Source organism: Mercenaria mercenaria, chromosome 1 (assembly GCF_021730395.1).
Source record: "Mercenaria mercenaria strain notata chromosome 1, MADL_Memer_1, whole genome shotgun sequence".
NCBI lineage: Eukaryota > Metazoa > Mollusca > Bivalvia > Venerida > Veneridae > Mercenaria > Mercenaria mercenaria.
In genome coordinates, this window is record NC_069361.1 from 85,887,896 (window position 1) to 86,032,074 (window position 144,179).

Below are 144,179 nucleotides of genomic sequence, written 5' to 3' on the forward strand. Positions count from 1 at the left end.
TGCTTTCATTTATATTTGGGGCAAAGTCCAGACGTTCACGTTTGTCTTTAGGGGCAAATGTCCGGATCCCGTTTTCATATCATTGGATCCTCAAACGCTAGAAGCTTTTGTAATATTTTAACTTGTGGTATTTTGAATATTAGAATTATTGTTTTTGTTTTTGTTTTCTATTCTTTTTTAAAAAAAGATTTTGTTTTATTACTACTGTCTCTGCTTTGTTAAATCATACATAATCTTCATTTTTCATTTTAAGCATATTAAGGAGGTAGTATACCTTAACATTTGTATGGGTGCATGCCCAATCGGAAGCTAACGTGACGATTTACGGCAACGTTTACCACAAACTAAATGTGTTTGTATATTTATTTTTCTGAAAAACATCCAATAACCTGTCTCTGATATGATGCTTAATGTAGGGACAATACAAGTTTTTTTTGTGTATTAACAAGTTTTACAAGTTTTATTATACAAGTTTTATTATACAATTTTTTTTTGTGTATTAACGTCTGCAGAAGCCCGCGGGATTGTTTGTGACCGAGACCGAAGGTCGAGGTCACAAACATATCCCAAGGGCTTCTGCAGATGTTTGTACACAAAACAAACGTGTATTGTCGCTATTCTTGCATAAAAAAAAACATTATACGACGACTTTTTGTATTGTTTTCATATGTGATGACTTGACGATTCCGGTACATTTTTATTTACCATTCTGTTGTTCTTGGAAACGGTAAACATGTTTTAAATATCCATATCCAGGGCCTAGAAATAAACAACACTATCAAAAGCACATCCTGAAGGTTTTTAAACGACTTTTTTTATCTCTCGTTATTACAAACATAAAATTACCAATAATTGTTCATATCACTTCACAGTTTGGTGGACTCGAGCACAATTTCAAGAATAATAACTTTACATTCGAGTTATATTGAGTACGGACACAGTTGCAGTATGGATGAGTACGAACGTATATAGTGTCAAGCTTCCAAGCTGTTTATATAAATTCTTCGAGAAATTAGATAAAAACATACCGACTGATACTTACCAAAATCATAAATATGATTCCTAAAAACAAGAATCGCACAGGTTACACGCGATTCTTTAACATTCACGGTTGTCTACAAAATCTGAATCGACGCCGAGTTCTAAAAGGGGAGTAAACAAGGAGAGAAACGAGTACGGATATTGTTGGAGGCAGCGCATTTGGCGTTAGTTACTGATACAGCAAAACATTCTATGGTTTAGATTGCATCTTTTATGCTTCAAGAAGAGGTTTTTATGAAAGAAACAAGACGCAGATACCAGATATCAATCTGCGCAGATATACATATACGTCCCTGGGAAAGCATTTCAAAAATAAAAATCGGGATGTTAAAAGCATGTGAATTGCCTTGTTTGCACACGATTTTTCTCCCGTTAATACATGGGCGGATCCAGTGAAAAAAGTAGTTTTTATGCATGAATTGTTTGAAAATACTGAAATAATGAATAAATTACCACAGAAACACTGCAAAACATCGTTTCTTTAAAATGACCTCATTGGCCTCATGACGTTACGTGTCAGTTACCGCGCAAAATCAATAGCTTTTATCTTGAAATTACGTTATTCTGAGCAACAGTTTTTTAATCATTCTTAAACAGCAATTATTTGCCGAAATATTTTTCATGAGTATTTCGATCTTAGTAATGATCAATATTTTGCGGCTTTTATGTAGTTATATTGAAATGTGACAAATATAAGAAAACGGATGATGGTAACTGATGTTATTGGGAATATAGTTGGTGAAAGGTTGCTTATTATGGCCATTTCCAATAAAAAAAATCGGGCAGTTTGATTTGTAATACTACTTATATACTAATACTCTGCTTTAAAATTGCGCAAATTTCAGTAGAAAATAGTGATAACTTGAATTAAAATAACGTTATCATGGAATCGAACCCCTTGACCTATATATCTAAAGGTAAAACATTAAAGGCCTTGACCCTGGTCTATCTAAGGGTACCATGTAATATGTTTGGTATTTTAGTAACAATATTACCCTAACATTCCATGTTGGTCCTTTACTGAATGGCACTGAAGCCGTCGAAAAACCCGACGTTATCATACATGATTGTTTAAAAATGAGAAAATGCGTTATCATGGAAAGACGAGCCCCACTTATATTAGAAAGCTAACGCGCATAGTAGTAAAATTATCAACTACGCGCACAGTGAAACGGAAATACGCAGAAATGTGTTAATTATCTGTATTTTCCATCTTCTTTCAATATAAAATACTTTTGAAGGGTCATGTACTTCAAACCTGGATATAAAAAATTGTACTCGCAGGGACAGAGATAAACGAACTTGAGATTTTAACAGCTAAAACATTAAATTACACGAAATTCAGTTAATTCGTACCGTTCAGCTCATTTAAATTTACCCTGGTTAAAAGGGATACTACGTCCTTAAATGCCACAGTTGCCTATATGTATATAGGGCAAAAATTTCCTACGAGCAGAATTTCTTTAAACTTTGTGTACTGACTGGGAAACAAATTTAAAACAGAAATATGTATCAAAAATCATAGGTACCCAAGCTTAATCTTGAATTATCTGCCCTTGAAAGTAGATTCTTTCAGTACTTTCAAGGGCAGATAATTTATGACCAAGGCTGGGTTCCTATGGTTTGTTTTATTTCATATTTCTGTTTTCTATTTAATTCTCTGTCAGTAAAAAGAGTTCAAAGAAGTAATTCCTTCTGTAAGAAAATCTTTGCCACATGTCAATATAGAGACTGTTGCAAATGTCCTTAACTATGAACATGACAAAATGATACCGCAAAGTCTTAGTCTTTCCTATTAACTGAATTTCTTTAAACTTTGTATACTGACTGCAAATGAAGTCTGAAACAGAAATAAAAATTAAAATACACAGTTCTCTGGCCTTGATCTTGAATTATCTGCCCTTGAAAATTGTATTTTTTAATATTTTCTGATTTTCAAGGGCAGATAACTCAAGATTAAGCTTGGGTACCTATGATTTTTAATACATATTTCCGTTTTAAACTTGATTCTCAGTCAGTACACAAAGTTTAAAGAAATTCTGCCTGTAGGAACATTTTTGCCTATATACATATAGGCAACTGTCCCATTTCCCCTTAAAGTGTGTTATGTACTTTAATATGTGGTTACAAATCTACATTTAATGATGCATTAATAATGCATAATATATGTAAATTAAGTAGCTGGTATTTCATTATAAATAATATTTTCTGTCACATGTCAAGATAATGTGGCCCAGTTTGTAAAATAAAATGTCACAATTATTAATACATGACACCATTAACATTGGCAAAAAATTAACTGTCAATAGAAGTGACAAACACTATTGTTAATTTGTACATTCATATCTAATTGATTAAATGCAGATTTGCTAAAATCTACGCTCGTTACAGACCAGCATACAGCACGGACATCACGTGTTCACCTAAGCTTACATTATTTATTCAATGAAATAGAAAATGCAGATCTTCGACAGTAGGTATATAAGTTCAAATAATTGAATGTAGTGAATTATATGTAAAACTTTTATACATAATACCTTTATCAATATGTTTAAAGCGTTTTTACATTATGACTATTATCACAGTCATTTGTCATAGTACATACCTTAATTACGCCCTGTTATTAATTTCATACTCTTCTTATTTATCAAATGTTTTAAACTGTTTTATAATCGTCATATTACCATGTATTATTCAATGTTCTGTAATGATTATATCGTATGTTTTGCCCAATAAAATATACTAAACCTGAAATCTATCACACTATAATCATAAAACAAGGTCTAAAACATTCTTTAGTTTACACAAATTCAATAAAGGCATAGTACAAACTATTTTTGTAAGTTCTAAGGTTCCAGGCATGTCTTGTTTAAAAATGGTACACTGATGAAATTTTACCTAAATCACTGACTAACAAGGCAGGCGTTTAATTGACCTATGTATTAGCACAAGCTGTGTAATCACTAACGGGTAGCGAAATATGTTACTTTGGTAGCAGATGGCGGTTTTTTCTAGTACTTCGGACTTCCGAGCGATGTGGCCAAGTCAGACGGCTTCCGATATCTTACGAGATGCAGACCTGAAAATAAAAAGATACCGGTTTACATCATACTTGAAGAAGAAATAAAATACATAGTAAACTTCATACAAAGCCTAGATTTTTAAATCCACAAGCCACCTGAAAGATAATTTCAGCCCGCGAAAATACATGACATTTCAGCCCAAATTAGCCATATCTCCAACTGGCCTTAAAATGTTAGGAGAAATGATAGAGCCAAATGGCCACTTGCATTCTGTACTCAGTTTCAAGTATTACTTGCAGAGCTGGACAAAAATACCTGTCAACCGATTACTTTTTTCACTATTTTCAACTGTGTGAGGTCTATATGACATTTGACAGTTCACGAGACGCTCAATGCTGATAGTGGTACATATGCATTTCAAGCAGTTATATGAAAATGATGCCATCAAGCTTACATTCGCATCTGCCAGAATTTCTGCAACATACCATTCTTAAACTTGTTAATCACAAACTCACATCAACAAATATTTCAAACATCAAAACAGCCTTCACTTCAAGGTTTTATCTCTAATGACAGATTTTGACCCTGGCCAATTCGAATCTGTGGCTGGAAACTACCAACTGCTACCTTAAGGACCAAGACATGCATCTCCATGGACTGTCTGGCACCTGATTCTTAGAAAATGATCTATGACAAATAAAATCTTACCAATATTTAAACAATGCTTTGTTCTTCTTGCAAATTGCACATGTCCAAACAATGTCTACAATATTGTGGATTTGGCCCCATTTTACACACATATTTCTTACTGCATCTATCTTTCTGACATTAAAAAAAGACTTACCAACTATTACATGATGGCCATAAATGTACTGTATTAGCATTGTGCACAGCCCTGCATACTTGAGGAACAGAATTAAAAGCAGCACAGCTTACTTACCCAAGACTAACTGTACTTCAAGTCCGCAAGCTCAGGAAAAGCCGCCCCTGTTTACAAGTACTGTTTCATATTACCTTACATACAGTAAGTATAAAATAGCTTTAAATAAATAATTTACAATGCACTTTTGTTGTTGTTGTTGTTGTTGTTGTTGTTGTTGTTGCCAAACTTACCTATTTTAACGAATTCGAGCAATCTCCCACTACATCTCCGAGAAACCATATCTTCTCTTAATTAAAAACAAATATCTGCAAATGTTACCTCACTCCAGGACCTTAAATGCACCCAAGATGTATCCACTCTCTACACTTTTCTTCTGTCGTCATGTCCTGACACCGATAAAGCCACAATAGAAATTTGTAAGAACTAAAATCATACCTGCCACTCGAGAAATATCTTCGAAAGAAATATCACCACAAAATCCAGTTCCGAGCCTTGTGAAACAGCCATGTATTTACAAAATGCCAAAAAGTTGCACCTATATTTCCTTTAAATAGTCCTTCTTCCTTTAAATTTGATATAAACTACAAAAGAAATGTGTTTCCCGCCAGAAATTTTAAGAAAACCCTACACTACAAACAAAAATAAGATTTACTTACCCGGTAAAATCAGAGTTACCTCCCCTTAACTTCTACCATATCAAACAACATCTGTCTATGTTATGAATCCATTCAGCTCGGATTTTTAAATAACACATACTGGAGAGCTTGAACAACACAAAAGAAAGCATGAAATAGTACTTACAAAAATTGACAAATGTCTTTAAGGTAGCAGATGGCGGTTTTTTCTAGTACTTCGGACTTCCGAGCGATGTGGCCAAGTCAGACGGCTTCCGATATCTTACGAGATGCAGACCTGAAAATAAAAAGATACCGGTTTACATCATACTTGAAGAAGAAATAAAATACATAGTAAACTTCATACAAAGCCTAGATTTTTAAATCCACAAGCCACCTGAAAGATAATTTCAGCCCGCGAAAATACATGACATTTCAGCCCAAATTAGCCATATCTCCAACTGGCCTTAAAATGTTAGGAGAAATGATAGAGCCAAATGGCCACTTGCATTCTGTACTCAGTTTCAAGTATTACTTGCAGAGCTGGACAAAAATACCTGTCAACCGATTACTTTTTTCACTATTTTCAACTGTGTGAGGTCTATATGACATTTGACAGTTCACGAGACGCTCAATGCTGATAGTGGTACATATGCATTTCAAGCAGTTATATGAAAATGATGCCATCAAGCTTACATTCGCATCTGCCAGAATTTCTGCAACATACCATTCTTAAACTTGTTAATCACAAACTCACATCAACAAATATTTCAAACATCAAAACAGCCTTCACTTCAAGGTTTTATCTCTAATGACAGATTTTGACCCTGGCCAATTCGAATCTGTGGCTGGAAACTACCAACTGCTACCTTTGTTCCCAACAAGGGAAAATCACTGTTAATTACTTACTTTTAGGCAGTGAAGATTTACATACCTTGACTGTATAGGTAAAAATCACACGATACTCTCTCTCAGAACAAGTTCGGATTTCAAAAAAGGGAAATCTATCGTCGACTGTATCTTCATTTTGCAGTATGTTATAACAAAGGTTCTGAATTCTGGTAACAAATTATATTTCATCTTTAAAGACAACAGTAATTCGATAAAATAGAAAGGTCCTTTCTGTGGCAGAAATTAATTGCAGAACAGGTTATTTCTAAACTCGCAATGGCAATAAAAGCTATGTACAATTCCGTCAAATCGTGTGTCAGGTACAAAATACATATTCTGCATATTTCAATACACATATAGGCTTGAAACAGGGTGATCCAAGTTCGCCGCTTCCCTTTATGCTATTTGTTAACGATATCATACAGAACATTCATTCGGATCTTGATGGGATATTTACCATTAATGAGCTCAAATTATTTTTCATATTGTATGCGGATGACCGAATGTAATTTGCTACATCCCCTGAAACATTACAGTCAATGTTAAATAATATTGTTCATTATTGTAATATATATGCCCTAAGGATTAACACGCCGAAACAAAGGCAATGATTTTTGAACGTGGGAGACATACGTATCATAATTTATATATATATATATATATATATATATATATATATAACTCACAAATTGAAACCGTTGACTCCTTTAAATATCTTTGGATCATGCTTTTCAAGAACGGACGTTTGTTAGCAGAAATGCTTATCACAGCATGCTTCATTTTCCTTATTCAATCTTTAAAAAAAGTTGTTCCCTATTTTTACATGAGAGTGAAGGCATGGAGAAACATCGGCAAATGAATAAACCGCTTACCGATATACTAAAAGACTACAAAATAATTTAATAAACAAGTTATATCCAATTTCATATATGTTTTTATTCTTTTACCTCTAAAGACAATAATGGACTCTATTACAATTCTTTGCAAGATGCAAGAAAACTTACTGGTGTTGTGTTGTTATAGTCTTACTGCAAAAACTATGTCCACATCATTTGCACAGTGCTTGTGTACTGTATCTTTTTATCAGGATCACAGATATCTGATTTGCTGTCGATTTAGCTTTCCGCATTCCTGTCAAAGGTTGTCTATGCTAAAATATAGCTCGTGCATATATTCTTTGTATGTCAAAATCTGTTTTAAGTCGAAGCGGATTGAAAAGTGTAAGTTTTCGAATGTTGAGTTATAAAAAGGGGTAATCATTGCTTAAACACATTCAATACTTTATCACAAAGTAATAAAAAATCTATAAACACTGGTCAGACTTGAAAGATGTTTCATTTATATGTCCCATAACTCCCTTATTTCTTAATATGGACCAAGTTGTCACTTCTAATAAAGAAATGATTTTCCCAAATACAGCGCTCTTGTTACACGTTTGTGTAGACATTTAATTGAAGACTGGGAATTTCAAACCAAACTTTTTCGAAATAATAACTGTACTTAAAAGCAACAAATGTTGTATCAAACGAATAAAAATTGAAAAAAAAGACGTAGTATCAAAATATTGACAAACAGTGTGCACTGTTGCATACAATAAACATATATTAGCAACAATTTGATCAATAGCATCTAGAAATCTTTATTTTTGATAAATTATTAACTATATATGTAAGGCATCGTGCGATTTTATTTGGAAGAAGTTCTCGATTCGCTCAAAACCTCGAGCACGCTTGGTAAACAACAGAGCTACGTCTTTCAGAGGTATACGGTAAATTGCTTTGTCGCAGATTCCGAGCTAGTGCATGTCGCGATAAAAGAACGTCAACAAAGTTGAGTGTCATCATATTTTTTGCATTTTTTCAATCATTGTATCGAATATCAAAAATCGAGGAATGGTAGACGGTGAAGATATGATTTAACTTTACAGAGAACTTAAAAGTTTGCTTATTTATTCTTGATTTGTGGTTTACCAGCAAGCAGATTTAGCAGTGAATTTGGCCGCATTTTCATTGTCAAATACTTTTCATTTTAACTGATATTAAGAAGCAAACCGAGTAGGCGTGAGATAGCTGTAATCTCTAATCTAACTGTTTTATTTTAAGAACACATAAAGTACTAAAGTACAAGTAGCATTTATTAATTTTATACCACTGCATCTTAGTATGCAAATAATGCTGGAAACGTAAATTATATGCACTTATGTAATCAAATGTAATATTGACTATGCATTGATTAAAACCATCAATCTTTGCAGTGCAAGTCGGAATATAAAACTCTTCAACACTTTTAATTGATGTTTTAATTGTGTCGACACTTGACAACTGAAAATGTTTTTTCCATCAATCCTGGCAATGAACGTACGCTCCAATAGGGGTGCTTTAATTTGCATCAGAAGTCATAAGGAAATAATAAAGATCCACTCAAAACCCATATTCCAGGAACGCAGCCGCCCATACAGCACTATGGGTCATCTTTTAATTACATGTAGTTAAATATTATAGACTATAAGTATCTTACTTTTTCTATTCAAACAACATTGTAGTGTTTGTTTAGAATTTATCTTCAGGACGCATTGAAGAGGAATGAAACATTTTGTATTTCAGTAAAGATTTCAATCTGTTAGTATACGTGTTTTTTTTTTTGAGGTTACGTGTTAAGATTAAAATTTTTGAAAGAAATCCAAATACACGAATATATTATAAAACCTCGTAATTTTACCTAAAAATGTTAATTGTCACATTTACGTTATTGTTCCATACATTTCAAATGTTCTTCTGTAGCAATGAGCAGTAAGATTGTAATATATTGTATGACAGAGCGGCGAAGAACTGTTTACTATTGCAAGGCAAGATGTGTCTAATGAGGAAGTATGAAATCAGTTATAGAATCTAGAAGTTTTAGTTTCATTTTTTGTTTTGTTTTAGGAACTGAAAACCGTAACACATGGAGTTTGTTTGTAATCAAATAACAAACACAGTAACAACGTATTTTGAGCAAGTAAAACACATAGCTCGGCAACTGAACAACCAAGTAATATTTATCAAAAAGCCAATAGTCAGAAAACATGTGGATTCATATCTGTACGTCTTGCATAAAAATTAAATAAATTTTGGAGAAGACCTTATAATGATACTACAAGTTGTTTAAAGGTATTTTCAATCTTAACTCTCCCAGCCCCTACATGGAGCCAAGTGCCCCCTTATGAATAAACTCTGGACATAATCTTAAAATGATGCCACAGACTAGGTTTGATGAAGATCCATCAAACGGTTCATGAGAAGAAGTTGTTTAAAGGTTTTTGGATTTTTAACTCTGTGACCGCTGGCGGTCCCGAAAGGTGACCAAAATACCATTTGAACAAACTTGCTAAATGTCCATGCCAGGAGTGTTCTGAAATTCTGATCAGTACTTTCAGAGGAGATGTTCAAGTAAAAAATCTTGACACAGGCCGGAGGACGAAGGACGCAATACGATGGACACTGGACCATCCATCTATACTAATAGATCACGTTGAAAAGTTCAAGTGTGCTAATAAAAGAGAAAGGATCAAGATAATAGATCACCGATTGGTTCTGTAATTTGGAAACCTCGGATCTGATAATGTCTCATTGTTAGCATTAGTATGTAGATTCTAGTTCTTTAGCACCAACAGAAATGTTCGGCCTACTTTTGACACTTACATAATTACTTCGTGTCCTATTATAACAATTTATTTTATTTTATGCTTTTCAGTGAAATACTAAAATTTGTCAGTGAAATAAAATTGATATTTTTACTGCTTCAAACAGTGAAAATATCAATGTTTTTTTTTTCACTGGTACGGAATTACACTAGAATGCGAATGAATATGAATTATATATAATTGTAAATTCCTTGCAAAATATACTTCAGTTAGAGGATCATAAATATATACGTTCTATCGTAATAAAATCTGAATGAATTCTGAAAACGTTATAGAACTATTTGACAGTTTTTCTACATAGATATCATGACGTCATAAAATTAGGACGTCATGATGCGATCGATGTGACGCTGCGCTGGTACAATGGATACAGTTTGTTTAAAACCATTGAAAATACATAAAATAAAAATAAAATTTGCTTGTTTCAATGTAAGATCGAAATATATTTCAGTCGTGAAAATATTAAATTATAACTAGTGTTCACTCGGTGAAATATATTTCGATCTTACACTGAAACAAACAAATATCCTCTATTTTCTTGTCAATACTTTACGGTTGTTCTCCGTCATAAGTGTTTAGCTAATTATGCAAACATCCATGTGACCAAGGATTGACCGTTTATGGAAAATCGACGCTTGTAAAATTTTTCAAACCCGATAGCACTGACTATATATTACTGGACTTCATGATTTGTTCTGGTCGCAACACAGCTCATGCAGACAACATATCTTCTAGATTATCCTTTGGAAGTGAACGCAACAAAGCAAAATAGTAGACTTGGTTCGACTCTGAGACTTCGTGTTGAATCATAGCAAGTAGGTGCTATAATTCAGTATTTACATTTTCTAGATCTTGGAGTCCGTGCATGTATATATTATAGTATTCCGCTTACAATGATGCTGTTCCTTTCAGTAGTTATAGAGGAAAGATCAGTAATGTTGTCACAATGAGAATATTATAAAAGGATTCAGATTAGATTAACATGTCCCTTGCTATGTAATTTATATAAATAACAAAGAAGACTTATCGTCTTGTTGCTATTTCTGGTCCTTCGGGGTCATGGAAGTTATTACAGTTATTTAGTGTTCTACGATATAAAGAGCTGACCAAGTGGTAGTACGCTGGAATACGTAGTCAGATATTTCTTGTATGATCCCCGTTCATCTAATTTATTACTAACAGTCTTTCGTACGAGTGTTTAGTCATAATCACACACATGCAAAAAAAAAAAAACATAATTTCAATACATTTTTATAGAAATATATCTAGAAATACATTAATTTGAGTTCTTCAACTTCTGCACTTTTAAGCAAAATAGTTTAGTTATTTATTAATCAGGTCTGATATAAGTGACAGTTTACAATTAAAATGTAAACATGCACACACATGCCATATTGAATTAGAGAAAGAGATGTCAAGACTTAGATATGAGTTGTCAAAACTATGGGCCCGTCTTATCAAGATACTTACGAGAATATTTCTCGTATCTTTCTCGTAAGTCTCTCGCAACGTTCTCATAAGTCTGACAGGTGTCTTATGAAAATTATCATAGTTACGATATCGTAAGTTTCTACATAAAATCCTCGTAAAGTTACGAGAGGGTCAAGGGTCTCGTAAATATTTACGATATCGTAAATAAAATGGCGGCATTCGTGTGAGCAACCACGACGAAACTTTCTGTCAATAATACCCACACAACCTATTTTCAACCGCCTAGGACTTTGTATGATAAAAATCTTTACAAGCCAAATTTTTCAGTTGTGATTGTTTCACTGTTTACAGCAGAGACAGAACATGTTAGGAACCTATTCGCCTTCAGTTTTGGTACTTAGAAAATTATATAAATTCCATTTATGTAGCAGTACTATGTTTTCATGTGGTTTTTCTTATTACTAAAAAACCTGCATCTTTCCTTGTCTACTACCTATTCTTGCTTAAGCCAATATCAGTATTTATATATCTTTTGCACTAAATGTTTATTGCTTAACACATGCTTTCTGCCAGTATTGTGAAGCATATTATTATCAAATTATTTTGACAATGCAATCATGATGCCTGTCCTTGCAACATTTTTTTTTCATTTTCTAAGCAATTTGAAATATCTGGAGTGTCAAAAGGTTAGCAGTTATATAATACATTGTCATATGTAACAGCTATCAATGTAGCAGATGTGACACACTGGTTCTCTTGAGTGATTGAGCACATGATATAGTTCTTTAGATAATGCACTAACTTCTGGCTGCCATTTACTTTACCCTACCCCCTGTAATTTAGGTGCCAATTTAGGCAAGTGTACCTACAATATATTGATCTGCCATGTTGGTTTTAGTGTTTGTTGCCAGACTTGAATTTTGGGTGTATTATGTTTGCCATGTTGTAATGAAACTACAGTAAAAGTTTAGTGCTGTTTCATTTTGCTGGAAGGAAAATACCACCTGTGGTCGAAGTTAGGTTGTAAATTTTCAGCATTACTTCCTACTGATGGCTTTCAAAATCATCCTGCCAGGGATTCGATCAGTTAGAAACTTGAAACTTAAATGGTATGCTTTTATAGCACTTATGCTGATAGAAAGTGTTAGACAATAAACCAAAGATTTGGACTTGCATTTGTACAAAACTGCACAGAAAACTTGTTAAGCGGTTGAAAACTGGTTGTGCCGGGTTACCGTATTTACTTCTTAGTATCAGTGTTTTTTATCATCTATATAATAAAAGAAACGGAATGTGCATGAGACTTGATTTTAATATAAAAATAAATTAAATAGGCATCAATGATCTATATTCGATACGGACAAACGACTGCAATCGAAGGGTATGTTTGACAGTATTGCAACTGTAACAGTCTCAGGAAAAATGGGCAGCCTCGACCGGGTTTCAAACCTCGGACCGTCTGCTTACCATGCCAAAGCTCTACCAATTGAGCAACCGAGGCCACCCGATACGAGAACCGCTACACACCTTCCCTCTTATTGTGAGACATTAGCACTCCTGGCCAATGCCTGCCGCAGACTGTTAACCAAATTCATATTCACACCCCAGCCAAACTGCTTTGCCCTGCATGGGATCCAAGGGTGAGCATCCTGGACGAGCCCCCAAATGTAACAGTCTCAGGAAAAATGTGCAGCCTCGACGGGGATTCAAACCTCGGGCCTTCGGCTTACCGTGCCAACGCTCTACCAGTTGAGCTACCGAGGCCACCCGATACGAGAACCGCTACACAACTAATATGACCTGTCTGTATTGAACATATGTTTACTGGATTATAAAGTCAAGGAATTCTCTTGCCCTCCAATAAATTAACTGAACGCCGCCTAGCCTGTATGATAGTCATCAGGTAACCCAATGCCTAGTCGAGAGTCCTCTAGGGGTTTTGTATCTGGCTTGAAATCTTGATTTGACATATTTGTGATATTACATATCGAGGGCTTGGCGCAAAACTATTGTATCTTGTTCTTTATTTATATACACTTACAATAGTTTTGCACCAAGCCCTCGATATGTCATGCAATGTAAGTTACAGATGAAACATTCTTATCACACAAGCTTGGTATCACAGTTTGTTATAATGTCTTTAAAACTATTTATGTTGCAGAATGCCGGAAAAAATTACAGACAACAATACTGCTCAGTGCATTAACCAGACCTGAAAAAAAACACTGCTCAAGGCAAACTTTTGGGATAGAGTGCTGCATACATGGGCTTATGCACAAACTGAGATTTTGCAAGTCAACTGTCAAAGTCAAAAAGAGAGGTAATAAAAGGAATGGAATCCATAATACCTTTTAAAACTGTTAAGCAGATATTTAAACCTATGACAAATATATGAGTTATTATTGAGATAACAATTATAAAAAATAGGAAATAGCAAGAAATTAATATTTTTTATGTTCATGATAAAAAAAATTGGCTGCCAAATTATAACCAAAGTCATTATAACCCTTCAAAGGTAGTTTGTCGCATTAAACCAGCTCTTTCTGTTTTCTTAATATTGTATTATAAATAAAGTTCTAAACAGTGACATTTTTTTGTAACAGATATTGGACAATGTTGAACAGAGTTGAAGTCCTGGAATCTCGGTCAACTGCAGATAGCAGCATGGCGTAAGGCAGACGTCTTGTTTCCCAGTCCAGTTTTAGTCAGGTATTCTTGGTGGTATGTGATAAAAAGGCCATTGAGTTTTTTTTCTTCCTCTTGAATTCATACAGTCATATAGAACCATGAAAATGTCATTTAAGTTTATAAAATGTTCAAAATGAACTAATTATAAAATTCCTTCATTCTAAAGATATAATTACGTCTTTGTCTGAATTATAGTAGCAAATATATATATTCCTTCTTATCTTAGAGTGATAGTAATACATGTATTGCACATTATAAATAATTTAATAATTCTTCATATTAAAGCAGATTTTATTGTTTGTTTCTGAAAAAACAGTTTACAGACTATATTACTAATATTACATTTTGTCATAACTAGCTTTAATAAAACAGGATAAGTTTGAACATTAGCTTTACTTTTTCAGGTATGAAACTGCAGTCAACACAGGTTTTTAGAGGTCTGCAAGTACAGAGTTTTAAATTGTGAAACAAAGTAAGTTATTTTTGTCTTTTCTAAGACCTGTAGATATTTAAGACTTATACATGCTATACATATTCACTTTTACTTCTTCATCATATAATATGTCATACCAGATAGCACACAGTACTGTTTGTCCATATAGAGTACACCTTTTATTTGCTTGAAAATATTTTGACTTTTCACAACTGATGTGGTATCAGTTGCCCTTTGTTGCTGTGCATTTGAAACCCACACTAGGTGTATAGCATTCTTTCATGCAGGAAAGTTATCCAGCTAATTTACATAGTGTTGGTTGTTAAAACAAGTGCCTGCTCTATCTTGCCTGAAATAATACCTGGGGTCTTCTGTCACCATTAAAAGCTTGAAAGTCATACTAAAAATTGTTTTGTCCCTTTTAAGTTCCTTACATTTTGATGTTAACAAGAAAGCAGTAACAATACACACCACAATGAACTGAAAAAATGCGTATATAGCTTGATGAACTGAATTAGATTTTAGCTGGAATTTCTACAATTTAAAAATTAATCAGTCATGTTTAATACTGTGCCAGGAGTTTTACATATCAGCAGGTTTCTCAGTGCTTTCAAAGGTCAGTCACACATGCCTTCTTCATCATTAGTTGATCTCACAGACAGGTCACATAGAGCTCTCTAGCTTTTATTTTGTCAGAATTGTGCCTCTTTTTTAAACTAGAGATTTTGGTAACAGTTTTGCCTGTGTCTCAAAAACTACTAGGCCTTCATAAATTACTTTGCTGTCATCAGATTATTCAGATAACCTCACAGGGCAAGTTGTGTAACTCTAGCTTCAGTCTTGTCGAAATTGTACCTCTTAGAAAATTTTATTAAAGATTAATGCATGTAAGCTGGTTTCTTATAAACAACTTCCCATATGATGATAACATTTTCAGCTTTAGAATAGTTAAATACACATAAAGTTTGTTTAAAACATGGATGTATATGTGACAGCCCTGATTTTAAGGGTTTGGATAGTAATATTTTAAAATCAAGAGTTATCTCCCTTTGTTAGTTTTATTGTGTTTTGTTTCATGTGCATTGACCCTAGGTCAAAATTTTCCCTCTGAAATGCTTTAATTTTATTGGATTAGTCTTTCATAAGATACCTGGTCATTGTCTGTATAGTCATGTAACTGAATACTAGGAATATAAACTAGCTATTTTTATTTAGGGACCCAGACTGTCAAAAAAATGTTTAACATTAGGTATATTGGCATTTTCTCCAAAAATTTAGGGGCCCAGCCTAAAATCTAGGGACCATGGGCTACTGGGCCCCTGCTAATTTATATCCTTGAATACATGATTGTATTGAGCTTTTTATTTTAAAACAGTTGAATTAATATTGGATTGAATACAGTTTTTTATTTCACCCACTACTGTTTGTAATTATCAATTCAATGGTCTCATAAAGTGCTTAGTAATGATTTTATCTTTTATGCTATTGGCTCATTCCACTGTTTAGACAGTTAATATTTTGTTTCATAAATGGCAGTCTTTCTTATATCACTGTCTCATTCTCTATTTGCACTGTAAACCATTTAATCATTTACAGATCTCTAACCAGATCACAGTGTGTGTGTGTGTGTGTTATGCTGTGCTGAGATATTGCTGTGACATATGGTGGATTAAGGTCCACAACCTGGTATGCATAATTTGTATTTGTAACCTTTAATTAATTGCATAGCAATGTACATTTGAGTTTACACACTTCCTGAAGTATATGTATTTTAGCTGTAATATGCCACTACACACACATGTATATGTTTGAGCCTGAGATGTCATTATTTGATTAAGAGATATGCTTAATATGAACTGTACGGTATTTTGTGTAACAACTTTGTGTCTTACATGATTGTAAGTACTTATAGTAAGTATTGTTCATATGTATTTTCAGGATGCGTTATACTAAATACTATGGAGATACTAATATTAAAATAGTAAAACTACAATTGGTAAATTGCTTGTTGACCTTAAAGGTCAGTGGCCACCCTTTTACAACGCATATTTTCATTATTATTTATAAAGAGTGATATGAATTAAATTGATTCTCAACAATACCGTTAGTAAAATATTATGTAGTACTGTGTATAACTCATACAAAAACCAATAAATCACGCCGAAGTACGAGTTAACTCCTTTTCATTGTGATTGACCTCTGAACCGGAAGTGACGTACATTTATCCCCAGCTGATTTATTTACTTCCTTATCAACGTAGAATATAGGCCAATATCACTTTATTTATCAAATTATCTGACAATGGACGAAGATTCGCATGAATTTGGGTTGGAAGATGTTTTCGGTGTACATCCGTATATGTACGAACCAGAACCTGCTACTGAGAACGATGAAATCGTTTCAAGCGAGGAAGATTCTGAGCCTGAGGAAGATTTCGACCTCGAAGCCGGGGAAAACGAACGACTGGAAAATCTCGATTGGTAATAACCTGAATACGGAACAGAACAGAGAGTAGATAATCTATGTTTCAGTTTCAGTTACATTTAAAAAATATTCAGCTTGTTAAGCGGCAGGTGTCACACACCAATTGTATGCTATTCTACAAGACATGTCTATGGACCCTATATTTCGGGCTGGACACCAAAATTTGTTTGAGAAAATGCCCATATACCTATTGTTAAACATTTGTTTGTGACAGTCTTTGTCACTAAATAAAAACAGCTAGTTTACATTACTGGAGTTGATAGTCTGTTGATAGTACAATATGCAAGCATTTGTCAAACTGGACTCTGCAGTCAGCCACACAAATCTGAGATCAGGAACGCTGATCAAGCCACATGGCTAGAAATGGATTACACAGATATCTCAAACAATCAAGGTCTCTTTCATCTGTGTATTGTGTTTCAGTTGAATCAGGGTAGTCCAGAAAAATAAAACCGCAATTATTCTCGTCAGCTGTGTGTACCCAAATGTTACTCTATACTGACCGTGTGTTATATAAATAATAGACCGTGTGTTATATAAATAATAAAGATCTTCAAGTGGTTTATCTTATCGTCTAATTTACCATGGTTCAGAATTCATATGCTTGCATAAAATAGAACTACTAGGGTTTTAGCCTGATTGAGTGGTTAAATACTGCAGCATTTCATGAATGATGAACCGTGGTAAATTAGATGATAAAGCACTCCGACGTCTTTATTCTTTTCATTCTGACATGTTCATTTGAATTTTCAGGTGTGAATGTAGAAACTGCAGTGCAATGCAGACTGGTATAGAGTGTAAATGTTGCCACGAGTTTCCAGACCTAGCCGAGAAACTCGATGGTTTCACATGTATAACCCAACACCCTGGTTTTGTTGGAAACTGCTTGAACAGAGATGTTGTGGAAGTGTCCTTCTTTGAATTTCTACAACGGAATGGGCCTATTGGAGATGAGGAACCTGTTCATGAGTAAGTTTTTCTCCTAAAGTGAGACCATTAAATACACCAAAGAAGTATAAAATATTATTTTTATAGCTCTTTGAATAAACTAAGAAGAGTCATATAAAATAAAGGTAGTGCAATGTATGTTGTCTTGAACAGTATGGTTTATACAATGTAACTGGAAGTACTGCAGTCATTTTACTCCAATTACTACTGCATGGAAGTTCTTGCTTTTGGAATGTTGAATGGTCATTTGGATTGACATAACAGGTTACATACAAGAACTATTTTCTAGAATAGTATTACTTGATATGATCTTGATAAACATGTATTTTAACCCGCATCATGCTGGACACAATTGAAGCTGTGCAGTCTGATCATGATCTGCACTGATTGTTATCTAGTCAGTATCAGTTTTGTATGCATCGCTTTTAATAGTTCTGGTACTGTCCAAATTGAAAGATGGACATGTAAATACCTAGGTTTATAAATATAAATAAGTAAACAAGATCAATCATGAATGAAAATAATATATTTACCATATAAATCACAGTGTGGCAACAACTTATTAACATTACAGTTTAGCAACAATTTATTTACATAACAACAGTTTGGCAACAATTCATTTACATAACAACAATTTATTTACATAAAAACAGTTTGGCAACAATGTATTTACATAACAGTTTGGCAACTATGTTTTTACATAACAACAATTTTTTTACATAACAACAGTTTGGCAAAAATGTATTTACTAACATTTAAAACAATTTGTTATTACATGACAGGTCTGCAGTCATCCATTAATGTAACTTCTTGCAACATTTTTTAACAACAGGAAAGTACAAAAAAAAGTCAAATCAAGTTTAATGTTACAAGTACATTTCATGTAAAAACCAAACCGAAAAAAAAGTTCCTCCCTTGTGGTAGAAAAAGCAGATACGTGAAATCTGAATGCTTCTCGAGGGCACCAGACTATTACTGAAAGAAAACATTATTCTATATATTTAGTAAAACAAACCTTGAAATAAAAGAAAAAACATCTGTCTCATTGAAAGTTACCAGTAACATTTGAAAATGTCTAATCATTTTTCTGTTCATTTCAGAACATACAGATATGTGGCCTATCGCAGACTGGCACGTTGGATTTGGCATCGTCTCACAAAACATTACAGACGTGTGTTACCTTCCTGTGCAGTTACTGCTATCAGAGCTAACTTCCCTTCTGAGGAATACACTGGGTACAGATATGCTCGGAACTTATAATTATTTCATTGTCCTGAAAATCTGGACCTGTGAGCGAGAATCGCATCTGACTTCAAAACATGGCTTGCTCCTGACGAAAGTGGTGGTGGTGAGATATACAGTTTATGAGCAGCATCCTGTGCTTTCCTGTGAGAGTTGTACGTCTTGCGCAGTCGAATGAGCTCTGTATTCAGATCATCAATATAGTCTGAAATAACCACAAAAATAGACTTTTCAATGTTACATATAAGAAAATGTTTTTGTTTTGAAGTGTTTAATATGTGAACATGAAATTAAATGTAATACAGTTATTATTCGCTTTTCAGTTTAATTATTTAATAAATCAAGTAAAAAATGTCCTCTTAAATAAACAATTACATTATTTCGTCTCTAAATATCAAATTGTTAGAAACATATCCCTTTCATTGCATCCATTCCACACAAAACTTTGTGATCTATAATTGTCAAATAACTTATAATATAAATTGCTGGGCCATGAATGTGTATTATAACTGGTCTTGCATCGTTTGAACAGCACTACATGTACTTTTAACACTGTGCACAAACTGTTATATACTGAACAGCAAAAGAAACTATCTAGTTTTATATTAAGGTATTATTATTAAAACTAGAAATGTGTCCATGGGACACAGATGCCCCCACTACATGACAGTAGTCAGGGGCCAGAACTCCTACAATACTGAATGAATCAGGATGCGAAACCCCAGGTGCACAACTACACATGCTGACCAACATTCCTGTAAACTTTGGTGATTCTAGGTCAAATACTTTTGGGACTATGCGCGACACAACATTAAAATGACCAATTTTTTACTAAGTCAGGGGCCATAACTCCTACATGACTGGTTGAATCCGGACGCGAAACCCCGGGTGCACAACTACACATGCTGACCAACATGCCTGTAAAGTTTTGTGACTCTAGGTCATATACTTTTGGAGCTAGACACGACACAACATTAAAATGACCAATTTTTACAAAGTCAGGGGCCATAACTTCTACACGACTGATCGAATCCGGACGCGAAACCCCAGGTGCACATGCTGACCAACATTCCTGTAAAGTTTTGTGACTCTACGTCAAATACTTTCAGAGCTACGCGCGACACAACATTTTCGGATGGACGGACAACAGCAAATCTATATGCCCCCCCCCACCCCCCAAAGTGGGGGCATAAAAAACTTATAAATCACTTGTGTTTTTCATATCACATTTCACTTGAAGAACTTCCCCTGTAAAATTTTTTAAATTTTAATCAACCGTGACATCAGTAGTCCCACAATAGCCATTTTGCACGAAATTCATGTTCGCCTGTAATTAACAATTTTCTTTGTGAAATTAAAGTGTCATTGGAAATATTGATAACTGACTTAACTTGATAAACAGCAAAAATTGTCAATGGAAATACTGATAACTGACTAACTCGAAAAACAGCATAAAGTTTACAAAATATTGGTTACACCATTAGACTGAATCAAATTTAGCCCGAGTGCCAAACTGGAATGTTATAATGCAACTGACACGCAGAAGATATAGCCTTTCAAGCTGCTATTGTGAGACTACTGACTTAAGGTTGGTTGATAAAAAAAAAAGAATTATCACGTGAAGATCTTCAAGTGTTATTTTGGTATGAAGAAACTATTCAAATATGAAAAATTAGTTTTTATTTCAAAATATACCAGTTATACATCTGTATAGTTTCTTTTTCTGTTCAGTATAGTTGCAGCCATAAAGGGAGGTAATAAAAAACCTAAAATATTCAATAAAAATTCAAGTATTTTCAGCATCCTTTGACAACTGTTGGAAGTAAAAAATATTGACCCTGGGGCAATAGGTCCTTCAGCAACAATTCTGACTATCAAACCTATGGTTTAGACTATTTAACTCCAAAATTATATTACTGCCACTAGTTCTTGGCATTTTCACTTAACAGACAGTCTGAACTGTTAAGTATTAAAAATAAACTGTTAAAAAGTCTGGTAAGTGAGAAAAGTTTAGTTAGCAAAATGAGTCACTCCTTACCATAACTGCATTCCTCCATAACTGGCTTCACAATATGCTTTCCACCTTTGTACTTTGGGTACGACAAGCTGTAACGAAGTTGCCCATCCCTTGTGATGGCCTGTGCACTGCCGGCATTTGAACAGGTGTGCAAGGCTGCTAGATTTGTTCTGAAAGAAGAAATGTTAATATATTCAGGATCCCTAGTAAATGTCTCCCACCACACAGATGTGTCAGTCTGCAACAAGTCAAACATTTCTTATCCACTCTTCATCTAACATGAATAAAATGTGTTTGCAAATAAGTCTTGACCAAGTTCGATAACTATCAAAGTCAGTCGAGGCATTTTAGAATTATGGCAGTTGAAACATTATTTTTATGTTTCAAAAGCATTGTAAGTCTGATGTCATGCTGCATGGTTGACTCATACACTTCTATTCAGAAGACAAGGCAATTGTAGGAGACAGACCCTTTCCTAAAAAGCAGCTCTAGTTGGTTTTACATAAAGGACGTAACACTTGCAATTACGACTGACTCATTCTGGTGTGTTCTATTAGCAGTCATACTCATTGTGAAAAAAATTCCTGCTTTCATCAAGAAAGGTGCCAAAGGTGTGCCGCAAAATGACCAAAACTTAAATCAGAGGCATATGTTTCCACTATCAAAGCCATTAAGTTTCTTCCAAGTCATCTGATTTGATAATAAAACTGGAATACACACTGCACATAATACAAATTAAAACACTATGGTTAAATTTTCTACTTTATTTATGACCAGAAAAGTAACATTGTAACTTTTTTTTATATTGTTCATTCAACTAACCTTTGTTTCATCACTGCATATGAGAAGCTGACAAACTTCGGTGCAAACTGGCATACGATTTTGTGATGAGCTTCTAGGCCTTAGGTTTGGTCTACAGGTGACAACTTTCTGATGTCTGTTACCAACCGCTTGCTTCCAAGTAACAACTGCAATTCCTTGTGAGCTTTGGAACCTGTAACATTTATTTATCATTTCTTAGGCAACAGCCACAACTAGTATTCACATAACACAGAAGACCATGAATATAGCTCAGCAAGAATTCTTGTAAAAAATATACTTCAAAGTTGTAATCATTTTTGCAGGAACATAAAATTATGCACCTTTTAATATAAATGATGTTGTGTATATTTACTGAATAAAAAAAGTATTAACAGTATTACTTTCTTCTTCTTTGAAATACTCATTTAAGCCCAGCAAAATTTGGAGTTGAAAATGGACTGGTGATAGTGCAAGACTATGGACTTGCATGTTTAATAAAGAATTGTATAATACAAAGTCTTAATATTTATTATTTCTTACAGGGACCTGTACTTTTGCTAAGGCAATTGACACTTTCATGTTGCATGGACCTTTTTATTAAACAACTGACACTGAAAGGGCGGGAAATAAAGAGAAAATTCAAAATAGTGTGATATTTTCTTTTACTTCTGTATACTTGAGTACTTGGTTTTTACTTTCACAAAGATTGCATTTGATGTTCCTCTTGCTAAAGACATAGGTCTTAACTAAAGCAAACAAAAAGATATGTACAAATAATTATTTTTAACAAACCTTCTTTAATCCAATCTCTTTCAATTGGCCCGTGGGTACAGCTTGGGTACTTTTCACCATGGCCTTCGTGTTTATTTGTTATGTGGTTCAAAACCGACAACCATTTCTGTTCAACTAGATCTCCATCTCCCTCACTAGTTGCTGCACAGAAGTAGAGATGATTTGAAATGGACTGGGTCCATTTGGCTACCTTTTCACACCCTCTTTTCTTCCACAGAGTAGTAAGTTTAGTCTTCACACCTAAAACAGAAAATTTACAACATGGTTAATAATGAAAGTAGTTCAAGCTAAAATGATCTTTTCAGTACCAGAATGGAATTTCTTTTTGCTGAAATCGGAAGAGTCAGTTTTTTACATAAAAAAATTCTTGTTAAACTCATTCTCTTACCAGACAAATTGTGTAAATAGCCGTTATATTTTCTGAGCTTTTTACTTGCTACAACAGCTTGATAATATTGCTACAATAGTCTGGAAAATTTTAACCTAGCACATGTTTTCAGGAAGGAAGTATTACTTCTGGTCTAACAAACATGCAATTCATACTTCTACTTGGCAGAGGTGGGTTGAAAATAGAATGCCTCCATTTAGTCTGTATATTTATGCAGCTTATATTCAAAAGATATTTGGATTTTTGCTGTAATGAAACAAAAAGCTTACTTTTGGCAACATGCAAGCTGTCAAACCAGTGATTTATATGTCCTTTATTTTCACGGAGATATTTTCGGACCTGTACATGGCGATCTATGGTTATGTCGCTCAGAGTCACACCCATATCTTCCACAACTTTCATGGTTCTCTTCAACCCCTCTAATTCCATAGCATTCGAGTTCTTCACTTCATTGCTCTGAAATTATTTTGAGATCACAATACTATGGAGTAGTATCACAAATATAATCTTTCCTTTTTTAACATGCAGCTGTAAACCAAAAATAACTGGGCAGTACTTTTTAAAAAAAAAAACATTCTGTGAAAAGTATGTTATACAGCATTTAACTTGATAAGTTCAACTGTGGAGGAAAAACAGAAGCTGTTCTCAGCTACTTTATTCCACATAACAAGTACTCAGCTACTGTATTCCACATAACAGAATTGTACAGAGATTGAGGCAAAATTATACTGTAGTTGGGTTCAAATCGAATACCTCTGTGCACATACTATCACTTATACACGGCCTTGTATATATAAGTAAGTACACATGCTTTAATTACATCTGCAATTACTACAGAATGGACACAACTGATTCTGCCTTTGCGACCAGTGTAGATCATCATCAGCATGACATCTATGCAGTCTGGTCAAGATCTTCACTGTTTGCCATATGGTCAGTATCATTTTGGTCAGTACCCCTTTTTACAGTCAAAGGCACTGTCAAAACTGAAATCTGGACAAGTTCATTATAGAAATCTATCAGGGTAAGGGTTGACAGCCTCCATTTGTATCTTTAAACAAGACAAAACTTCCAACAAATGGTATTTTCCTTAACAAAGACTAACTTGTACTAATTCTGTAGCTAACACCATGCCTGTCTCTAAATCCATCAACGTGTAGTTTCCATATTTGGCAGTATGTCCAGGAGAGCAGCACCTAGCATCGCCACCTACACGAACACTTCTCCCTCTACATGCCAGGAGGGTCTTGTTCTGTTTCTGTTGCCATGTATTCGCTATTGCCGGAATAACGAACGATTTCTGGTATCTATTAAATGCCCTTTCCTTGATCATTAAAATGTTTGTAGATTTGAAAAAGTTGAAAAGTTTTGACGGTGATAGTCCTGAAAACACCAAGGCACCTGCTGATAACACGTTCCCAACTGGAGCACCACTAACCACCGGTTGGCTACGCTAGATCCTTGAATGTCCAGTTTCACAAACACTTTCAAAAATTACCATGCTGCCCACCACTTTCTGTTTAATGTTGCTACACACCGCGGAACATATGTGGCACAACCTTAACAGAGACAGAAGACAACTCTGAAAAACAATGAATTTTTCTTCTTTCATTAGGTCTGGTGCATGGTCTTCTATACAGTCGTGCCTGAAAAAATATGAAAAAAATATATTACAAAACTGCTTTATATTAAACTAGACCAGTTTATACAATACTGGTATTATTAAGTTATTTGTATGTTTATGAGCTTGAAACTGGGCAATACATATTCATCAGGTAGCTGATTTTGACTTTCTGCCATATATATATAGTATAGTACAGCTGGTGTCGTATGAATCTCAACTTCAGACAATAAGCTATAAATAAGCTTTGTTCTCAGACTGGCGATAAACTAAACATAATAGACCCTTAATAGCGTACCTCCTTTTGGGTTGTATTCGTTTGCTACCATAGACCTACTTTCACTTATTTCAATTAAACTGTTTTTCAACACTTAGGCCTTAAGAATGTTTTACCAATAGTTTGCCTTCAGAATGCAGTATCAATGTTGCAACCATCATTAAATATAAATCATGGGAAATTTTTATAGGCATAATATCGGTAAATCTGCAATGATTCAAGTGTCCCATAGGTAATGTGATGTCATAAAACGGTGGAAATCTTAACTGCTTGCATTTCTGTTACATATCAATATATCTTACATATACACATATTTACAAATTTACTCAGTTAATTGGAGCAAGACATTTTTATTCAACAATGAAACAAACCCTGTCTCTCATACACTGGCATGTTATTTATGATAATGTTCACAAGCAACAAAATTACCAAACAGTTGCGTTTTCATCATCATCTTTATCCTCGTCTAGATCTGCCAAGTCATCAGCAGATGGCTCCCAGTCTGGGTCTTCTTCCACATTGTCGACATACTCCTCGTCAGACTGTTCAGCTGGGTCATCATAGCAGGCATTTTCTGGGAATTGGAAACTCTTCACAACTGAAGGTGTACACTGGTCTGGGCCACACATCATGTCCTTTGTTTCAGTCACTGCAAGTGTCCCACACTCTCTGACTTTAACCTTTATCTGGAAACCTTTATGTTCCGTATGCCGACTTGCTATCAACTGGAAATGAAAATGATTCCTCTGTTACTGAGCATCACAAACAAAAATTCCTCTTTTATTCTTATTAATAATTTAATTATTAATTAGAAATGGCCCCTCTTCCTCGATCATTTTGGTCAGACACATAGACGGACACACAAACAAGACCAAACCATAACTATAGCCCCCACCACTCGTGGGGTGGGGGGAGGGGTGCACAATAAAATTCTGTTGAACTCAATACAGACTACAGCTACGAACAGGAACGTTGCAAACTAATAGCTTGTAATCTTTTTTCGTCTATTACCGGTTTCATTTTTTATTATGAACACTAGTGCAAATATAGAAATATTGACTAAATTAAGCTGATGTGACATGATCACTTCATCAACACACTGAAAATATATAGAAATCAAGAATTAAGTAATTAAAGCTATTATTGCTGTCCGGTTAGGGTCCATGCTATTCGCTAACAATTTGTCTAATTGCAATAGGCTTTGAAATCGAATGGCATGGATCCTGACCAGACTGCACGAATGTGCAAGCCGGTCTGTATCTATGCTGGTCGCAAAGCAACTATGTTGGTTTTCTCATGGCGCTGCATAATTATTGACATTGTTGCGGCAGTCCAAGTTCGATTCCCGATACAGTCATCTTTTTCTCTTGATTTTGCATTTTTTTAGAAGTAGTTTAGAAACAAAAACTTTTTGTAACATTCATTATATGACCAAACTTCATAATTTTTTGTCCGGCCAACACCTTGGCACAAAGCTGCGAGTTAGCTTGATGACAAATTTCTAGCTCTGCATGACTAATATACAGATGAACGCCGGAATAAACTTTTAATCAGACAATATCATAATGTCTCTTCGTGCTCAAACGATTTGTGGACTGACAATTTTAGGATCAAAGAACAAGAACCACAAGCTCACAAGTTGTCACTATATACATGAGCAAATAAAATAGGGTAAATATAACAGTAGCTTGATCTGGGACGCAGTATTCGGCTCAAGTGGATTTTGCTAGATCGGATCTCACAAGGCACGCCGCGAATACAAAGTCCCAAATCTATTTACTGTTATAATGACCCTTTTATTATATACCTTTACCATTTTGATTCTTGTTTTGTTCTTTAAACAAAATTGTCAATGTTTATATAAAATATATATGGAACATAGTGAATTGTTTATGTGCGCTATTTATAGAAATGTGCCGGCTCATGCACATTAATGAAAACAGTCCGGCATCATACAATACGGAAAGTACAATACAGAATTTTTGTCTGTTCATATATAAATTGTGAAATACAAGCCGATTTTTATTTTTACAGATGTAACATAAATATCGTACCACAGGAAAGAAGTCTTGATGTTTCTATACAGCCAGTAATAAACAAAGGTGCCTCATTGTGTGAACATTTGTGCTATTTACATAGTTACAACAAAATCCTATTATGATCATCCATATTTTCAAAAACAAAGGTTGCAAGAAACAGTTTTACAAGCCTATAAATTTTGGTCAAAATTCAGTGTCGCCAGTCTGAGTTTGTTTTTAAAATTAAAGGTTGTCACCGTACAGCTAAGATATTTATAACAGCAATTTTTAAATTATTATTATTATTTTTTTGATTATCTATAATAATAGTACTATTTCCATTTATTATTTGTAATTATGCAGAAAAGATTGTTCTTAGGTTTTCAACTTTGGTAATTTAAAACTGTAGTTAATAATTGTTTCTGTTCAGCTTTAGTAATTGCTGTAACATGCAAATTTTAGAGTACATGCCTTACTTACAATCATTACAATCAGTCTGTATATATAAGATACTTATTAGTTTGCAAAAAACTCCAGCTGACCCTTGTTTCAGGGTTTTATGGCACCTTGTGTATATTATGCCATATTGATCACTAAGATAAAGTTCATGCCCTGCAGGCACTATGTACACATCTGTGGTGGTTTATGACAAGCTTAGAGGACAGGTATGCCACCAATTAAGTTTCAGGAGCTGACATCAGAGCAACCTCTTGATTGGCATAAAAATACCAAAATTATAGTACATGATCAGCAAATTTGAAATGTTAATTATCATTTCTGTAATATGCATCACCTACAAGAAACAGACACATGATTATAAATGTTTTGTAACATTTTCAACATGCTATCAGTAAATAAATGTCTTTGTAACTCCCCCGTACCCGCAAAACTGAAAACATCCGCTTCCTAATTATATCTAGTAAAACAACGTTGCAATTATTCTGCTAGATCTAATTGTTGGTTTATTTATCCGCCACAGTCTAGTAAGGTAAATGAAAATCATCTTTTCCTCTATTTCTTTTTTAAAGTACATCCCTGAGCTTCAGATTTCTGATCACGCTGAAATGTAAACCTTCATACCGGTAATTCTATTCTACAAATTAATTATCTTTTTGCATTTGTCAAACCGAGATGGGGTAATTATATCCGAGACAGATTTAGGTCTAAACTCATTCATTTGAACCCCCATTATAATCAAAATATTACCTTATTTCATTTAAAAATTGATAATGATTATCTTAAAAATTGTAGATTTATATTTTTTTCAAGTTTTTTTTCTTCAACAAAATCAAAGGACAGATTTATATTCTGCCTTTCTCAAACTAACCAGATGACGGATGTATTTTGTCCTTTTTATTCATTGATGGTACCTTATTTCAACTTATTCCTAAAGCCCTTTCTTTTTTTCTACAAGGAATGAGAAGAACACAATTAGTTTTTACAGCCAATCATTATGGCATCCTATAGAAACTAACAGAGTGGCATATACATATTCTATATTACTGTAGGTTGAAATTATTGTTTTGCCTATACCAAAGTTTTAGATATGAGTAGATCATCAGTTTTTTTTCTTCATATTTTTTTCACAAAACAGTGTTTAAACTAGAATTGCAGACAGAGCAAATTGTAAACAATTCTTACATTCAACTAAACTTCTTTCAGAAAATTGCACTAAAGTAACACAGTGATTATGACTGAAAGAAGATAATAGGATATTTGTTTTCATCTAGAGAAATTAAAATGAGTGTTGGAACAATCATTGGTCAGTCAGTTGAAGTAGTTGAGGGTGGTTCTTTACATTATTTGATGGAAAAACATGTATATATGGTCCTATTGAAGACAGTTCTGAGTGAGCAACAGCCCAAGACACCTTGTTAATGCTGCCCCGTTATCTACTGAGTTTCTACATACAAGTCAAGTAAGTACTTGCTAAACTGAATTCATTTGAAGCTTTTTTAGCTTGACTGTATAAAGTATATGGAGAGCTGTCCTACTTGCCCCGGCATCAGCATCCATGTCTACACCTGTTAGTACAAGGTGGATTTTCTTCAAACTTAAAACCACATCATATGACACAAGGGACAAAACTCTGGCACCAGTATTCCATGAATTATTCCCCTTTTGTACTAAAAATTTCAGGTTAAATTTTCAGTGCACTTTTCATTCTATTAATTATTAATTGATTAAAACTTGAAATACATTGCAGTTGTTCCACGTCATCTCCCACATCATAATGACACAAGGTCCCAAAAAAATACACAAATTTTTAATGAATTATGCCAAATTGTACTTACTTAAAGAATGAATCTGGGTCATGTTGAGTCAAAAACAAGGTCACTCGGTCGAATCAAAGGAAAGCTTGTAAACACTAGAGGTCACAGTTGTGACTCAATCTTTATGAATTTTGGTCAGAATGTTTATCTTGAACAACCTTAGGCCATCTTGGCCATCTTGTTACTTAAATGTTAGGTAAAAGTTTTATTTTGATGAACATTCACTCTACCTCTGTTATTATTACATGGTTTTAATTCAAACTTAAAATAGTTGTTTGGCATAATCACCCAAATCACATGACACAAGGTCCACAACTGGCACCAGTATTTTATGAATGGGGCCACCATTTTAGCTCACCTGAACTTTGTTCAGGTTGAGCTGTTCGTGTAGGTGGATGGTTTGTTGTACATCGCCCGGCTTCCTGTGTTAGTAATTTCATTTAAACATCTTCTTCGCTGAAACTACCAGTCAGAATTACACAAATCTTGGTCAGTAACATCCTGTCATGGACTTTTAATTAAATAGATTTCTAAGATTCTTCCTAATTTTTAGTGGCCATCAAAAGCTAAAGGAAGAAAAACTTTTAAATGACTTCTTCTTATGAACCGCTTGATGGATCTTCATTAAATTCGGTTTGTAGCATTAATTAAAGGTCCTCACCCAAGTTTGTTCAAAGTGAGGTCACTTGGGTCCCCTTTTAGGGGCAGCTAGAGGCTGAGCTAAAAATAGAAATACCTTTAACCTACACTTGTCATGAACAGCTGAATGTATCTTCTTCAAACTTGGTATATCCAAAGCTAAAAATAGAAAAGAAGTAGATAACTCCTTGTCTTGAAGCTAGTTCAGATGTGATCAGTACAAACCCTAGTTGTGCATTGTGCATGTTAGGGTCTTACCCTTATCCTGCTAAATTTCTATAATGAATTAGTCACAGTACCATTAACTGTAAAAAGGGGTACTTATGAAAGATAAACTGACTGAATGGTAAACAGTGCAGATCATGATCAGACTGCATGGATGTGCAGGTTAATCATGATTTACACTGGTCGCAAAGACAGAATCAGTCGTGTCCAGCATGATAAGAGTTAACATATATTCTGCTGAGTTATGGAACTTTGTTTTTTGTTAGCTCACCAGAGCACAAAATGCTCAAGGTGAGCAATTATGACCGGTCATTGTCCGGCGTCCATCGGCGTCCGGCATGCATCAACATTTGCCTTGTGAACAATCTAGAGGCCACATTTGTGACCCAATCTTTATGATTCTTGGTCAGAATGTTAGCCTTGATGAGCTCTAGGTCAGGTTTGAAACTGGGTCATGTGGGTCAAAAACTAGGTCAGTAGGCCAGATCAAAGGAAAAGCTTGTGAACACTCTAGAGGCCACAGTTATTACCCAATATTTATGCAACTTGGCCAGAATGTTTGCCTTGATGATTTCTAGGTCAAGTTTGAAGCTGGGTTATGTGGGGTCAAAAGTTAGGTCACCCAGACAAATCAAAGAAAATACTTGTTAACACTTTAGAAGCCACAGTTGTGACCCGTTCTTTATGAAACTTTGTCAGAAGGTTTGTCTTGATTATCTCTAGGTAAAGTTTGAAACTGGGTCAGGTGGGGTCATGGTTTCCGAAAGATAACTCATGAAAGGCTTGACCGATTTTAATAATTTTTGGTACACAAGTGTAACATTAGAAAATACATATCAAGTTTGAAATTGGGGTTAGTAGGTCAAAGGTCAAGGTCGTATTAACCCTGAACAGTTAAACGGTTTCCGGATGATAACTTGAGAACGCTTGCACCTAGGATCATTAATTTTTGTATACAGGTGTAACATCATAAAATGAAGGTTAAGTTTGACTTTGATGTCTGTAGGATCAAGGTCACGGTGACTCGAAACAGTTAAATGGTTTCCGGATGATAACTTGAGAACACGTTTGGGCCTAGGATCATGAATTTTGATACACAGGTGTAACATCATGAAATACAGGTCAAGTTCTACTTTGAGTTCAGTAGGTCAAAGGTAAAGGTCGCAGTGACTCGGAACATTTAAATGCTTTCCGGTTGATAACTTGAGAACGCTTGGGTCTAGGATCATATATTTTGGTACACAGGTGTAACATCATTAAATACAGGTCAAATTCTACTTTGAGATCAGTAGGTCATAGGTCAAGGTCACAGTGACTCGGAACAGTTAAACGGTTTCTTGATGACAACATGAGAACGCTTGGGTCTAAGATCATAAATTTTGGTACACAGGTGTAACATGATAAAATACAGGTCAAGTTTGACTTTGACGCTAGTAGGTCAAAGGTCAAGGTCACAATAACACAAACAGTTAAACGGTTTCCAGATGTTAACTTGAGAACACTTGGGTCTAGGTTAATGAAAATTATAGGGAGGTTGGTTATGACCAGCAGATGACCCCTACTGATTTTGAGGTCAGATATTCACTGTCAGTAGGATCACGAAACTTAATAGGGAGGTTGGTCATTACCAGCAGATGATTTGTATTGATTTTGAGTTCCAAAGGTCAAAGGTCAGAGTGACCCAGATCATTTAAACCTTTTCCAGACAATAGCTTGAGAACGCTTGGGCCGAGGATCATGAAACTTCATAGGGAGGTTGATCATGACCAGCAAATTACCTCTATTGATTTTGAGGTCAGTAGGTCAAAGGTCAAGCATGTTCACTGTCGACATTGGCTTAGTTCTGTGACAAGGACATATTGTGGGGGTATAATTCGTCACTCCTGTGACAACTCTAGTTTTCATTACAATTATATATTCACTGTCATATGGTGAAGGTCTTGGACCTTCTTAATTCGTCCGTTACATTAGCTGGTGTACTCAATTGCTCTTACAGTTACCATACATGGTATGAATAGGCTTAAGAAGTAGATGATCCCAAATATTTTGGGGATTAGTAGGTCAAGGTCATACAGATCAGAGGAACAACCCACCATGGGGGCATACACGTTCTTCAAACAGCTCTTATGAATATGTGTATCTTGACTGATTTCTTTTTTTTTTTTTCAGGTGTCCATCAAAGATTAGCCATGGTGTTTACAGAACTGAAAGCCAAGCTGTGATTTTTGAAAATTTATTATAAAGTTCTAAATGGATATACAATTTGAAAAGCACAGACAACTTCTTGTATCTTTAAGCTACCACTTAACCATAGGTTTAATTAATTGATTACAGACATAAATGTATGCCGTGAAGTTCAGTTTAAAATTACTAAATATAAACGCTGTAACAGGAGGATTGGTCAGTAGCTGAAAGGTCAAGCTCTAAGGCCATTATTCACAAGCCAAATGCTTTTGTGTCTCTGAATCTCGTATAGGGAGAAGCTGTCAAAATGTCATATTTATGCCCATATTCGAAGAATATGTGGTGAATGTTTTTGCTGATTGTTGGTCTGTCGGCATCGTTTTAATAGGAATGGTTTCTGTCCTGACGTTCGTCCGTAACATTTCTATCGCTAAGTATATATCCTAAACCCCTCCAAGGATTTTCATGAAACTTGGGTCAAATGATCACCTCATTAAAACAATGTGCAGAACTTATGAGTCAACCGTGTCTGCTCTGTATCTCCTTAACCCCTTGAAGGACTTTCATGAAACTTAGGTCAAATGATCATCTCATCAAGACAATATGCAGACCTCACGAGTCAGCCGTGTTGGCTCAATGTCAAAGGTTTGAGCTCTGTATCTCCAAAACCCCTTGAATTATTTTCATGAAACTTTGGTCAATTGATCACCTCATCAAGACAATATTAAGAATTTATGAGTCAGCCATGTTGGCTCAAGGTCAAGGTCACAACTCAAGGTCAAAGGTTTGAGCCTTCATTTTGGGTCTGCTCTGTATCTTCTAAACCCGTTGAAGAATTTTAAAATTCATAGATGTCATATAATTAACAACGTCAGTGCTTCCATCCATTACCATTAGCCATTTCACTATCTATAACAGCGGCGGCGGACAGCTGTCTTTCAGATTGCTTTGTCTGATCAATAACTAGATAATACTTGTGTCTACAGTAGTCAAACTTCATGGGACTATTACCTGTAGACAGCAGATGACCTTTACTGTTGTTGGGATCAGTGGAATAACTTTCATAGTAATTTTGAGACTAAACAGTTTCTGACCAATATTTCAAGAGTACGTTGGCCTACTGACGCTAAGCTTTATACAATTGTCTGTGGTAAGTAGACTTCTATTGTCACAAAGACGTTGAGACTAAAAACTTTGTCTGCTGTATACTTGAAGAGTGCTGTAGCTGACAGATTTAGAACTACAATATGAATTCCTGTCGTCATCAAATGATCATTACGGGTCAGTTGTTTGAAGGTCATGGTGACCTCTAGACTGAAAATGTTCTCCGGCCGATATCTGAAGAACCCTTTAGCCTACAGCCTTTAAACGTCCTAGGGAGATTGAATGTAAATGACCTATACTTTTTACGTGTCAGTATGTCGAAGGTCAGGGTCATTGACCCTTAGACTGAAAAGTTTCTGCTTAATAACTATAGAACACTTGCTCCTACTCTAACTTCACAGGGGACCTCCGTGGCCGAGGGGTTAAGGTCACTGACTTCAAATGACTTACCCCTAACCGACGTGGGTTCGAGCCTCACTCGGGGTGTTGAATTCTTCATGTAAGGAAGCTATCCAGCTGGCTTACGGAAGGTCGGTGCCCGCTTATGATGAAATAATGCACGGAGGGGCACCTGGGGTCTTCATTCACCATCAAAGCTTGAAAATCGCCATATGACCTATAACTGTCGGTGTGAATTAAACAACAACAAAAACCTAACTTCACAGACTTATTTTCTATTTTCAACATATGACACTTGAGGTTTTTGCTGTTGATGAGTCAAAGTCAAAGTGAAAAAGATGCTCATAAATATGATTTGCATACCAAGCCGGGGTTTGAACCTGTATTGAAGTATGGGAAGTTTTTTGTTATCACTAGGTTAGGAAAGAAACAGCCATAAGTGTCATTTCGTCATGATCTGTACGAAACAAGGCCGGAATGTTTATTTTCGTAAAATCGCGACCAAGTCTGAAATTTGGATCAAAAACTAGATCAAATCGCAAAAATACACGTTTACAACTAATGTCACATTTTCTACTTTATGTTTTTGTTTTGATGGATTCAAGTTACAGACTGTTCATCTGCGAGCAAAATATACGTCACTAGTTGAAATCATAGAAACTATCACACTGTTTCTGTACACCTGTCTTGTCAACTTCCAAGTATTTCGACAGAGTAAGATAGATATGTCTGTCAGTTAGAAAAATTCTGAATAGTACATGCAATAATTAATCGCAGGTGCCCATCCGGGCATTATTTTAAGAACGAGTGGACACTTTTATAAATACTGACCTCCCGTAAGCCATACTGACAACATCCTTACGTGATGTTTCGAACCCACAGCGAGGCAAGTGATTCGAAGTCAGTGACCTTTACTACTCGGAGACACCATTCATTAATCTTACCAAGCAACTGGCGCAACGCAGTGCATGGAAACATAGTACCATACATTGTCTTGTGTATATTTCTACACACTCATAGTTATTTTAAGCTTATATGAGCCGCGCCATGGGAAAACCAACATAGTGGCTTTGCGACCAGCATGCATCCGCGCAGTCTGGTCAGGATCCATGCTGTTCGCTAACAGTTTCTCTAATTCCAATAGGCTTTGAAAGCGAACAGCATGGATCCTGACTAGACTGCGCGTATGCGCAGTGATTGGATCATGTGTCGCAAAGACTAGTCGTTTTCATGGTGGTCAATGATACCAGAGGGGCTGAATCTTGCAATTGGGCGTGATAGATGGATCTTTTCAATGGTGTATCCTCTGTATTTTAGGCATTTATAGGGCCAAACATTCTAGTTATGTAAAAAAATCGTACTGTTTTTAAGTTGTAGTCAGCATGCTTCTAAGTTTTCCAAAGTCGAAATTGCTCAGTTTAGTTCAGGTTGCCTGACTCTATACACTCATGTTTCTTATTTAACAACCTAATTATACATTGTTGTGTGACATATCAACCCGATCTATATAGCGTACAAGGAACCATATTTTATACGTTCTTTCAATATAAACATATAAAATTTATATAAGTCTCATTGTAATGATGTTCTCAGTTCAGAGTCAGTTAATGTTTGTTTTGTATCATTTCACTACAGTTGTCTGAAAAATTATTTGGAAAGAAAGATTTCACAAGCGTTTCCGGATTAGACGTTGAAATGAGATTTGTTAGGAATTCGTATGTAAGGAATAAGACGGGTGGTAGTTGAGGCTCCAAGATTTTGAGTGAGAGTATGAGATTTTCTAGCAGATCGGAGTATCATTCCGGAAAAATAGAAGAAATTGGTGATGATTTTAAATTTCTAAACAGCTTTCGTCATCAAATTCACAATACAAACATTAGCATTTTACTGTAGCTCGGAGTAAACCGAAAATATCGTAATTGATGACATATCTTATTTTACATTCAAATCGATACCCATAAGCTTAATGTTTGACGTCCTGATCAATCCGCTGCTATTTTTCTCGTTTTCATTGAATCGGGGATCCTCGGTAATGTACGTTATATCACGAATATTAACGGAGGTTCCCGAGGGTTATGTTTGTGTTGTCTGCTATTCTATTGAATCGGATCCCCGTAATGTACGTAATATCCGTTTAGTAGGTCAGAGAATTCTCTGTTTTGTCATGCAGTCTTGCCAATTGTACGTTTGTTTCTTTAGTATGTCAATGTCTTTGAATGAGAAATTGAATGAGAGAAAGAAATATATTGGTGTTTTTTTAAATCCCTTTGCACTTTTCACCGCCGAATTCCTTCGGTCCTCAGAACAGTTTTCTACTCCTATGATCTACTTTCCAGGGATCTAATTTCCAGATTTTATTTCTACTCCCTAATTGTATGGTAAATCTTACATATACTATTAGGCCTACTTCAAATTCAAATCATTTTGAATTATTTAATTCTCTTCAGTTGTGGTAAAAATATTTAGATATATTGTTGATATTGTAGTTTGTATTTTCTTTACACAATGCGTGAGTTATTGTTTGTGCAATTTTGTATTAGGCCTATTTCATTTTATGTTAGGCTTTTTATATTACGGAATAAGAAAGAGAGTAACGAACCGACGCCGGGAATTGCTATGACAATAGTAAAATAAAGGCTATGACATTATTATAATTGGTTGATAAAAAGATGTCTTAATGCCTTGTGGTTACACAATTATATACAAATGACTGTGATTAAGATGAAAATGTATTTCAGATTATATACCAACGCACAATCCAGACTCGCAAAAATCACGATTTTTCGAATTGTTTGTAAATTTCTTCTATGGTAGGATCAATCATTGTAAAATATATCTACTTAAAATATTATCAGATCATTTAAAACGGAAACATGCTTTATCATTTGCGCACGATAAACCAATTCTCGGACGATCAGAAAACACATCGAGGATCAATATAGACTACACATCCGTACAATTACTTCCTACTAGTTTTAAAAAAAGTGACATCAGTTTATCCCAGATGAGAACTACACCCTGTGCTTTGTTCATTTTACACAACGTCAGATCTTCTGAATATGATTTACGCATAAAAATTGCTTTTTTTACCAGTCCGAATTCAAACAGACGAAATATGAACACTTGAATATCATCTCAACTAACTAGTTTTCCGGTACGCATATTTTTGTTTGTGTTTTGGAACACATTTATTTTAAACACTTATCTCTCCGCCGAAGAAAACTTTTATAAAATATGCTTATCAAATAAGATTCATAAATTTTATTACATGTTTATGTTTGTTTTGTTACTAAGCAAGTGCCCGTTTTATTTACACGACGTTAAAAAAAGATGTAGACTGCGTCACTGTGTTTAACCAGTTACGAGAAAGTTACGAGGATTGCGATATGCGGACTTACGAGGACGTTGATAAGACGGTTTGCGAGAATCATAAATATTCTCGTAAATCGGAACTTACGAGAAATGGACCTCGCAAGTTTCTCGTAATGTTACGATATTGATAAGGCGGCCCCTATATTTCCTGTGGTATTGACAGACAGTCCTAATTATATATTTACCGCCATTAAAACGTTTCAACAATTAAACTGCATGCTAGATGGATGTTACAATTTTGACAGGCTGTTAGGCTTTTGAAGGCTGTTAGGACTAGATCTTTTCGTGATATTTGTAATTTATGAGATAACACTACTATAAACAAGTTTCCAGTACATCGAAAAACATGAACAACCCTAAATCAAAAGGAAATCATAACAAGACCTTGAGTTTTTAATGACTAACCGATTTGCCATATTGTAGTTCTCCAAATATCGGCACAGTCTATGAACCTAAAATAATTTAAGAGTGACCTTGTAATAAAGACCTGTTTAAACATATCACTTTCAATATATTTTCCTACATCAATCACAGAAGTAGGTCTATAAATGGAGTTCCCTTTTTATGTAGGTTCAAACTATCCGGACTTTAGTTATTTTTACAGATTCTAATAAAATTCAAAATTACAGTCATATATTTGACTTAATTAAGGTAGTTACTCTATAACAGTTTCTTCCATTAAAATCTTAAGTCTCAGATATCATCGAATTTCCAAGTTCAAAATAACACCCATAGAAAATGGTAAATTAGAACTTAGATGTTAAAGTTGACAGATATCACTCCTTTTATAAACACATTATATAGCCATTATGTAGGTCTGAAATATGATTAATATTTCCCACATAACACGCCATTATCATCAAATATATATCTAAATAATTGAAATGATCACTTATTTTTATTTCATTTTAGTCTCTTCCATTTACAAACTACAAGTATATACAAATATAAACATAGCATTAAAACATATGTAAATGGCCATTCAATTTTAGAATTATAAGAGACATATAAAACGGTAAAAATAATATTACAAATATCAAAATCCACCAAAATCCACCAGATGACTTAAAACAGTACAGATTTATACGTATAAGCATGTGTGTGCTCGTGTGTGTATATGTATGTGTGCCTGTGTGTGCTTTTGTGTGTGTATTTGTTTGTGTGTGTGTGCGTGTGTGTGTGAGTGTGAGTATCATTACTTAAAAAAGTATACAGACATGTGTAAATATGTGTGTGTGTGTGTGTGTGTGTGTGTGTGTGTGTGTGTGTGATTGAATCTAGTGAGATAAAGTTACCTCAAAGTGTACTAATATGCTAAGTGTGGAAGTCAAATCTATATTTAATGAACATGTGACTAAAATATTTAGTTCAGTCATCACTGTGCGTATGTGTAAAGAATCAAATAATTTTAATTACGGATATCATAATGTCAAATGATTTAACCTAGTGTTTACATCAAACAGGAACTTTCCTACAAAGGTCATTTACCAGTAAGTAATGAGTTTCTATTAAGAAACTGAGGGATGTGTGATGTTTTTATGTGTATCACTATATATAACTGTAATAACATGAGGTCTACCTATTGTTGAATATAAACGATGTCCAATAAGGATGTGTACAACCTTTGCCGAACGTTCAAAAAGATCTAAATAAACACTGTTCAAATTACTGGTCGGCAAAAACAAACAGTGGAAACTTTGTTGCTTCAGTAAAAATATTCTGGTAATAACTTGAGTGTAAATACCTGGTGGCCGACAATGTTTTGGGTCTAAACAGATTTTTGTTTTTAATAAAACTCCAAAGTGTAAAAACCTGATGCTCTAAAATTACGTTTACACACGCCATTTGGGGCTTTAAAGACGCATTAATTAATTTTATTACCTTGGATTGATGCAACTGCATTTAATTATGCAAAGAATACAGAATATGTATTGCACTTAGACTTTAAACGTGGCACTGATTGTTATCTGCAATGAGGAAATACTGACGGTGAACTGATTTAAGCAAGTGAAAATTGGAATATAAATATCTTTCAAACCTTTATTTAACTATATGTAAAAATAAATTGCTGGCAAAAGATCTTTATTTTTTGTCTTACAATAACATTTCTGTGCCATATTAAGAATTTTTTTGAGCATACCTTATTCCCTTACGTCGATTTTGTTTATATAGAATTTATTTTCAGAACTGAAGCGGAATGCAACTTTTGATATTGGCAATGACTATAACATGTCCATATAGAACACACTGAACCGAACTGGAGCTTTTGCGGTGTCGTATTGTTGAGAAAGGGACCATACCAGGTATTCAGATACAATGACTGTGTGGACACAAATTTTGCGACTGGTATTATTTAACAAATTTATTTGATCTTTTAAGTGAAGCTTTCTATGGGCATCTAACATGTAAGGGATTGGAATATCTAAGGCTATAATATAAGGCGTTATTTTGTTCACTTTTATTTATTAACATGCATGTAGAATTTGTTTCAAAATTACAAAAAAAAATGATAACATAAACTTATCATTACTGAATATCAGAGAGACATTTCATAAGACTATCCGCCTTCCACGACGTTACACACTCACGCGCGCACATGCACGCACGTACTCACGCACTAACGCACATACGCGTATATTTAATGACATAAAATCTAGTTTGGTGAAAGTCAGACAATTGATTTTTGAAAAGTTATTTGATGAACATTATGGTTTCACACATTGGAAATGGTTTCTGTCACTTACCCGTAACTATATACAAAAGAAATATTATAAAGACATTTTGACAACAAATTTCAGGAATTATATAACTTCTACATTATTCTACATTGCTTGACAGGCTTGTATGATTTCCATACAGATTTCAACAACAGTATTATATATTCAGTTAGTCTTACTGAAACGAAAATGCCAGACGGATAGTATGGATCCTTTTGTATTTTCAGAGTGAGAACATTGAAACTCTTGGTTGATATAAAATACGCTAAGAGTTTTTGATATACCTGCATGACCATTGCTATGAACGTCATCATATGGTAAAGTCATGGTTTGATCTTAAATCGTTTGCCTTGTTCGAATATCAATAAGTGATCGTTACGTTCCAGAACAATATTGACCGAATAAATATGGCTAGAAATGAGGTCCTGCGAAATATAAAACAATATACAAGTCGCCAATCTAAGAAATATTGTCACAAAATAGAAGTTTTGTGAGGAAGGGCTTTACTACAAAGATTCTAGAGACTAAGTATGATGAAAATCTATCAGTGCTTCATAAAAGTAATTGTTTAAGTTTTTTCTTTCATTTTAAGCCCTGATGGCTCCTTAACGTAGCCAAGTGGAATCAATTAAAGTTATTTTGGAAACGACAATACAAGGATGCTTCGAGCCAAGTTGGTGAAGATCAAAAACTGGTTCATTAGAAGTTGTTAAATTATTCTTCAAGCGAAACCGTTTAAAAAAAATTGTGAAATGACCTTTCTACAATGCTACAAACCAAGTTTGCTGATGATCTATTAAGTTGTTCATGAGAAGACGTCGTTTCAGGTCTTGTGGCCTCTAAAATCAGTCAAGCGGAACCATTTGAAAAATGATACAAAGAGGACATCACACAAATTCTGCAGACCAAGTTAAGTATGGTGATTGATTCATCAAGTGTTTCTTTGAAGGAATCGTTTAATATTAATGTTTTTATTTCCATTTTATCCCTGACAAGAAGAAGAGTTTTGATGAGAAAACCGTACACGAATGCTACAGACAAAGTTTAGTGATGATCAATAATGTTGTTAAATAATTAGAAATCGTTTAAAGTTTTTCCTGTTTTAGCTTTGGAAGTCTCCGAAATCAGCCAAGGGGAAGGAATTTGATAGAAGACCTGTGATTATTTCAAAATCGGTTCAATAGCTTCTGATATACAAGATACATGCATGGAAAAGTTATCACGCCCTGTCAGTGCAGCATATTAGATTTGAATTTATGTAGTTTTTCTTGTTTCTTATGAATGGAGAATTAATTTTAGGACCTCGCTTTACCTTCCTATTGTTCGAACCATTTATAAAACAGAGTTATGAATAATAATGAAAGGAGTCCGAACATAGGCATGATAGATCCGTAATCTTCGACATGCGTGATACAGATATTTGTTTATGTCAGCTTGTATTTGTTTTTAACAATCAAACCGATTTACTATAAATTGTTTTAGTTAAATGATTAATATAGTGATAACGTCATTGCTGAATCGTACAAAAGCAAGTTTGCTTGGGAGAAATTTTGAACAGATCAGAAAGTGATTATCGCCCCCACCAAAAAGTCAATATGTCGATTTATCGTTCTATAGGCTTAGAAGCAACAAGCTCCCTCTGCTCCAGTATAAAACGTAACTGTCCTAACATGTATCATTATTAATCTATCTAACCCATTTGTATCATTCATGGCGATATCTGGGGATGTTCGAAGTTTCAACGCTGAAAAATAATAAGAAACAAACGTGTGTTATCGCTATTCTTGCATAAAACACCACTAAAGTGCATTGTTGGAAAATAATAAGAACATGTTTTCACAAATGTATCTTGTTGAATACACTTTACTTACTTACCATAATCACTTCTTGAATTAAGTATTCTAACCGTAATACATAAATCTTCACAATTTTAGTCGTTTTCATGGTCAGATATGTATGTCAAGCAATTTGAAACAACACAGAAATAGTACATATTGACAAGTTATAGTGACAGAAGTTCTCAAATTTCCTTCAGATTACCTCCCTGATAATTTTGGTTTTCATGAGTTTGTCCTGAAAATTAGAAATGATATTTCTCTTTTCACTACGGGGATTCTAATTTCTTTTGATATTTGCATCAGAATCATATAAGCAGCTTCTACCAAAATTTTCTCAAACTAAGTTCAATTTCAAAATCAAAGAATTTATATTTCCATAGCATCAAGTAATTGAAATAACAGAAAGTTTCCCCAAAAATGATTAAATTTGATAATCTCTCGTGAAAACGTTTTATAATTTTGAAAATCTTTTTAAGTTTCCAAATTTCATTTAAATACTAACCATCAGTTATAAGGATAGAAATAGGCTATTAACATGTAATCCTTAAATGTTTCATTCTTTTTTTTTAATTTCGATATACAAAAATCTTGTCCCGAGATTTTAGTCAGTATTAGGTCCAGTATGTTAAATAAAGCAATTTTAAACATAAAATCAATCCGAAATCTAACTTCAGTAGAAAATGATGTCTGTAATAATAAATGAGCCACGCCATGAGAAAACCAACATAGTGGGTTTGCGACCATCCGTGCAGTCACGTCAGGATCCATGCTGTCCGCTTTCAAAGCCTATTGCAATTACAGAAACCGTTAGCGAACAGCATGGATCCTTACCAGACTGCGCGGATGCGCAGGCTGGTCTGGATTCATGCTGGTCGCAAACCCACTATGTTGGTTTTGTCATGGCACGGCTCAAATATTTATTCCGTTTACTTTTTACATATTAAATGATAACAACACAAGTTTACTTGAAATTTGTACCAATGTGTCCCATTATGCAGATTACACTCACGGAAAATTAACTTTTGACTTGACACTAATATATAGATGATGTTTATTAATACTGACTATTAATTGATTATAGCATCCAATCTGTTCAGTGAAGATCGTAATAAAAATGCTTCAAACTTTTAATTAAACATTTGTGACACCACTCAACATCTGCCAATGTTTTTGATAAGTGTACGCTCATATTAGATCTTAGATCTAAAAGCAAAAACAAAAATACAACAAAGGTTCACAAGAAGAAGGCGCTGCCCATACATCACTCTGCAAAAAGAATTGCTCATAACTGTTTTTGATTTAATTGTGATCGTCACTAGTAATAACGTTGTAGAGAATAAGAAAAAGCGAGCGACATTGTGTTGACTTATTTGGCATGACTGTGAACATATCTTATTTCTTGCTGTTCATTTCTGTTAAAAACGCACTGAAGAAGAATGAGTGTTGATATTTCAGTAAGAATTTCATTCCGTGACTGTTTCAATTATTCCTTAGTAGTATGTCCATAAAGAACACTGAACCGAGCTTGCTCTTTTGTCAGTGTGTCTTTGAGTTCAACGAGTTAGTATACAATGCACACGAACATATCATAATGCTACGTAACTTCATTTGAAAATGTGTCTGCATCATTATCATGTTAACCTCATTGTTATCGACATGTTCTTCTTCCAACTAAGGACAGTGGTAATGGCCAGGGTTATACTAGTCGACTCTGATCCAAGTCAAATGCATTATCAAGACGGAAGATACATAAAAAGAAAATTGTGATAGGATGTATGACAGGACGGCTAGGAAATTGCTACTATCGCAAGGTATGTTGTTTTCTTGCAAGTGGATCAAATGGAAATAAGAAATAAATGATAAAAGTTCTGGTTTCATTTCTATTCAATTTTAAGAACTACAAACTGTAAAAAATGGAGAATACAAAAGAATAACAAACACAGTTAAAACAAGCTTTGAGCAATTCATACATACGACTGGACACATGAACAAACAATAATAACCAAGAAGTCAATAGTCAAGAACAATCTGGACTTATGCCTAAACATCCTGTAGATAAGTTCGTAAATTAACATGTTTCAGTACATTGTATAGATTGTCTTTCTGTGAATAAACCAGTTGCATGAAACAAAGATCATAACTGAGCCGCACCATGAGAAAACCAAAAGTGCATTTGCGACCAGCATCCGCGCAGTCTGGTCAGGATCCATGCTGTTCGCTTTCAAAGCCTACTGCAGTTAGAGAAACCGTTAGCGATCAGCATGGATCCTGAACAGACTGCGCGGATGCGCAGGCTTGACTGGATCCATGCTGGTCGCAAATGCACTATGTTGGTTTTCTCATGGTGCGGCTTATTATTTTTATTCTTATATTGACGGTCTTTCAGACATATACTTCCCCGTGAATCGCTGTTTGTGTAAACAGATTTTCATATCGAAAGAAAGACATTAAGGTAGCGGAAGCACAATAACAATATTATATGTGAATGATAAAGCTATAATACTTTAAATTATAGTGTCTCATGTTTGATATTTCATTTTTAAAATCGGCGTGTGACACATATGAAAAGTATGTAACGTTCTGTGAAATATTATGTAAATTATATAGGTATAAAACTATCAGTTTTGGAATTTGAATTTATCATGTAATAAAAGTGTCAATGAAAGATTCCTAATTTGTCGTTCATATTCACGGACGTCGGATGTAATAACGAATCGTAAATTGTTGGGATTTACATGTGTTAGCCTTATTTGATTGACTTAAAGGTGATCATGCAATCAAACTGTCAAAAAACATTAATGTTTTGTTGACCTCGGATCTGTGAGAGCGCCATTATGATTATCGCAAGTCAACTACGGTTAGTGTGCTAAACAGACAATTTGCGAAACAGTATACTTTTCTCTATTTATTTATTTATTTATGTCTCATTCATTTACAAACATATAAAATTACATACAGACTAAAACAATTGTAAATGACCGTTCTAAATAGAACTATAAGAGACAATATACATACTCACATTTAAAAACATACCATATAACTTATAAATTCATATTAACTTAATTAAGAATTAAAATATAAAATCATGTGTACTATATTCAATATCATTTATGAATAAAATTCCTCTGGTATGACACTAAATAAAAGTTGACAATGACCAAGTAACTACATGAATACATCTATGAATGTTGTATGACTACCCGAATGCATGAAAGTTGAGTAACTGACCGAGTGAGTACATGAATGTACGGATGTTGAGGTAAGTAGCCGAGTGGATACATAAATACATATGAAGATGATGAGTAGATGACCAAATGAGTACATGAGTGTAAGGATGTTGAGTGAGTACATGAATGCACAAATGCTGAGTAACTAATCAAGTGAGTACATGAAAGTACAGATGTCGAGTGAGTACATGAATGTACATATGCTGAGTAACTGGCCAAGTGAGTACATAAATGTACAGATGTTTAGGTAGGTGACCGAGTGGGTACATGAGTACATGTACAGATATTGAGTAGGTGACCGAATGACTACACGAGTGTGTGGATGTTGAGTGAGTACGTGAATGCACTAATGTTGAGTACCTGACCAAGTAAGTACATGAATGTACAGATGCTGAATGAGTGCCAGAGTGGGTACATAAATATATGTACGGATGTTGAGTAAGTGTGTGTATATGTGTGTGTGTATTCGGGTTAAACGTCTTGTTCAACAATTTTAAGTGACTAGAAGAGTACATGAGTGTACGGATGTTAAGTGACCAAGCGAGTACACGAGTGTACCGATGTTGAGTAAATAACCGAGTAAGTATATAATACCTGTATAAATGTTGAGTAAGTGACCGCCTGATTATATTTTATATTTATTCATTTCTATAGTATCATCTATGCAAATAACTTCTAATAGAATATAGCATTGTGCATATCCGTTCTTAAGATACAATAAAAGGTCATTGTGTCATTCCTTTCTAGTACACTATAATTACTTTTGTTAAGTATTTACATACTAACACTTAAGAACATAATAACAATGTTAATCTTACAGAGAGTAATTGTTACATATTCTGAAGAAAACAGCAAATACTGTCTCTTAAAAACTAGTTAAAACAATGTCGAATACCATGCACTAAATAATGACTGAATTCCTAAGGGTTTTTGAAAATTGTATTATTTTTTTCGAAATGGATTTAACTATGAAACGAATTTTATTAACAGTTTCTGCCATTGTCTTTGCTTGACTGAGTACTATGCTTCCAAATTATCTTCTTTCTGACTTTTATAACTATCACAACAATAGACTTTAAGTGTTGTGCAGAGGCTGTAAAAGTCTCTCCGTACTTAAACTCAATGTTATTATATTTTCTGGCCCTTTTGGGATATTTCAATATTTATAGCTAAAACAGTTCCGTTAAAGCCGGCGATTGAGGGCCCGGGGGTGTTGCACATTTCATTACCTTTCGTTAACAGACTCAATCAAACCGAGTCTGCTTTTACTTTTGTTTGATTGCGTTCTTTGCGTCAAAAGGTTCTTTTTATAGATTCTATTTAATGTCATATGATTATAATACGAAATTCAGATCGTTTGATTAAAGTCAATGCTATGAAAGATTACATGTCAGGTTATCGTAAGCGTTTCTTTTCACATCCCTCATCACATAGATCTGATTTACAAATAAATGTAAATTATCAACTTATCTTATTTGAATAACCGATTTAACTTCAAAAACGGTATTCTTTTCCTCTGAAAATAAAAAGAACGAATGATCTATTAAAATTATAAATCAGAGGCAATTCTATGTGACAATGATAGTTAATAAGAAAAGTGCAAATGGGGGAGGTAATGTGGTTGGGGCATGGCAATGTAATCTGGCAAGTATTTTAAGGGTTTTAAACAAGGTATAATATTGTGGTAATTAAAATTCTTGAAACTCCGATACACCCTGCGTCCATTTAGTCTTTGAATCGGTCGGAAATTGTCAACCAATGGTATCCTTGTTTCGATAGCTCTGTCTGGAAAGTACAAGGCATAAAACAATCTTTAACAATCTGCTATGAAATGAAATAACAGCAAATTATTCAAATTAAATATAAATGATTCATGTATTATGAATGTAATTTAAAATAGCTTTGAGTAGTCCAAATTCCTCAGTCGAGAATACATTGACTAATATTACCAGTTTAACGATTGTTAAATATAACGCTATTTGGATAACAGCATTGAGAGAATGATAATATGCCGTTTATTTCACGTTGAATTTCACATTGGTTTTCACAATGTGTTTATGTAAAATCATTATTATTATATTAGTTTTAATGGCTCTGAAAACAGCAATGCAATGAAAATTCTGCTTCTGTATAAATTATCACTAATTAATATTACAGATTTCTTATAATAACTGAAAATCATAGATCACTCAAAGATCATTTAAGTCTAACAGATCAAGGCCATACCTTTCAAATTAAGGAAATGTGTCCATTAAAAGTAAAAATTATATTTATTAACTGAACGAAAATAATCAAATGGAATAGTTGGACATTGGACAAAAGCCATTCTGTGCCTAAATCGCTCGCCTGAAGTGAACATTGACTAGTTTCTCCTTGCTCTACGAGGACCTTATAATGATGCTACAGAAAAGGTTTGCTCAAGATCTATTCAGTGGCTCATGTCAAGAAGAATCATTTAATTGAATGACCCATAAAAGGGGCCGAGTGTCCCCATTTGAAAAGACCGCACAAGATCTTGTAATGATCATACAGACCAAATAAAGATCCATCAAGTGGTTTCATGAGAAGTTTTTACAGTTTTTTTTTCTATTTTAGCTTTAGCGGCCCTTTTAGGGGGAGTAAAGTGCCCCTTTTGTACAAATATCAGAGAACGTTGCAATGATGCTATAGACCAGGTCTGATGATGATCTGCCCAGTGGTTGATGAGAAGAATTCGTTTTTCTTATTTTCTATTTTAAACTCTAATGACCACATAAGGGGCCTAGCACCCCATTTAAGCAATTTCAGAAAGGCCTCTGTAATGATGCTACAGGCCAAGGTTGGTGAAATCCATAAAGTACTTTAGGAGAAGTTGTTTGAAGGTGTTTCTGCTGTAGCTCTAGCGGCCAAAACAGTGTTCGAGAGTCTACATTTGAAAACGTTTCAGGTCTTCAATTGAAGTGGATGTTGAGTGGTTTAGTTGGTAATCTGAAGATCGTGAGTACGAGCCCACCGAAGACTTGATTTTATACAAAGCGGACTCAACAGTGTTTCACACATTAAGCTTGAAGATTTCAAAACAATCGTGCTAAGATAAATTAAAATACACTAAAACACCTGGAGTGGTCTCTTAAAATAATTCTTAAGACCAAGTCCATATATGATGTGTAATAGAGTTCCGCTTAAGCCGTTGCTAGGGGGAGTGAGAGGTGTTGCATATTTCATTACCTCTCTTGAACGGACTCAATGAAATCGCTATTATTCTACTTTATTGCATTCTTTGCTTCCAGGGGATTTTTTTTACAGATTTTATTGATAAAGATCCATCAAACGGTTCATGAGAAGAAATAACTTAAAGGTTTTTTCTATTTCAAACTTTAGAGCCAGTTTAAATCTGACAAGTAGTTCCAGAGGAGAAATGTTTAAGTATAAATATTGACGCAATCCACCTATACCAATAGCCTACCAAGAACAAAGTTCCAGTGAGCTAATACAATATTTATTATTATTATTATTATTGTTATTATTTATAACTTTTGCTTATAGCAGATAATGACCAAACAATGACAAGAACGTCACGCTACCGTTAAAACGAATACAGCGTGTGACAACTTTGTATTTCTGATATTGGCTGAAATTCACGAAATACACTATGTTTTGTCAGTGTTGAAATTTCATCAAATTAAAAGAATTTCATTAATTGTTGAACGCTAAAACTTACCTGGCTGAACTATGTTAAACTGTCTATGTGCTCTGGTTTCAACATGTAGTGACGATGTCAGCATCTGACGGAAATAATATAGCTGGAAAAAACAATCAAAGAAGTAATTAACTTCAAGCCTCCGATCCGAGTGGATCTTAATTTGATAAACTCCAAGAACAATATGCACAAAGCCCTGAAGTAAATTGTTTAAAAATTAAGGAAGACTGGAGAAAAGGTTATTTATTGGTATACACTTGCTGTTGTTTTATTATACTATGGTGTGCGTATAAAACATAAGGCCGTCTAATTTACTAGAACGTTTTCTAAAGTAATTTTATGATAGTAATAATACATTAATATATGGTACTTACTAGTATTTACTTTAATATTGTCTTATAACTAAATGTTGCTGCTTTTCTGGACTAATATATATATTCAAATAGTGCGCCGAACTTAACGTCTTAATTTGACTTTATGGTGTCATGTTAACTGACGTCATGATGTCATACATATGTTTGTATACATTATATGTTTGCCTGAAGAAGTATTTTTATACGAAACGCGTTGCAAATGTCTTTAACGATATTGACACATGTACAATGTATGCTATCAATCACATATTTCCAATTCTCCATTAAAACGTACATTATTATTGCATTTAGAAAAAGTAGTTAGAAAACAATTTTTTCAAAAAAGCATGTTTCAATGTTTTCTTTGAAAAGTAACAAAAAGTTATCAATTGGCCGTGGATACAGAGAATGGATTAAGAGTTGCAGCTGTGAAGTGTTTCTGAGTTTCGTAGATAGAAGCTAACTCGAGTAGTTTCAAAGGGGGTATTCTCAGTTGGAACTGTAACTATCAATTGTTTCATTGAAATAATTTGATATTATTTTTGTTCTATATCTAACATAAAAACCAATCATGTTGATGCATACCAGAACTAAACTGTTTACAGTAGTTTTAAATAAATGTCGTGATAGTCGTACCTGTCTTTCGGAGATGAATTGTTTCTGTTCAAACACGGTCCAGATTACTGCCTCAGAACAGTTGGGTGTAGTCAAAGAGCCTTGGTATCTGAAATATCTGTCTCGTCCATTGGGCAGCAATTTCTTTATTGCAGTTGGAGGAACTGTGATTAATCTATGGTCATCTTTAAATGAAAATTTAGAAGAAATGACTGAAAAATGTCATGTCAGTCTAAATTTAAAGTTCTACTGGTACTGATGATAAACCCGGACAGATGATAAAGTCGAACACCTTGGAAATATTCGATTGCAATCGGTTATTTATAAAATTGAACACACCATCTAATAGTTTCCACTTACAACACCAACTGGTGTAAACAAAAACAAAATTGGTAAATATTTTGTATAAATAAATGACTTACATAAATTTGTATAAAAAATATTTATCCAAAATTACTGGGGAAGAGGGTGTTTTTTTGCGCATGCTCACTGTCGAAACATGAAGGCCTGACACTTGTTAACTTTTCAATACTTGATCAGGATTGACTCTTGCAGCTTTTTGGGAAAAGTTTCATAATAATTTTACCAAGAAAATTTTGTAAATCACAAAGGGTTCGAATTTATCATTAGTCAACGTTCATACAGCCCCCTTTTTACATACCCCTTTCAGGCCCTTACTTCGTATGAGTTTGCTTACTAAATATAAATTTGAATTATGTAAAGTTTTCAGCAAAGGTTAAGCTTTATTTTGATACCGACCATTGATTTCAATTTGCAGAAATAAAAAAGTTACAGGTAAAAAACCTCATTTTCTGTTCGGGTTTATCATCAGTACCAGTAGATATTTCTTTTAGAGTTTATAGAAAATATTATTTTCTTAGTTTTCCATTTTGTATTGTTATTCCTTCATTGTGTATTAACAAACAATCTGATTTATCACCTATACTTATTTTTCCAGTGCTATACAATGAGACAAACAACGACAGCAAACAACTTATCAAAATATCTAGTTGCCGACTACAAGCTTATGCAATATAAAGGTTTACCTGGGTCTCTTACTTTGGGCAGAACATCTATAATTGGTTGTAAGACTGGGTTGTCCTCCAGCGAGATTCTGAACAAGACTGATAATACTGCAATACCGTCTGGATGTTTAGCTGCTTCGTTAGCACTTCCGTACTTACGGTTACAGCTTACAATGTGCATCTAAAAACACAGAGGAAAATGATGTATTTCTCTATATGACTTTACAACCTAACAACACAATCTAATAAATGACAACAAATTATCTACTTTAATTTGAAACAAACTTCTGTCAGAGGTATTTTGCATTGACGGTGCCCATTTGTGTTTTTATTGCTAATGTCAATGTATTTTTGTGTATAGGTCAATACATACACTGTTGCATTGTTTCGTGTTAATGGGGGGGGGGGGGGGGGGGGGGGGTGAGCGTGTTGCTGTTTTAGACCGTGTATATTCCAATTGATTAATTATCTATGCTTTTAACAATCTGGATCCAGTTCAGCTAAATAGTGTTTTTGCATCCTATTACCTGTTTACGATAACATCCGGTAAATTAAGTTAAAAAAGCGTGTTCATGATTTCATAGTAAGATTTAACTATCTACAATGAAATTATTATTGAGGTTTAAGGAACTATCTGCTCTATTTCGACAGACACTTCCATAGACTTGAAATATTGCTGTTGTTTTGTTGTTGTTTTTTTTTTTTTTGAGGGGGGGGGGGGGGGTGAGTTTGATACACTAAGGGAATATTGTTTTAAAGACACATCTGACAGTTTCCGATATGTATATAGGCAAACATTTTCCTACGGACAGAATTTCTTTAAACTTTCTGTACTGACTGAGAATCAAGTTTAAAACGGAAATATGTATTAAAAATCATAGGTACCGGTACTTGATCTTGAATTATCTACCCTTGAAAATCAGAAAATACCAAAAAATCCAATTTTCAAGGGCAGATAATTCAAGATTAAGGCAAGGAAACTGTGCATTTTAATTTATATTTCTGTTTTAGTCATCATTTGCATTCAGTATACAAAGTTTAAAGAAATTCGGTCAATGGGAAAGACCAGGACTTTGAGGTATCATTTTGTCATGTTCATAGACATTTGCCACAGTGTCTATATTAACATGGGGCAAAATTTTCTTACGGACAGAATTTCTTCTTTAAACTGTGTTTACTGACAGAGAATCAAATCAAAAACAGAAATATAATATGAAGCAAATCATAGATACCCAGCCTTGATCATGAATTGTCTGCCCTTGTCTCCCCCGGAAAATACTGAAAAATCTATTTTCAAGGGCAGATAATTCAAGATCAAACACCGGTACCTATGATTTTTAATACATATCTCCGTTTTCAACTTGATTCACAAAGTTAAAAGAAATTCATTCCGTAGGAAAATATTTGCCTATATACATATAGGAAACTGTCAGATGTGTCTTTAGCTCGTTTAAAATTCAGAAACTACTTCACTGCATATATCAGAAAAACATAATCTGTCGTTGGGCTTTATATTGCGCTGTAATACATAGTGATATATGTACGGCAGTGTACAACATTTGAATAATCACTTTTTTCTTAGTACGAAAATACATTAGTTTACATCCTGAAGTTGTTTATAATACGACTAAGCTAGAGAGCTAAATTTTATGTCAATATCTCTTATTGGGCATAAAATAGATATTGTTTAGTCGTATAGTCTTCGCATTGCAAACAGCAATAACAATTAACATCGTCTCAGCTCATTTGTTATCGTAGCTCATTCAATATAAATGCATGGTAAGTGAAAACAATTTTAAGGTAGTTCTGCACGTTTGATAAACCGGAAGTGACGGCGTAACGTCATTTATCCGGAAAACGTGGAATAAAGCCTGGATTCGGCGTACGAAAATGAAAATCATTTTATGAATTAATAGCAACCTATGAGTAAATTTATAACAATGACACTGTTACTGTCTTTCTAAAATTAAAATATGATACTAAAACATCTGACACGTTAAAAATTCAAAATAATGTCTTAAATTAGCGTGAAAAGTGCGGTTCACTTTAATCATGGTCAAATATCTCAAAATTAAGCACAGGGACCTATACATTTTATTTCACCACATTACAGGCCATATGTTTATTTACAGCTGTGGGAAGTTTCATTGAATTCTACATTGTAGAAAAATTTTACTCGCGAAAATGTTATGACAGTTATGGTTTTCCCATAGACTTTCATTATGAAAAATTGCTAGAGGTCCATTTTTTTTCAAATCAGTCTAGCAAAAAAACAAGAACACGACCCTATCTTTTTTATTTGCTGAATTTTTTAGGTATATTCTGAAGTTTTGAAAAATGAGAGTTTAATCAAATTCTACATTGTACAAAAAATTTCGATCCAAACGTGCAGAACTACCTTAACGCGAACAAAACAGTTCTTTACAATAGCAGTGCATCTTTCGCTTTATACGGTAAAACAGATTTACCGGACTACTTCCTACTGCTTTGCGAACATCAAGAAAATTATTGCAAGCCAATCAGACCTTACCTCTAAGGGTGCTCGTTCACCATCAATTGTATGCTCTGATCCGCGATTATTGTATGCTCCCCAGTGGAAATGAAATTGCTCTGTCTTATAAACCCCTGGTAATCCGCCATTCGTCACGAAGAATTCTCCCACTGTATTTATTTCAACTACAGAAAACAATAAACTTGAAGTTAATATACTTATTCAGTTTACTGTCTTGGTTTATTGGAGAGGTCTATCAAGACCTCTCCATAGTGTGGCTTTCAAACTAGGAGGATTTAGACTAATCTACTAATTTTACAGCGTTAGATATCTCTTTCTAGCGCAAATTACGATGAGCCTGTCTAAAATGGCTCAATGCGCTAGCGCACAAGTCTGTTTTGAAATCCTCTAAGACGAAAATAATTGTTTGTTTAAAATAAAGAAATATAGTGTAATACTATTGTTACAAATGTTGGAAACGGTTCAGTTATTAACAAAAAAGTATATAGATATATATTTACTATTCTTTGTTCGCAGTATTCAAAGATCTGCATATGAATTGAATCACGTTAAAATGTATTTCGTTCAATTAAATTAATTTATTGTTTAACTGGCGGGTTCGTTTGCCCCGTTCGGAAGATCTGCCGGAATAAGAAGAGCTCTTCCTCGCGAACGACAAGAAGAAGAAGAAGAAGAGCTCTTCCGAGCTTCGGTGGTCGGAGATGTTAATAACGTGATCAAAACAAGGCGGTAATTCGACATATAAACCTTACAAACTGAATAAAAAACTAGAACAAAAGAAAAGAATGATATATATTTTTTTTCACTTCCGGCAGACGTCCGTTCGATTGGGATTTTCTTCTAAGCTTTTCTAAAGCTTCTCGGAAGCTATTTTCTTGGGCCCAAACGAACGGGGCAGTTGACAAACAAGCCTGTCAGGCGAGGTTCTCGCAAAAATGGTAAGATTCTAATTTGGCAGATTTCACCAGGGCAAAGTTCGGTGTACAATTATTGCAGTGGTAGCTTTTGAACATTTAAATGAAATTCAGTAACTAGGAAATGCTTGGGCCTACAGTCCTCGGATTGGCGGAGGTTGGACATAACCTGAAGATGACTTATTGATTTTGAGGTCATGAGGTCATGGTCACAGTGACTATGACCCCCACTAGGTCAGAGTGACCTGCAACAGGGAAACTGTTTTTCGCCTATAGCACAACCTATCATATAACCAGAGACAAAGATAACAATTGTTATCTATGTCTCTGATATGACTTTAAAAGGAGCAACACTGGACCTCTCCTAGGTTTCTTTTTTAAAAGAAGCCTACTTGTTTATTTAAAACAATATGATAAGCCTATAATTTCACTCTTTTAAGTCTACATGGTCACTTTTAGTGAAAGAAAATGATATACGCATATTAATGTTTATATAAACACCATTTTCAGAAGGACACATTAGAGTGCTTGATGTCTAATTCCATTCAAACACGACCAGATGTTGCAAAGACTGAACTTGTGACGTTATTTTGCAACAAAATCACTGTTCATACGTCACTATGATTATTATGTCAGAGTATCAAACGAAATATTAGAAAGGCTTCAAAAGGTGTATGTTTTTCATACATATTTCTCAACAATATACTAAATACATAGAACTATAAGTCTTAAGTTAACGAAACGAAAATGCAGGGCACGTAATATTGATGATAGAGATTGTGTAAAAGAATGTGGTATTTTGTGAAATCATTGGTATAGACTAAATATGAAAAACGTTTTAATGAAACAGTCAACATACCTGCATGACCATTGTTATGAACCTGAAACATAGATCCTCGTCTGGGTGGATCGGAGAATATAGCAAATTCTGTTAAAGCTGGATCATAGATCGTTTGCTTTCTGTGAATATCAATTGGCGATTGATACATCCCAGCACAATATTGTGGAAATAAATATGGCCAGAATGGAGGTCCTGCGAGATACAAAAAAAAAAAATAAATAAACAAACGTAAATTTACGCAGATCTAGCCTGATGATAATATTAATAATTAAATAAATGTCACTTTGCGCTTCATATCTAATGCATTGTCGCACATATAACTTGATGATTTTAATATTTAAATTCCGACCAATAAGGACGGACACAGTGTTATGTTACCTTGTTACTATTCATCTTGCTTAATATGTGTTGGTTTTCGGATAAGCCGGAACATTTTTATTGTCAAGACGACACTATTTCGAGCTGTTGTATGGCTGAGGTAATGCCCGTATGATATTGTTATATGAACATGCTGATGCAATCCGAGCACGCGTTTTAATTTTTGTCTTTAAAAATTACGTTCACAGCAACCAATGTATTTTTTTGAGAAACTATTGTTGACTGATATTTTTGATAAACTTTAATGAAAATGGTACGAATGTTACATGTTATTTGTCTACATTGCTTATAATATATATATATATAAAAGAGAGAACGTTGGTTTAGTCGACTCAACTCGGGGTTACGTTATTCCCGACTCATAAGACTGGTTAAGAATAAAGGAATTAGGTGAAGGAACATATAAACCTTTATTAAATGTTCTTGATCGTACCACATCTTGGATTTATGAAATGCTTAAACAATTGTTTTCTTACCATACTCCCCGTCTCCATAATTCCAATGCGCTACATCTAAAATATCAAAACATTGGATTAGAAACAAATGAGCCGTGCCATGAGAAAACCAACATAGTGGGTTTGCGACCAGCATGGATCCAGACCAGCCTGCGCATCCGCGCAGTCTGGTCAGGATCCATGCTGTTCGCTAAAGGTTTCTTTAATTGCAATAGGCTTTGAAAGCGAACAGCATTGATCCTGGCAAGACTGCGCGGATGCGCAGGCTGGTCTGGATCCATGCTGGTCGCAAACCCACTATGTTGGTTTTCTCATGGCGTGACTCAAATACTTTTTGTAGCATATACGTTAAATAGAAATAAGCATTCTATGCTTCTAACTTGTACTTAAATGCTTAATTATTTTCACATACTTAATATACAACTTTTAGTGTAAATTTAGGAATTAATTTTAAGGCAAACAAATCTGGCTCTTTTTCTTTCATAACTACAAATGATATATAAGCTGTAACACCGAATGCGATAGTCTCATGATATCAATTTTTCCTAAACACGAAAACACTGATATAAAATTACACAGTTACGCAATATTTCTTGAATATATATCTCAATCGAAAACAGAATGTACACTGTAAGGAAAATAAGACAGCTAGATTACCTGTGATCGACTCGCGGAGCACTGTAAAGAAAACAAAATGTATAAAATAACTATTCTGCACAAATAACATAGACGTATAACATATTGATAATAATAAAGTAAACTGCTTATTAACCATCTTATCAACTTTCAAATGCAAGCCAACTTAAGAATTACATAACTCTATTTTATTTCACAAACCTACTTAAGAATTACAGAACTCAATTTTATTTCATTAGCGATGCAGTATATTATATTGAAATAATCCTAGTGTACAAACCTGAATGTTGTTGAGGATGTCCGTTAATATTTTGTACTAACAAATTCAAAAATATTACTCCAACGTTTCTGATTGCGATTGTTGTCATTGTTGTATAAACAGTAAACCGATCCTCTAGTGTTAGCTGAGATAAGCTATTTATAGTAAGGAACTGTGTAAAATATGTAAGTACATACATTTTTAAAATACTTAGGTCATCCAATGACTTACTGCTCGGCTGACTAGATATTGTGCTTAAGCCGTATCAGATGTATTGTGATTGGTAAGTAGGCGGTGTTTTGTAGACATAAACCTTTCAGCTACAGTATAGGCGTTTTCTTCAATGCTGACTGTCAATAATGTTTTTTTTTTCTTGATCCAGGAAACAGTTATCTAAATTGCATATTAAAACATGCATTGAAGGGAAATTTATTACTTAAAGAATGATCTCTTGACATTGACCTGTCATTACTAAACCTGACTAAACATCACGCTATCTGGATGATATTCTTAATATGGATACTCCGTTTTTTGGTCAATTGGTGGGTACTATTTATCCTAGGGAGCTTCAGTTAATTAAAACTAACAATTCGGTTACTAAAGCTTCGTTTTAGATTTACACTCTCTATTTATGACAGTATTTACATACCAAACAAGAGGGATGATTTTAACTTTATTTATTGAAAAATTTCCCCATTTCGATGGGGATGTACCTCAGGCTACATCTTATGGGGTTTTATATTTCTCAATTAATTCGGTTTGCCAGAGCGTGTAGTCATGTCAAGCATTTCAATGAACGTAAACTATATATTACAAGTAAAATTCTTCAGCAAGGCTACCGTTATTACAAATTGCGTAAAATATTTTGCTAAATTTTACTATTGTAATTCTGATTTAGTTTTTTAAAAATTTAATAGTAATTTAAAAACTCTTCTGCGAGAAGGTATTTCTAAACACGTTTTTATGGGGATGTGGTTTACAAACTTCGTAAGATCTTGGGGCATGGTTAATTTTCCAAATGTTTGGTAAAATTATAAAACGTTTCATTAAAAGAGGTTACGACCCAACTGTTTTGAGACATACCGCATGTTTAGTGTTCAGCCCGTTTACAGTTGGACACTACGCTTCCCTCTTTGATTGTGTCTGACGGAAAAGGGGGAGGACTCTATGATAAGCAGTTTTTAAATCCTATCAGGACTGAACTGTCTTCTGGCCTGTTTCGTCGGGCCCTTAAGGGTGTTTCTCTTGTTGCTCTGTCTTCGAAAAGACATGGGGTACATTACGTTTTTGGTTCTAAAGTTTGCTTTTTTTATATATTTATACACGAGCAATTTCTGTGTTTTCCAGCCAGCCTTTTTGTTTCCATTACGTGTGTTAGAGATTCACCTGGAGGGGATTACTTTTATTTACACTGTCCCGTGTCTTTGGAACATGGGGGGGTAAGAGTGAGGTTGGTGGCACACCATAAACCGGTTTAAGCTCCCCAGTGGTGTTTTTGCCACTGACCGTTCCAAGGCGGTGCCCCACTGTGTTTCTTTGTTTGTTCGTTTTGTCCTCGTGTGTTGGCTTTGTATGTGTGCGCGTGTATGTATGTGTGTGTTTATGGTGTGCACGTCTGCGTGCTGTAGGTTTCGTTTTGGGGAGGCTGGGATTTTGGTACGTGGCATTCCCTGTTTGATATTTGTCTTTGTTTGTTTTCACTAAATGGCAATTGCATGTCTGAAGTATAATTAATGGAACATGTACAACTAAAACCTATGTTGCTACGAGGGCGCAGCCCAAGTGCAAATGTAGTTTTAGAAGTAAAAATAACCAACAAGGCCATCAAATGTGTTTTAAAATTCCGGGTATTATCAAAGCTTGCGTCGTGCTTATAACCGGTTAATTGATGCCCAGTTGAAAAAAAAACATTTGACGACCCAAGTGTTGCACCTTTCATATTCTCTCATGGAGAGATCATTAAAATCCCTAGAAAGATCCTTTCTTGAAAATAGTGTTATAAGCTATATTCATTTGATATATATTCTTTAAAATTTTCTGTTCATATAATTGTTGAGTAATATTCATGGTGATCAGTTTCCACGCTATTATGCAACTGATACTTTGAGTTCTATTTTGATTTACATATAACAGTTAGCACCTTGTTAATAGTTCCTGTTTCAAGGAACTGACCAGCCGTTTGAAGTTTAATTATACTCTTTGTGTTTCTCTCAGTTAGAAAACTTATTTTGGTCAAACAACGTCTAATGAATAAATAGAAATAAAAATAAGAGAAGACAAATATGTTATTAATATTGCCAAGACTCTAACATGGTGGAGACTCTAACACTGTGCATTTCTGATTTGTAATTTATAACATCAAAATGGCAGAGTGGATTAATATTTCAAAATTTCATGAACATTCATTTGAAGACCATGAAATGTATCAGAAATGAGTGTTATATCTTCAGCAAATAGAAGAATGAGTATCTCGATGAAGTCTGGGTGAAGTTGTACTCCGCTTATGTTACTATTTTGAAGCATCTCGGTCAGTTCATTTATAACCAATGAAAAGCAAATTTGTGAAATCATGCAACCCAGTTTTAACCCCTTAAACAATCGAAAAAATCTGTGTACGCATTATGTCTACGTACAGAAGCACGAACATGCGAATACAGACTAACTATTGCCTTCAACAATTTCCCTAGCACATATATTATGAGGTAATTTAACAGTGCTGAGCAAAATACTGAATTTTATTGGACGAATACACAGCAGTAATAACCCATATTCAGACGCGGCAAATGCCGTGTCCAAATATTGGTTATTGCCGTTGTGTACAAGTCATACTGAATTCAGTATAGTACTCAACAGTGTTAAATTACCTCTTTATTTCATGACATAATAATTAAATAAATGACAGAAAACATTCAGACAATATCAAATGACAACTGGATGTATTTACAACAAACATTAGAAGTTTATATTATTTTTTAACAATATGTATTTTAATGTTGCATGTGGGCGTTATTACTTCACTCTACGTGCCAAAGAAAATGAAAATAACTTTTCATCAAATTTTTAACCATAACCATACTAGTATCATCGGATAGCAAACGCTCTAAGAAACAGAGTGCGAACACTTAAATGTTTCGTTCAGAAATAAGAAAGTTATCGCAGTTTTTAATTTTAATTTTACTGGTGTCTGTAGATAAAGTGCATTATAAAAGGGAAGTACTCCCAAATGACTTTTCATTAAGGAATCGGAAGAGTTGTCCTGTCCAATACGAAAAAAATATGGATATTTTGGACTCTAGTCAAATACGAAAGAAATATGGCCTTTTTTGACTGTATGCTACAGATATTGTTATAGAAACTTAAAAAGACCGTGAATACAGTTAAAGTCACGCGTACAATTTCTGCTTTCTATTGTATCGTCAAGTTACAGAAAGAAATGCTTTCAACTGGTTGAATATATATAGTTATTCTATATCTATTTGAGCCGTGCCATGAGAAAACCAACATAGTGGGTATGCGACCAGCATGGATCCAGACCAGCCTGCGCATCCGCGCAGTCTGGTCAGGCTCCATGCTGTTCGCTTTTAAAGCCTATTGGAATTGGAGAAACTATTAGCGAACAGCATGGATCCTGACCAGACTGCGCGGATGCGCAGGCTGGTCTGGATCCATGCTGGTCGCAAACCCATTATGTTGGTTTTCTCATGGCACGGCTCATTTTATTTATCCACCGGAAACCGGACACAAACGAGTTTATTGTCTCACTTAAATCATATGAGCTCTCATGCAATCTACTTATAACTCTAAGAAAAAACTATCTGGTTTTCTAATAAACTTTACGTAAAACTGTCTTTGGGTTACCTGAGGAGCTTGAGTTTAACTTGAAGTGCAGCCGAATCATGGATCTTGTTTCCGTAAGTCACAACAAACAATTAACTATCCGACGTCTTTCTGAAGTAACACGAGTATTTTGTAATACCATTATCCACGCTTATTACCAAAATGTATCTTTTCTTATGGTAAGGGACACAGAACTACATCAGTTCTCTAGTTTAAATTGGCTAACGGATCCACTTTTTATACGGAACTGGAATATCAGAGTCCTGAGATTTACGGAACATTTTCATTGGTCGAGAAAATCTAAGTCGCATTCATTGGATGGACTCAATCAGACTGTTTACAATTTACGGAAATTAATGCTGTAAAGTTTATAAATACAGCGTTCCTCTTTTCATCCGTGAGAACGGACATAGGCTTAAATACACGTTTGATCCGCAAGGTTACATTTTCCGTAAGTAACTGAATCCGTAAGTGGACAAAATCCGCCAGTCAATAACAGTATTTATAAATCTATACAAAGACAGTACTTTACACTAGGACAGAATATTTATGTTTTCCGTAAGTCACAAAATCCGTAAGTGGATAAATTCCGTCAGTCAATAACAGTATTTATAAATCTATACAAATAACAGTACTATATACTAGTACAGAATACTTGCTTTCCGTAAGTCACAGAATCCGTTAGTGGATAAAATCTGTCAGTCAATAACAGTATTTATAAATCTATACAAATAGCAGTACTGTATACTAGTATAAAATATTTACATTTTCCGTAAGTCATAGAATCCATTAGTGGATAAAATCCGTCAGTCAATAACAGTATTTATAAATATATACAAAGATCAGTACTATATACTAGTACAGAATATTTACATTTTCCGTAAGTCACAGATTCCGTAAGAGGATAAAATCCGTTGGTCAGTAACAGTATTTATTATTAAATCTATATTTATAGTCCTTTCCATTGGTCTAGATATAGTCACTTGATCAATGATAAAAAGTCATACTGACTTGAAGGTGGAGCCAAAAACACGTATTGACCTCCAGCTGTGACGTCATTATGGTTTGACGTCAAAACAATGCGACGTCGTACACAATTTACCGCGAAAAATGACCAAAGGCTGCAAATATTTGTATTTAACGTTTATGAGTAGGCTGGATTTAATAATAAAACAATTGTTGTCTTTTAAGTTCGGTCGATATGTGGATTTATCGACCTGATAAAAGGCAATAACTGTATAATATAAATCTATACAAGAAACAGTACTGTATATCAGTATCGATTATTTATGATTTTCGTAAGTTATAGAATCCGTAATTGGATACATCTATATCATTTTTAGAAATACAAGTAACAGTAAACCAAATCCAGAATTTTGTGACATTTCATATAACAATATCATCGTCAGAGCTATAGTTAAAATGTATTTATAACTATTAGTCAGCACTGGAGTAGCGTACCATCAATGAACGTTAACAACCTTCACCCCTCAAAAAGACACTATTAAACAGCAACACATGCACAAGTTATTATAGAATCTAGTTGTTTTGTGTCATCATCATTTTTGAAGCTTTAGTATCAATTAAAAGTTTATTTAATTTTTAGGAGGTTTCACTGCTATTTTTACTTGTGGTATTTTACCGTTCCAGCCACTAATTAATGCCTGATTTAAGTCGATGCCGTCCCGTACCTTATACCGTAAAGTACACGTCTATGTATAGCTTAAAGTATGAAAAATTAATGTTATGTTGGGTAAAAATTAAAATTTCAGTTCACACCACCTATATCAAATTTTCGGCTTACTTCCCGAACGTATCGGCGGTTGGAGGCTCATTACCAACTGGCCATAATTTGAAAAAAAGATAAAAAAATATCATGATAAATACTCAATGTTCGATCAGGCGATTAATTTGGTGCATAATATAGGAAAAACGTGTTTAATGCGAAAGCTGATCAGCCTTAACTCTTTTTCCGGGAGATATTGACCTACTAGGAGTTAAATCGGAACAAGCTTTGTCTCAATGATCCGGCTGTGCATGTTTCATTTTTGAAAAGTTGGTCACATTTTAAGAAAAGAATAAAAGTGAAGACAGTTTAGTCATTTACCACAAAAAGTCTCCATGGCAGAATTTTTATATTATTGTTTAGCTCTGTTGGAAAAAAACAATATGTGTGCCAGAATTTATGCGTCCCTCTTTGTGTCTTTGTGGAGAAAAGGCAATTGTCCCGTAAAAGTAATCATTTACTTAGGACTTGAAATTGATGCAAACGATCAAACCATTTGATTTCCCAAAGATGTAAGTCTACGCAAAAAAACTTTTTCTTGATCTCTGTGTCTTGTAAAAGTCGTCTGTTTGACCTCCAATCTATCATCGGCTTGTTGAATTTTATAGCTAGAGGTATTCCATCCTCGTAGATTCTACGATATAATGTCTCTAGCTAAGAATTGTACCATTTAAAAAGAACAGCTCGTGGTACGTATGATGATGCAATGGTATGGTTATCTTAACGAGTTTAATGACAAGACAATGTTTCGCAAACCAAAAAGAGTTGGTACACGATATGACGAATTCCTCCGGTCAAAGTGTTTTAGGGTGCGCTGTTACTTCTAACTTTAAGGCAGATGGCTGTATTTAAATTACCCGGCCAGTTAGACAACAAAGTTTTTCGTGATATGACCTACCTTAAACTCGTACCGATTGTTCTCATTTTGTAATTTCCCTTATTAGACTAATTATATGGGTGAATGAAATGAGAAATAAAAAAGAAATTACAACGAGACTTCAGTACAAATTCTCAGTAAGAAAGCGTATCATATCTTATGATTTTTATTTTAGGAAACATCATTCAAACAAAAAGTAAGCATTTAATTGCAAAACAAAACACTATTGCTGATTCGACGAGTCGTTTTCAGTCGAAAATACTACACTGTATCTTTACGTATCAATACTGCCTTCCAACAGAAACGCATCATCTCGAAAAGGAAAGAAGCGAAAAGGAGTAAATTCAGCGGGTTATATTTATCGAACTGTAGTTTTCTTATATAAAAGTTAACACCCAATTTTCTTTTTTTCTAAAGTAGGATATAGTTCTTTATTGGAATATAAGTCTATAAAAATCAGATATGCTAGAAAATGTCGAAAAGCCGTTATAAAGTAAGTGGATTTTATATGAAATAATGGATTTAGTGGTATTCAGCCTACAGAAATTTTATAATGCTGAGATTGAGTCCACATATCATTGCAACAATACACACACGCGAGGCTAAGGATTTACTTTGCCCTAACTGGCTACATGTATGTCAATACACTGACGAAAGTTAATTGTAAGAAGCATGCTTGAAGGCAATAATTAATGGAATTGATATTTCTACAGATACTCGACAACCGATAACAGTTCTCATGTCATTCTCAGTTTGAGACTTTTTACTTTGCACCTGACTTTTTCTCTTCCGTAAATTGCTTTTTTGATAACATGCGAGTCTATATCGTCGAACAAACATGGCCAAATCTACGTTCTGGGCTATAACGGTATAAGTATGGACTCTAGCAAAATACGTCGACAGTTGTATCAATGGAAAAAAAAACTGGCCAATTAGTTTGCTACGTTGACGGCGTTGTGCCTAATATCATCTCAGTTTAATACAGTTTTGACCAAAAAAAAAATACATTTCGTAGGCTTGGACAATTGCACTATGAAGTCACGCACTATGAAGTTTACAATATATTGAGCATTTAGCATATACAAAGATTGTGTCTGTGTTGAAGCGATAAAAGCCAAAATTGGATCTAGGACAAATACGGACAGTATTTTTGCTAATCACCTTAAAATATCTCAGAACATGGGCTTCTGAATGCATTCCTAGCACTGAACAAATATTTGTTTAGGTGCATTGCTATGTAACATGATGAATTATATAACAGGTACCCGGTACATTCTAGATATTTAAACGGGTGATGATAACCCAGATATTCTATGTAGTCCAATGACTGCAGTTTACCAAGTTATTGTGAAAAGTGTCATGGGTACAGTTTACTCATATATTCTTAATAGCGTTACTACAGAAGTTGTTGGTGGTAAGAAAGAAGCCGGATTATCATACACCTATTTAAATCAAACCTCAGTAAGTGTAGCTTGTATCATTACTGGCGCAATCCACCCAGTTATATTTGATCATTGTTGGTGCAGTTTAACAAGTTGTAGTTGTATTAACTTCACGAAGAAGTGAGCCGGATTATCATTAAATAACCAAATTATCAAACTTAAGGTAGTTCTGCACGTTCGGATTACAAATTCCTACACAACAGAATTTGTTTAAACCCTAAACTTCAGAATATAGATCTGCTTAGAAATTCGGCAAATAAAAATACAGAGTCGTTATTTGTGAAACATTTCTGAACATTATCGCGATTAGATATTTTTTCTACTATGTAGATTTTATTGAAACATCTCACAATCGTTAATAGCAGAGCTACCGGCGCCGCAAAGCGGCGCCGACAGCGTCGCATTACGGTTAGACGTGTGAAAAAGAAAATAAATAAAACTGTGTATTGAATTACTATCGAGTTGAAAATTCGTGGTAAGTTTTTGGAATCGGTGTTGTTCGGGTTTCTTCCAGTACGCAATGCTCATAGTAATTAATCAGTTAGACGTCAGTAGACGCTTGCTCTTTACGGTTGACAAAAGCGTTTCGCTTACTGCTTTGAACGTTGAATAAAAATGTAAATGAGCGCCTGATAATAAGAATTTAGTGCTAAATACATTTTCTACGAAGAAAGAAAGGTAAAATACAATATTTTCAATGTGAAACGATTTTCGTCACGCTGCCACAACTGACATTTATTATATATACTTATATTTGTGTTGATGACGCCATACTTTCCACATTGGTGCAGTGGTTAGCGAGGTCGCATTGAAGTCCAAAGGTCGGGAGTTCGATCCTCGCCAGAAGCGTCTTTTTTTTCTAATTTCTTTTTTATTTCAGTTTTTTTCTTTATTTATTATGGGTTTTGAAAGTATTGTAAAAAATAAGGTCATTCATGTGAAATTTAACAAGTGTTTTGTTAGTGATGTCAGGTTCCAATGTAGTATGGTACTGTCTGTACAGTAGTCAGTAGATAAAACTTTTTTTTTAAAAAAAGGTTTTTGGATCAAAATTTACAGGGCATTGAACTGTGAAAAGCACAAAATGCTCTTCTCCCTGTTAACATATATTTCATCCACAAGCTTAAAAATCACTGACCAGAGTTTATTACTAGTAAAGAAACTACTGACTATGAATAATCAATAAACATCAAAAAGGCTCCTACTAGTAACTACCATTCCTATTCTATACCAGTTGTGCTAAAACATTTACCATAAAAATGTCATAGACTGTTAACTTCGCAGTTCAGTAAATAAAACAGAAATTTTCGAGAATTTCGGCAAAAAAGTGATTTTCTCTGGGTAAAATTCTCATCATTAACTTTTAAAGATGGCTAGTCTTTTGGTTTTTATACAAGCTTTGTACATGTAAATGATTTTCATTCTCCCATACCAGAGGTCTATCATAGCAATATTTTGCCTTAAAGTTGGACACATTCTTCTTTCTAAAAAGAACTGTAACTTTCTTTAGTTCGTATATAGCATATTTGTAGAGTTTTCGCATGTCAAGATTTAATCTTAATGCATTCAAAGACATTCATTCAGAAATCATGAATTATCATTTATTCATGAAAATGTTAATAGATCTTAAAGAACATAAACTTTCTAAAACGGATCCATAATTCCAGATCATTCCAGCAGCACTCTATTAGTTTTCAAGGGGCACTGGTGATTTTTAAGGGAGCTCTGCCGTCTAGGTAGCACCTAAGTTCATATTATACATACGGCATTAAATATATGTTACAATAAAATGTATAGGTCCATGTGCTTAATGTGTGCAATATTTGCCCACATTAAACAAGAAATACACATATTTGAAGGAAGATAGTTATGTCGATGTTGTAATAAATGTTCGCACTAGTTGCCATTAATTCATAAGGCGATTTTCATTTCGAGGGGTGAATGCGAAAAAGTTCTAAGTGCTTCTTTATTTAATATATGCACTTAGAACTCTTTCGCATTCATCCCTCGATTTCCATACGTCGAATGTAGTCTTTATTCTATATTATTTGGATAAATGACGTTACGCCGTTTATTCCGGTTTATCAAGCGTGCAGAAATACTTTAATATCACATTGGTAATAAGTATCAAATTATGTAATTTAAATAACCATTTTAACCCTCTTATCATAAATCTCAAACAGATTCTTCGTGGATCGATCTAATTTCAAGCCTGATTCGTTGGTTCATCTTTGATTTAGAGTAATTGTAATGGGTTATGTCATAGACCTGATGGAATGAGTATTTGGCTGGATTTCGTGTGCAGGTTTCGTACTTTGAAATTTCTTGGCTTGATGCGCTTACATGTCATTGTAACACTTATTTAAGAATCATTTAACAAATTTACATTTCACGAAGCCCCGAAGATTTATTCATACACAGTGGTGAAAATGATACTGGTTTATAACTGTCTGCTGCTAGCATTGCTCGAATTAAATTAATCATCTAGCACTTATGTAAACGTTTTCCCAAAACTTTATTCATTTAGTCTCATATAGTAGCTAGGCTTTCCTAGAGATATATACATTTCGTCCTTTCGGCCAAGAGAACGCGTTAACGCATCACCAACGCAATCATAACACACGTCATTAAAGATGACAATACGTTCAATACCTGAAAAATAACGATAATGAATCATAGATTTTTCTTTATATGAAGACACACTTTAATCTGCCCTTTGTTGCCATATAATGCTCAACACATCCCGCGGGCTCTATATTCATTTACAAGTTAAAATTGCCGGTATTTCCCGTGTAAACATTATGTATTGTTTAATTAACTATAACTGACAGAAGGTACTGTCAGTTTTAGAGTCCCTTTTGGCAAAATCTGACATGAATTACATGTTTTGCGATCGATGGCGAAGCAAATACTATTAGATACAAAAAATATCATATTTTATCAAGTCTTTGCCACATACTGCCCGGTTTCGACGGAAATCTTGAAATAAAATTAGTTTAAAACTTTTTACTTTTATAATTTGTTCACCCCAATGGATATGTTGAAAAATGATAAGAAGCAGTTGAGATTAAGCTATTTTTTACATAGAATGACATAGCATTTTCGGCAGATTTAGCTCCGCCCAAATATGTTATTCATTATTTGCGCATGCTTCTCTGTCGAGTGATATACAAACCGTGCGTTTTATTGACAGTTCCTTTTATTCCTGTTTCTCTGAGACGTACAGTTACTGTGGTTAAGTAATTTTTAAAAAAGATTAGCCATCTCTTCGATTTCCTTTGTCTTTTCCTTTTTATTTATGTTTCAGGCATATTAACAAAGCCATATCGCTCATTAAGGCTGGGACAAACATCTGAACTGTCATATTTTGGAGATGACGTATAACAAATGAAAGTGTGTCAATATCTTTGAACTACGAATTTGTAATGATGGTTGTCATTAAAGTCAGTGGATGCTTCCAGCAATAAACTTTTAAACAATTGGTACAAATATTCTTATCAGTCATTTATTATCTACTCTTTGTCACCCTATGCCCTACTATGACGGAAATTCTATGTGAAAAACTTAATACAAAGTTAGTTTGCATCTTCAGATTTTATTCATATGTATGCCATAGTGATTTATTAGAAAAAAATACATCAATTATAATACTTCATAGAAAACAGTACATTTTGATTTTTGGTAAAGTTAAACACCACAATGACACAGCTATAAGTTAACAGAACTGAAAAGTTCTGCTTTAAGTCAAATTGCAGCTTTCCGGCTTTTCATGGTGGATAAAGGAAACAAGGTCCGCTCCAAACATTATCCTTTTATATATTTCAATAGTTGTAGAATAGATACAACAAATAAAAAGATAAGAGGACATTCTTACTTTTAAAAGAATAAAAGTCTTTAGCAGTAGAATCATTATGTTTTCTTCGGACTTAGGTTTGATGATTGATTTCAAGGATTTTCAAAAACAGCGTTCTTATTGCAGGTATACAACGACACGTTTTTATAAAGATTATGTAATATATAAAATAAACTCCCATAAAGTTATGCTAATTTGCTTAATGTGTTTGTTAAAATGATTTAAAGAGTTCGTATAATATGAAACAATCTCTAACAAGACATATGCAAACTATAATGTGTGCTTACGTTGTTATGAGAAGAAAGCACAGGGAGCCATGTATATTTACCTCACAGGAATTATTGCCGTAAATACAATGCTGCCATTAAACGGCAACATAAAAAAAGAAAACTCATATTGTACAATTTCTTTGAGTTCGAGATCTTACCCAATATTTTACATTTTGTAGTAGTGGATATAGATATTTCGGCAACGTAGTAACCATGAAAAAGATCAAGTAAGATTAGCCATGTTCAAAACAAAAAACAAAAAAAAACTGCAGCCTCTCAAAAATGAAACTCTACAGAATGTTTGATTGGATGTGCAGTTGGGTGAAATGTACACAGATAAACATAGAAAAAGTAAAACAATTTAAAACAATTACAAAATGGACAAAACAAGCAAACAATCACAGTCAGGCGTTAGCTTAGAATAGTCAGTGATAAAAACGACAGCATAATTGTGAGCACCCGAAACCACACTTACAACATCCTTATTCCATGATGTTCTAGTAATTCTGCAAAATCAATCAAAATCTAATATATTCTGTCGTCTTGAATGGGGTTAAGAATGTAATTTATGTTAAGGCAAAAAAGACCAAAAGGACTCAATCATACTGACGTAGTTTATGGTTTATGCTGATTAATGTAACCTTTCCTAATATATACTGACTTGTAAATTGTTTGATAATTAACTGCCAAATTTCAGTCGTATGCTTTCTGTGTCAAATATCTGCAGACAACCTTTTTATGAAGTTTTAATGTGAAATGATTGATAATAGGCTTTTTATTACAAAATAACAACCTGATATATGCAAAAAAATTCATTTTATTTCAATTGTCTTTTATGTAAAAAGCAATGAATGCCAAAATTAAATTCTGCTAACATGTTATTAGTCATTAAATTCAAATGTAACCTATTTTCACTTAGTATAATGAATGTAAAGGGGCATCATATCACTTTTATGTCCAACTTATGTCCTACTTATCAGTGTCGCATTCAAATACTTTTGTACTTTGACATGTGTATGGTTCAATCTTTCTGTTGAAGTTTCAACGTATGTAAAGTATGATTACGCAGCAACTTTATAGATGTATAAATCAAACTGTATAGATCAAAACTCTATAGCTAATTGTTTCTTGTTTCTGCATAAACTATCAGTTTTCCATATATCAGAATTGTTCTTTTCAAGAGATGTTGGAAGGAGAGAGCGCTCAGCTCTTTGAAAATATTTGTCAATAACTGAAAACAGAAAAAAAAAGAAAGCGTGTTGGTAGTGAAGGAAAGACGTATAGGCGGAGATGGGGTATACAAAGAAACAACATAGAGAAACACAAGCAAATGACATATTAAAAGGGAAGAAAACATTACAATTCCCGAATAAATAGTGAAGATAGGGAGTGGAGGAAAGGGTGTGTATCTGAAGAGTTATGAAAAATCTGAAAACATATGTATACGAGTATAGGAGTTGGGACGTGGGAGTACGAGTGAATGAGAGATTGTAAGAAACAAAATAAACAGTACGAGAAATAAAATATAATCTAGTAATTTCAAACGAAGTTTAATTCCAGAACAAATCTTTTTTATTTGTTTATTGACTTATAGTTCTGTTTTACAGCCATACTTTTCTAAAGCTGCATGGAATTAACATGATCATACCGGACACAATACGGCTTACTTATTGTTCCAAAAGGTTTATCGTTTATCATGTTGTCTTTTTATAATTTCAAATTATGATGTCTATCTCTTATTTCCTTTACAATAAATGTCAAGTGAATATTGCATATGTTTTAGCGAACTCTAGCAAGAAAAATAGATAAGGTCAGAATATGGTAATGGCTTAAAATCACATATTAGTATAAATCTTTTCGGCACACTCTATTTTATGTTTGAAATTCTGTATTTTAACTGTTGCTTGCAAGAAGTTATCTGCATTATCTTTATCTTTCCACAACAGTCATCGCAACAGTAACAGATAATCAAGAGAGTTTCCAATTTGTGTTTTCGTCACAATGCTCGGTTTCATTGTCGTTATTTTTTTCGATCTTCTGTAAATGTAAACTGAATAACATTTCAAATTGTCCGTGCAGATTATACTCATAATTTAACATATCGTAAAACGATAATTGTTAAATTTTGATAAAAAAGCAATTTCAGTAAAATTTCTACACCTTCAAATTGTTTCAGTTAAGTAAAAACGTTTTAGAAAAATGAATTTAAGATAAACGTTTTGGGGATTTCTTATGAAACATGCTAGAACATCAAGCTAAATTTTACACTGATTCAATAAAATACACAAGGCATTTTCATCCTCACTATTGTGCGTTTGACCTGGCGTACACTTGCAGAGTTTTTAAGTTCCATTTCCAGTGGTCAGATACACCAATCAAGGTGAATTTTAAATAAATATTAGATAAAAATTTTAGATGTAGAAAAATAATTAGTAACAGTTAAGTGAGGGCGTTTCCCTATAAGAATTAGGTATTCACGTTTCTACAGGAAGAGAACGGGGTATTTGATATTTATATTGAAAACAACTAGCGATACAGAGGAAGCAATGGCTCGAGACTGACTTTAATCCCTAACTTACTAGCGGCAAGTGATTTTGCCTTTGCGACCAGTGCAGACCAAGATCAGCCCGATCATGGTCTGCACTGTTTGCTATTCAGTCAGTAAATTTTCAGTGAACACCCCTTTAAATGATGAGTGGTGCTGCCCAAATTGAATGATGGACCAGTCCATTTTAGAAATTTAGCAGGGTAAGGGTTAAGGATTAAGAATATTGTTTTACACATAACAGCCAGATAACAAAAAAGTAGAACCATTGATATAAGCCATTCCTAGTGAATATGATTATGACAAGCTTTAAATGATTACAATAAAATATAGTACTGTTCTAAGAGGAATAAGTTTTCTCAGAGAGACATATACTATACATATAATATAGATGAAACAAATACATATTGTACTTTGTATTACTGTTACTGTATTAAAAGTTACTCTTATGCACCTTAGCGACCATTAAATGTCTACACTTAGCTTTTTAGAATCATATTAAAAATGAGATAAAAATGATACACATGAGGATAACAGCTGTCTTTGTTCACTGCTTGTTTTTCAGTTACTTGACTGCTTGTGATGCACACGTGATAGGTTTATACCTGCATTTGTTTATAATTAATGCTATAGTTTTGTATAAAATGACATAATTCATATTTTAAGTATTTAGTGTCATTAACTAACGGGCACCAAAAAAACTTAAACACTCACTTTTTTGATACAATTCATACTTTATCTTCAAGAAAGGTTAAGGTGTCTGTCACATGATATTTCTTTTGGAACGATAACAATGGCTTTACTGTATCCATAAATCAGGTTAAGTTTGCCTAATTTAGTTCATCAAAAATGAATTTATGAAATAAAAACCAGAACAAAAAACACATTATCACTGAGATACTTTTTGAATGGTCTGTTGACTTTTATTGGTTACACATCTTGTTGGTGACAGGATACAGGATAAACGTTGTTGAGGAAATTCATAACAGGTGAGAGTGAAGACCGAGCCTGATATGGATTTTTAAAACAGCATATATCCCGTATCCTGTCACCAACAAGCTGTGTAACGATTTTATCTTGTCGACTACCCTTTACTTCCATGCTATAATCGACACATAATGTAAATTAACAAAACTACTAACAGTACAATCTACTCCTAGGAGGGACAGATATGGACATTCGGAGGAACATCGAGGCGGCAGACGAGAACGGCGTTACTCTGGTAAATTAGAGTATAATACCTACCAAAATAGACAAAGTTGGAATTCGAATAGACAACGGAAGTGGTGTACAAACTGTACAAAGTCAAACCATAATACTGTTGACTGCGGAAGGCGCAAGGAAGGAAATAGAAATTGGCAGGATGCAGAGTTTGCGCAAACCGGAAGACACAATACGGGATATCAGAGACGTTCTCCCGATTCATTCAGACGATATCACTAGGAATCAGACGACAAGCACTCTCATCACAAAAATACTAACTTTTTTGATAATCTAAATAACTTCTGTACAAACTGCAACTCAATCAAATGTAAGTGTTACTTTATAAGTTTACATCATAAAGACCATTGTTCATTTGATAAAAATGCCATTAAATGTGTAATTGGCTCGAACGTAAACAATAGTACAGTTTCATTTAAGCCTGTGCAAATATTGCAGCTGTATACACACTTTTACAAATTATTTGATTTGATAAAATACACGGCATTTACATGTATTACTTTACAAAATGATTGTAATTCGGACAGCTTAAGAATTAATATCAGCCTGGAAGACCTACCGCTATTCCCATCATTAATCTATAGGTATTTATTGGATACCGCACGAAATGCAATTAATATTCAGCCAAAAAGTAAAAGTAAAGGTTTGCGCATTTTTAACTTAAACATTCAACATATTCTTAATAAACGCGATGAATTAAAATTTCATTTAATGTAGTCTTTACATATTGATATAATTGGAATATGCGAAACGTTTTTAACACAAGATGTACACGATAATGAATTAGTAATTCCAGGCTACAATTTTGAGAGAAAAGATCGTGTTTGTAAACGAGGTGGCGGTTTAATTGTATATATATCAAATAAAATATCATATATAAGGCGCTATGATTTAGAATTAGATGCGTTAGAATCAGTTTGGATACAAATCAGTTTAACCAGAAATAAACCTTTCCTTGTTAACTTTGTATATAGACCCCTGATTCAAAGCAGTCATGGATAGATTTATATGACAGTCAGTTTAGTAAATTAGAGTATCAACATTATGAAATACATGTTCTGGGTGATTTCAATATAAATTATTTCCCAACTGCAAAAAATGATAAATTCAAAAACAAACGATGGGAGATATTCCTTGCAAAATATGGTCTTTCACAATTAATTGAAACACCTACAAGAATACATAAAACGGGTACTTCTATTATAGATCACATTTATACCACAAGAAGCGATCTCATATCTGATATCGCTGTATATGACTACGCTATAAGCGATCATTTACCTGTTCTCTATTACAAGTCTACAAAAAAGAAGACAATGAAAAACAATATAAATAGTCATGAAACAATAGTTTACAGGTGTTTCAAAAACTTTAATGTAGACCTTTTTAGAACTGACTTAGCAAATTCACATCTAAATGGTATCGAAACTGTATCTAACCCAAATCTGGCGCTAGATATGTTTTATGATATCATCAATAATGTTCTAGCCAAACACACAAAGGTTAAACAGAAAAGAATTAAACAGGTTTGTCAACCAGCTTGGTTTACAGAAGATATTCGACAAGCAGTTTATCTCCGAGACTACTATTACAAGCATAAAGACTTTGAAAATTTCCATCTTCTATGTTACGGAAAAGTAAGAAAACTTTTTATAACAACGCTGTAAAAGATAATAAATCCCCTAAACATCTGTGGAAAAATCTAAAGAATATTACCAATAATGACAAAGAAAACCAACAACTTAATATTCCTAATAAACTCAAAATTGACGATAATGTCGTAACTGATGAGTTGGAAATATTAAATGCCCTTAATTACCATTTTGTAAATGTATCCCATATAATTACAAAAATACCTTTAGTTGATACAAATTTCACAAAACTTCAAAAATACTTAGATGCGAAATTGCGCCATGTACAGTTTAATATTGAATACATAACTCCATTAGATGTAAAAAATATCATTGACAAACTTGACTTATCAAAATCTACTGGTCTTGACGGTATCGGACCAAGATTGTTGAGATATTGTGGAGATCATATTACTTCTGCAATTGCATCTGTTATAAATAATAGTATATACAATGGTACTTTTCCTGATAAATTAAAAGAAGCAAGGGTTATTCCTAAATTCAAGTCAGGTAACAAACAAGACCCAGGAAACTATAGACCTATTTCCGTACTTAATACAAAGAAAACCAACAACTTAATATTCCTTATAAACTCAAAATTGACGATAATGTCGTAACTGATGAGTTGGAAATATTAAATGCCCTTAATTACCATTTTGTAAATGTATCCCATATAATTACAAAAATACCTTTAGTTGATACAAATTTTACAAAACTTCAAAAAACTTAGATGCGAAATTGCGCCATGTACAGTTTAATATTGAATACATAACTCCATTAGATGTAAAAAATATCATTGACAAACTTGACTTATCAAAATCTACTGGTCTTGACGGTATCGGACCAAGATTGTTGAGATATTGTGGAGATCATATTACTTCTGCAATTGCATCTGTTATAAATAATAGTATATACAATGGTACTTTTCCTGATAAATTAAAAGAAGCAAGGGTTATTCCTAAATTCAAGTCAGGTAACAAACAAGACCCAGGAAACTATAGACCTATTTCCGTACTTAATACAATATCTAAAATATTTGAACGTCACGTTGCTACACAGTTACAGGACTTCTTTAAACGAACAGATATAATACACAAAAATCAATCAGGATTCAGACCTAACCACTCCTGTCAGACTGCTTTAACATATCTAATAGAAACGTGGCTAAAAGACATGAGATGGGGAGTTGAAGGGGCTATCTTTCTTGACTTAAGGAAAGCTTTTGATATGGCGGATCATGAAATACTGATTTATCAACTGAAACTTTACCATTTTACAGACAGAACATTGGATATATTTAAATTTTATTTAGCTAATCGAACACAGACTCTAGAAGTAAAGAAGCTGCATTCCAAAAGAATGACAGTACAATCAGGTGTCCCGCAAGGATCCATACTAGGTCCCCTTCTTTTCCTGATATATATCAATGACATGGCGTTAATTTCAAATACTACCAACATTGATCTATATGCCGATGACTCCACCCTACATAAATCCGCCGACAGTATTACAAAAATTCAGTCTGAACTTCAGTATAGCCTAAATAGTGTCCATAATTGGTGTAAAATAAATAACATGTCACTTCATCCTTCAAAAACAAAATGTATGGTATTGAGCACTAGAGTCAAAATAAAACATACTAAAAAACTTGAGGTAATTTTAGACGGTTCGGTCATTGAAAATGTGAAGTGTCAGAAAGTTCTAGGTGTATATATCGATGAAACTCTGTCTTGGCAATCCCACGTTAGTACCGTGGCCAATAAACTAAACTCAAAAATTGCTCTACTAAAAGAATTGCATTTTTCTTAACAGATGAGATGAAACTATTGTATTACAATGCATATATTATGTCAACCATGGAGTATTGTTGCAATGTCTGGGGACTTTGTCACAAATCGGACACTGATAAAATTACATCTTTGCAGAGACGCGCTATAAAAATAATCACAAAATCAAAGTGTAGCAACTTTGATGAAGTATTAAAAAATTCAAAACTTCTGTCTTTTGAGAACCGGTGCAAATACCATATTTCATTATTAGTGTACAAAAGTAAAACAGGAGATTGTCGTATATACATTTCAGATTTACTACATTTTGTTCATAATGATCATTACAGTCTGCGCTCAATCGAAAACATGGATCTTTCTATTGTTAAACCTAAAACAAACTACCTGAAACAAACATTTAGCTACAAAGCTGCACACATATGGAATTCACTTCCTTCTTACATTAAACTTCATAAAAATAATATAACTACTTTTAAGCATAATTTAAAGAATTTTCTCTTGTTACAATAGTTTTTAGCAATTAATTACTTGAAATTACAAGAATTTTGTTGAATTGATGTTACTGTATTCGTTTCCAATAATAATAATATTCATACTATCTTATTATTCAAATCTGGAACTATTTATTATCTTATGGGACAGACTTTCTTTTTTGTATGTATCTTAATTGTCATGTATAATCTTTATGACGCATGGTAATTCTTTTAAAACATAGTTACTGTTACATTACGTTTATTTAAGACTTCTTTAATTTGAGACGTGTTTGTCGAGAAAATTTAAGTAATTCCAATATGTGTATTTTTGTATAAATGTTAAATTATAAATTGACTGTATTATTGTGTGTATGTGTGAATGTGTGAAAAAAAAAGAATCCTACAATCATTTGTTTGGTCATCAGGTTTCGTTTATAGTTGATTAACACCAGCCATAAAATGTACAATGACCTGTATTTTGACTGAATCACAAAACACAAAAGATCATTTATGCAGGTTATGAACAGGTTTTAATCAGAAACACAAAAGAACTTTCTGTTCCATCCTTTCAAAGATCATCAGATTTTACGATGCCTAAAATGTCTTGAAACTTCCCCTTTCATGCACGTAGATTAAACGATCCTCAACAAACTGCTGAGTAACAAATAATGTTAATTCATTTGCTTTACGACTTAAAACAAGATTTCTTCAACGACCGTGTCTCCAATACAGAGTTATTGTTTTTATATATCCTTTCTATATCCGCTTCTAACGGCTACTTTGACCAGTCTAAACTAGGTAAGAGTATGAAAACGGCAAGAAAACACAATTAATCTGACTTGATTCAATTACGCCAGCTATACGGCAGCCATTTTGTTTTAATGAAAATTCATATCGGAAAATTACATACAGGATATGGAATATATCCTGTTGGCGCGTGATGTCTTTTGACTAATAAAAATGCAAGAAATTTGTAGAAGGCGAGATAATATTAGTTACACTGCTTGTTGGTGACAAGATACGGGATATACCCTGTCGAGGAAATCCATATGGATTTTTCGAGACAGCGTAAATCCCGTATCCTGTCACCAACAAGCAGTGTAACGATTTTATCTTGCCGACTACCTTTTACATCCTCGCTGTAACTGACATAATTTTTATATTAATAAAGCTACTTACAGTTACTGTGCAGACTTGAATCCTGCAATATTCTCTGGTCATCATGCTTCGATTATATTTGAATGAGTTGATTTAACACCAGCCATAAAATGTAAAATGAACTGTATTATTACTGAATCACAAAACACAGAAACTCATTTACACAGGTTATGAACTGGTTTTGAAAAACTTATGTTCCTTCCTTTCGAAAATCATCAGATTTCACGGTAGAATGTAACATACAGAGTTACTGTTCTTCTATAGCCACTAACTTCACGAACCTGATTTAGATAGGAAAAAATAGAACGGCAAAAAACACGAAATTTTTTATCTCGGAAACGATATTTATAGCTGGAGCTTATAATCTGACTAGATTCAATTACGCTAGCGATGCGCAGCCATTTTGTTTTTAATCAAAATTCATATCTGAAATGTACTAGCAGGATATGGAATATATCCTGTCTCCACGTGACGTCTATTGACCAATAGAAATGCAAGAATCTTGTAGGAGGCAAGATAAATCTTAGTCCCCACAATCTTCAACAACTATGTTGTTTACTTGTGTTATGTAAAAAAATTATGCACCAATAGTAGGGGAACTTATACCTGAGAAAAACATAATATTTGAAATTACTCAAAAAGCTGCTAGGATGAGGATCTGTAATTAATACATACTTGTGGTAAAATAAAATAAATCTACAGGAATGGTGAAAGTGTTTTACAATGAATGCATCGCTGCAAGATACCTGAAACGCACACATTAACGCCGCCTTAAATATACGTTAAACACAGTATACAACCGGTCAACCTCATTTCACAAATATGAATTTGAAAGTAAACATTTTTCCTACAACTTTGGCAGTATCTTTGTCCATTCATTGACACTTGAAAACGACTGCATCAGATTACAAGCAGATACTTTAACATTCATTTCTTATATTTTACAGCGCATTTTGATCTGTATAATTTTCAAATTATTTATCTTTTATGAGAAGATAAGTTTGAAACACAGTCGAAGTACGACAAAGTAAACCTGTAAAAATTCACGTTTTTTATATAAAAAAATAAGGGTAGATTTCTCGGAAGCAGGGAGCACCCCAAACACAACCATAGAGACACACATCGCAAAGTAGGCCTTGAACAAAAAGAAACTAACGGAAAAAATACAGCAGACGGGTTGCTTCAAATATCCAACAACAAGTACAAAATAAAATAAAATGATTCTGGCTTAGATAAAAGGTCGAGAGTGTTTGGGAAATTGGAAAAAAAATGCAAGGATTTATATTTAAAAGATAGAGCTATTTTCCAGAGACGCTCCCTTTACCATAAACCGCAGTCAGCGAAAACACGCACGCACTCAAGACAAGCAGGAGAAAACAGCACACTTTTATAGTCAAGAAATTTGACTTGAGAAGTCACAACATTTTACCCGAAGGTTAAACACTATCATACTGATTATCATAATCTTCCCGCACTTTGGGGAAATTGAAACATGGCGATTATTGTTATATCCAGATTCTCTGGTTAAATAAATTATTTTTTCCTTTTTCCTCCTACTTAGAATTCCATTATAAGGTTTTCATCTTGTGTTTTGGGGCAGGGAGTAGAATATCGAAATGACGGAAGAAGGTGTTCAAAAATCAGGTTCTCAAACTTTCAATATTTTACCACTGTTTAAGTGTATAGATTAATTTAGTTAACACAATGCTATTTCCTAAAACTACTTTATCAATGATAAATGTAAAACGTGCACATTAGATGCGGCTATAAAATATGCGCTTGCACCTAACTTTGCAGATAAAATAGACTGAAATGGCGGTATTAAAAAACCTATCCTAAATTATTTGCAAACGTGACAGTCTTTCAATACTGACACCATACCGATAAGTTCAATACAAGGCTTATGAAAGAAATGCTAGAAAAGTGTCGTTTACCTTTTTCACAACATCATGCTGAATTGCCTGAATATATATAAAACCCAACAGCCATCTTTCATTTTCAAAAATGTTATTAACCCTCTGTCCACTTCATAACAAAGTTGGCGACTGTTATGTCAGTATCACTGTCCTAAGGTGTAATGGCAAATTTTGAAAGAAGTCTTAAAAATAACAGGTTAAGTACTTGCTTGATCTATATCAATTCTTTGGAGGGCTTTGGAATATTTGGTCACACATTTTGATAAAGAAGAATGTATTGCACTGTACTTATATTGTCCGACTCTTTTGACTGAGTTACATTCCATATGAATCAGACAAGGTTAAAAAGTACGTGTTTGACCAAGCTTAGCTATGCATTGAAGGTTGAAACAACATCAAATCTGATGTGCGCTTACGTCAAGGCAATAACATTTCACATGTTAAATTCACATGTAATATTGTCTTTGTTTCTAAATTATTTCACTAAACTTGCTGAACTTGTTGTTAAACTATTCAAATCATTTAGAATTAAGACCACTGGCGTAAAAGAAGAAGCCACTTAAAGCTTTCAGTTAAAACATATGGAGAAACCTAGTTCCGCATTTGGCAGCTATGATTATAAGCATATCAACATGAGCTTGGATAATTTGATAGAGCGGCATCCAAGGAAAATTGATCTTACGATCATGACAACGCTTTGAGGGATGATTTTATAATTTGTCCATAAAACCATGTAAGGGTAACTTGTACCCTACACCGCCATCCCCTGTCCCCTTCCTCCAAGAAGCCACCTTTACAGAAATACAATAATTTGAAGGAATTTGCGAGAAGACGTAATTTATTTTCTGGCCAGCGATTTCCTTTAATATGTTTTTAAAGACATTTTTTCTCTTAAACAACATAGACCAAGATTTGAAGACATTTCAAAGATTACTGCCCAAAGAATATTACTGTGAAGTTTGCTTTGGTTTGGTTAAGAAGAAATTTGTCAAAGACATGGATTGACATTCATCAAAATGAAAGCAACGATTCTTTCAATGCATATTCATATTCGTTTATGCTTGCAGCTGCTATTTTCGCGAAAATTTGCTCACTTGAAAACATCTGTAGTTAGGTATGCAAAAAATATGCAAATGCAAACATTACATTCACGCTTTTGACATTAAATCGTTGTTTTACAAAACTGTCGCATATGTCCTAAAGCTTGTAAATAATGTTTAGCTATTAACATTTGAGAAAAAAATATTTTATGATTAAGGCACGAAATGGCCCGTTTTAGTAATTTTTGGTGTAATTTTGCAATGTTAGAGACTTCTGTAATGATCTAAGTATAAATACGAGGGCTGTTCAAAAAGAACGTAGACGTTTTCTTCAAAAGCGGCATAATTATTATATTGTGTGAAGAGCAATATGAACTATATCATTGTTATTCGCAATCTGTCTGTTATACGGTCTTACATTTTTGTAACAAAATTGCTGATAGGCGAAGCGCGTAGAACATTTTAATTACCATAGCTACGCATGAACGGCACAGTCGCTTTTTCATCAATCATGATTTGAATTCGATCGCTAATGTTCACATTGATAGTATACCTGTTTTCCTAAAAATATGTCAAAGTGCAGCAACACATCAGGGCGACATGCACCAAGACTATGACGTCATTCGGACGCGGGAGGCGGAAGTAAATAACGTTTAAACTAGATGGGCTTTACTGTTTAGAAAACATGTAATTTCGTCATCGATTCGCACAGATAATCAGAACTTTTGGCGACCAGCAACTGAAATTTATAAACAAATGGAGCAGACGCCAAAACAATGTTCGGCCATCTATGTCTTGATCTGATCTTAAGGTGATACAAACAATTCCCAAATGGTCCAGAATTGCTTAAATACAGCGAACGCGGAGGGAACAAGAGTGGCAAACTGTCACAAAATACGCCCGTCATCGAAATTGGCCTAATTCAAGGGCCATGATCCAAGAGCGCATGGAGCTATTTTTCTGGTTATCAAAGTTGGCCGAGATATTATGCTAACAAACATTGTCAGCAAAGTTGGTGAAGATCGGATGAAAACTATTCGACTTAGAGAGCAGACACGGCTAAATTTGCAGTTTTTCGAGTAATTCAAGGGCCATCACCCGAGAGTGCCTGAGGCGATTTTGCTGGTTATCGAACTTGACCGAGATATTATAGCCACAAACATTGTCACCAAGTTTGGTGAAGATCGGATGAAAACTGTTTGATTTAGAAAGCGGACATGCTTCTGGACGCCTACCGCCCGCCCACCGCCCGACCGCCACGGGTGTTCACATAATACGCCTCCGCTCTTTCAGAGACGGGCGTATTAAAAACGTAAGATCTACGATTTGATGTTAACGTCAATCTATGACACCGTAGATAATACTAAATACTCACGTTGAGCACCCTGTTCTAGACGCTTGGCATAATTATCACGCATCTTTAGTATTCTAACCAAACAACTTATTATGACTAAGAGACTTCATGTTGAGCCTTTCTCCAGATGCGCAGGCAGATATTATAACTGCTTTTAATAATACATCACGCTATATAGATGGTATTCTTAATATGGATAATCCGGTTTTTGGTCAATTGATGGGTACTATTTATCTTAGAAAGCTTCAGTTAAATAAAACCAACAATTCGGATACTGATGCTTCAATTTTAGATTTTAGATACTCTCTGTTTATGACGATATTATACATACCAAAATTTATGACAAGAGGGATGATTTTATTTTGATTTTAGTATTGTAAATTTTCCCTTCCCCATTTGAATGGGGATGTGCCTCAGGCTACATCTTATGGGGTATATATTTCTCAATTAATTCGGTCTGCTGGAGCGTGTAGTCATGTCAGGAATTTAAATGAACGCAATCAATATATTACAAATAAACTTCTTCAGCAAGGCTACCGTTATTACAAATTGCGTAAATATTTTGCTAAATTTTACTATCGTAATTCTGATTTAGTTTTAAAATTCAATAGTAATTTAAAGACACTTCTGTGAGAAGGAATTTCTAAACCAGTTTTTATTGGAATGTGGTTTACAAACTTCGTACGATCTTGGGTCATGGTAATTTTCCAACTGTATTTGGTAAAATTATAAAACGTTCTATAAATAGAGGTTACGACATAACTGTTTTGAGACAAACCGCAATTTTAGTGTTCAACAGGTTTACAGTTGGACACTACGCTTCCCTCTTTGATTGTGTCTGACGGAAGAGGGGGAGGACTCTATGATAAGCAGTTCTTAAACCCTACCAGGACTGAACTGTTTTGACATCTGTCTTCTGGCCTATTCCATCGGGCCCTTAAGGGTGTTTCTCTTGTTGCTCTGTTTTCTGAAAAGACATCGAGTACATACGTTTTCGGTTCTTAAGGTTTGCTTTTTTGTATTTTAACATGGCATGTCTTTTTGTTTCCCTTACGTGTGTTCTAGAGATTCACTTGGCGGGGATTTCTTTTATTTACACTAGTACTGTCCCGTATCTTTGTAACATGGTGGGAGTAAGAGTGAGGTTGTGTGCGCACCATAAACCGGTTTAAGCTCCCAAGTGGTGGTTTTGCTACTGACCGTTCCAAGGCGGTGCCCCACTGTGTTCCTTTGTTTGTTCGGTTTGTCCTGTGTGCGAGTGTTTGTGTGTGTGTGTTTGTGAGTGGTGTGCGCGTGTGCGTGCTGTGGGTTTTGTTTTGTGGAGGCTGCGTTTTTGGTGCGTGGCATTCCTTGTTTGATATTTGTCTTTGTTTTTTAGGTATTGATCATCCAAATCAATAAAAGAAATTTACAAATATAAATTAATTAAAACTTAATGAAAGCATCTCGATGAAGGCATAACACCGTTAACGTCGTTAAAGTATGATCGCCGTGCGCCGGGTTTGTGTAAGTAAATGTTTTTGAGGTTGTGCGGTCATTATCAAGTCAAATTTGCAGTATAGTTAGTAGAAAGATTGCGAATCAAGATGGTATAATTTTTGTTTTGCTTCATTAAATTATATAAACGCTAGAGAAAAAGTCTACGTTATTTTTGAACAGCCCTCGTGAGCTGTTTTGATCACAAAAAATGTCAACACTATTTAAGGTATACTGAGGTAAAATAGTTTAATAATTTTATATTGTACATCTGGTCTTAATGTCCTACTTAAATAGTTTATTAGATGTGGGACACGCAGTGACGGGTGGCGATAAGAAGAAGTTGAAAGGGCAAAACTTATCTTTGCCTCATTTATTTTCTCATAAGAACTACTTTATATGGCTTTTATCCAGACAATACCATTAAAACAATTGAATGTATCTTCTGGAATCATGTCATACTGACATGTGACAATGAAATAATAGAGAACACAAGAACTATAAGTTAATTCTTAATCAAATTTCCATCATACTTGATATTTGCATTTCGTAAAACAACTGGAGGACAGTAAGAAAAAATAAGTTAAAAATTAGAGGTAACTAGAGAGCCCAGTCTTATGTACCTTGTCTTACTTTTTATTGGACCTTGGCATGATAAATGTCATATATCACCGGGAGGGCAAAGATGTAAAGCTTGGATTGATTTCATCACCTTTTTGTGCCTTATGCATGTTTCTCGTACATTGTGTTTTCGTCACGTATAGGAAAGTATTTAATACAATGCAAGAATAATATGCATATTTCTCATATAAGAAAGTACTGATATGTTAAATTGTTTTTTTTTTCTTTGTTGTTTTTTTTTTTTTTTTTTTTTGCAAGTACAATGCGACTCTTTCACGTATTTGAAAGTATTGTTTCCGTAATTACAACTTGCGCATATTTTTTTTTTCGCGTATAGGAAAGTACTGTTTCAGTTATTTGTCTCTGCGCAAGTGCATTTTTTTGCAAGTACTTTTCCAGTTGTTTGTCTTTATTCAGCACCGTTATAGAATGTCATCAATCTGCATATTTCGTACATAGAAAAAATCTGTCACAATAAATTGCCACTGTGCATTTGTAATGTACATCTTTCTTCTTTAGGAAAGCTAGATTTAATAACCGACGGTTAGAAGTCTAGTAATGTGACAACTGACATTAACCAAAAGTTATATTGCAATAAACATTTCAAGGTATAAATATAATCACTAAGACTAGAATTTTTACATCAGTCTTCAGTGTGATGCGACGGAAGCAAGAAGTAATGGAGATTAGCATTGTCGCGTTTTTGATTTTTTCGGCTTGTTTGACAATTTATCATGGAGTCGATGGTATGCGCATTACATTCTTTTGTTTTATTGTATGATACCATTCTATTACTTATTAAATATGATTTAACTTTAAAAACTTTTCTTATCGAATTTATACATTTCAAGATAAAGCAAGAAATATTTTAATACTTAAGGAAATTTTAACGTCGTAATAATGCCGTTTATTTTATTCTTTTCGGTTAAATAAAAATAATATTTCAGTAATAAAGCAAATATCAATTTTTCTTTTCACTGGAAAGGAACTATACTACACTAAAGTCTTTATCTTGTATAAATGCAATACACAACAGAGCTCGGCACAGGGAAAAAAAAACATCCGCGCAGTCTGATCAGGATCCATGCTGTTCGCTTTTAAAGCCTATTGCAATTAGACAAACCGTTAGCGAATAGCATGGATCCTGACCAGACTGCGCGGATGCGCAGGCTGGTCTGGATCCATGCTGATCGCAAATGCACTATGTTGGTTTTCTCATGGTGCGGCTCAAATGTGTATTAATTACGGAGAGTTATTAGTAACTTCCAGATAGAGAGGATATTTGTTTGTTTCAATGTAAGATTGAAATGAATATCTGATGCAGTAATCTCACCAGTGACATAGCAACAAGTGAAAATCTAAGATATTGTGTTCATGATTAACAGATATTTTGATCTTACATGTAAAACAAACCATTTCTTTTTTAATTTCATGTTTAGATTTACCCATTTTTAATTTCTTACCGGTGAAAAATAAATTAAATTTGATATTTTTCACGGTGAAAATAGCAGATATACTAGTATTGCACTTTAATATTTCGTACGGAATGTAGATGGTTCTACTGAGACGCCTGCTTGCGATGAAATAATGCACGGAGGGGCAATATTGTGTTTTGCTATCTTAAGTATACTTTTAAATCTGAATTATTTAGATACATGTATATATTTACATAATTATATAATATCTGCCTTTGTCAATTTTTTTTTTTTTTTTTTTTTTTTTTTTTTTTTTTTTGAAATGGTAAAATGCATGCATTACGCTAAATGCCAGTAAACTTAGTAAAGTGAAATAGACCAACTGGACAAAGGCGGACCAAATTCTCCCTTTGATTTCTTTTGCAAACATATATTATATTCGGGTCCTAATGTTTATTTGGTATCAAAATGAAATCGGTGTACTACCCAAAAACGATACGTCTTTCTTCATTTTTTGCAACTGAACAAAACAGTTAACCTCTTATTTGTTATTTTGCCATCACCTTTACGTATGGCATTACAACTTTTACATCGGTTTTACCTCAGGAATGAAGTGTCGAGCGTGATTACATTGTATTATTTGCTTCACAATCGACCTAAAATAAAATAGTATAAACCAATGTAATTTTATATAAACTAGTGATTAGTCTGAACGATGGACTATGTCAAATCAGAGCATAAATGAAACGAAGGTGGCAACAAACATCGTTTACAAATCATGTTTTTGAAACACTAAAAACGGAAAAAAATATATCATTAATTTTTCGGATAATCCTGTTTTTATATATTTCTAGACTTGCATTTAATTGCGAATGTATCTCTACATACACAGTTCTATCTATATACTAACAATCGTATTTAAATCAGAATTTGATGATTGATCATTTTGTTGGTGCAGCTTTAAATGTTTTGCAACTTTGCTTTGCAGCACAACACCATTGGAGCTATCGTAACTATAACGGTGAGAACAATAATATAGCTTTCTACTCTATTTCCTTATCGAAAGTACGCATGTTGTAAGAATTTCAATAGGAATTCGTTACATAGTCTTACGAGATCATGTCATTTTTATAAAAATTAGTAAATTAATGAATTTCAAGATATCCTTTCGTTTATATTTAATATGTATTTTGGTTTTGAAAATATTAGTCTTTGCTAAGTACAACTGAATTTAGACATTTGAAAAAGTATTGATATTAAAAGTGTATAATTGAATGTAAGATATATTCCCTTTCTGTTATTTTCTCTTATTTAAAACAACTAACAGGGCCGGAGAAATGGCCGGAAATGTATCCTTCCCAGTGCACTGGATATTATCAATCTCCAGTCGACATTCGAACCGACGAGACGAGGTGTAACCTGCAGTTAACAACTTTCGGATTTTACGATCCACCACAGGGAGGAAAATTTATAGCTCACAATAATGCACATTCAAGTATGTTTTAGTATTATTTCGTTTCATCGAGGTAATTGTTTTAAAATAACATTTTCTGTTCATATATTCAATTATCAACCTAAAGTTACACATTTTTATAAAGCACATTAATTTTTTTATACATTTGATTAGTAGGAACTCGCCATGTTAACAAGAAGCTACAAATACAATAAATATACGAATACAAAAACAATATGAACTGCCCTGATTATATTTTTCAGCACAGCTATTAGGTATTACTTTAGAAAATATTTATTTTGCGAAAGTGTGCAAGACTTTGTATAAATAATAATATGAATAAATCTTTACACCAGTTCAAGTGGATACAAATGGTCAGTTTTTCCTCGCATATGGCGGTCTCCAAGACAGATACAGAATTAGCCAGTTACATTTCCACTGGGGAAGTTCCAATGACAAAGGATCAGAACATAAGATTAATGATGAAGCTGCCCCGATGGAGGTAAACTTTTAGAAAACATTTACAGGTAGAAAAAAAAAGCTAGGGACATTCATGAAAGTTTCTTTTTTTTTCGGCGACGCCGTCTAAATTCGTTTTCGTTACCTATGCCACGTGACTTCAGTTTGCGAATCAAACTACTTGATAACGCATTATAGATAATTTATCAAAATGGAAGATTTATGCAACACTCTGCTTGATGGGACGAGAGTGTCAATTTCTTTCACTCTGTTGATTGTACTACGCTGAGTGAAATGTAGACAAAGCGTTTATCCTAAACGACGCTGTTCATAGTTTTAAAGCTAACTTTGGCTCAGTATATTTAGCAAGAATATTGATATATCTCAAAATGATAAGTAAGTTTAATAAATATGATAAAAACCTGTTCAAATACCAACATATATCAAATTAAAGAAAGAGCTGAATACGGTCTGCGTATCACATGAATAAGGGTGTGATAAGAGTCTTTTATGTAGAGAACTGCTTTTTAAAAGATTTTCGTTGTTACAATTGTCGTCTGTATATGAAAAGGTTTCTTGCTTTTGTGACTTATTCAGATTGCATATTAAAATGAGTACTTGTTTGCTTTGATATATTTGTTATAAATTATTTAACTGATCTATTATATATGAATATTTTTCTTTAGTATGATATGCAAATATTGAACTCATTTGAAATCTGTTTTGTTATATATATGCTATATAATGACTGAATCTCATTACACTGAAATGAAGGTACGCTGCATACAGTTTATCTATGTGATATGACTACGGTCAAACTTTGCTTATGAAACAGAAATATTGAAATAATTACAATTGTATGTTTTGCTTGATCTTCACTTTTTTATAGGTGTGACGTCATTGTCCAAAGATTCATGAATAGCGAATATGCTATTTGTTAAAGCGGAATCAGTTGGCCTATTTTAGAAATAAATAAAAATAATAAATAAAAAAAATCCTTTAATTGATTTTTTTCACATGTATTCTAATCAAACTTGATTTGTAGCATCTTTATTAGGCCAACTTTGTTCAGCTGGGACATTTGACCCCTTTAAGGGGCTGCTAGAGCTAAAACTAGAAATGCCTTTATACAGCGTCTCATGAACAGCCTCGTGGATCTTTGTCATACTTGGTCTGGAGCATCACTATAAGGTCCTCTTCCAAATTTATTTATATAGGAACTTGGGCCCTATTAGGGACCGCTATAGCTAAAAGTAGATATGCCTTTCTTCGCATTAACCACTAAAATGTAATGGATTTTTATCAAACTCGATGTGTAACAATATCGTAGCTATTTTGTTACAAATGGAGATAGGGACCAATTAAGCTAAAAATATAAACACGTTTAATGGCCTCTTCTCATGAACCGCTTCATGAATCTTCATCAAACTACTGCTGTAATTATTCGTCTAAGGATAAACGAAAAAAAATGCAACCCTATTAGAACGAGATATGCAGCAGCTTAATTTTTCAATTTCATGCAACAGTTAGAAACAAAAATATACATCAAAGTTCAATCTCTGTTGGGTATACTTGACTAAAAGAAAATATTTTAAATTTTAGTTATTTAAATTTAAATCAGGGCTTGGTGTCTACGCAAACAATTTGCTCTAAAACTGTAATAAACTGAACAAAACTTTAATTTTAAACATCTGTTTATAGAATAGTTATAGCGTGAAATATGTTAAAGATTTATTTTATTATATGGACACTTCTTGTCTTTACTCCCAGATGCACATTGTAAGCTGGAACGTGGATAAGTACAGTAGTATGGCAGAGGCAGTCACAAAACCAGATGGGCTAGCAGTTTTATCTATACTATTTAGGGTTTCATATTATGATAACCCACTACTAGAACCACTTGTACAAGTCATTCCATACATTAGGGACCCGGGCAAGTATTACAATACGTACCAGCCATCTAATATTACAAGCGTGTATAACCTTCCCAGTGTTTTATAGTAGATATTATATACAGTTAATACGAACTTAATTAGATTTCTTCGAAATATCAAGATTTTTCAGTAACTGTGAAAATATTTGACTGAATTAAGTAAAATTTATTCATTGTCTTAAGCATGTGATTGCTTTAACACACTTGATATTTTTAATTCTGAGTACGTTTAGACTTTCTATTCTAATGCTTTCAAACTGGAATAATCAAAGTAGGACAAACCGTCAGTTAAGTTTTTCGTCCTTTTTTTAAATGTATGTTTAATGACGTCGACACTTCAGAATGGAACAACAGTGTAGAAATTCCATGTGTAGCAATAAGCGCATTTTTGCCAAGGTGTCCTGAAAAATACTACAGATACCATGGATCACTGACCACCCCACGATGTTACGAAAGTGTTACCTGGACCGTGTTTAAAGAAAAACAAACAATATCAGAAAGACAGGTACAATGACCTTAATTCGACCCCTATTCAATTATTGTTTTGAATTTGGCGGTTAGAGTGTATCCTTTATTGACCTTTTGGCTACATACATAATACTTGACAAGGATAAAACGATTTATAAATCATAATGTGAACGGCATAGGCCACTTTTAATGTAACAACTCGGCTTTACTGCCACATATTTTAACCTCTGCTGAAAGACAATCACGTCACGGGCTAAAGGAATAAAACGTGTAGCAATCGTAACTACTTTCACATGACAACGCGCTTTCAACCTCGAATGAGAGACCTAAATATCTTAGCACTTACATGCGATGGACACGGTTTTAATAGATACCTTAGCTATTTTCTTTCTTTGTCGGAGTAACTGATGGTCTTTTATCTATGAAATTTAAAGCTATTAAATTCTGATATAATGTCTCTAGATTAAATTTTGGAAGCAAAATGTCATCATTAACTATCACTGTAAATGGTTTCGTGGAGTTTGTATAACTATTATGTATGAAATTTGATACATAATATATCATTTTAATTAAATGATAAACTACTGATCATATTATAATTCTGTTTATTTTTAATTTCTAATGTTGGCACATCTTACATTTTGTCATTTGTAAGCATTAAGCAAATACAAAAATGTATTTCGAAGAAATTGTTGGTGATAAGTATTCCTACATTTCAGATTTTTCCTTTTTAATTCATGAAATCATTTCTGACGATTTAATATAAATTTTTCATCGCATAAACCTATTTGTGACGATGCAGTAAAAGTCTTTATGTAAACTTTTGACATGACAAAAGTGTTTCAAAAATAGTATTTGTAACTATGTTTTGAAATGGGAACATTTTCTGCAGGGCTTTGTGTTGACTTTAATAATGTTTATATTTCAATCAAATATCGACAATACCAGAGGTAAGTTAGTTTGCGCTTGCTTCTTACTGAGGCACAGGATTCAAGTATCAAAATTCTCAGTCAATGCAGATAATTTCTTAAGTCATAATTTGCTTTCAGTTGTACTATTTCCGCTCAGCACTGATGGCACATACGACTAAAGAATTTCCAATACCTCATACGCCGCACACCATCGTCAATCCCAGCGGTAAGCACAGAATTAAATTTGGTATTGTGAATATAGCGTTTATACGTATGTATATTTATATAATATAAATTCACTACGACATGTCTGTAGGTTATCATGTATATGTTAATAAAACAACTAGTTGCTCGATGACTTTACAAAGCTCTCTACTACAAGAATGCTTTGCTGTTATGCTTTCCGAAATTGATTTCTAAGTTTATATAGTATATCACTGACAACGTTCGAATGACCGGGATTGTTTTATATAACCTTGCATCGGTATTCGACGATGTGATTGTAGTAAGTGTAAAATATATTGTTTTAATTTCAACAGAGGTGACGTTCGCCGTCTCTGAACACATTCAGTAAAATATAAACCAAAACGGCGATACATACTTTACCGAACACCCACTGGGAGCGTTGGTCTAATGATTAGAGTTTCGGCCACTCAACAAAGAGGTTCAAGATTCAATCAGGTCGGGACCATATCCTCCCAAGTAGATGTTTGTCAGGGACAGGACTCGATTCAAATAAGTTTCGAGCAGTAATGTCTATTTTGTCATTTTACAAATTTTATTGGAACAAATACTTCAATTACATTAGCCAATTTATACGTGATATGAAACAACAATACGTACCAATGTCTCATTGTAGGTGAAATACTGGACCTCTTAGTGGATAACGCCAGACCAACACAACCTTTGAATGGAAGAGTAATCGAAAGAAGTTTCCCGTATCTGGACGTGGTGTAAATCAACGGACGAAATGTTCTTCTGAATATTTACTCAAGAATCTGTGTCGTACATGATTTAGACACGATACCTCTTCAAATTCTACGAAATACAGTTTGCAACATTTGATCAGTGACTTTGTTTTTCATTTTTCTTGGTTTTCAGAATTATGTTGTTTTTTCTTTTCAAAAAACTGATTAGGTAGTCAGATTTTTTATGTCATTACATAACACTCTTTCTTCGTAGCGTTTCCATCAACGTTGATATATAAACACTTTTAAAGAAGAGTACAAGATTAATTTAAAGTGTTAAAGCTGTAACATGTAGTTTTGACTGCACTATTTCAATGTATGGATGTATACATAGGCATAAGGGCAGGGTGTGGACGAGGGAAGCACCTACTTCTGAGTGTATATATATATTTCCTTCTTATAAATAAGAATATACAGATAATTTTATCCTAACAAGTCACTAGAGTTCAGCATTTGACTTTTGAAACAATCACAGATAGTACCATTTTCTACGAGGGTCTAGCTTTCAGTGTTAACGTCCTCTTAGCATTCAGGATGTGACGTTCACAAACTTCAAAATGTGTTGAGGGAGGTTCTCTTACCCCCTATGAAAGAAAGGTTGCAACACTTTCTAAAGACAGATTACCATTTTATTGAAAACAGTTCACAAACAAAAAATGAGATAACAATATCTATAATTGCTTGCTCTTTTGTAATTGAAAAATTAAGTTAAAATGAAAACTTTTATTTTGGTAAAAAACACCGCAAAACACTTGATGACAGAAATTTCTTTCTCTTTCAACTGAACAGGTTGTAGGATTGAGTTTTAAAATACCACATTTTTGCAGAATTGCGCTCAATCTCCCGCATCTCATGGCCACCAACTTTGAAAAAATACTACAACTACTGTGTATGCACTATTTGATTCAGGGATGCACCCAACACAATACCTAAAAACGACAAGCATACATTTTGAAAGCCTACAATTAAGACCTATGAGAACTTTAAAAACAATTCTGATCGCTACGCTCGCAAACCTGGTGTTATTTTAAAGAGAAGGCCAGGAGACCCATTGTCACTTAGTTATATAAGGTATTTTTCTTTCTCTCTCTTTCACAACGCACCAGACTGCTTCTACCTTGCAATAAATATAAATAGTTACGAAATTTGATTTACCTTAAAGTAAGAATGAACAACAGAAGACAGTTTTGCTTGGTTTAACATCAGATAATTCACACAGATGCAAATATAGGGTAAGCATAATGATCTACTATCACCAAAGGTCTAGGCCTGACCATGATTTTCACATGCATAATTTATCATATCAATAATTCCAGGAGAGGTAATGTCTCAAAATATACATCAAAATGTACCATTGCTACATGCACAATATTTTATTCGGGGAGCATTGCCCCGGACGCCCCTAATTTATCTCTCAAGATCTATTCGTTTTTTGTTTTCTTTTGGTTGGTTATACCACGTATGGCTTATTTATCGTTAAGATATCAATGATATAGTAATTTATTCTTTAAAGGACCGAAACAGAGAATTCCTTCAAATATTGGTTTTGATGCTTGTCGTGGTCAGATTGCGGAATCAATCGATTGTTTGGTTTGGAATGGTGTCGTCGCGAAAATGCTGATACCTTGGAAACGAATATTTTTAACATTGTCGATTCCCATAAACGTTTTCATAGAACGAACGAACGAACACTTACTTCCATCTAAACCCAAATTTACTTTAAAACATCTGAAAAGGGAAATAAAAGAATTTCATTCTAAGTATGTCTTGGCTCCAGCAGACAAAGTGGCCAACGATAGTATCTTCATTTGACGACTACATTATATTAATGTTTTACAGAACAAACTAAATAACACTAAAGCTTATTCATTGAGTCCTTCTGCTGAACAAAATTTTGTCATTTGTCACATTACTGAACGTTCGTATAAATGATCAACATACTAGACTTCGGATTCCTGAATTACATAAACAACCATACAAAGCTCGTTTCATCGCTAATTCAAGCTTTTGTACCATTACAAATATTTCTAAAATATTAACACCATGTTTAACTGCTAAATTTTACTTTCGTAATACTGATTTGGCTTTATATACAGTAGAAATGTAAAGACACTGCTGCGAGAAGGTATTTCAATACCCGATTTTTTGGGGGGATGTTGTTTAAAAACTTCGTAAGATTTTTGGATCATGGTAATTCTGCAATTGTATTTAGTAAAATCATATAATGTTTTATTAAACGAGGTTACGACCCAACTGTTTCAAGACTGTCCAACCCGGTTACAATTGGACGCTACGCTTCCCTCTTTGATTGTGTCTGACGGGAGAGGAGGAGGACTCTGTGATAAGCAGTTTTTAAATCCCACCTGGACTGAACTGTTTGCTTTCTGTCTTCTGACCTGTTTCGTCGTGTCCCTACGTTTCTCTTGATGCTCTGTCTTCTGCAAAGTCATTGAGTACATGCGTTTTGAGTTCTCAGAGTTTGCTTTTTATATAATTATACAAAAGCATTTTTGTGTTTTACATGAAACAAGGTGGTAAAAAGAGTGAGGTTGAATGCGCACCATAAACCGGTTAAAACTCCACATTGGTCTTCTTGCCACAGAACGTTCCAAGCCGGTGCCCCACTGTGTGTTGTGTGTTGTGTGTGTGTGTGTGTGTGTGTGTTGGTAATGTGAACATCTGCGTGCTGTGAGTTTCTTGTTTTATTTCTTTGGAGGCTGCGTTGTTGAACGTGGCAATGCATATTGGATATTTATTCTTGTTTTTTTCTATAATAACTGTTTATTTTCTTCATTGTTGTCCCGCGTTAATTTGTACCTTTCTGTTTAAGTTTTAAAGACAAATGAATAAAGTCTGTTTCTGTTTTATTTGTATATCTCTGTAAGTCTTATTCCTTAAACTTTACACATGTTAAACAGCAAACCCCGCTATCAACAAAGTCGATGTTTGGCCGTCTTGAATACAATAACAATGTTATCGGCTAGTGCAAAACCCAATACACCGAATGCCATGAACTCGAGTCAAAATATCCACAAGGAATTCTGCATTAGTGAACAATACATACTAACAAGCGCAACAACGAACAGCTTTTGTTTTATGATTTTCCAAAACAAATAATGCCAAACAAGTTCAATAGTGACATGCATCAGCTGAATGCACTTTTGACGGTTAACAATATTATATATGGATACCTTGTTAAGAATTTGTATCATGATTCTTCTTCCCTTACTCTTTTATATAAAAACTTTACAGCATAATATTTGAAATTCTGCAGTTTTATAATTAAATTAATCACTGAGAAATGAGAAAATTTCAAATATTTTCATGAGCGCGTAGCACAAGTGAAAATGTGAAAATTTTCTCACTTTGAGGCGATATGTATTCTATATTCAAGAAAAACAAACAAATTTTCTTTTTACTTTAGGCTTAATTTCGTTGAGATTATGCATTTTGTAACAAATATTAATCTCAGCGCAGGAAACAGACGCGCGTAAACGGACATGACGTCATACATGTTGTGACGTTAGAAAAACGCACACGACATAAAGTTTATGTTTTGCTGCATAACGTTATGAAATTCTCTTTTTTTTTTTCTTTTATTAAATTAGTACTAACATTTACAAAACAACATGAGTACAGTTCAACAGTTTCATTTTACGAATTTACATTGTTTTTCCACAAAGTGCGACTACAATTTTGTATCCTGTTTTTAGCAAATAGCAAAAGCTATAGGCCTTAAGTGAGCAATATGCAGAGACTGATATGGATTATATCTCACTGATAAAACACAGTATTTCATCAGTAAACATAAAATAAAAAGACACATTTGCACTTTGAGGACTGAATGATTCAGACAAACAGTTGCAAACATATATTGATTGCATAGTTGTCGAAGCTAGTCACAAAACATATTACTATATAGCTACTTGTAATTTAGACATCAGTTCAACGGAGACTATATATATATACAAGGGAAAAAGAAGAAAGTGAAGGAGATCCACTAAATTATATAACATATGCGGTCTATTAAGATTCTGTCAAATAATAAAAATAAAAGAACTCAACCGGTTTCACTGCTTGTGCAGATCTTCAGGAGTGAAAATAACGTCAATAACGTCGCATAGGAACGACTTCAAATGACGTCAAAATAAATGGACGTTACTCTTAACTAGTTATTTGTATTTGTTAATTAGGCAGTGGCTGCGGTTCACTGACCCGTGACTGATGTTCAGTAACCTACGACACCCGCCAAAACTAGCCGATGTACGTTTGGATAGCTGGAAAAGAAGCATTCTGGTATACCGCACTCTGCAGTGAGGACGCCATACATACACAGAGTATTAGAATACATTAATTATATCTACCTACGGCTAACTACGTAGTTCAGCTAGAAGGAAAGCACTTCCAGTAAGTAAGTAAACCATTACTTATTTATATTTTATTAGTGGGAAAACACTATAATGGTGGCAGCGGTTTAAAATATCGCTGCAAACGCTACCGAATTTCAACAAGAGTGAGAGGGGTAACGACTGAAACTACTCGTTATCTACCAGAAACAGAATAAGACCGTAAGCAAGGTCTAAGATAACAACGTACAGTATCTACCTACAGTCTTTTTAGAACAACAGAGAGCACACGGCCTATCCGAGAAAATAAAATATTCCACTGAACCTAGTGGAAATATTTGATGTATGATACCACACATTTGGAAGTGATAAACTACAACTAATAAATTAAGAGAATAAATTCATTTTCTTAACTAATTCTTGTAGGTCGCAGATAAACACTCTTTTACATCAACAATCGTCATTTGTCAGATAGCCTTCTTTAGTGTGGTGGGGAAGGAAGGAGTGTAGTGGGCCTGGTCTGTCTATTAAAATTAACAGTTTTCAGTTATTGGTAAGTAGCTACATATTCTTCAAAATAATGGCAGAATTTCAGTCAAACATATCAACAACAACCTGTTGCCATTAATTTTGCACCTGTGGATAAACTTGTCACTATTTCAGGCATTAAGCTGAAACTAGCTAATGCAATAGTGGCAGTTAGGGAAAGAAGTGGAAATATTACACCGTAGATTTTATCGACTATTGCCCGTAGACCCTTTCCAGAGGAAGTCTTGAGTAATATTGACTTCACTCTTAATAGAACCTTGCATGAACCTGAAAGTGATGATTCACAGGAATCATCAGGCGAAGAGCCGGAATTAATCTTCTGGTAAGCATTCTGAATCAGGCGAACATCAAGACAGTCTCCTGAATGCAATAAAAGCAGAAGAGAAAAAAGGTACATCGGGTTTGATTTTATACAGTTACTCTCATCTGCTAGAAGGATGATAACTCGTCAAAACGATGCGGTGAGAGATGACTTGGTAAGTAAATTACCTAGTGTCCCAAAAACGTCGACATCTACATCTAGCAATGTCCAAAGTACATCTCCGGGGCAGTCAAGTTCTACCAATAATCAAACAATGACTGCACCATTTACTCCATTACCGTCTGCAGTAAAAGGTTTACCAAAACCTAACTTACAGTTTGGTAAAACAATTGACAAGTGTTCTGGTACAGTCTCGCATAGTAGTCAAACACCAAACGGTAATCAAACAGGAATGCGACAGAGGGACCCACTGGCTACCCTTCCAAAACATCTAAGCTATGATAGAAAGGGCAGTTGGAAAGCATTTTATATGCAATTTCAGCGCTATGCAAGAACATACGCATGGTCAGAAGAAGAATGCTTGAACTGTTTGTGCTTAAGCTTAAAAGGTAAGGCTTTAGAATATCTTTCCGTAGTTTCTGATGGTTAAGAAATGAATTACCAGGAAACTCTAAAGAAGTTAACAGACAGATTCGATGAGAATGATTTACCAGCTACTGCTCAAGCAAAATTCATACAATCATCACAAAGTACTGGTGAGACATTGGAGAATTGGGCTGATAGGGTTCTTACCATGGCTGTTAGAGCTTTTAAAGGTTTACCAGAAACATTCTCAAATGAACAGGCAGTAAACAAAATCTACAAGGAATGGTTGACAAAGAAGCTGGAGAATATGTTTTTAATCAAGCTCCAGGAACAGTACATCAAGCTATTCAAATGGTAAGAAGGTACCAACAAATTCATGTAGCTATGCATGGTAAGTCAAAACCTGAAAAACAAAGAAGTAAGGTAGACTATGATTTAGAACCTGTTAGTGCTGTTAATAAAGTACAGCCTTCAAGAAGTGATGATGATCATCACCAGGATCTGCAAGAAGCTCTCGAAGATTTAGAGGTGCAATTACAGATAACCATTCTCAAAAAATTGTTTAGAAAATGAGGCGAACAAGATCATGACTTGTACCTAAGTCTCATGCTTGTTATACTTGTGGAGAAAGTCATTTTCAAAGAAGCTATCCTAAAAATCATAAGGGTAGAAAGAGTAATAGCTTATGGTTGTTCGTGAACTATAAGAGTAGGTACATGTATTATACTACTAGAAAAGCAGTGTGAGCTGTCGTTCGGTTCGCGCGGCAGTATAGACATTACCTGTTGAGGAAACTCTTTCAGGTAAGAACAATTCACACAAATTAACACTGGTTTGCTAGATTCAGGGAGCCACAAGGTTAGTTGGCTGGATGGTTGGAAGAACTGTCGGTAAAATAAGGTGTTGCAACACATGCCTGGTCGCTAGCATGGAAATGCTGATGTACTATTGAAAATGCCGGCAGATGGATGGTACGGAAGCTAGTATTTAATGCTTGGGTACGACTAGAAGACTTGCCTTGTGGTAGGTGTAAGTTTTGTGCACGAGCTCAAGGAAATGCAGAAAACTCCTCCGTGGAAAAGACCGGAGTAATATTTTAGAAATTATCTTCTTACCTTTTCAGGGTAAATTTTAGAAATAATGTATTCTTGGCAAATCACGACCGTCTTGAACCATATTGGGAAAGAGATTTCTCGGTGGATAACAACACTGGCTAGTGAATCCAGGACAGGCGTATACAACCGCTATTTACCTAGATAAGTACAAGTGCAAAGAATGTAAACACCATAATAACATGTAGGAAACTTTGTCCTTATCATTTCAGAACTTCCAACAGAATCATTTGGGCAGTAAAGAACTAAATTGAGTCAACAAGGGATTAACAAACTCCTTACATCGTCTGCCAGCTTGGAAGGTGCAACTCAGTCTTGATATTAGGTGTAGGGTGCCAACGTATATCCCTATTTCCGTGTACCAAAAGTGGTAAGTAACCCAGGTAGCTGTATTTCGAAACCCAGAAGTAAGTGAAAAACACTGTACTGGTCAGAAACCCAGTAATAACACTCTGAACCAAAAGTGAGTAAATTTAATCTCTAACTATACTGGTCAGAAACCCAGTAATAGTACTTCGATATCTAGGTGTACAACGTCTGAAGACTCAGTGTGTATGTAAAGGACCAGTGAATACCATACCAAGATCCACATCAGAGGGTTATCCTTCATAGGAGGGGGAGGAGTGTAGGGGCTGCGGTTCACTGACCCGTGACTGATGTTCACTAACCTACGACACACGCCAGAACTAGCCGATGTACGTTGAGATAGCTGGAAAAGGGGCATTCTGGTATATCGCACTCTGCAGTGAGGACGCCATACATACACAGGTAGCAGATGCCGGTTTTTTCTAGTATTTCGGACTTCCGAGCGATGTGGCCCAGTCAGACGGCTTCTGATATCTTACGAGATGCAGACCTGAAAATAAAAAGATACCGGTTTACATCTTACTTGAAGAAGAAATAAAATACATAGTAAACTTCATACAAAGATTAGATTTTTAAATCCACAAGCCACCTGAAAGATAATTTCAGTCCGCGAAAATACATGACATTTCAGCCCAAATTAGCCATATCTCCAACTGGCCTTAAAATGTTAAGGGAAATGATACAGCCAAATGGCTACTTGCATTCTGTACTCAGTTTCTAGTTTTACTTGCAGAGCTGGACAAAAATACCTGTCAACCGATTACTTTTTTCACTATTTTCAACTGTGTGAGGCCTATATGACATTTGACAGTTCACGAGAAGCTGAATGCTGATAGTGGTATATACGCATTTCAAGCAGTTATATGAAAATATTGCCATCAAGCTTACATTCTCATCTGCCAGAATTTCTGCAACATACCATTCTTAAACTTGTTAATCACAAACTCACATCAACAAATATTTCAAACATCAAAACAGCCTTCACTTCAAGGTTTTATCTCTAATGACAGATTTTGACCCTGGCCAATTCGAATCTGTGGCTGGAAACTATCAACTGCTACCTTAAGGACCAAGACATGCATCTCCACGGACTGTCTGGCACCTGATTCTAAGAAAATGATCTATGACAAATAAAATCTTACCAATATTTAAACAATGCTTTGTTCTTCTTGCAAATTGCGCATGTCCAAACAATGTCTATAATATTGTGGATTTGGCCCCATTTTACACACATATTTCTTACTGCATCTATCTTTCTGACATTAAAAAAAGACTTACCTACTATTACATGATGGCCATAAATGTACTGTATTAGCATTGTGCACAGCCCTGCATACTTGAGGAACAGAATTAAAAGCAGCACAGCTTACTTACCAAAGACTAACAGTACTTCAAGTCAGCAAGCTCAGAAAAAGCCGCCCCTGTTTACAAGTACTTTTTCATATTACCTTACATACAGTAAGTATAAAATAGCTTTAAATAAATATTTTACAATGCACTTTTGTTGTTGTTGTTGTTGCCAAACGTACCTATTTTAACGAATTCGAGCAATCACCCAGTACATCTCCGAGAAACCATATCTTCTCTTAATTAAAAACAAATATCCGCAAATGTTACCTCACTCCAGGACCTTAAATACACCCAAGATGTATCCACTCTCTACATGTTTCTTCTGTCGTCATGTCCTGACACCGATAAAGCCACAACAGAAATTTGTAAGAACTAAAATCATACCTGCCACTCGAGAAATATCTTCGAAAGAAATATCACCACAAAATCCAGTTCCGAGCCTTGTGAAACAGCCATGTATTTACAAAATGATATAAACTACAAAAGAAATGCGTTTCCCATTGGAAATTTTAAGAAAACCCTACACTACAAACAAAATTAAGATTTACTTACCTGGTAAAATCAGAGTTACCTCCCCTTAACTTCTAGCATATCAAACAACATCCGTCTATGTTATGAATCCATTCAGCTCGGATTTTTAAATAACACATGCTGGAGAGCTTGAACAACACAAAAGAAAGCATGAAATAGTACTTACAAAAATTGACAGATGTCTTAAGTTAGCAGATGCCGGTTTTTTTCCAGTATTTCGGACTTCCGAGCGATATGGCCCAGTCAGGCGGCTTCTGATATCTTACGAGATGCAGACCTAAAAATAAAAAGATACCGGTTTACATCTTACTTGAAGAAGAAATAAAATACATAGTAAACTTCATACAAAGCATAGATTTTTAAATCCACAAGCCACCTGTAAGATAATTTCAGCCCGCGAAAATACATGACATTTCAGCCCAAATTAGCCATATCTCCAACTTGCCTTAAAATGTTAGGGGAAATGATAGAGCCAAATGGCCACTTGCATTCTGTACTCAGTTTCAAGTATTACTTGCAGAGCTGGACAAAAATACCTGTCAACCGATTACTTTTTTCACTATTTTCAACTGTGTGAGGCCTATATGACATTTGACAGTTCACGAGAAGCTGAATGCTGATAGTGGTATATACGCATTTCAAGCAGTTATATGAAAATATTGCCATCAAGCTTACATTCTCATCTGCCAGAATTTCTGCAACATACCATTCTTAAACTTGTTAATCACAAACTCACATCAACAAATATTTCAAACATCAAAACAGCCTTCACTTCAAGGTTTTATCTCTAATGACAGATTTTGACCCTGGCCAATTTGAATCTGTGGCTGGAAACCACCAACTGCTACCACAGAGTATTAGAATACATTCAGTATTCCTACCTGCGGCTAACTACGTAGTTCAGCTAGAAGGAAAGTACTTCCAATAAGTAAGTAAACCATTACTTATTGATATTTTGTTAGTGGGAAAACATTATAATTATTTGTTTAATTTAGCTCTGGTTCAAATATATTGATAAAAATTGTTCTTTTTCTTTTCTTAAAATCGCGTTTGTAGTTTGTAATTTATATAATGGAAATATCATAAATGATGGTTGTCTTTGTCCAGCACATGTGTCGATATGTTCAATGACATATAGCATTCGTGTGTTTTTGTCACTGTATGGTAACTACACCGGTAGCCGTATGTTTGGATCTGTCCCATATGGCCTCTCCCGAGCAAAAAATGTCAAAAACATCATTTAAGTTTTTATGTTTTCTATGATTAAACACATTTTTTTACATAAAGATTTATTTCGTTTTCAGTTTTCATTCTCGGGTTTAGGTTATTCGATATAAAAAGATCAGACTAATCTAGTTTTAATTACTAAGTAATAAAAAGGTGCAGATTATGTGAATCAAGAAGCGAAAACCAAACTTTTAAATGATATTATCAAACCTCTTGCAATTGTATCATCAGAAAAATCAATTAAGAAGAAAGAAGAAACAATTTCACATATCTTGTCATCGGTCTCTTAACTGAAAATATAGTATTCTGCGAAATAAAAATACCATCGTAAGTCAATCATATGTATCAAGTGTGTAACGGTTTGGATACAAGTAATTGAAAAGTAGTTAACGGTTTGGATTTAGTATATGCACCGGTTTGGATAGCAAGTTAATTCACATTCCTGCACGAAAACTCGGTATCAAAGTTGATAAAGCCATAAAAAAACCACATCTACCTCCTTCTTTCATTACTGGGATATAAGAGGTAACTTTTTTGTATGGATTGCATAACATCTAGGGAAAGAAATAAACTGAAGGTCATAAAACTAAATATCTAAGCTAAAAATAAGAGATGTGCATAAACAATTCGAAATTGACACTGTAACGGGAGAAAACTGTGTTACGTTTAATAATGAATTTATTTCATGGAATATTTTCAAAATGGAACACTATATATTCTGATAGGTAGGTAAAAGAGTTTTAAAAAAGCAGGGTAAGAACGTTTGAGTACCAGGCTGGTTAGATATCCAAGTCGTTCGTTTTTGAAACCCTGGGTTCCATCTATCGTCTCGAGGGTGATTTCATTTGAATTATTTTACAATAAATGTTCATTTGCTTATCACATTTGTCAGTTGCTTATTTAGAAGAAGAGGGAATTAGTAAATTCTTAGAAAATAGAAAATAGGCCCAAATTTAAAAAAAAATAAAAATAAAAACAACGTCTGTTTGCCCTTTCACCTACTAATTTAAAACCAATCCCTGTACACATTAACTATTTTCTTTATTCCATAAGATGATTTACATCGACTACTTGAAGTATACGAAGGACTATTGCACGCATCCTTTCGTCGACCTCCGCATATTCGTTGTTAATTATTTTGCAAGATGTTATAGTGGGAACTTATTGTAACTAGTTGTTCAATGTGATCTGACATGCAATACAAATGTTCTATCATTCTAGATTGCTTTGTTTTTACAAAGGTATGGCTCTTTTCCCGACTCACTAAATTGAATTTTGTACTATTTTTGTACGTACGCAGGTATCCTAATAATCAGTAGTTAGAATGAATTATCTGTGAGGATCCAGCATGCAAAGTAAGGATCAGCAAGTCTGACTTTAACTTATGAGTTATGCCGCTTCACTGAGCTTTGGTTTGGTATGTAAGCACATACCACTTTTACGAATGAAATGAAACTTAAAACACTTGTTCACTCTAATTATCCGACATGCAACGCACAGGCTCAAAGATTCTCATGATTCTTCAAAAAGATTATCTAGCTATTTTGACTTGTCTTAGCAAGTTATGGTTAAGTTCATGTATGTAAGTAGGTATCAAAGTGTTATTTAGCACCAGAAGAGGGGAAATTTTTATGACTAAAACATAGGTCTTAACAAAATTCTTGGCCATTTTGTAAGTGTTTATGACACTGATTCATTCAGTTAGCTTTCTTTAGTGACGTGGCATTTGAATAGTCGATCTTTATTGCCCCCTGTTAAACTTGATATTTGACCTTTTTCGTTTAAATGTATATAAACAGTCGTGAAATGAAAACAGAAGTCAGTATATTATTAAACAAGCTAGTGCATTATTTCCTTTTAAAAGCTCTGCTTAGAAATGTGAGATCGGGAGACAGTAAACAAAGCTTTTAATGTTACCCTACTATTGAACTAACAATCTTGCATAATCAACAATAGTACGAGTATGTATTCTTGCACTTGCGGCCTATCTTACTTAATAATAGGCCTGTGCGTCTGAATTTCCTACAAAGATTAATGGTGCTAACCATTGCATTTCGTGGCCATTCCTCTCCCACTGGTGTTTTATATTTAAAAATTTTACTGCTACGCTTGAGAAAAGAAATTATAAAAAGGGAAACATATCTAACAGGAGAAAAACGCGGAAGCCTACAGCAGTGTATGCATAGATGTGAAAATTATTTGACTATACTCAAAATACATAAGACATATTATAACGTATATTTAACGTAGAGGTAAGAAACAAAGAAACATCTGGGCGTTGCCTTGGCACTGCCAATGGCAAAGCCACCACTGTGGTATAAACATGTTAGTACATACTGGAAGGTGATAATGTGTACCAGTCGTGTGTTAGACCTGTATAGCAAACACTATCCTTTCGCTTAACGTATTTCCGGCAGATCATGGAGCTATGCCTTCCATGAGGATGTTCATTCGGGCAATTGCTAAAGCAAATATTACTTATGAGGTGTGCGTCAATATGTAGCGAACTGCGGCTATCTTCAACATGCATTGGCCATTTGCTTAGTTTTATCACATTTTTTTCAGGTCATTTACAAGGATATGTGTTTACTCATTTCAAAAATTCTTGAATGAAAAATCTGATTTCAAAATTGTTAGCAATAACATCAGTTTGACTAAACACACTGGAAAAATTAGCGTTCATATTGATCAACATATTAGTGTATTTTTTAAATACACCCTTATTTTATAAGCATATACATTTAAAATAATCTAAAATAAATGCTTGGTGGCCATGCTTGGTTTGCCAGAAGACATATTTGAATATGCATCATTGTAAAATATTAAAGCATTACTTAAAAACAAACATTATTTTAAAATTAGCAGTTGAAAGTGTTAGTCCAAACCGCAAACATCCAAAGAGTTTCAGTCATCCAAACCGGTGTACACTTGTTATCCAAACCGTTACAATTATGTTTTCACGACACTATACGTTTCGTGTCCTTTTGAAGTTGAGGTGCTATGTACACATCATAGTTTATGCATACTTATAGTAGAGATTATTATATAGTATATTTACATCCATTTAGTCCAAATAGTTTGATTTTATAGATAATAAAAATGAAATTTTGGAACATCTGACGCGAAATTGAACAATTTCCATGAGTTAATAAGATATATTTATGCTAAATACGATTCCGATCGTCATGTCAGTCCGGTAATTACTTCTTTGGACATTACCAGTGTTACTGAACAGCGTTTGGTAATGAAACGTAGCAAGACGTATTAAATATATGTATGAACTTACATGGCCTTCCGTTGTTTCTTGCTTTGAGCGGCCATATTGGACAAATCCAATCACACGGCTGCCGTTGTAGTTACCATACAGTGCTGTTGTCGGTGAACAGTTATTCGTTTGCGTAGAAAATTCCCTGTCTTATCAATATATTCTTTCTGGCAGCCACAACATCTAATAACGTATATTAAATTTTGAACATCACGGGATAAAGTCTTTTTGATCGTGAATGATTTTCCGCATCTGAAATTAAATGTGTTTCCCTCCAATAGATGTTGACAAAGTCCACAGTTTGATCTACCACATTTCGTTACTTTTGGAACTGATTTGTTTTCATCAAAGCAGTGAAACCGGTTGAGTTCTTTTATTTTTATTATTGGACAGAATCTGAATAAACCGCATATGTTATATTAGTGGATCTCCTTCACTTTCTTCTTTCTTCCCTGTATTTATATCCGTATTGTTGAATTACAATACATTTTGGATATATATATATATATATATATATATATATATATATATATATATATATATATATATATATATATATATATATATATATATATTACAAACAGCGTACAGAAACACATATCGCAGAAATCAGCAACAAAGAAGAATAAGATGCTGTGACAGGAAAGGCCGTACCGGCGACAGTAACCATCAGAACAAATCAACACCCTTTACAATATTTACAAATTTATTTACATAAGATGATTATTAACAATGAATAGATGATATGAAAAAAACAATTGATTATAAGAAAGAAAGAAGAGAAAAAAAATCAAAGTTCAGTATCTGCAGATACAAAAGTTCTTATAGTTCCATTCTAATCTGACGTGGCACAGTTCTTTAATTTAATTGCGAACTTTAAGTAGCACAAACAATATATGACGTATCTTTAAAACAAGTCCCTTTAAACCGTGAATACGTTGATTCCGTACTGGCTCCCTATGGTGGTAGGTGATTGCATCCCTGAGCTGACTTCAGAGGATAACAAAATCAGCGTCTTTGCGGTTTACGGCACAACCATGGGACGAAAGCTCTGCGCTGGGAATATCACATCCAGGCGAGTGAAGACAAGTGAACCTCGGGCATTGTACTTCCGGGATATGACATCACCAGGAAAATCGTCTGGCGGAAGAAGCTAGAATATATTACATATGGTAAGCACCATAGCAAAACAAATAAGTCAGGGCATAAAACTGCTCCTTTGGGTACACCATACCTCCGTAGGCTCCCATAAATAATACGTGCTACTTATACAAAATATATGTGCTACTAAGTTCATACGTCACGTGATTAAAATACGTCACTAATTACTTCCATTATCACAAAAATTACTTACTTAAAAGACTAAAGTCAAAGTATTAAAAGATATGAAAACTTTATGATGAAAAAATATAGTAATGGAAATGATAAACTGCAGCTATTATTTACAACTACAAATTTACAAAATTAAATGCAATTCGCACGTTATATCACAGAAGGCATCCATATAGCATTATATGCCATACAACAAAACGGACACTGTATGTATATGCTACAGACTGGCATAATATCTCAAATTACAATAATATATTACATACATGGTACTAGACTTGCCACATAGATTTATACATAAAAATACAATGCAGTAATGGCGTTCCATAACAACGAAATGTTTGACATATGTTTTTGAAACAGAGTACTTTATAAATATCATGTTACAAATTTCAGTACAAATTTTACATCTTATATAAACGAAACATTTTAGATTCCTCTTTCGAAATAATTTACAAAAGTCTGAAAATTTTAATAAATTATCCTGACATACCGAAACTAGCTAAAATCATATGCCGAAAAGTAAATGTTACAGAATTCTGTAGAATGCACAAAAATTTACCAAATAAAAATCGTGATGCAAAAATCATACAAAAATCTAACAAATAAATTTCTTACCTCGATCGAGCATAAATTTCTAGCAAGAAAATAATTCAGACATAGATTCGTCTATAATGTCGGAAGGTGGTGTGCGCAAGGCATATCTAGTCCAGTCTATTTAAAGGGTAATGTCCCGCCAAATACTAAATTTAATGGGATTCACGGCTTATGCGTGAGCTCCGACTATTTGCATTTCACTGGATTCACGATATAGCCGGGGAATCTAACTACTTTGGCGCGGATTGAAATTGACTATTTGAGGCCCATTATAGTGGTTTTGGGGATTAAAACATAAATTACTGAAGTTTATAAAATATCAACCTTCTTATTACTGAACCGAATTTAATGAAATTTACATGGAAAATTAAGTTATAAAATACAGAAAAACATTAGAGGTATTTTATGCGTGAAATCTGACATTTAACTCAATAACTCAAAAATTTACTAAAACATGATGCAATACCTGCATTTACACTACAGATAAAATAAGGCCCGTATGTCAATTTGTGACAGATGCAGATGTATTATTTCTGAACATATATAAGCTTGTTTGACATGAATACTTCTCATTTTTAGCTCACCTGAGCCAAAGGCTCAGAGTGAGCTATTGTGATCGCTCACCGTCCGGCGTCCGTCCGTCCGTCCACACTTTCCTTTAAACAACATCTCCTCCTAAACCATCAGGCCAATTTTAATAAAACTTCACAGGGTTGATCCTTGGATGGTCTTCTTTAAATATTATTCAAAGAATTGAATTTCGTACAGAACTCTGGTTGTCATGGCAACCGAAAGAAAAAACTTTAAACATCTTCTTGTCCAAAACCGCAAGGCCTAGGGCTTTGATATTTGTTATGTAGCATCATCTAGTGGGTCTCTACCAAGATTGTTCAAATTATCCCCCTAGGGTCAAATATGGCCCCGCCCCGGGGGTCATGTGGTTTATATAGACTTATATAAGGAAAAACTTTGAAAATCTTCTTTTCCAAAACCATAAGGCCTAGGGCTTTGATATTTAGTATGTAGCATCATCTAGTTGGCCTCTACAAAGAGTGTTCAAAATATCCCCCTAGGGTCAAATATGGCCCCGCCCCAGGGTGTACATTGTTTATATAGACTTATATAGGGAAAACCTTTGAAAATCTTCTTGTCCATAACCATAAAGCCTAGGGCTTTGATATTTATTATGTAGCATCATATAGTGGGCCTGTACCAAGATTGTTCAAATAATCCCCCTAGGATGAAATATGGCCCCGCCCCGGAGGTCACATGGTTTATATAGACTTGTATAGGAAAAACAACTTTAAAAATCGTCTTGTCTGAAACCACAAGACCCAGGCTTTTGATATTTGGTATGTAGCGTTGCCTTGTGGTCCTCTACCAAGACTGTTCAAATTATATCTCTGAGTTGAAAACAGGCCATGCCACGGGATTCCCTACTTTTACATAGATATATATATAGGAAAAAACTTCTTGCCTGAAACTGCAAGGCCTATGCTTTTGATATTTGGTATGTTGCATTGCCTAGTGGACTACTGCCAAAATTGTTCAAATTAGGCCCATGAGATGAAAGAGGCCCTGCCCTGAGGGTCCCAAATTTTACATAGACTTGTATAGGAAAAAACTTTAAAAAATGTTTTGTCTGAAAGTTCTAGGCCTATGCCTTTGATATTTTGTATGAATCTTTGCCTAGTTGATCTCTAACAAGTTTGTAAGTTGTGTATAATTTCAGTAAATCAGTCCGAAATTTAGATACTTTATTGCTGCAAGTTTGAATAAATCGATTTGTTGTTTTCCTGATAAAATTATGGTCAAAAGAGAATGAGATGTTTTCTGTGTTGTTTTTTTAGCTCACCTGTCACGTAGTGACAAGGTGAGCTTTTGTGATCACCCTTTGTCCGTCCGTCGTCCGTCAACAATTTCTTGTGAACACGATAGAGACCACAGTTTTAATCAAACTTGCATACAACTTGTATTGGTATGATATCTTGGTTCTTTTCGAAAACTGGTCAGTTCCCGTCATGGATTCCAGAGTTATGGCCCCTTAAAGAGTCAAAATTTACTATTTTTGGCTTGTGAACACGATACAGACCACATTTTGCAATCAACTTTAATAAAACTTGCACGCAACTTGCATTGGCATAATATTTCGGTTCCTTTCGAAAACTGGCCAGATCCCATCATGCGTTCAAGAGTTATGGCCCCTTAAAGAGTCAAAATTTACTATTTTTGGCTTGTGAACATGATACAGACCACATTTTCCAATCAACTTTAATCAGACTTGCACACAACTTGTATTGGTATGATATCTTGGTTCTTTTAGTAAACTGGTCAGTTCCCGTCATAGGTTCCAGAGTTATGGCCCCTTAAAGAGCCAGAATTTGCTATTTTTGGCTTGTGAACACGATAGAGACGACATTTTGCAATCGCCTTTAATCAAACTTGAACACAACTTGTATTGGTAAAATATCTCGATTATTTTCGAAAATTGGCCAGATCCCATCATGGGTTCCATAATTATGGTCCCTTAAAGGGTCAAAATTTGCTATTTCTGGTTTGTGAACACGATAGAGACAATACAAATGTATTTTACAATCAACTTTAATCAAACTTGCACTCAATTTGTATTGGCATAATGTCTGGGTTCCTTTCGAAAAACTGGTCAGATCCCGTCATGGGTTCTAGAGTTATGGCCCCTTAAAGGTCCGAAATTTGCTATTTTGGCTTGTGAACACGATAGAGACAATATTTTGCAATCAACTTTAATCAAACTTGCACTCAACTTGTATTGGCATAATGTCTGGGTTCCTTTCGAAAACTGGTCAGATCCCGTCATGGTTTCGTTCTAGAGTAATGGCCCCTTAAAGGTCCAACATTTGCTATTTTGGCTTTTGCAGCCATATGGAGACCTCATTTATGGTTTGATTTGATACATACTTGCATAATTAATATCTTCAACAACAATAAATCTTGGATTCCATGACGAATCTGTCAGATCCAATCATAGGTTTTGGAGTTATTTTATATCTGATTACCTCCCCTGATTGTAATCAAAATGGATTTATATCAGTAAGTACTTATAGGACTCATTTTAAATTTCATTATTGTCATAAGTTGGACTGAGACAATCAGGGTAGATAACTATGGGCTGATTTTATGTCAAATTACATCCCTTTATTTCAAATTAAAATGGTTATATCTCCGTAACTAATGAAGATACTGATCTGAAATTTCATGTAAAAAATATGTCAACAGAATCTGATGGACTTGGACAATCAGTGAAGATACATATTGACTGAATTAATGACAAATTACCTCCCTTTATTTTTTATCTAAACGAATATACCTTAGCAGCTTCGAATGAGATTGGTTTGTCTTCCATGGTAAGAAATAGTCATGTTAGATAACTCTTGATTGAACATTTATCGATATGAATACTTTTCTCATATATTATTGTATAGGCTTGTACTCTGTATCTTCAACATGCGTATACCAATGCATGATTACCCCCCTGATTTTAATAAAAATGGATTTATCTCGGTAAATATTTATAGAACTCATTTGAAATTTCATTATTGTCTTTAGTTGGACTGAGGCAATCAGGGTTGATATATTGCTAATGACGTACAATTGAACAATTCGTCACCTCGATGCAAGTAGTGGATAACTGCATTGACTTAAAGAAGGACTTATTCACTTTTTGCGCTAAGGTGACGAATTATATATTTAAACAAAAAGGATTAAAAATATCAAAATTCACCAGGTTTTACTTTTCTTTCTTTTTCTAAATATAATACGGTGACATAAATTTATATTCCTTCTTTAAGGAAGCAAAATATGAACGTAATCTCACAAGTAAACTTCTTCAGCAAGGCTACCGTTATTACAAATTGCGTAAATATTTTGCTAAATTTTACTATCGTAAATCTGATTTAGTTTTAAAATTCAATAGTAATTTAAAGACACTTCTGCGAGAAGGTATTTCTAAACCCGTTTTTTATGGGGATGTGTTGTACAAACTTCGTAAGATCTTGGGTCATGGTAATTTTCCAAATGTATTTGGTAAAATTATAAAACGTTTTATTAAAAGAGGTTACGACCCAACTGTTTTGAAACATACCGCATGTTTAGTGTTCAACCCGTTTACAGTTGGACACTACGCTTCCCTCTTTGATTGTGTCTGACGGAAGAGGGGGAGGACTCTATGATAAGCAGTTTTTAAATCCTACCAGGACTGAACTGTTTTGATATCTGTCTTCTGGCCTGTTTCGTCGGGCCCTTAAGGGTGTTTCTCTTGTTGCTCTGTCTTCTGAAAAGGCATTGAGTATATACGTTTTTGGTTCTAAAGGTTTGCTTTTTATATTTCTATACACGAGTATTTTTGTGTTTTACATGCCATGCCTTTTTGTTTCCATTACGTGTGTTAGAGATTCACCTGGAGGGGATTACTTTTATTTACACTGTCCTGTGTCTTTGGAACATGGTGGGGGTAAGAGTGAGGTTGGGTGCGCACCATAAACCAGTTTAAGCTCCCAAGTGGTGTTTTTGCCACTGACCGTTCCAAGGCGGTGCCCCACTGTGTTCCTTTGTTTGTTCGTTTTGTCCTCTTGTGTAGGCTTTGTGTGTGTGCGCGTGTATGTGTGTGTGTTCCTTTGTTTGTTCGTTTTGTCCTCGTGTATTGGCTTTGTGCGTGTACACGTGTATGTGTATGTGTGTGTGTTTGTGGTGTGCACGTCTGCGTGCTGTAGGTTTCATTTTGGGGAGGCTGCGAGTTTGGTATGTGGCATTCCCTGTTTGATATTTGTCTTTGTTTTTATATGTCTTAGAAACAAATGTTCTCAAGCTCACATGGTATACAAATTCAGAATGTTTGAAACGTATTGATTATTTATCCGTACACCAGCCAGAATCGGCGTATTGAACGTCAGATATGATGAGACGTACACGAAAAGCTTCCACTGACTACATTGTCTATGAAAATAAAAGAAACACTGATGCAGTTTACACATAAAAATATTCTTACTGATTTAAATGTTTTGTAAAGACATGTGTTAAATCACTGTAACTCTCTCGAGTCTAATATTTAATTGAAATACAAATTACTGAAGAACGACGGGTGATCAATAAATTATCAGAAAAGTGCAACGAAACGTTTATTTTTTGGTATTATTTCATGAAACTGGAAAATCTGATGGATTAGAACATATTTAATGTGAATAAAAAGTACATATTGTGAATACGTGTACTACTTGTTTGTAATTGTACTTTACATATTCGAATTGTTTCATTATAATAACTCATTGAACATTGTAAGGCTAATCGGCGGATGATCCCCGACCCCTATTGTGCCAATGACGGGGAAAATAAATGGGGTTACCCATATTATGGGGCCTGAAAAAAAAAGTACATATTGTAGAACATCAGCAATATTTCACCATCCCAAAAATCAGATGAGACACTCATGACATTTTGAAAATCGCTGCCGACAAGGCCACAACGTAACCCGTAAAAGGAGCTTTAATTAGTTCAAAATTAAAGTAAATCTCTTTGTTTTTTAAATGACAGGTCTTAATATATATATGAACAGACGGACGGACGGAAAGACAACGAAGTGATACCTTTGTGACGTAACCGCCACGGTGACAACGCAGCCCGTGACAAGAGCTTTAATTGTTTCAAGATTGAAGTCAATCCTTTTATATAGAAATAAGATCTTAATATATGAAGACGGACGGACGGACAGACAACGAAGTGATGCCTTTGTGTCACAAGCTGACACAACACAAAACTAAAAATTTGTAAGTTGAAGAATTTATCACGGCCCTTACTGGCCAAGGTTATTCATGTGCAGTCATATTTTATGAATAGTTAGTAGTAAGCTGCCATGGCTGTTAAAGTAGTATGGGAGTTTTTGGCTGTCAGCCGAGAGAAGAACAATCCAACAGAGGATTACTGTCAATTAATTAAGTTAAAAGCGAATACTTTTGCGGATTTATTTAGCAAATGGCAACACTGTACAAAGCCCATGCACGTCATTTGGCTCAGTAAAAGCAAGCTAGGATTGCCAGCACCTTAAAACAAAACCTAGAAACGCAACATGGAAACTGAGCAAACTCAACAGATTACTAGTTATTAAGTCAGCCCGATTACATACAATTAAAATAAAGGAAACCAGCCGTATTTGCCCCATAAGCGACGGGAATGAAGCCGGATCCCCAACGTCGATCACTGAGCAAACACGACCGTTATGATTACTGCAAAAATACTGAATTTGAACATTACTAACGGCGAGTTTTGTAAGGCTAGCTTACTCGACCCTCTACTGACAAGATTTTTCTACCACAATAAATTTTCCGCCAAAGTATTGCACAGAAACAAAGTACAGGGTATGATTTGGACATGGAAAGAATATTTATGAACGTAAGACATTGTAACGTACGGAATTATTAAAATTTAGTTGTGCCAAACAGCATGTCTATGTATGTACTTCAATGCTTTTACGGTAACCACATACTTTACTATTATAATGTGTTTCTCAGCAGTATGTCCCCCTTAAGCCATCCAGATAAAACTCTTATCCGATACCATTGAGGTGGACCCAGTCACCTCGACATACATCCATGTCGTGTGATAGTAAGTCGTAACAGCCCTTGTAGCTTTTAAGTATTACATTTATCTCTCGATTGCGTTTCCTATCATCTGTAAAATTGATAAACAAGTCAGATCGTTTCCGCCAAGATTGATTACGATAACCTTCGGTGAAGAGGCTAATAAAACCGATGCCTCGATACTGTGGCAGTGCGATTGCAAGCGCAGGCCTCTAACCGCCCACCAGGCGATAGTCTTACCTGGCAAGTGGAGGTTTGGCTTTCAAACGGCTCTGGCTCTAACTCAAGCCCAGAATGTGATTAAGTCGCCGAAATGTCCACACGTCTATAAAAGAGGGCAAATTTACATTGCAAAGAAAAGTAGGCTATAAACACCTTGATCGAAGTGTGCGGTAGATCGATTATTAGACTTTATAAGGAAAATTACTAAGTTCCGATTAAGATTTTATATGGATCAGAAGACGAACGACTCACCTAAATGTTTCAGCTACAAGTTATGAAGCAGCGAGATCAGTTGCTCTCCCTGTTATGAAACTATAACTATGAAACCTGTAGTGATCGTACACGAACCTAGTTCTGACAATGCGCTCAGAAAGAACACCCGAAACAGATCTTGTAACGGGTTCACCATTTACGTGACTAAATGAGGCCCTTGAAAGTTTTTCCTTACTGGCAAATAGCAGTTAAAGGCTTTTACTGGACAAAGCTGGTGATCTACCCGTAGTAACTTAATGCTAGAGGGTTTTCCACGCTGATAAGTTTAGAAACTGAAGTTTTATTATAAGGCTTGTATCATTTTTTGTGTTCAAAATACGCCATTCAGCTGTATTTGACTGCCTATGCCCAGCCTATGTGCAACTAGTTTACTGTCTGAACTCTGAATAAGCCATAATATGCAAATAAGAAAAAGAAACGGAAAATAACAGGTACTCGTAATGACTGATCGTGACGTGCGGTGATGCAGACCATACGTCAGTTAATACAGTCCATGTTAAATTGTCTTTAGAAGTGCGATTTCTGTGAAAGACCTCTAAGACTTTCGTTACTATGAAAAAACCTTGTACGGGCCACAACTCGAATACTGTGTAAGTCTTTGACTTCATGTTTTACATAATTTAAGAAATCAGTGAGAGGGAATGCAGTGTTTAAGATCCACAACTCTTGCTGACCACATTTCTCCTTAACATAACCTCTATGACTGAAAAGCTCTTTATGCTACAGTAATTTCGGACAGCATCCAACGATGTTATGTCTTCATCTTGTGACCACGAAAGCGAACCCGTGGGAATGACGTACTGAAAACATGCACACTTGTCACATCGGAGCTTCCGTAAGATGTTTAGTATTTTTTTTTCCATTTCAAGGCTCATATGTGAGTGTATACTAACTTCCGGCCAAGAGCTACTAACTTGTGGGAACGAGTTAGTACGATCTGACATCTCTCCGCTGTTAGATAAAACAAGTACACTTTTCACCTCGGAGTTTCTTTAAGATGGTATAATGACTCTAAAAAGAAAATAAATAAATTTATTTTAAAAGTGGGAGTTTAATCATTTATTCCATTCATTTTGAAGTCTAGTCTTAAATGTTCATGGTGGCCTCAGGGCGAATAGTTACCTTTACTTGCCCCTCACCGCTATGGGTTCAAAATCGCGATTGGAGTATGTAATTCCTAAGTTCATATATTTAAGTTATCCAGTTAGTCGCAGCGGAATGATTATATATCACTATTTACTAAATAAAAGTAAAGACGCACTTTCCATTTTAGCACGGCTATTCGCAGAAGTCGGCATCAGCGTAGTCGTCACACCATGCTTAGTCTCTTGGTTAAAATCTATTCAAATTATTTCCAAATTAAAATCTTAACTGGTGATAAATTGCAATAAAATAATTCACTAAGTCTTGCCAATTCATGGCCCTTGTTTGACCAGATATTTGTCAAAAAGACGAACGCACCCTATTACGGACAGCTCCTATTTTATGCTAACCTAGTCATATGTGCAAGTAGATCTCTTGACAATCGCCTATGGAACTCGTGTGTGAATATACCGAAAATTGATCGCCGATAATGAATATCGAATATACGTAGAAGTCGTGAAGCGTTGAATTACTAATTTGACCAAAATGTTTACTAAAATGTTGAGTTTTTTTCTTTAGTGCAAAACGCGTTTTCGAATGTGATGTTTGCCTGGTTGAAAACGAAAATGTGTTGATGGTCACATAAGGTAGCTGTATCGCACTCTGCCAAATATACTTTTAGTGATATAAAACTGAGCAGTGTTGATTGGTAGTTCACGCGTTTGTAATCTACTTTTACATTCTTTGACGCTCATGAAGATTTGATTGTTGTAAATCCTTGTGCAAGTGTGACAAAGGCGTTGATTAAAAATGATCCGTAAATAGCCAAGTGCACAGCAGTGTTGTACCCGTCGATATTGCATCGGGTAAAATGACCTGACAATATACTTAGCAGTTTTTAAGGGGTTTAGAATTTAAAAAAAAATTGTTTGTACATATGTCTCATGAAATCATACGCCTCAAGTTATTGTGTATAAATAAAAAGATGTGGAATGACAGAAATACGAAACTTAGAATAACTAATACGTTGAACACGTAAAAATTAAAAACCTAATAATAAAATAACAGTTTCAATAACAACATGTATTTAAATTTAACGGAAATTTTAAAATCCATCTATCAATCGTATTACAATGTACCAACAGGGTATACACGGAATTTACACAAACGTACAGCTTTCATTGTTTCTGCTTCATTTTCTTGAAATAGAATTTTTCTTTAGGAGAAAACGCATTATCTGTTGTAGCTTCCTTGTTGGTCTAACACTGGATATGTCCGATCCTTGCAAATATAAACATCTGTAACAAAATAAAACAATGATAGCATATGTTACAAGAAAAGCACGATTTATTTTCACTCCTGCGAGCGTTTATGCATTAGATATATCATAATTAGCAAAAAAGTAAAACATCAACACTAGGTTTTGTTTGAATAGCTTGAACAACATTCAAGAACAATCATCGGTAGAATCGCAATTATTTCGTCGCTTTATTCCGACCAGTAAACAGAAAGGATTTTAGTATTCAAAGATATCAATTAAAGTGGTTTCTACGAAAGTTGGTAATTTGTATTTAATTACAAGGAACATACTTTAGATAACAGTTTACAGCTATAAATTCTTTCTAACTAATAAAAATAGTCCGAAACTTTCTCTCGTCTTAAATCATCAGTTCTGCACTGGTATTTAGCAAATATGCCCACTCCACACACACACAAAAAATGTCCAGCAGTTTCAATTTTACGTATTTTCACATTTTGACTTTTTACCACTGACGACTGAAACTTACTCAAGGTGTTGATGAGCGTCAAATTTTAGTACATCCGGTATGTTGGGCCGGCATCCGTGGCCGAGTAGTTAAGGTTGCTGTCTTCGAGTCACATGCCCCTCACCGATGTAGGTTCAAGTATCACTCGGGGCGTTGAATTCTTCATTTGAGGAAACCATCCATGTGACTATCGAAAGGTCGGTTGTTCTTCCCAGGTACCCACCCATGATAACTGAAATACTGTCGAAAATGGCATTAAAAAAAGATAAGTGGTAAAGGTAGATTTCTCGGAAGCACAGAGCACCAAAAACACAGCCACAAAGCCACACATTTGCATAGTAAGCCCACAACAACAAGAAGCTGTAATGGAAAAATATTTCAGACGGGTTGCTTCAAACATCCATCAAGTACATATTAGTATATGCTAAATATAGATGGATGAGATGGAAATGGTAAGGCAAAATTGGGCCGCGGGGGTGGGGGGGGAGGGGAGAAACCCGAAGGGGAAAGTTGAACAAGGACGAATACACAAAGGGAATGCCAAGTTCCTTAATAAAATTAAACCTAAAACAAACAAACAAAGAATAAAAAAAATCATAGGGACTGATTTATTTGTTTTATATTGGACTGTCTATTTGATATTGGACTGCACGAGGAAAGCGATTAATATACACATTCAGTTTACTCGTGTAGTTTTCAAAAGTTGGATTATCTACAAATACATAATGGTAACCCACTGAAAGCAGTTCAATAGTATAACACAGTACTAAAAATAGAAACGAAAATTAATATAAAACTATCAATATGGAAGTTGTCTCAAAATGTTTTTTAAAAAAAAAGTATGCAATTATTTGCATGCTTCGACGTAGTCTTACTCCCTAAACGACACCTTCCTAGAGCAACAAATACCCTTGAAAAATATTGTATAACTTTCCAGTGTTAAGAATTGTACAAAAACTTTATCCCGCACTGCATAAAAATAAAAAAACCATTTTGATAAGAACGATGAAGATAGTTCTGAGATGCTGTCCTGTAGTAGGTTCCAGGATTTCGCGACGAAGGAGGGCCTACTGGTCACATACTTTTAAATGAAGCGGTTATCTACTGCTTGCATTACTTTGAAATACGGTATACCGTTCAACCATAAAAAGTCGGTAGTGTTTGTTTTACGTTTAACTACTTTTTTAACAGTATTTCAGCCGCAAAAATAGTAGTAATAATTTACGAATGTTGAGTGGATAATTGCATTCTCACACAGTTCATGTTTTGTTATGTCACAGTCCACATTCCTGATGTATCCGTTCATGGTAGAAAAACTAAACTGATGGCATTCATACACGTTTCTGAATGTTCATGTAAACGCCTGCAAATTGTATTTTTGTTGCAAGGAATTTTCAGCACTAACCATTTACCGTTAAATTCAGATTTCATGTTTGTTTGAATATACCATTCAATGTACCTTCAAACAAAATACTGTGGAACTGGTTACAACATAGGTGGGTTTTGTATGGAATGTCATGCAAATTTCTAACTACACCATTCAAAACGACCAATATTTAATCATTTTAATGACTATTCTAGGTCCTCCAACAGATTATATGCACACAAGTTGTTGTAATACCCTAAATTTCCCGTCAAAAATCTTGGCAATATCCGCATTGAGAGAACACGCTTTAGTTTGTAAGCTCATTAAAACCGATATTGGACCTCATTGGGCCTGTATGCCCTAGAAAACATAATTTAATCCTTTAATGGCTGATACAGAAACCTACTAAATTATGCGAGACATTCCGTAAAATGGAAACTTCTGTGTTCCTTTCAAAGTATAAACTAGGTATTTCAATGACTTTTACCTTTAATGTTAACAAATATGTTGGTTCTCCAATGGGAAGTAGGATGTGCAGCTCGCTGAAAAAGACCAGAAATACACATTTTCTGTGGAGAAGACATATTCTTGAAGAACAAATTTATCGGTGAAACTATTATTTAGTAACATTGAAAGTTGGAAATGATAGTCAATTTTCATTAATACAGCAGCAAGTATTTCATTATTGCAGAAATAAAATCATCATCAACTCGCATTTACAAGCGATCTGCCTCCAAAACTTCCGGTCGTAAACTGCACACTGTGCATGCGTAACAGAAGTAATGAAATTCTTAGGGTTTAATGCACTATCACCACTGAAGAGGAAGTAACTCGAACATTGCTAATTATATATCCTGAAACTTACCGTTTGTTGGAAGTAGTGGTCTACTCTTTGTTTACATTTTTTCTTGCATCAAGAGAGAAAAAATAGGAGAAACACTTGTATGGCACAGAACTTTTTTTGTAAGTTCTAAAGAGTTTTAGGAAGATATTCGTCCTTCCAAAATCCATGAAAGCCGAATACAAAATACCAGATCTAGCTACTGTTGTAATCTTCTTCTTCTTCTTGTCGTTCGCGGACTGTTGTAATGACCCTTTTATTATGTACCTCCACCTATTTGTTTATTTGTAGTAGAACGAAATCGTGAATGTTTGTTGATGTTAAAATGAAATGAGTGATGTTTTTGTGTGCGCTATTTATATATAACTGTGTCAACTCATGCATGTTCAATGAAAGCAGTCCGGCAACATGTAATACGGAGGTACAATACGAGATTTTTGGAAGGTACATTACGGGTTTTTTTTTCAGCCTGTTCGTATTTCCTTATGAAATGCAAGCTGTACTTCTGGCAGAATTTAAAAGGGTATAATTATTTTTATAATGAAAAAAAATTAAATAGTATATAAATACTGTCAAATATACAGCTTGCATTACACAAGGAAATACGAACAGGCTGAAAATAAACACGTATGATACATTCCGTATGGTATGTTGCCGGACTTCTTTCATTAATATGCATGAACTGATAAAGTTATATAAATAGCACAGGCAGGGTGGGTACCAGGCTCAAATATCCCTACTTAAGTTTTCGTGGGGCACCAAAAGGGGGGCATGTGATAAAAATATAATGAAAGCAAAATGTCGTTTAAATTACAGATTAATGTAAATCAGACTTACATATATAATAGAGTGGGAAAATTCAACATTAATTTTTAAGCGAAATTAAAGACTTATAGGCCCTAAATTGGTGGTAAGCCGTAAGCTTGTAGAGCCAATAATGTACTTATTCTGGTATTTCGAAACAGAACAAGTACTTTATTTAGACATGTACGTAAACATAAACATATGACAAAAGACATAACAGATACAACGTAACGTTCCGCCACAGGCGTTTTCGCACTTTGATCCTCTGGTAGATTGAAAGGATAGGGAATTTATCATCCAGAATTCCATTTATTGTCTAGGCGCTAGTGGCAATTTGCGCATGTTTTGAATATTCATAATAAAATAGTTCACGATGATAGCGCGCGTACAAAGAACTTATGGCTGTTTCTATTTATTCCGATACTTTTTGATTATAGAATTATAGTTTCTTTGTGTTAATACTTTTTCTGTGTATCTTTAATATGATAGGAGTTAAATAATGAAAAAATAAATTGCATTTTGAAAGTAACGCATTTCTTTCTTTTTTCAACAAAATCAATATAAAAGTGTGGAAGAATCGTCCGTTATCATCACTTTATGTATGTCCGTGACATTTAGAAAAATCAAAGCCCTGAGAGGACCGTAGGGAAGCGTAGCTGAACCGGTATGCATTTTAACCGAAAAGCCAGGCAAGAAAAGATTTCATCATTTTGCAATATTTCACTCAATGCTTCCAGTTTTTATTTTGAACTCATTGAACCCAAAAAGTAACCCACATCCAGACCAAAGTCAGTCTATATAAAAGTTAATAACTGCTTCTCTTCGTTTTTCTAAAGAAGCGATATGGTTCTTTATGGGAATATAAGTCTCTGAAAATCTGATATGCTAGAAAATGTCGAAAAGCCGTTATAAACTAAGTTGAATGTATATGAAATAAAGAAAAGCCGGATTTAGTGGTGTTCAGCCTATAAAATGCAGCGCTGAACCGGAACTACGTGTTCTTGATCTTGGTAACGTGATAAATATTTACGTCGTAAAGTAGTACAACGCGCAGACAAAGTTCTTTACAAGAACTTATAATCGCTGTCATGTTTTACATTTACAAATCATGCATGCGCTTTACCATTTCCAATTTACATGGTGCGCATGCGTGCAGTGCAACATATCGTCTCCCGATTTTGCAAGCTTACAGGTGTTTTAATGTACACTTTACCAGACGTGCTGCCTGTAGTTTTCAAGTGCAAATTGTTTGGTGTTTTATGCAAATCCAATGAGAACAACTTTCATGCTTTGGACAAAATGGCGCTTAAGGCAATAATTGTTATATTCATATTGACAATAACCTGTCAAACAGTATTAGGTAAGACTTATATATTGTAGTTTTTCCTTCGTTTTAGTGATATGATTTAATATTTATGTAATTATTTTTCGCAGGCCCTTGTTTCGGGTACTAACGATCAGTTTAAAGGGCCGATGCTAAGTCAAGTCAATGTAGTTGCATATTTTGGCAAGGCAACAAAAAAGAGTGTTTAAATGTTTGTCTCTGAATGGGAAGGTTTTAGATACAGTAAAGACTGTCTACAGTGACCAACCTTTGGAGAATTTCAAAAAGATCATTGTAGACAGGGAGCCTCTTTTTATTTTACACAATCTGACAAGGAAAGGTATTGGCTTTAGGCAAATAAAACATATATTCTAGTTAGCATTTTATTAATGCCCTTTAAACATTCTCATAAAACATGGAATGTTTTAAATGACCTTTCAGTCTGCTTCGCTTAATTTTTATTGATCAGACGGTGATCCATTTATTAAAATCAAGAACCACTCTTCATGATTTGTATTAGAGAAGTTTCTTCCCTTTGAGAGGAGGGGTCAAAAAGTTGTTATAAAGGTTCAAAGTCTTGATTTGGGGCTAAGAAATTATGGTACGCATCAGACAGGGGTCGCTAGAAACAAAAAAGGTCGTTGTAGACAGAAAGTCGCTGGAAGCAAGGGGTCGCTAAGGCAGTGTTTACTGTATTTATAACACAGGAACGTCACACCAGCACTTATTTACTTGTCAGATTTTTAATTATTTCTGTCGAACTAGGAAGCGAGCACTCAAGCTTGTGCAGTACCACTAGGATACAGAGGCATCAAGAAAACATGCTGCAGCTAGTTAACTATAAATGTGACTCAAAAAGTAAATGACAAAGATATGATGACGTCAATTTGATTAAAAGCAAATTCTATTTATAGCAACATTTAAGGATGACCATGTACTTTAGTCAAATTAATAATGGTATATTTGCCAGATTTTCCTTAACTGCACCTCCATGGTCTCTACAGATTGAGCGATTGTTCTAATCTATAAAAATAATGGTGACTGTAATGTAAGTATCGCTGCTCTTAGTTGTAAGGATAAATTAATGAAAGTGGTGAAGTATTAACCTGATCTCTATCAATGATTTTTGGGGAGGAATATGGAAGTATGGAATTTCAAGCCACACATTTTGTAAAAGAAGAACGTTAAGCGTTGTGCTTTCATTGTTCGACTCTTGCGGTTGAGCTGAACACACGTATGTGGTATAAATTAACCAGACAGGTTGTCCGTACATCCATTTTTGGGAAAAAAACGGTTTTGCTTGGAAAATGACGAAAAGATACGGAAATTGCAGTCTATTTTTATTTTTATTATTATTCGGTTATTCTTTTATTATAGCCATTCATAGGCAAAATAGTATGAATGAAATTTACATTCATGTACAGTTAAAGTATGACAAAGCTAAATCTTGCAGTAAAGTTGGAAACTCCGATTCTGGTGTGTGTTAAAGTGAAGGCGAAAACAATTTACCTGTTCATTCTTTTTTGTTCGATGATAAGTTCACTGAACTTTCTGTTATATTATTTTTAATTCAAACCAGAGGTTTCAGTGAAGAGGAGTTTTCTATAAAGCCGTAAAGAGAAAGCTAGTTCCGTTTAGGGCAGTTATGATTATAAACTAATCAATATGGCTAGTGGGGATTTAATAGAGCGGCACCCACGGAAAATTGTCATCCAATATTTTCAAGATCAAAGGCCTCATCAAGATCCTTTGATCCATAGATCTGTGTTTTCCCTACGAAGCTTACTGGGTTGGTTTCTGTATATTTCCTTAAAACGCTACTACTCCTGAAATAATAATGAAAAATAATACTTTTTATAAGACTTGCATTTTAATCACAGGAATGACTGTCCATATAAGCTTTATGATCATATGAATGAACAGAGTAATAGTATTGTGTGTTTTATTAAAATTGAAATTTCATCTAAAATAATAGTTATATAGAATGTGCATTATATATTTTAGGCGATTTCTTAGTGAACAGAAGAAAAATATCTTAACATTTATCCCTTACAGTTCAATTATATCAGTATGTTGATAATTTTGGCTTCAATTTCTTCTTAAACGTACTTTTTTATCAATGGTAGTGGTAACGTATTTCAAAGTGCGTTACGGAAAAAATCGCACTGTCCTACAAGTAAAGAAGCATATTGTATTTCTATAGTACAAAGCAACTCATATTATGTTTTAGAATATGTATAAAGAACATGTATGAAGTATGTTACAAACTGATTCCTTCTCCAATTAAGTGTTTACTGTATGTTTGCTTGAAAAATATAGCTTACACAATTGTTATTTTCTTTATAATTATATTATTTTGTTCAGTTTAAGTATATGATTGTTCTTTTCAAAAATTGTTGCCATGGAAACAGTGAAATCATATATAGTTCAAAACAGTTTTCTTTCTTCATGGGATTTGTTTTTTTTTTTGGGGGGGGGGGGTCTTTTTCTTCTTTTTTTTTTTTGTTTCTTTTTAAGAGTTGGTCTTGCCTGAACAAGTTGGTACCTATAAAAATGTCTAAAAAGCAAAACAGTTTGACATCAGTCTCTGTTTTTCTGTGTGAACTGAGTCCTTGAATGTACCTGTAAACCTTTCAACACGGAAACATTTTTTCAGTTGAAGCTGGTCAATGTAATCTGTTGGGTCAGTTTTGTTATGAAACCATTGCCTATTTCGGAATCACAACTGCGCCGACGTTCATGTCAGCGTACATCCTCACACAGTGTAAATTTATTTTAATATTTGCCGCAATAAATCGTTTTTGTTTATTATAGGCGCTGTATATTAAATATGAAAACAATAGATCTGCATTTTAATTTTTGTTGAAATCTAGGAGTTTAAAGGACTAATTTCTCTTCTCAAAACAGATAATTACTTTTTAAAAGATCTCTACATGAAAGTGAAGATCATTTTATATTCAAGTTTTTACACTGTGGCCTACTTTATATACATTTTCTGTCATATATATGTATCAAATTTCATATGAGTTTCGATTCTTTTACCTCTACAAGACAATAGTGGCACTCCATTACAATTCTTAGCAAGTCAAGTCAAGTGAAGTTTATTTGTAAATCGGCAGTAATCTCGTACCATTATGAATTAATTTAGCAAGACAACTGATGTCGTGTTGAGTTAGCTTTACAATAAGACGTATGTACACGTCATCATTTTTGCGTCATCACGTTTGCTTTTCTGCTGATTTTCGGTGGGTCTTCGAGACTGCGAATTTCAAATCGATTTAACTGTAGAAAATATCAAAAATAGTTGTTTCAAACTAATAAATATTCGCGTTGAGCATCATTTTATATTAATCAGAAAAATTTACATGTAATACACCACTTTCTCAATTTTAGATATATCTTTCTTATTTGAAGACCGTGGCAAAATATTGACATACAAGATGTGTTTTTACTTTAAGTAAACATACATTAGAAACAACTTTATCTTCTTGCAATCTTTGCTTTTAATAGATTATTAACTAAACGTGCTACTATACCATTCTATTTGAAAATTTTCTCGACTTGCTTAAAACCTCGTGGTGATCTATGGAACCAGCAAAACTATGATAGTGAAAAATATACCGTCAGAAATAGAAATTTGTGTTTCTTAGCCTGCGATATGTCTGGTAAAAACGGTTACGTATAAATGTCATTTAACTAGCATGTTTCGTGAAATTTGGCTCTTTGGCCGACCTTTTATGAGTGTTACGCATCACCACGTGTCCCCCAGCTATTTTTTTGCGAATATTAACGAAAATAAAACAGTCGTGAACATTTTCAGTCTTTAGTAGCAATTACCATTTTATTCAAAATTATGCAGGACGTACCTGTTAAAGTTTAATTTCATCCATAGAAAGTATTTTGAGTTGTAAACATTTCAGTATATAAGATTTTATTTACCTGTATCAAAGCGGTTAGAACGACGAGTAGATTAAAAATTGATTTTGTCTACAAATGGCAACAAACATCGTAAACATATCACGTTTGTGAAACACTAAAACATGAAAACATTTTGTATAATTATTTTTTCAGAAAATGCTTTGTTGATCTATATTTCTACACTTGACATATAATTGCGAATGCATCTCTACATAAGCAGTTAGATCTATAGTTAGCCAATAAGCATTAGTACTTGATGATAAATCATTTCGTTGGTACATTTTAAAATTGATTGCAACTTTGTTTTGCAGCGTCGACTGGAACCCATTGGAGCTATGGTGTCAATAATGGTAAGAACAATTAGAAATATTTTCTACTTTTTGATGAAGTAAAAAGTGAAATTATTGACATATATGTGCCGAGTCTCCCTGAAATTACGCATGTTGTCAGAATTTCAACATGAATACCGCAATATAGTTTAAGAGATCCTAACCATATATGTTTCATTTAAATAAGTAAATTAAAGATTTTTAAAAAGCATTTTAAGATTTTAGTTTGTTTAACATGTATATTTGTTTTGAAAACAGTTAGTTTCTGTTATCTAGAACTGAATTTCAACATAGGAAGAAGTATTGGTATGCAAGATGCTCAATAAAATGAGATTTATTCACTTTGTTATTTTTCTTTTAATAAAAAAAGCAGGACCGAAAAAATGGCCGGAACTATTTCCAAACATGTGCGCAGGAATGTATCAATCTCCAATCAACATTCAACCCTCAGACACCGTGTATAACCAGCGGTTAACAAATTTCGGATTCTTTTACTCGCCAGCAGAGAGAGCAAATTGTATTGCCCATAATAATGGACATTCAAGTACGCTTTAATACAATCTTTAATACAATGGTAGTTGTTTTATAGTAATTTGTTTCGTTTAAACAAGAAGTTATACATACTGTATTAAGGTATTAGCGCACTAATAGTAATGTTTACAAAATGGACTTTGCTTGGTATATTCTGAAAGGTAACCATGTTTTGCACTATTTTGCAATTTTTAAACAACTTTCACCGTGCCGTTTTTTATAAATTGTGTATAACTTATGGTATCTCCTCAAGCTCAAGTACAGACAAATTTCAAAGTGATAGCCACTATCCAAAACGTTTGCAGAGAACTCATTTTACCATTAATTTTAATAAAAGAAACATCAAACTATTGGTAAATAATTATAAAACTCAAAATAAAAATGTCAATATCATTTTTTCTATGGTGCCTCAAGTAAACGGATTTAATGAGACAGAATTCATACTTCAACATTGAAAAAATAAGGTCGAATGCTGTGTTTCTGTTTTGAATTTTGCTTACTCCATTTAAAAATAACCTTAGGACAGACGTAAAACCTACCCAAATTTCTTCCACAATATATAATCTAAGAGTGAAAGCAAAATAGAGAACTTTCACCGCGTGTAACTCGATATTTTTGAAGATGTGTAGCGCTACCCCTTCTGTTTAAGTAGTAAATTCACTTTGAACACCAAGAAATCGCTTATAAGATTCATCTTTTTCCATTTTTGTACAAGAAATCAATAATAAGTCTTGAAAGAAGTAAAAACTTACTAGAAAAAAAGGAAAATAAGGGGAAAAAAATTTGGTCCCAGTAGGGCTTGAACCTACGCACCCCTAACAATTGTTGTCAAAGTAGGTTTTTTGTAGGAATTGAATACTCTTCAAAAAGGAGGTTCGCTATTAGTGATCTAATACCTTAAAGATAATTATTCATTTTACTAGTAGGAACTCGCGATTGTAACAAGAAATATCGCAGATAAACAAATAAAAAAAGTTAAATCTGCGTTCATAATATTTCCTCAAAACAGCTAACAATATTACTTCTGAAAATATTCATTGTGTAGAAGTGTGCTTAACTTTGCCACTGATCTTTCCAAGTTTTTGCGTTTTTGGAACGTGGCGTTCCCTGTTAATATATGTCCTTGTTTTTTAACATACGTAATGATAAAATCCTTTACATTAGTTCAAGTGGATATAGAAGGCCAGTCCCTTCTCGCATACGGCGGTCTACAATACAGATACAGAATTAGCCAGATTCATTTCCACTGGGGAAGTTCCGATGACAAAGGATCAGAACATAAGATTAATGAGGAAGCTGCCCCGATGGAGGTAAACTTTTAGATAAACATTTACATATAGAAGCAAAGAACGAGGGTCATTCATTATAAGCAAGTTTCTTGGTTAACAGGTATATTCAGGATTTCAAGAGTTTATTCATAAACACCAGTAGGTCATCGGCCCATGTGGCAAATACATATATGGTGACAGAAATGGATACTTGATATATATCAGGATAATGATTGTTTAACAATGAAAATAGATAAAGATTAACATCGTAATGTAACACCTTTCAAGACAATATATTAAAACATAATAGAATGTTCTTATTAACCTAGCACCATTTACAAATCAAACAGTATTTTATTTCTGTAAAGCTACTACAGTAACAGCATGATAATGCATCAATGATAATATAACAATAATAATGTGGGTGAACAAACACAAAAAGGACAGAAATACAACATTATAACACATGTATATCGGTATCAAACATTTGGAAAAAATCAACCATTACTCAGGTGAAATAAATACCATATCACAATATTTCGAGCATGTTTAAATTATGAATTCAGTGTAAAGCTACAGTCACACATACGGATATGTCCGTGCGTTGAGGTACGGTGCGGATGGGATTGGTCTGTTGGGGAGCGGACACGGGTATGTACGAAGAAGTACGTCTTAGTAAGAGGAAAATGGTGAGAAACGGGGAACAAAAAGATACAGGACGCGAATAAGTACGGATGTGTACGGCGTACTGCGTTAAACTACTAGACGTAGCTATCCGCGCCGTGTGTGTGACTGGGGTATAAGTCTGAACAAAATATATCCGCCAAAACCCGTTTAAGGGAAAACACCGATAGTATGCAGTTGTATTTTCCTAAATACAAAAATACAGAGCATAACCATGTTTGCAAATATGGAAACAAATGGTTGTTGACTTAGAACATTTCATTACGTCGGGATGGCGTGCGCGCGATTTATCTAGCACATTCAGTTGTGTCGTTTTGGTGCGCACGCCAACCCGCCATAATGAAATTTTCTAAGATTTTGTGTTGTTTAGGCACGAGCGGCGACACGCCAAAACGAAACACTTTATTTCATGCTTTCGCGCGCGCCATCAATGAAAGTTTCATATTTCGTTATCTTGTGTTGGCATGCAGAACATTAACAAAGATTTCATTTTGTGGTATTAACGCCGCGCCAAGATGAAATTAAATGTGTTTCCGTATTGGCGCGCAACAGGATTGTGCTACATAGTTGCGCGAACGCTACAAAATGAAATATTTCATTCCGTGTTGCGGCACGTGCGAACACACCAGATTGAAAGCTTTCTCAACGGCGCTGAAGCCAACGCAAAAATCTGTTACGCTTCGTCATGTTCTATGTTCCGTTTGGTCGCGTTCAAAGTTTCGTTTTGTCGCGTTGGCGTGATCGCCAAAAGAACACACAAAACTTATATACATATTTCGTTATAGAGCTTTAGGACGACACAACGAATTGTGCTACAAAAGCCGCGCGCATTCCTAATTCACGAAATGTCTAAATAAATCAGCCACAGAAACAAAAGCTAAGCTACAGTCACACATACGGATATGTCCGTGCGTTGAGGTACGGTGCGAATGGGATTGGTCTGTGGGGGTGCGGACACGGATAAGTACGGAGCAGTACGTCTTAGTACGGGAAAAATGGTGAGAAACGGGGAACAAAAAGATACAGGACGCGAATAAGTACGGATAGGTACAGCGTACTAATTTGAACTAAGTTTTACTGCACCTGGCAACTTGCCCAGCGCGTGAACGGGTCTGCGGTGAACTTCTTTGAACTACGCTTAAGTACGGGCAGCCTTGGATAACTACGTTCAGCTACGGATCAATACGCATGACTACGTTCGCATTAAGGTTTAGTAACGGGTCGGTAAGTTTAATATATATAGGCCACGTTTAGCTAGAGTTTTCATAACGATTTTCTTTAACATAATGTCAAACTACGGCAAGGTACGATTCAGTACGTATAAGAACGATTAATACGTTTAACTACGGATGAATAAGTTTCAGCCAAGTTGGACTAAAGTCACGCTCAAATGGCTACGGATCGCTTAAACTTTAGTGCATGTTTAAAAGTTGGAGAAACGTGTTGGGATAAGTCTTGAATACGTTTTGCCCAAGTGTTGATACGGATTGATACGGATTTATTACTTTGAGGTACGGCTCAGGTACGGATCGATACGGATTACTACATTTCTATCCGTGGTAGCCAGACGTAGGTATTCGCGCCGTATGTGTGACTTGGGTATTATATAGGAAAAGGTTATATATGCTACAACATATTACATGCGGCGTATAACCGTACAACCGAGTGATAAGATCATCCAAATATGGTTCTGCAGTATTTTATTTCAATTCTAGTAGGTATTTCATGTAACCAAGTAGCTAGTGGAAAGCACCTTTTTTTCACTGCAAAATTTAAAAGGTCGAGGAGCCGTCATGACGTAATTATATTTTAACATAATTAATATACGGGACGAAATAATTTAAGGGTGTATAGACATCTACTGAGTTATTCTACACGCAAGATGAACGATTCAGAGAGTGTTAATTTAATGGTGCGCCGTTTTTCTGCGCGCTTCGTAATCGATACAGGGTAATGTGCATTAAGTAAAACACCTTTCTGTTATATCATTTTGATTCTGCAGGGTGTCTTATGCGCAGTAGTAGACCAGTGTGGTAACACTTTTTTCTGTTTATAGAATAGTTATAGCGTGAAGTCTGTTAAAGATGGAAACTTCTTGTTTTTTATTCCAGATGCACATTGTAAGCTGGAACGTGGGTAAGTACAGTAGTATGGCAGAGGCAGTCACGAAACCAGATGGGCTAGCAGTTTTAGGGATACTATTCAGGGTTTCATATTATGATAACCCACTACTAGAACCACTTGTACAGGTCATTCCAAGCATTAGGAACCCGGGCAAGTATTAAAATACTCACCAGCCATTTAAAAATATATGCATGTGTAACATTGCCAATTATCGAAATTTTGTAAATTCAATAACTGTGAAAATATTTAACTGAAATGAATAAAATTAATTCCTTGTCATAAGCAGGAGATATCAACACACTTGATGCATATTTAGGTTTGAGAAGGTTTAGAATTTCTATTTTAATACTTCTAAACTTGAATAATCAAAGTAAGGAAATCGACACTTCAGAATTTCTTCTTGTGTTTAATGTATGTTTAATGTCGTTGACGCTTTCAGAATGGAACAGCAAGGCAGAAATCCCCTTTGTTTCAGCGAGTGCACTTTTGCCGAATAGTCCAGAAAAATACTACAGATACCATGGATCACTGACCACCCCACGATGTTACGAGAGTGTTACCTGGACCGTGTTTAAGGAAAGACAAACAATATCAGAAAAACAGGTACAATGACCTTAACTACTCTTTTTGAGTGTAGCGTTAATGTTTTGTATCCGTAATGGAGCGCTTTCTTTTGTTTTTAATCTAGATGTAATGGCGTGTATCCTTAATGAAGCTTTATGGCTGCATACTTAATACTTTACCGATAAATCATAATGTGAATGACATAGGACAACTTTAGTGTAAGAACTCGGCTTTACTACCACATACTTTAACCGCCAGTACGGATGTCAATATTCGAATACGTATCATAACCTAATTTTATGATATTATGCGATTTCAACATCTGCTGAAAGAGCCCATATTCTTTTAGCCCGTGCTGGTGTACCGATCATAACTACTTTTTTACATTTTCACTTACACGCTTTCAACCTCGACTAAAAGACCTCAGATACATAAGGCGTTACATATTTGTTAGAATAACTGACGGTCTTTTATCTATGTAAAATTAAAGCAACCGGATTCCGATATAATGTCACGAGAATAATTATCGGAAACAAAATTGGGGTTCAACAGTATTTTTTAATTATCACTGTAATTGGTTTTGTGGAATTCATAATCATTTAGTATAACGATTACGTATAAAATTTGATACATAAGGTTTCATTTTCATTAAATGTTAAACTACTAATCAAATTTATAATTCTATCTTTTCTGAATTGCAATATTGGCATTTCTTATATTTTGTCATTTGTAAGCATTAAACAAAACCAAACATACAGAATTTTAAAGAAACTGTCGGCGATAACTATTTCTGCTGTTCAGATTTATCCTTATTCCATGACATCATTTTTGACGATGTACAAGAATAAATGTTTCATAGTATAAACCCTTTCGTTGAGAGAAGTCTATATGCAAACTTATGACAAAAACATTGAGGATAAAATTGTTTCAAAAAAGAGTATTTGTAACTATGATACTGTAATGGAAACATGATATCTGTGTTATTTTTGATAATGTATAATCTTCATTAAAATATTTGCAATGCTCTTTGCCTAAAATAATGTTCTCGTCTTGGTCAGGCTACGTTTGCTATTTATTTAGTCAAGAACTATTTTCTGCAGGTTGCAAGCCTTGAAACCCAAAGTCAGGGTAGTTAATTATTTTAATGAATAAATTGCTTTCAGTTGAACGTTTTCCGTCAGACATTGGTGCCACATACGACTAAAGCAGAACCAATACCTCATTCACCAGAATCCATCGGTAGAATCAATGGTAAACCCAAATTTTAATTTGTCTTTGTTTAATTTAATATCTATATATATTTCAAAACGGTTATGTTGGCAGGCTTTGGAGATGTCTGTAGGTTAATATGCTAATGCGCGTTTCTTTAAATAAAAGGTGAGGGTAGATTTTCCGGAATAGAACTATTTGTTCGATCACCTTATACAAAGTTCCCTGATACAATAATGTACTGGAGTTATGCTTTCTAAAAGTAATTTGTAAGGTTACATATTATCCCATTGACAGCTCTCGAATTCCCATAATTGTTTACCTCACATTACATTCAAGCAAGAATCATTGCATTGTACGTTGCCGATGTAATGTAATTGTATTAAGTGTAAAATATAGTTTTTAATAGGAGTGAAAGCGACTTTCACTGTCTCCGAACACACTCGGTAAAATATAAACCAAAACGGCGATACACACTATAACAAACATCCGTATAGTGTTTAGAGGGTCGGTCGCTCAATGTGTTTGGTCCGAGCCTCAATCAGGTCGCGACCATACCTTCCCTAATGTTAGTGCTTCATTTTTCCAGGAAGCGAACTCGAGAATAAACCACATAAATATCGAGCTTTCATTACAATCCGGCTGAAATAATTAAGTGTAAACTATAATCACCTGTTGCTACCATAGCATGTTGCAGATATTTGAGGTTATTTATTACGTACCTAATATTTACAGTACTGTCTTTTTTGTTATTACTCAGATCTCATTCGGACGAGTACGACTGACGAAAATACTTCAATAACCTTATTAAATCAGTCTAAAATGTGATATAAAACAACAGTACACAGTTAGTTTCTATGTCTTATTGTAGGTGAAGGACTGGAACCCTTAGTGAATAATTTCAGACCAGTACAGCCTTTGAACGGAAGATTAATCCAAAGAAGTTACCAGATTTTAGACGTGGTGTAAATCGACACACGGAACATCTGTCTTACATGATTCATTCACGATACCTGTTCGTGTTATACAAAATACAGTGTCGAGCATTTGATCAGTCACTTTGTTTTTCATTATTCTTGGTTTTCAGAGTATGGACTTTTTTCAATCTATTCGTTATTGTCGTCCGAACGTAATAATGATCACAAGAGACTGACGTGCGTTTGTTGCTGTTGTTGTTGTTGTTTTCATCAGGTAACAGAAAAGCAAAAGTACTTTCTAAAATTACCCTAATGGTAAAATAAAAGAAAATTCAAAATTGCTGACGCGAATTGTGGTTGCTAAGTCTCAGATTCATTGCTATGATGATGACGTACACGAAAACCTCCCACAGATGGTATAATCTATGGAAGTAACAGAAACAGTGGTCGGACTTACACGTAAAGGATTCGTTCGGATTTTAATGTTTTGTAAATACATGTGTCAAATCGTGAACAGTTGATCGAGTATTATGATTTAATGCAATACAGATTACCATAGAACGAAGGGTGTTCAATAAATATCTAGAAAACATTTATTTCTAGTCCTATTTTCCTGAAGTTTGAACATGTGATACATTAGAACATACTGAATGTGAAATTAAAACAAATACGAATTTTAGAAGATCAGCATTATTTGTACATCATTTCATTAGCAACATCATTTCCACTTAAGCAGCCTAACGTCATTTCGACGCTGATGTATTGAAAGAAATTAATCAATACATGTTCAAATTCATGTTTCTCACAACTAAAGACATTTTCTACAACTTCGAACAAATAACAAGTATCCTATTTGTATTAGTAAACTTGACTGTGATGCGCCTATCAAAAGGAGTTCTTTTGTTTTCAAAACGTAAATGGACTGTATCGTCTTCTGGTGTTTGGTCTGCGAAACGTCAATGCCACCCTCCTTGCCAATTTTAATTTCTCAAAACGCCGATAAAATGTTGTTTTTGTTTTGTTTTTTTTTTGTTTTTTTTTTTGTTGTTGTTTTTCTTCAGAAAATCGTCCTTTTAGCCTAGTAGAGAAACACCCGTTTAAAGAGGATGACCAAAGCAATATGCCTGCATAATATTCTAATGACGTCATATTTATGATTTGACGTGATAGGTGTAACGCTAACAATTTACATAAGTAGAAATTTGACTTAGGAACGCGGAGCTTGGACACGTAAATTAGAATATATTAAATATTATCGTAATAAACCACATTTACAGCATTCTTTTCATGCACATGTGCACGTTCAAAAGTATTTTACAAAATAATTTGCAAGCAATACAAACAAAAAGTTAATGCAATGTATTATAGCATGCAAATTCTAACACGAAAAAATAAGAGCACATTTTGATTTAACTGATTTATTGAACATTTGCACTTTGTTAAACAAAGGAAGCATTAGTTTCGGCTATAAAATATGATATTTGCTCTTACAACAACGTTTTTTTGAATTGTCATATCTGTAAAAAGCTGTCGTATTTTACACTTAACGTGATTTTGAAGGCCAGATCAGCTTAAAGTTATATATACAGATACACATTAAGTATGTACTTACATGCACCCTGCATTTGGATAATGGCCATAAAACAATCCACGCACTTGTGAAATATAAATTCTAATTTTATGTAGTGCGAAGTCTTTCTGGAATTGCTGCCGTTACACAGATGGTCTGACTTGTTGATATTGCGCATTGTCCTTTAACAATGCGGTTTTGCAACTTGGTTCCGCCTTAAAAGGCCTTGCGAGGCGAATGTTTTCACCATAGTTACTCCGTTTTGTGATGTTTGCAATTGCTTTTAACATTGTGTCTCATCCGGTTTCTTTCTTTCTGTTTGTGCATCGCGTTTTATGTGCGCAGCCTACTAGAAATATTTAAACTGATTATATTGCACAAAGTATGGACTGGCAATTTATTCAAGTCCATATAACTTGGGAAAAACTAAAATTTGATTATCCGTAGCAACTCATTGTATTTCGTGTAATTAAATATGTCCCTTTAAATTATTTTCTTGTTATCAAGGTTTGAAGGACATGACACTGTAATGTATTTGAAAGAAGAAAAGATGAATTTTTAAAGTATCATAAGGTTTCAAGGGTCGTTCAGTAAAAACATAGATTGATGCTATAACTGCAAAACTTGACTTAAGTTTATATAATTTGAAACATAGCGTCTCTGCTGCTTACAGCATGTACCAAATCTGAAATTGTTACCATGTAGTATGTTTATGCTATGATCATGTATTGAAGTATAGGATATGCTGCGTAGCCCACATCGGCGACGTTTTCATAACGACAATTTTATTTCACGTTTATTTTCTGATTTGAATTTATTATGTTTTTAAGTTTGTGTTGAAAATATAGTGAACAACTTCTGTGATTTAAATTAGTGTATCGTATGACAAATAAGCCTGTTCAGTTTCAAATATACATACATTTAACTGAAGCTAGAGATATTGGTTTCCTTTTAGTCATTCATTTCATTGACAATCACAAAGCAATCAGTTTATATGTGTACAGTGCCTTACCAAGTTATTGAAATTAATGTCCTTGGGTCTTTGAGATATCTTTTAAGAGAGGAAAAGTAAAACTAATGCTAACAGGTAAACTAAAACTTGTTTTCTACAGTAATTCAAAAGTTGTTTGTATTTTTTTTCCAAAGTTCTTGTATTATTTAATGTCTTGCTCAGATTTATAAATGTCTTTGTGACGTCGTTTTTATGTACTACAATGTATGACTGCACTAGACAAAAAAAAGTTGTTTATTTTAAATTCGAGCGACCGAAAGAATTATTTTTACAGAGACATCACTTGAATATAATAAAAATATAAAATATTTTCGAAAAGTTATGTAATTTTATTTGCAGTTATAATGATGTTTCTACGTTTAAGACGTCAAAACTTCGACTGGCCCGCTAATTTGTTGCTATAATTATTATTTATTGGACAGCCGCGAACTTATACATAATAACGTTATTTTAATACTACACATGAGCGTTCACAGTCAAAGTCATAAAGGATGGTAGTCACTTACAGTAGATTCAATATAACCTTCTACTATTTAATCAGTATTCAAATCTTTCACAAATATTAGAGAAACAATTATTAGAGATAGGATTAGATAAGAAATTAATATGTGTAAAGGTCATAACGGAAAATGTCACAGCCACATTATAAACAAAAGCATAATAAACATTTACCACGTTTCAGTTAAATTTCGGCTTAACTGTTGCCAACAGAAGGCTGTGTAGTTGATAATTGTGTTAGTTTATGCATATGCATTTAAATGTCTGCTTAAAAGATATATGTTTCGGGGCTGGTGTTTCCAAAGTAACGTACTTTCTCTCATTTCTATGGCAATCATAGAAAATAACGAGATTTTACAGCGTCTTTGTCTTTACAAAATAGATATAATATAAGCGTTATTTTTGTGGTAGAATATCAAACACTTAACATTTTGCCCTATAGTATCTTAAAGTTATAAGTTACCATGGCAATAGAGATGTTTAGAATATCTTCCTCTTTGCTTCTTTCGTGCTTTCTTAAATTCATGTAATTAATCATTCAAGGCTCTAGAAGTTTCAAGAAATATCAATTTTAAAGTAAGTAATACATTTGTGTTGTTGTGTTATATATTTAGTTATATGTTTTTGTGACATTTATAATACATTTAGCGGAGTCATTTCTTTCCCAAATTCTGGTTCTTGTGGCAAAGTTGGCAGTTACTTGCGAACAAGTGATTATTTACTCGGAATCCAGGAACACTGGTTAAGTTGACAGCCACTGAATTGAAAAAAATGTTGAAAAACAGCGCCTTACCCAAAACAAGCAAAAGAGATTTACTACATCTTTGTGAGCATGTGTGCATGATGCCGATATAATTTTATTTAGAATATGTAGTCTGCCTGCTGTTTATAGTTATAAACAGTTGATTCTGCCGTCAATAGTAAAACAAAGGTAAATGTAAAATTTTCCAATGAAAAGGAATGTTTTAAACTACTGTATGCAAGCAAGATCAAGTTTCCGAGTAGAAATATTCATTCTCACACCAATGAGATTAGAAATAAAACATTTAACATCTTATTTAAACTTGAGTAAGAAGAATATATTTTAAATTTCATCATTGCCGTCACATATAGCACGTGACAATGAAAAGTCATATGGCCGTTAAAAAGAAAATGAAATATTTGTGTTATATTTTTAATATAATATATTTTCATTTTATCACTCAAATCGGCATTTAATCTCTTAAAATACATTCAATAATTTCAATTAACATCTAAAATCAGATGATTAAATAAACAATTTATCAAATCTTGATTAACTGTAAGGGGAGGTCAATTGGTTTTGTGTCGGAGCGGTATAATTTTTCTTTAATATGTGGAAAAGAACAAATATTTTTGTACATGATTGTGAATTTCATTAGAAAATTAGAACAAAGCTCTTTTTTCTAAAGTTTAACATAATCTAAGTCAATCTACAATAGAAAACAACTCACATGAACAATATAAACACTGACTTAAAATAAAATTTGTATTGTATTTAAATCAAATTTGTATTGTATTGTATTGTATTGTATTGTATTGTATTGTATTGATTTGTATTGTGTTGTAATTTTTGAAATTGTTTTAAATACTTTCATACCAGTGCATATAATTTCCTGATGAAGAGTTGATGATAACCTTACAATTCAACATTAACGTATTCCTTTTCAGTGCTGAGAAGACGTGTGTTATTTGCGACCTGAAAGAGGAATGTATAACAGCAACATTGAGTGAAAAGGGGTGTAATAGTTAATTTCTGCAGCCAAGAATAAAGGTACTCTAATATTATTTCCATGCATTCCAGTAGTTTATGCTTTTTTCCTGGCATATCTAGCATTCTATATTTATTTAAATATAGAGACGAATGAAGGCAGAAGAACGCAATCGCGGTTTACTTCTTACCAATTTAATTTTAATTTTAATTTTCAATTGTGTCTGCTTTTTAGCTCATCTGAGCACGAAGTAATCAAAGGTGAGCTTTAGTGATTGCCCTGTGTCCGTCTTCCGTCGTCATTCGTCCGTCCGTCCGTCCGTCGTCAACAATTTGACTGTTAACACATTTTTGGCCCAATCTTAATGAAATTTGGTCAGAATGTTACCCTCAATAAAATCTTGGACGAGTTCGATATTGGGTCATCTGGGGTCAAAAACTAGGTCACCAGGTCAAATCAAAGGAAAAGCTTGTTAACAATCTAGAGGTCACAATTTTGGCCCAATCTTAATGAAACTTGATCAGAGTGTTATCCTCAATAAAGTCGTGGACGAGTTCGATATTGGGTCATCTGGGGTCAAAAACTAGGTCACCAGGTCAAATCAAAGGAAAAGCTTGTTAATGCTGTAGAGGCTGCATTTTTTATATATATCTTCATGAAACTTGGTCAGAATGTTAATCTTGATGATCTTAAGGTCTAGTTTGAATGTGGGTCATGTAGAATCAAAAACTCGATCACCAGGTCAAATCAAAGGAAAAGCTAGTTTACACTGTAGAGGCCACATTTATGACCTTATCTTAATGAAACTTGGTCAAAATGTTAATCTCGATGATCTATAGCTCAAGTTCAAATCTGGGTTGGGTGGAATCAAAAACTAAGTCACCAGGTCAAATCAAAGGAAAGGCTTGTTAACACTCTAGAGACCATATTTATGATTTTATCTTCACGAAACTTAGTCAGAATGTTAAACTTGATGATCTTTAAGACAAGTTCGAATCTGGGTTATGTTGAGTCAAAAACTAGGTCACCAGGTCAAATCAAAGAAAAAGCTAGTTAACACTTCAGAGGCCACATTTATGACCATATCTTACTGAAACTTTGTCAGAATGTTAATCTTATAAATCTTTAATTATTTGCTTAAGGGGACGCATATTGCTACATTCACAGTTCATACAGAAATGAGGTAGTTTACACTGTAGAGGCCACATTTATGACCTTATCTTAATGAAACTTGGTCAAAATGTTAATCTCGATGATCTTTAGATCAAGTTTAAATCTGGGTCAGGTGGAGTCAGAAACTAGGTTACTAGGTCATATCAAAGGAAAGGCTTGTTAACATTCTAGAGGCCACATTTATGACTTATCTTCATGAAACTTAGTCAGAATGTTAAACTTGATGATCTTTAGTTCAAGTTCGAATCTGGGTCATGTCGGGTCAAAAACTAGGTCACGGGGTCAAATCAAAGGAATAGCTAGTTAACACTTCAGAGGCCACATTTATGACCATATCTTAATGAAACTTGGTCAGAATGTTAATCTTGATGATCTTTAGGCCGATAGGTCAGGTGAGCGATACAGGGACTTCATGGCCCTCTTGTTTGTAATTGTTGTTGTTTTGTCATCTCTGTATTAAAACACTATACTGAATGCTTGTGTGTCAGTCTATCTCAATATATCTTTGTTATCCAAACATCTTTGATATATCTACATAAAAGAATGACTTATCAAAAGGACCACAACGAGTCTATTTGTATCAACCCTTTTATAGATATAGATTGCCACCGGTCACTATAAATGTTACTCGCATATTAATCTTAGTGTCAAATTAATTGATCTTTATGTCCATTCCTTTTATAAAATTGCAGGCGAACAAATGTATGTTACATCAGGGAACATTTCCACTGTGAGTGTAGAATAAATACTGCTACCCGAATCTACTTCGAGTACCTCTACAAAGGATATCTATAACGTAGCTAAACGAACACGTTCATCTGCCTTTTCTTTTTACATCATATGTCTATTCTGTGGTACCGATGCCAAACAAAATGACAATTTAAAGGCATTTGATGTTTTTGTTTTTCTAGTTAAGACTTTAGTATTGCAGTCAACAATAAAGGATCTTTGTAAAAGCAGAAATGATAGATTGAGAAAAAAAGTTTCTTGTAGACTTGAGTCCGTACATGATCTAGCTGCAGTTAGTGCAAGATACAATCAAAAGTGTAGCACAAATTTCAGAACAGGATGTCAAGTTCCGATTCAACATCAGACACCTAAAATAATGTAAAACGTAGAAAAGCTAGACCAACAAAGGTATCATCTGAAGAGCGTATTTTTTAAAACCATGGAATATTTTGAAACACCGAAAGTGAACAAGTAACTGTGTCAGATGTAGTAAAAATGTCTAAATTGTGTAAAGATAAGTCTTACGCTACTGTTTATATAAAGAAAATAATTATTAAATATTTTGGGGATGTCATTATTTTTTCTCAAATAAATGGGAAAAGTGACATGGTAACTTTTAAAAGCGCTGCTCATTTGATTCTATATTTTTCTATAAGAGACAGCGACTCCGAACGCAAAACTGTTATAAGAACAGCTGCTAAACTCATTTTAATTGAAATAAAAGATATTGATTTTTCTGCTGAAGTGTATCCAACAAGTTCTGAAATAATGTCTGTGGAATCAAAGTTAAAATATTTAAGGCATTGGACCCCTGATGGCATTTGTTCGGTATATTCTTAAAGTTGACCATGTGTTGCAAATTTTAAAGAACTTTTACCGGGCCGTTTTTTGTAAATTTTGTAGAATTTATGGAATTTATTTCCTCAAGCTCAAGTAGAGACAAATTTCAATGTGATGGCCACTATCTAAAACACTTGCAGAGAATTCATTACAGCATTAATTTGATAAAAGAAACATCAAACTATTGTTAAAAAGTTATAAAACATAAAATAAAACTGTAAATATCATTTTTTCTAGGGTGCCTCAAGTAAACAGATTTAATGAGAAAGAATTCTAACTCCAACATTGAAAAATTAAGGTCGAATCCTGTGGGTCTGTTTTGAATTTTGCTCACTTCATTCAAAAATAACCTTGGGGCAGAAGTAAAACCTACCTGTATTTCTTCCACAATATATAATCTAAAGAATAAAGGCAAAATAGAGAACTTTTACTGCATGTAACTCAGTATTTTTAAAGATGTCTAACTCTACCCCTCCTGATTCAGTGGTAAATTCACTTTGAACAGCAAGAAATTGCTTATAAAAAGAAAAATTTCCACTTTTGTACAATACATCCATAATAAGTCTTGAAAGAAGTAAAATCTTACTAGAAAGAAGGAAAATATGGAAAAAAAATGTTAGTCCCAGTGGGGTTTGAACCTACGCCCCCTTGAAAATTGCAGTCAAAGTAGGTTTATGGTAGGAATTGAATACCCTTCAAAAAGGAGGTACTCTATTACGGACCAATACCTTAAGTTCAATTGTCCAAGCGATTGTGCAAGCAGCTATTCCTCGGAGTTTTATTTAACCACTAAAAGTTGGCTTGGGAATACAGGTTCATCATCTGGTTCAAACTTTGCACAGTCTGGGTTTCTGCTCTTCCTATTAAGACGTTTCTAAATTCGCATCAAGTGCTGCAATATTAAGAGGAAAAGCAAAACGAAAGAAAAATAATTAGTATGTTCAGTTTGTAGCTGATAATTTTGATCACAATATATGTACCTTAGACGGTTTGAATACATTTCACGGAATGGGAATAATTGCAACGGTTACGCCTAAAGTGCAAATCAAGTAATTCCATACATAAATGCATTATATGGAAACATACTTGCTGTTGGACAAATAGAAATACATTTCTATAAACAAAAAAGTTAATATCATTGAAGATATGGTTTTAGAACTACTGACATATTTATCTGACATTACAGAAACCTCAACTAATATAGAATTTCGGATTACAATTGCACGACCCGAGGTTTTCAAAGATTTTTACTGCATTTAACTTAAGATCAGCTTCCCAGCCATTCAGTTCACCTGTCTCCATGACTATACACGGACGTCGTCAAAACAGCGGCCTGTTATCACTAAGCAGCGTTGTGGTCAGAGACCACCAATTCAAAAACGTACAGGGAACTTACTGGAAATGAGGCAAGTGTATACCTGGGTATAAGATAATGTTTGTCCGTTCTAATTAGTCAGTCATATAAACAAATCCGAGAAGTGATTTTTTTTTTTCAAAATTAAAATTTGTTTCTGCACTTACAGTATTTTATTATACATTCTGACATAATTTGCTACATTTTATGAGTATTGAAAAAGTGTTTATCAAACGAATTTCTCCCGCCAAGCCAACGGTGTAAACCAGGGGTCATCTAATTCACACGAAAATTATTTAAATACAGTATCACTATTCATGTTCGTCTGATATTTTGGTGGAACTAATGTAGTTCTTGAAAAATATGTGATTAGATATACATGTTTCTGTGTATGGAAGGCCGTACACGCCATAATGTTATACTGGAAGTATATGGGGAAAACAACTGGTGGTCTCAAACCTTGTCGTTACTTCGGCGCCTTTCCTTTTCTGTTCACACAAAATAAACGTCATTATTCTTAATGGAAAAGAATATGGCGAATGTAAATATTTGTGTTTTAAAGCTATTTCGTTGATGTTTTTATCTTGTTTTTCCGCTAGTACATATGTGTATCCAATATGTGAATTAATCACATTGTATACGGATAACTACGGGGAAAAAAATGAGAGTATTTCAAATCAGCTATATATATATTTATTTTGAAATTGTTTTCACAGTTGAAGTTAAATGTTATCCCTTCAGTAAGATGTGTGCAACGTCCACAGTTTTTCCGGCATCACCTTGGAATGGTTGGCATTACGCTTTCTCGAATAAATAATGATTTCGTCAAAAGGTTCTTTAAATTTGGTGGCTGTTGTTTACTTCTAATTAGTTTGAACTATCCGAAAATGTGACTCAACTGCGGGTCAGTATTAAGAATTGGAGGGATTTGAACTGAAAGTTCGGGATTTGGACGGTTATGCATAGACAGAAATGGACTTTTTAATCAGTAGACGTAACTATATATATTATTAATTTTTATTATACCAGATTTGTTGAGCGCCCTTTTCATATGAAATATACGTTCAACGGCGCTTTACAGTTAAACATGTGACATATCACAGATATGTAGGAAAATCACAAAACATGGCATATGCAATTATAAAACTGAAACTGAATAATTTGATTAAACGCCTTTTTTATAAATGATATATTCAATGGCGTTGTACACAATAATAATAATAGTTATTATAACAATATTAATAATGACAATGATAATAATTACAGCCTTATTGTAACAAACAGTCATGACTGCACCCCTTTCCTTGAGGTCATTTTACCCCTATTGCCAATACCAGTGCTTAAAGCATCTGGTACGCCCAGACGAGCTGCATATAGAGGCTTATCAGCGATTATGTAATAGTAACTGATTAGAGGGCAATTAGCACAGCAGGGACCCCAAGTAGACCATGAAGATGTGTGCAGTGGAGTTGAAAGAAATTAATTTTTCTTCAGTGAATGTGGAATGATAATAATAATAATTATTATTTTGATATTATATAGATGATAATTACTATTACTTTAATGTTATAGTAATAATAATTATAAAAATAATCATAATCATAATTATTATTATTATTATTATTATTACCGTTATCATATTATCATAATTTATTATAATTATTATCATATTACATATAGGATGATAAAAGATACAGTAATAATATTGAAAATGATAATGATAATAAAACACAAGTATAGTGAAAACTTCATGAGTGCTAATTTTATTAAGTAAGTTCCTTATTATTTCATTTTTTTTTGTGAATTTAAGTTTCTGATTACTTTTTATTGTGTTTGATCAACAAATATTTTACTTTACATAGAAATGCCTAAAAAAACTAGTATAACTTTTAAAGAACTTTAAAAGTTATCAATTATTCATTAATTTAAAATGAATTACATAGTTTCCCCTTCTCACTAATAGATACACTTGTAAGGTAGACTGACTTTCCAATAAACAATGACCCTTGTTTATTGGAACCATACTGTGATGGTCATTAGCCCCCAACTGTGCTGGTGAAGACAGAAATCCCTTGGCCTACTGCCAAAATCTAGGCCTTTAAATACATCTA

General features: G+C 34.2%; 6 protein-coding genes and 2 long non-coding RNA genes across 12 annotated transcripts; 4 read left to right on the top strand and 4 right to left on the bottom strand.

The window, feature by feature from the left end:
• Positions 1 to 4,015: 4,015 nt before the first annotated feature.
• Positions 4,016 to 6,406, bottom strand: LOC128559943 (uncharacterized). 3 transcript variants are annotated; one of them, XR_008372789.1, is made up of 3 exons: positions 6,319 to 6,406; positions 5,749 to 5,859; positions 4,016 to 4,120 (listed from the first exon to the last, which is right to left on the bottom strand). It is a non-coding gene; the product is annotated as an uncharacterized LOC128559943 (long non-coding RNA). The 3 variants fall into 3 exon arrangements; XR_008372788.1 differs by lacking the exon at positions 6,319 to 6,406 and adding an exon at positions 6,119 to 6,271; XR_008372790.1 differs by lacking the exon at positions 6,319 to 6,406 and adding an exon at positions 6,134 to 6,153.
• A 7,576-nt stretch (positions 6,407 to 13,982) lies between these two features.
• LOC123545415 (uncharacterized) lies at positions 13,983 to 16,667 on the top strand. Of its 2 annotated transcripts, none has more exons than XR_008372796.1 (3): positions 13,983 to 14,286; positions 14,658 to 14,725; positions 16,283 to 16,667. It is a non-coding gene; the product is annotated as an uncharacterized LOC123545415 (long non-coding RNA). The 2 variants fall into 2 exon arrangements; XR_008372797.1 differs by having other exon boundaries at positions 13,983 to 14,274.
• A 263-nt stretch (positions 16,668 to 16,930) lies between these two features.
• LOC128559942 (P2X purinoceptor 7-like) lies at positions 16,931 to 19,668 on the top strand. Its single transcript, XM_053553125.1, has 3 exons — positions 16,931 to 17,166; positions 17,924 to 18,139; positions 19,219 to 19,668. The coding sequence occupies exons 1-3, from the start codon at positions 16,988 to 16,990 to the stop codon at positions 19,376 to 19,378; spliced, it is 555 nt and encodes a 184-aa protein (XP_053409100.1). The 5' UTR covers positions 16,931 to 16,987; the 3' UTR covers positions 19,379 to 19,668.
• A 2,531-nt stretch (positions 19,669 to 22,199) lies between these two features.
• Positions 22,200 to 24,725, bottom strand: LOC128559941 (uncharacterized). Its single transcript, XM_053553117.1, has 4 exons — positions 24,464 to 24,725; positions 23,628 to 23,814; positions 22,971 to 23,210; positions 22,200 to 22,371 (listed from the first exon to the last, which is right to left on the bottom strand). Exons 1-4 carry the CDS (start codon positions 24,689 to 24,691, stop codon positions 22,280 to 22,282), a joined length of 747 nt encoding a protein of 248 aa, XP_053409092.1. The 5' UTR covers positions 24,692 to 24,725; the 3' UTR covers positions 22,200 to 22,279.
• An 86-nt stretch (positions 24,726 to 24,811) lies between these two features.
• On the bottom strand, positions 24,812 to 29,987 carry LOC128548067 (uncharacterized). Its single transcript, XM_053522441.1, has 4 exons — positions 29,906 to 29,987; positions 29,273 to 29,298; positions 25,686 to 25,981; positions 24,812 to 25,004 (listed from the first exon to the last, which is right to left on the bottom strand). Exons 1-4 carry the CDS (start codon positions 29,985 to 29,987, stop codon positions 24,812 to 24,814), a joined length of 597 nt encoding a protein of 198 aa, XP_053378416.1.
• Positions 29,988 to 44,952: 14,965 nt separating this feature from the next.
• On the bottom strand, positions 44,953 to 57,052 carry LOC123531699 (carbonic anhydrase-like). Its single transcript, XM_045312892.2, has 9 exons — positions 56,941 to 57,052; positions 56,682 to 56,702; positions 56,046 to 56,081; positions 55,210 to 55,383; positions 53,455 to 53,600; positions 50,946 to 51,105; positions 49,921 to 50,084; positions 48,953 to 49,034; positions 44,953 to 47,037 (listed from the first exon to the last, which is right to left on the bottom strand). The coding sequence occupies exons 1-9, from the start codon at positions 57,026 to 57,028 to the stop codon at positions 46,838 to 46,840; spliced, it is 1,071 nt and encodes a 356-aa protein (XP_045168827.2). The 5' UTR covers positions 57,029 to 57,052; the 3' UTR covers positions 44,953 to 46,837.
• A 27,770-nt stretch (positions 57,053 to 84,822) lies between these two features.
• On the top strand, positions 84,823 to 91,909 carry LOC123545414 (carbonic anhydrase 1-like). Its single transcript, XM_045331736.2, has 8 exons — positions 84,823 to 84,951; positions 86,609 to 86,641; positions 86,948 to 87,115; positions 87,430 to 87,575; positions 89,303 to 89,465; positions 89,807 to 89,970; positions 90,983 to 91,070; positions 91,704 to 91,909. Exons 1-8 carry the CDS (start codon positions 84,864 to 84,866, stop codon positions 91,799 to 91,801), a joined length of 948 nt encoding a protein of 315 aa, XP_045187671.2. The 5' UTR covers positions 84,823 to 84,863; the 3' UTR covers positions 91,802 to 91,909.
• A 29,590-nt stretch (positions 91,910 to 121,499) lies between these two features.
• Positions 121,500 to 140,448, top strand: LOC123531680 (carbonic anhydrase 1-like). Of its 2 annotated transcripts, none has more exons than XM_045312859.2 (10): positions 121,500 to 121,654; positions 125,848 to 125,886; positions 126,236 to 126,409; positions 127,561 to 127,706; positions 130,460 to 130,622; positions 130,912 to 131,075; positions 132,200 to 132,287; positions 133,117 to 133,436; positions 137,932 to 138,034; positions 139,838 to 140,448. In XM_045312859.2, the coding sequence occupies exons 1-8, from the start codon at positions 121,594 to 121,596 to the stop codon at positions 133,212 to 133,214; spliced, it is 933 nt and encodes a 310-aa protein (XP_045168794.1). In that variant the 5' UTR covers positions 121,500 to 121,593; the 3' UTR covers positions 133,215 to 133,436; positions 137,932 to 138,034; positions 139,838 to 140,448. The 2 variants fall into 2 exon arrangements, with proteins under 2 accessions (XP_045168794.1, XP_045168802.1); XM_045312867.2 differs by having other exon boundaries at positions 126,239 to 126,409.
• The last annotated feature ends 3,731 nt before the right edge of the window (positions 140,449 to 144,179 follow it).

Coding starts and splice junctions, on each gene's coding strand:
- LOC123545414 (XM_045331736.2), top strand. CDS start 84,864: ATGCGACGGAAGCAAGAAGTAATGGAGATTAGCATTGTCGCGTTTTTG. Junction 84,952..86,608: donor AATTTATCATGGAGTCGATG/GTATGCGCATTA, acceptor TTTGCTTTGCAG/CACAACACCATTGGAGCTAT. Junction 87,576..89,302: donor ATGAAGCTGCCCCGATGGAG/GTAAACTTTTAG, acceptor CTTTACTCCCAG/ATGCACATTGTAAGCTGGAA.
- LOC123531680 (XM_045312859.2), top strand. CDS start 121,594: ATGGCGCTTAAGGCAATAATTGTTATATTCATATTGACAATAACCTGT. Junction 121,655..125,847: donor AACCTGTCAAACAGTATTAG/GTAAGACTTATA, acceptor TTTGTTTTGCAG/CGTCGACTGGAACCCATTGG. Junction 132,288..133,116: donor ATCCATCGGTAGAATCAATG/GTAAACCCAAAT, acceptor GTCTTATTGTAG/GTGAAGGACTGGAACCCTTA.
- LOC128548067 (XM_053522441.1), bottom strand. CDS start 29,987: ATGAAATTACTAACACAGGAAGCCGGGCGATGTACAACAAACCATCCA. Junction 25,982..29,272: donor ACATGGATGCTGATGCCGGG/GCAAGTAGGACA, acceptor TTTCATTTCCAG/TTGATAGCAAGTCGGCATAC. Junction 25,005..25,685: donor GATGAAAACGCAACTGTTTG/GTAATTTTGTTG, acceptor ATATTTTTTCAG/GCACGACTGTATAGAAGACC.
- LOC123531699 (XM_045312892.2), bottom strand. CDS start 57,028: ATGACAACAATCGCAATCAGAAACGTTGGAGTAATATTTTTGAATTTG. Junction 51,106..53,454: donor GTGAACGAGCACCCTTAGAG/GTAAGGTCTGAT, acceptor CTGTGTTTTTAG/ATGCACATTGTAAGCTGTAA. Junction 49,035..49,920: donor AATTCATCTCCGAAAGACAG/GTACGACTATCA, acceptor TGTTTTTTCCAG/CTATATTATTTCCGTCAGAT.
- LOC128559941 (XM_053553117.1), bottom strand. CDS start 24,691: ATGATCAAGGAAAGGGCATTTAATAGATACCAGAAATCGTTCGTTATT. Junction 23,815..24,463: donor TAGCTACAGAATTAGTACAA/GTTAGTCTTTGT, acceptor AAATAATTTCAG/AGCAATGAAGTGAAGAACTC. Junction 23,211..23,627: donor CAGCTTGCATGTTGCCAAAA/GTAAGCTTTTTG, acceptor TTTCTGTTTTAG/GTGTGAAGACTAAACTTACT.
- LOC128559942 (XM_053553125.1), top strand. CDS start 16,988: ATGGACGAAGATTCGCATGAATTTGGGTTGGAAGATGTTTTCGGTGTA. Junction 17,167..17,923: donor CGACTGGAAAATCTCGATTG/GTAATAACCTGA, acceptor TTGAATTTTCAG/GTGTGAATGTAGAAACTGCA. Junction 18,140..19,218: donor GATGAGGAACCTGTTCATGA/GTAAGTTTTTCT, acceptor TGTTCATTTCAG/AACATACAGATATGTGGCCT.